At 35.9% G+C, this 133,126-nt stretch overlaps 1 protein-coding gene, 1 long non-coding RNA gene and 3 pseudogenes across 2 annotated transcripts; 3 read left to right on the top strand and 2 right to left on the bottom strand.

Moving 5' to 3' along the window:
* Positions 1 to 18,716: 18,716 nt before the first annotated feature.
* Positions 18,717 to 20,920, top strand: LOC122141078. The gene is made up of 3 exons (XR_006157530.1): positions 18,717 to 18,824; positions 19,082 to 19,210; positions 20,883 to 20,920. It is a non-coding gene; the product is annotated as an uncharacterized LOC122141078 (long non-coding RNA).
* Positions 20,921 to 21,344: 424 nt separating this feature from the next.
* On the top strand, positions 21,345 to 34,532 carry LOC122140988 (annotated as a pseudogene).
* A 1,727-nt stretch (positions 34,533 to 36,259) lies between these two features.
* Positions 36,260 to 49,153, bottom strand: LOC109113401 (annotated as a pseudogene).
* Positions 49,154 to 52,711: 3,558 nt separating this feature from the next.
* Positions 52,712 to 60,294, bottom strand: LOC122140987. Its single transcript, XM_042746554.1, has 4 exons — positions 60,213 to 60,294; positions 58,304 to 58,365; positions 57,532 to 57,603; positions 52,712 to 53,635 (listed from the first exon to the last, which is right to left on the bottom strand). The coding sequence occupies exons 1-4, from the start codon at positions 60,292 to 60,294 to the stop codon at positions 52,982 to 52,984; spliced, it is 870 nt and encodes a 289-aa protein (XP_042602488.1). The 3' UTR covers positions 52,712 to 52,981.
* A 56,883-nt stretch (positions 60,295 to 117,177) lies between these two features.
* Positions 117,178 to 119,319, top strand: LOC122141134 (annotated as a pseudogene).
* The last annotated feature ends 13,807 nt before the right edge of the window (positions 119,320 to 133,126 follow it).

The raw sequence follows: 133,126 nt of genomic DNA, 5'->3' as shown, positions 1-133,126 counted from the left end.
TTGCATACACCCAGTGTAATTGAAGAGGATTCGATTAGAAATCCAAACACAAAAAAAGGTGTTAAAAAGCACAAACAAGGCAATTATGTCATGTTGCAATGGTGACAGATGCAGATAACCTTGGCGGCCGGCAGAGAGGTCCATTAAAGACGTAGTTATGACAAAGTAGTATGTCCTCAAGCTTATTATCTGTATAAAGGATAAGCAGGTGAATCGGGCTGCAGCAATTTCTAACACAGGCCAAGAACTTCAGCTTCACCAGTTCGAACAGTGATGCTATTTGCAAATGTTTGTAATGCTTGTAAACTATGTGGTAACATAAGGATTGTGACCATTAATGTTGCAAATACAATGCTTTTTGTTGAGATCAAGTCTGCTAAATGGGGTACTACTTTAAATTATCAGTACCGCAGGATGCCCAGTGATGCCACATCGGGGACGTGTTACAATAGCCAGAAGCTAAATGAGCACAACATGTACATAGGGGGACTCTATACACTCTTTATGCATATGCAAAGCTACGCACTTCCTGTCCACAGTGCCACAGCGAGACAGAGCTACAGCAGGGAAAGCTGGTTTCGTGGGTTCACTTTAATGAGACAGTCTGCTGCGTTTACTGACCGACAGCTCCTCATTCAGTGCCGGTGGCGAGAGGAGATATGCAGGATTTACATTCGTCCAGCACTGCGGACCATGCCAAATCATGGGTCCGATTAACCATGTGGAGTGGTGAGGAAATGTGAATAGGCTTGAAACCAAGGAGTTACAATATTTACCGAAAATACTACATGTTGAGACAAGTAGCATACAGTATATTATGACGTAGTTTAAAAATACTAAGTATGGCTGAATGTGTTTTCAACAACGGTAAGTTAGCATCTTGTTGATTGGCCCAAACTTAAGTAAGTCACAAATTCGCTTTGTAAAGTGAAACTTTTATACTGTGTTTACCATTATGAATAATTGCCACCGTTTTAGTTATGAAGACTATCTTCCATCTGAGATAGTGGAAGTCTAAGCCAGCGATTTAGTGTTCATACTCAGAAACTATATTCCCTGGTGATTACACCACAGACCTGAAACACAGCAATCATTCTTGATAGGGCCACTGTATCTCCATGGCAACGATAGCCAAGTCCTGTGCCACCAGCATAAAACCTTATAAGGCCTAAATTTTATTGAGTTTACAGTGTGTGTTGCACTGTAAACAGGATCTGAACTGCTTAAACTAAACTGGAAAAAACTAACAGCTTTGCTTTAAACCCTATGCACTTTTCTAACCCTAATCTATTGTGTGTATGTATTTGTTTGTTTATGTACCGGTGTATAGTTTGGGTGGTGGAACATTTAAGGAAAATTAAAATAAAAAAATAAAATAAAAAAATAAAACGTAGTATGCTCACCAATTTGATAAAAAAATACAGTGATACTGTGAAAAGGTTATTGCAACTTAAACTAATCTATTATAAAAGGTTGAGCAGCATCATCTCTAGTGGTCTGTGTCAAATGCCTTCAGAAATTATATTTTTGCTGCTCACGAAATATCTTCTTTTAGTAGTGCTGAAAACAGTCATGGCTGCTTATATTTTTGTTGAAACTGTGTGATCATTTCAGGATTCTTTGATGAATAGGCAAGTTCAAGCATAATCGAGCATTTAGGAAAAAACAAATCTTGAAAGCTAACGGGAGTGTTTCGTGGTGCCTGTAAGTAAGTAAAGTATTTTAAGATACAGGACTGCGCTTGTGCGGGACGCAATTGTAGTTATAAGACAAATAGGGAGATGAGACAACGGAGCAAACACAGCGCATTTGCTTTGGGTAACGCGAACACAACACAGAGGGAGCTGCATAATTATGATCATCGAGTTCGGGTGGTCCACACGCCCGTGGAAGAAACTATGTACATGATTGAAAGGTTGTTGTTTTCGAAGAATAAGCTCTCACGAGGGGTGAGCAGATGGACAACTGGCAGGGACATATTCTCGGTTCATTTCAGCGGCGGATACGTTGAGGATTAAAATTTAAAGCCCTATTTTTAGCATCAGCCTGTGTTAGCATGGTCACCGTGTCATTGTGGATAGAGGGAACACCTGACATGTGAATACCATGTGTTGAAAACCGAGACACTCATGATTGTTCGGATTATTCAGCAATCAGCTGGTCTTATGAAAGTCAGTTCTTAGTTCTAGTCATTCTTGGGAACCAATGAGCGTGGTGGCTGCTGGTGGTTCTTCAGGTGGAGAGCACAGTGTCAGAATGTTAAGGCCTGTCGTTGGCGTGTCACGGTACAGTCTTAGTAAGAGAATGAAAGCTGAAGCGTAAAGCACCATCCGATTGGATATACCACGCACAAAGAACAAAGAGTACCCTCCAGTATTAAAGAATCTGCCAAGGTTAGGTACATTTACAAAGCGTTTCCCCCAAATGCAGGAGATAGATAATTGTTTGGGTAATGAATGTTGCATCATGAGAGATTATGAAGATATCTGAAAGAACTCTGTATCGGTGCAAGTGGGGACAAACTTTATAACATCATGCATGGGGACATATCAAAAAACGAGGGAGGTTTCACCGGTTGCTGGGGATTTTAATTCGGTCTTCCAACCATGTGAAACATCACCGTAAACAATCTTGTGTCTTGGTACAACTGCATTATAAAGCCTGTTTCCCTCGTCTCTCGTGTGTGTAAATGTCATTGTCTTCAGAAGAACACAGGAAAGACATGAATCAATGATGTGAGGCATCTCCGTATCCCTAAGTGCTCTTTTTGACTCTCTGTAGTGCCCTATAGTCTGTCTGTTTTTACGTTTAAAGAGAGCTTCCCTTTGTCAGCAAAGCTATAAAAACAGCATTAAGTCACAGACAGTTTCCATGTAAAATTATGTTTCTAAACAATGTTCGGGTGAATATTAAAGGAGTCTTCTTTTTTTTTTCTTTTTTCCATAAAACAATAGATAGTATAAACTGAGTAAAACGGCAATGGCTGCCAATGTTATAAAATAATCAATCAGTGATTGTGTTAATGATTATCAAATAGTTGGATAGTTCCAGGAATTGGTAAAATCAATGTGATTACTAATTGCTTAAACTCCGCAAGCAACCCCTGGACCCCGTTGGAGGTCAAATATTATGGCTCAGAATCTCAACATGATGTTTTTAAAAAGCAAAGTTACGGTTCACTATCCATAGCAAGGATGATTAATTTACTTACGTCAAGTTTTAAAATCTTCGGTAGGTGTGTGCATACTGGTGGGTGTTTAGTACAGTTAAAACTTTTTTATAGCACTGACTGGCTTAAAAAAAAAAATACCTTTCCTCACACAGTATAGGCCACTTGAAAGCATTTACATGCAAGATCTGAATTAATTCTGCCCGAGGGAACTGTGGCAGCTCTTGCGGACGGCCTTCTGCAGCTTGACTCGGACAAGCTAGAGAAAGAATTAATCCCTCAACTTCTAAAGCCACTTGAGCATGTCTTGTCTTTTTTTTTTCAGTACCGTGGTTGAAAAAAAGATCCGTGGGAAATCTGGGGTTTGATCTGGAGGGGAATATGCAAAATGTGGAATACAGAAGAAAGTATACTCGACAGACAGATGAGGAATGGTGGGTCTGGTGGTTTCATTTTCATGCCTGTGGGCTGGTTAACTTCTCGGCCTTATTTACACTCTGGCAAAAACAAATCCCCATACTAAAGCCCTTCCGCCACGCGCAACAAGAAGCTTCTTTAATCTAGCAGAAGCGCTGAAATTCATCCATGCAGGTTATCAGTTTTTTATAACAGTACGATTGTGTATTGATCACGGTTCTCGCCTGTTATAGTCAAGAAACAACATTTTCCTAAATTGCTTTTCTAGGTCGGGTGAGCAGGAACGTGAAATGAATCGGAGGAACACAGGACAGAATACATTTCCTCTACCTCCAACATGGACTGAAAGATAAAAAAAAAAAACAGGTCAGAGGGGACAAGTGGGTGGCACACTTATTTTAAAAAGTTAAAAAACAAAAAAAAAACATAAAAAAAAATTAGCAATATCATATCGGATGCTGCGGTTCAAAGGGTCAAGATGTGATAAACAAGGCAAATTAGTTGCAAGAGAGCAATTCCAAAAAAGTTGCCAAGGGGAAGTGGGAACGTTCTGCAGGTGATCGGATGACCACATGCGCAACAAGTGAAGAACCAGACGCAAAGTCTTATTTCCATAATGATCAGTGCACAATCTACACAAGAGCAGAACACATTAGCCTAAGGACTATGTTCGGATAAATGTTTGTCTTCTCTGGCCTTCCACAATAATACGAGTTGGCAAAAGATTAAACAACCATTGTCAAGTGCAAAGGACATGCTATTCGGAGGTCCCACAACCGTTAGGAAATCATGTTCCGTGGATTCATTTAACATACTCTCCTCCCATAAAAATTTATGTGGTCTGAAAGGAAAACTTAGCAAATTCATCCTACAATAAGGTCCGCCGCAAAAAATAAATCACTGTCCACACCGTTCAGGGCTAATTTTTCACTGTGCTATGTTAGTAAAATACTGAAAGTAGCTTTTAACGCCCAAAAGAGGGTTTGCGCTAGTGCAATTGGCTGTTAGTTAATCTGAGCGATACACCAGTTCAAAAAAAGTATAAATTATTATGGAATAACTATATAAGTAACTTAAAGATGCAGGAGTCTAATAAGTTAAGAGGATCTATTAACCGGAAAAGAATATAGGCCTACATAAACATGCTTTGGACTGGCTACTTCTGCTGTGTGTCAGATTACGACATCTTTTCTAGTTGCAATTCACAACATCATCCTATAGCTCCAGCGATCTAAAATCTGGCACCACGAGACCACTTTCCTGCCCTAGTTTAGCTGTAACCCTAATATAGCCAACGACACCTGAGCATGCTAACATCAAGGTATTACAGGATCATTGAGAAAATCACATGAGGTGAGGAGTTGATCAGGGTTGGAGCAAAACTCCTGCAGTGCACATTGGTGCCCCTCCAGGGTAATGTATTGAGGAAGCCCTGCGATAGCTACTGCTAAAATTTACAACTTTAAAAGTATTTTTCTCTGTCAAAGAACCTGGTTGTTTTGCCCGTTTGGTTGTTAGTTTCCTGAATTAATCCCATTAAACAATCAGTAGATTTTCTTAATTGAGTGACTCACATGAATGAGTCAGCATTTGTGGATGAATCAGTTTACTTATGATTCAATGATATCATTGAAACTTAAGTTTGTCGCCCACCTACTGGCAAAACTATCTAACCTGTGGAAAACTGAAGGGAAATAAATACCACCACCACTAACTGCACAGACTGGACACTTTGTCTGGAAAAACATGTAAACACAAAACCCAAAACATGAAATGAAAATGAAAAGTCCAAACTGACCAACAAAAAAAGAGGATAGGGATGATTAATTGCTGTAATTTAATTCCTCATTTAGCTCTATACATCAGTGGTTTCTCTGAATATTTGACGCAAAGGCCCCAAAGTCCCCAATAATATTAGAAGGTCTCAGTCAAAAAGCTGTCCATTTTGTGATTTACTGGATAAGGATTTAGCCCAGCATACATCAGTTTTGGATGTTTGTTTAGTTTCTCAAAAGATACGTCAAAAAGCTGTCCAATAAGATTGTGAATGTAATCCCAGGTCTTTTGTTTTGTGTCTTTAAGTTTGGTGATGTTTAAATGAGAGTGTGAATGTGAACCAGTACTAAATGTACTGTACCATTTATCTTTTTTTGTTCCGGAAAAACCCCTAGAACCAAGAGAAACTGAACGACAAGTGTAAACAAATCCTTCCTCACGTACAGTATATCCAGGTTTTACAAGAAAATGGGAGCCCAGGTCTTTGAAGAAAAAATGCTGTGGGGGGACGTGAATTACATAAGAAGAAAATCTTTTAGTTTGTTTTAGTTTATTTAGATGCTGTTTTTTTTTTTTTTTTCAATAATTTTAAGTCATCCTAAAGGCAAGTTGTGCTGAGGCCCCCTAGTGGGCCCCTGCATAAATTATTATGCGTCAGTTTAAGACTACTCCCCATAAAAAGCACAATGATTGTTCTGTATTCATTTTTTCCCAAAGCCATTTCTACTTACACATACTCTCATGAGCTCTTGTTCCAAATTAAGCAATTACAAAAACTCTTTAGTAATTAGGTGCCTTTGGACCTCGAAAACAGGAAATGCTTGGATGGTTTTAAAAGCCATTACATGGCTCATAGACAGCTGAGAAGCCAGCTCTTTGAGAGTTTAACCATCTGCTCATGTGAATCAAAATAACCTTCTCTGTACTTGTCTGAGCCATGTACTGGCCTTTTATGTACTGTGTTGTGTTAAATTGTTCAACGATGTGGAACTTAAAAAAATCTAATTGTAAATATATTTTTCTGAGCTTACTTTAGTGCTGTGATACCTCTATTCAGTTGAATGGCAGCTCTAAAAAATGCCTGGGGCTCTAGGAAAAGAAATTTAGCCCTAAGTGTTTAAAATTTCATGAAAGTTTTATTGGTATGTGGCACTTTTTGTTTCTGCTGAAATGGCCACTTGGTGAATGGGATTGGAAAAAGAGATTGAGATGTGAGTACCCCAGATTCCCATCACAGAAAGTGGAGCTGTCAGGAGTCATCACTTTAGCGAGACTCTGTGTGTGTCCATAAATGTGTGTGTGCACTGGATGCAATGAATATAAGTGTTGTGTAGGAATGTGCCTGCAGTATGGTGAAGAGGGGCTGTTTTTTTGTGCAAGGGTTTTTAAATGTTACAAGACTTGGCTCCCAGAGGGTTTCTGTGATGTCCCCAGTTTTGCGCGTATTAATATTTGGAAAACAGAGTTTTCGTCCTAAACCCATAGGATAACGGAACAGGCCTACATGTGATGTTTATTTATTCTGTTTTCTTTTTCCAGGTTTATGACTTACTTTCAGAACACACTGCAAACACTGGTTCACCCCCATTGTCACAATACTAGAATGGGGGTCAGTGTTTGTCTAGTATAAGCTTGGGGACCCTGTTGGTAGATTGTCATAACTGCAGCATCTCTCCACGGTGTGGACGTTTCAAATAATTTTATCAACTAAAATAAAAGGCAACAAATTTATTCTTCCGTTATTTCCTAGAAGAGTGGATGCGTGTCTGGCTAGTCCTGGTATGTGCATTTGTGGTGTGCGGGATGCTCCTGGTGGTCTGATTGCCTGCAGCCTTGACGTTGTGGATCCTCTCTATTTACCTGCTTCAGTAAACAGAGTTTCCATCTTTATGGAGCCACTCCCCCCGGATACAGAAAGGGCTTGTGTGTTCAGCTTCCATTAAACGGACTCATCCCTTGAGTCAGGTTTATCTGGCCCCCAGCACAGGAGGGGGCACTGTGAGTAAACCTCAGTTGGAATGAATGTGTTTGACTTGCGAACATATTTTTATTTTTTTTCTGGGGGTGGGGGGGGGGGGGGGGGGGGGGGGACACCCTCTGGATTAAGTACAGCAACTACTGTATGTCCCCTTACTTCAGTTATAAGATTGGTTCCATTTGGATTGTCTATTTCGTTTTCATTTTAATGTCTGTATTCATTTGTGTATATTTAGCCCAAGGTCTGTGTTGCTTACATATAAATGACTACACAGGATGATGTACAGTGTATTTCTAATTCAAATGGGTCTTTTATGAGTTATATACCAACCAGTAAAGAGCCATTTGTTTTTGGAATCAGTACAACACTGGTAAGCATTTATTATAATGGGCTTGTCAGGGACTGTTGTTGTGTTTTTTAAATCAACTTTTATGCAAATTGTATTTGCGATCAGTAATACATGGTTGTGAGGTTGAGTTCACTAAAAATAACCAGCTGTTAAGAATCATTTCATTGGTAAATCTGAAATATTGTGATTCTATTCCACAAGGGCAACATCAGATTCAAGCTCTTTTTATTTAAATTTGTGTAAAGGGATAGTAGACCCAAAAATTAAAATTATGTCATTAATTCCTTTACCCTCATGTTGTTCCAAATCCATAAAACAAATTACTCTTCTTTTTTTATGAAATCCTAGAGCTTTCTGACTCACATGAGGGTGAGGAATTAATGAATTGACAGCATTTTAATTTAATTTTTCATTGTGATTAATCGCCTAGAAAAAAAAAATTTTGTTTTCATAATGTGTGTGTGCGTGTGTACTGTGGTATATGTATTATGTATATATAAATACACACACATATATATATATATATATATAATATAAATTATATATAAATATAAAACAAAAATACATATAATATAAACTAAACATTAATAAAAAAAATCAAGTTAAATAATGGCTCAGTCTGAATTTTTATATACTGTATGTGTGTATTTAGTATATACATAAATAAATATACACAGTACACACGCACACACACATTATGAAAACAACACATTTATTTTCTAGGCGATTAATCACGATTAATCGTTTGACAGCACTAGAACTATCCCTTCGAAGCTATCCGTGATATCACCTGCCAATATATGCTGCCATATTGATTTGTATGGCTTGTATAGAGATATTGAGACAATGGTACAAGATTTAAAGTGGCTTCAACATTTTATATGAGTATGTTTGTGTTGTTTTTGTTGAATCAACTTGTATGCAACTATATGAACCAGGATACTCTTTGGTTTTTGATTCACTAAAAACAAAGTGTATTTTCTTTCTTAACTCTGATTTTGGAGTGCAAGCCTTGCTAGGGGGGCAACATGAAATAAAGTCCTCCCTTCCTGAAGTACTAATCGCAAAATTAATTGACTGCATTCACGCCATATCGTAAGTTACTGTGTTATTTTGACATGACAACACATGTATATTCTACTTGGAGGACATGCGTTTCAGCGACCCTTGGACGTGGACTTGGAACTATCGGCACTATATTTCAAGTTTAGCTGGCCCTAGTATGAATCTGCGGGTGGTCAGATATTCCACAATTCGAGCTCTCAGAACCAAGCTCCAGTTCACAAGTTGTGTAATGACGATATCTTTGAGGAGGTTGAACCTCTTTTTTAGAAGATTGAATATCTCGTAATAAACGTAATTGCGATATGGCCGTGAAATGTGTGTTAAAAATCTGATGATATCACCCTGTCAAACGTGCTTTTGGTGAGACAGGTGTGTTTAAAATGTGACAGCTTAACTATGTGCAATAAGGGAGCGCCATGCGTAAGAATGCAGATTTAATTGCCAAGCCTGAACAATGAACTCTCGTCTCCTCACAACCATGATCGGAAAGTTTGATAAGCTTCAGCTAACGGTTAGCTATGAGGAACCGCAATCCACAGTACCGTATTTAATAGATTCAAGATGCATGCCGTTCATGTACACTTCAACCTCAATTTTTGATGACACCTGTGGTGAGTCATCTTAGAGGGCATTTGCATGAATTAAGGAACATCAGCCAGGCCCCCACATTTCTTTCTGTGATAGTGCTGAATAGCATGATTAATCCTCTAGAAACAATCGGTGGACATCTTAAAGGTAACTACAGAATGCAGAGATCAGATGGCTCATTACCTGGCTGTTCCTTCAGGATTGTTGTTCCTTCAGCTACAGTCAGGTATGTTTGTTTGAAGTTTGTTCGTGTAATAATGTTGCGTTAGTTTGTTTGACGTTGGCATGATATGTGTTAAATTTTGGTTGTGCTTCTTAATTCAACTTCGCAAATTTGATACTCTGCTGACAGTTGCGTGACCATGTGTATTTGCTATTTGGAGGGATCTGCTTTGGATGCTTAATTCAAGCCAATTGAAACAATAGCTTGTACATAGATTCTAAATGTAATGGGCGGCACCACATTATTAAGAAATATGTTTTAGGACGTGTCTGTTACAGTGTTAAAACTATTTTTCTAATGATTCTGCTCATACATGAAAAATATAACGCTTTGTCTATAATACTAACGCGTTCAAGAAGTGCTTATTAATTTCCTTTCAGAAGTCTTAGCAATTTATGGTTTTAGAAGATCTGAGTGTAAACTCTCTATCAAATATGTTTAACCTTCACAAACAATGCCAGAACTTACCTACAGGATCCAGAGGGCGCATTGCCTTGTGGAAGAGCAAAATAAAGCTTCTAGAGCTCTCTAAACCTCTGTCAGTTATAGTTCAAGTACTCGCCATAGATTTTGAGATTTTTTTTTTTTTTTTACTTGTACTTTTAAATCGCACACGTTAGTTGGAGTCAGCTTTTATGGGAGGTTGTTCCTAGACAAAAAGACTGCTACAACAGATTAAGAAGTTTTCTCAATCTGTCAGTAACTTAATTCATTGTTGTCCCTCGGTTTATTAATCACGCTATGCTGAATGCGTTTACCTGGCAATCAGGGCATAGCTCGTGTCGCCCAAGCCAATAGTGCTGCATTGCTATAACCTCGGTTTGCGCCACGGGGAATAAGTGGGGACTGAGAGAGGGACCTCAGGACAATTAGTGGTGTGCTAGCGAGTTCAAGACTATTTTTGGGGGAAGAGCCTTCATCCATGAAAAAAGAAAGTAAAAGAAAAGAAAAAAGGTCCGTAAGTCAGTTGTGGCTTTTTATCACTTTTAAATCAAGAAAATCATGCATTCAGTAAGCCCATTTATCTTGTTGCAATTGAGATGCCCCTTAGGTGTCAAGACTTCATAGGGAGACATGCAAAGACAGCATGAAAAAGTGGGCAAATTCACATTAAACACACAGACTGACAGTATTGCATGAGTAAGTGCTGAGGAAAGTACATTAAGAATGAAATATTAAATGGCCTTTGCCAATGTTGGTGCAGGGAGAAAATGTTTGGTGTGGTCATAATGTGATTTTACATGACAACTTGTGAAAATCTGCAAAAGCTTTGCAGCAAAAAGCAATGAGACCGTCGGTAAAAGGTAGGTGCATGTTTGCATATGTGTGTTGGACCAAGAAGAAATCGGAGGTGTTGGTGCAAATAAACAATATTCACTGGCAAGCACTGGAAGGAGAATATTTCTCCAGTGTCTGTTGTTATAAGTAAACTAAAACTAATGCCATGTTATTTCGCCAAGACAACAAGCAATAACAATCTTCCCTTTTTAACGAAAAACAAATTAAACTGTGTGAGTAGTCTCCAGTTTTACCAAACAAACCTATCCAGCAGAAATGGACATTGTTTTGGTTCTCAAAATAACTTGTCCAATGGATTCATGCTTTTTAGCCACTTGATATTATTTCTCATTTCAGTGGAACATAATAATGCTGTAATGCTTACTTTTTTGCAAAAAAAAAAAAAAAAAAATATAGACATAATTTATTAGCAAAGCATGAAATGTCTGTGGTTTTTTTGTTTTGTGTTTGTGTGTGTGTACATTTGACCTGTAGTCATTTTATTTATTTATTTTTTACAGAGTCTAAATATTAGTACTGATCACTCACAAGTTACATTTGCTCATTACTCACCAAAGTCCACAATGATAAAAGCTTTTTTTCTCTCCCAGATACAGTCATACTGGACCAGTTTGCACACATCAATATTTGTTTCCTCCTTAATTTTTAAAGATGTCAATTCACCTTAAACTTTAATGTTGTGTAATTGCAATGGGGGAGTCTGGAAACAGTCGTCCCTGCGAAAGTAATCATTCGTTTTGAGTGCTTTCCATTCGTTTACCCCTGAGAGTGCCCAAAAAGAAGGCTGTGGGGAAGGTCAGGGACCATTGCTGAGATCTCCACTAGACCCCGACTGTGTTTTGAATGAATGGAACACAGTGGATAAAACGAAAGACGTAGAGAGACCAGAATGACAGAAAGTATTGTACATTTTAAGTGATTGACCGAGAGAATTGAGCAGGGCTCAGTTTGGCTAGCTTTTGGGTTTGATCCAAAAATACCGTCCCGCCATGACTTAAGGGCTACCCTCTCTTGGCTCTCCCTCACTCCTGTATCTGCATGTGAAAGAAGAGCTGAAGAAGAGAAAACAGAGGATGATGTTAAAAGAGGACTCCAGAGAGATAAATAACAGACAGAAGAAGACAAGAGGGGAATCCGCTTTGTTAGCATATAATTATGCAATAATTTAGAGTTTGAAGCTTTGAGGGGGGTTCAACATTTAAAACGGACACATTTTCGGACGGAAAGAAAGAATCCTTTTTTTCTGCAGTTAATCAAACGCCAACTAAAGATGTTCTTAACAAAATACTAAAGGCAAAAATTAGCTGAATCTTGTGATTTTTAATTTTTTTTTTTTTGCCAGTATTGCGACGTACAAAAACAAAGCTTAAAGGAGTTACTTTCAAACTAAGATGCTTTCTTTTGGTCAATGTAGTAAATTAACTTAAACCAATTCAAATGCACATGCACTTAGAATAAACAGGACGATATCACCCAACTGATATCGGTTCTTTAGTTATTTTTGTAGTTATCTTTATAGTTATCGTTTTTGGTGTGAATGGGCCTTTATGTGTCCTGCTGGTTGCTAAGGTTCCTATTCAGGAGAACACTATAGTATATATCTATTTAGTGCCAAGAAAAAATACACAACCGGAGTTGGGATCCTTTTCCTATTACTAAAATGTCTGTGAAGCCTCAATTAAAAAATGCTTTACATAAAGACATTACTTTTAAGCCCCTCTCAAACATTTTGTCTTCCTTTAAGACCTCTTAATTAAAAAATCCTTCTTAATAATACAGAAAAGAAAGAATAGTGGCACAATGGAACTAGAAAACTAAAAAAAGTCGATGTCTGAAACTTGTCCAAGCTTGATGTTAATTACCCTGCGTAATTGCCATGGTGTTGGTTATGGTGAACATCGAGGCAACAGGAATGAAAGAGCGTGAAACAGACATGCTGTCCCATCATTATCAAGTAGCGAGATTCAATATCCATCATTATCGTCTTTAGAAATATAAGTAGAACAGATGTCATAGTCCTATCAGGTTTGACATCCTTAAAAGCAAAGACATGATACACAGAATATTTGAAGAGACAAAAGTTTTGACAAAATCAAAAGTGGTAAAATCTGTGAACCTGTGATAGTAGGCTACTTCAGTAGGGATGTACACGTGGTAGCGTATGGGTAGGGTCTAGACAAATCGTACAAGTGATGGTCATACAAATTTATACAAACCTCTTAAGAAGACCTCGTAAAAATATGTACGAATAGGCTACATCACGGAGGAAACTGATAACACATCGACAGACAAGACAGAGAAGGTTACTTCTGGTATGAAACAAGGTGTCAGCTTTCAAATTATGTCTTTTTTTAAGAAATTCAAAAAACAATAAATAAATACCAATTTTGTGGCTTTTGGATGTGATGTGACACATCGCCGCAGTCCCTCAATTCAAGTGCGCACGCAACGTGAATCAGTCGTCTTTTTGTATTTTTTTTGTACTTAAAGCACGAAATAAACATCAGAACATATTTTACTTTAACCGCGGAAAGATGTCAACACGCACAATTTTCAAGTTTAAGTCCACCAAAATTAATCTACTCCACGGTCTGTTTTGTTTGTTGTCAGACAAAATGGCAGATTATGATGGCATTATGATTGGTCAGATTGTCTTTCAGTCAAGCTCTTTGCAAAGGGTCAATTTTAACAAGCAGCCCTGTGTATTGATTTAAATAACAATGTTCTTAAAGACTAAAAAATACATGAGTAAGACAACATTCTATTGCTTAAACAGTGAATTAATTGCTTTGTGAAGTATTTAAAGAACTGTGGTAATAATCATGGTATAGTAAGTATAATATTACACAGTATACCATTTTTTTAAAATTGTGTTATAGCATTTCTTGTTGGAATAATCTCAGTTAAACAAACAAAATCTGTCAATGAGTTTATGAACAAAGTTCAACACAGAAACAGATTGTTAGTTAGCTTGTGTTAGACAAGAAACATCTTCTATTTGAAAAAAGTCACATTTCTTTTTATCTCACAGTATAAGGTAAAATTGTTTCGTGAGAAGTGCACCTCCCGACATACACACACTTGGGCCCTTGTGTTTTGGAGGGGGGAGGGGCATTCTAAGCTGATACACATCAGTGTGTTTCAGGTCCCCTGGTGTATGTGTGTGTGTCTCTCAAGGCATGACTGTGACGGGAGTCACGAGTCTCTCAGCCATATTCCATCATCAGTCTCTGAGTCCCCCTGTCCCAGGGTAAGTCCGTCCAGACAGCCACCAGGACATGAGAGAAATAAACCGTTTTATATCTAGAAAGATCGGCTTGGTAACTTTATCCAAATGTTTGTCTAGCCTTTGTCTTTGTGGAACTGGCTCAGGGCAGTACAGGTCTCTTGCAAGCCTTGCTCCAAATTGCAAGTAAGGGCGTGTCTTTTTCTTTTCAGTTATGCCTGGTTTGAATACTTTCTGCATATATAAAATACTTTCAGCTAAAAGTTTTGACCTTCGCCCTCTGTCTATCTCTGCCTGTCAATGTCTCTCTGTCCTTTTTTTTGTCCCACTAGCTGTTGTGCCAATTGCAGTTGTGTCTCTGTGCAGTGAAGCTACATCTCTAGAATTACTTTAAATGTGCCAAAACAGCAAAATACATAATCTGCTATGATCAACAGGGAAAAGGGAAGCTTCATCCTGTACCTCATTTCTGCTAACATTAATGTTGGATTGATGTTGCTAAATCAACTATGCTATTTTAGTGTGAACTGTCTGTCCATAGGCATCATTAATGATGGCGACCTGTCAACACCTCTTTTTACCATGACTGGTTTTGCTCCCCACACTTATGGCAAATAGCAGAAACTGTTGAACGGAGTTTTTCTGTTGGTGTTGTGGGTTGTGTAATGAATGGTGAACATGTACTGGAATTCCAGAAACACAGAGCCACTATTACTGAAAGAAAAAAGAGTTGCTACATACTTGTTAATATAAATGCATTTATCCACTGACCTACAAAATTCCGGGACTAATATTTAAATGTTTTTAATAGAAGTCTCCACAAGACCAAGTATTTATTTGATCAAAAAATACAGTAAAATTAGTAATATTATGAAAACTATTATTACAAATAACTGTTTCCTGTTTGAATAATATATTTCAAAAAATGTCATTTATTCGTGTGATGGCAAAGCTAAATTTTCATTAGTCATTTTTCCAGTCTTAAGTGTCAAATAAATTCCTCAGAAATCATTTCCAATATATGCTGATTAGGTGCTCGATAAACATTCATTATTAACACCAATTATTATCAATTGTTGTGCTGCATAATATCTTTGTGGAAACTGTGATGCACAACTATTACACAAGATTTGGGGTAAGTATATATTTTAATATATATTTGCATACTTGTTGAAAAGCAGTTTTTTTTGTTGTTGTTGTTTTTTTTTTTTGTATGTATTTTTTTTGCGTATAAAGATAAAATATTAGGGTTTTACCTACACTTCAGATTTTCTTCTGGAAATTTCTATAGACCTGACCTCCGGTTCAGTATACATCACACAGATACAAAACAGTAAAAAAAAAAAAAAATAATAACTTGTTAAAAAAAAAAGTTAATTAATATGATCTATTTAATATTATTAATTATTATGAATATTAACCGTCCACCTCTATTATAGGGAGGTTTATACATAACAACACTGATGGCAGGTGTGATTGTGCAGCTCTCATTATTCCATTGATGCTTGACATTTAAGTGCACGTGTATATATGTGTGTGTTTGCTCACAAGCTCAATGGCACTGTAATAAAGTCTAATTTAATTATGACATAGAAGACCCAGCATAGCCCACTTTGCCCTCATGGTACAGTGGGAAGCAGCAGTAATATCCGGCCTGATTTTGATAAGCAGCAAAAGCAGTGATTGTGGTGTCATGAGTCACAGGTGTGATGTCCTCCCACATGTTTCTCTGAGAAGAGCTACCTGACTCTAATTAAAATGAACCATTTAGAAAGAGCTCACTAGTTAGCTTGTGAATCAGTATATTTACTACTTTTACACATACAGTATCTAATGTACAGTCATGTGTCAATATATCTTTGTTCAACATTTTATGTTCTTGATTCCCAAAAGGTTTATTATAATGAACTAACACTAAAACCATTAAAAAAGCTTTCATTATTCTAAATAAAATAAACAGGAAAAAAGTGTTAATTTCATATATAGTTTCTAATGCAACATTTTTTCATTTTCTAGTTTAGTTCAGTTCATATAGTTTAACTTGATATAAAAATAACACTGAAACTGAAAATAAAATGAAATGAAATAAAAATAATAAAAACTTTATAAACATTTAAAAAATAATAATAAATAATATAATTATGACTAAATGAAATTGCTATTCTATTTTACTAAAAAAATACTACTACACTAGCAATAAAAACTGTCTCTAAATACTATAATAAAAACTATAACATTATCTAAATGATACTAAAATAACACCAATCCTAATCACAGACATTAAGCTGTCAAAACAAATTTTACAATATTCGACAGTAATATGTTATGAAAAAAATTAATTAATATAATAGGGTTAGGGTTATTATATTAACCCAATATAATATAATATAATATAATATAATATAATATAATATAATATAATATAATATACTCTTTATTTTACAGTACATGCACTCATGTTGTACTGAAAGTGAAAGTACTGAGTAATATACGCTAACTACATGGATATAAAACACACAAACACAAACACAAACACAAAATTTAATGAAGAACTGAATAGCATTGGCCATTTTCTGCTGGACATTTGTCATTCATTTTACGGGCATTTCCTTTAACCTTCCGTAAAACAACACAATACATGATGCAATGTGTAATTCAAAACACCTGTGAAAATTAATGCAGAAAATTGTTTTATATTAACACAATACATTTGGGCCCTACTTGTTATTTATACTAATTATTTTTCTCCAAGTGTGTTCACTATGAAGTTACTACTAGTAAACTGTAGAACTACTACTATAAAAACATTCTAAAGGTATATACTGTAAATCCATGTCATAATTTTTTACAGTGTGCCACCTTGAGAAAGAGATGGTTTGCATAGTTAAATGACTTCTCGACCCATTTCTGCCAGTGTGGTGACAGAATGACAGCAAAAAGAGCAATGGGTGTGACCTCAATATAAAGAGCATTTAAACGTGTCTCATTAAAGTCTAACAGTTGGAATTCTTCTTGGTTGAGTTACCTCAGAACAGAACAGGCACAACCTATGATGCTGGAACAGCTCTAATTTCATATTCATTATATAGTTGGACACAAATCAAAGATCCAAGAATGAAACTGACAGATGATAGCCTATACTTTTAAATTTGTAGGACAAAAATATTGTTCTTGTAGAATATAGAACCCTTACTGTAGCAGTAACCTCTGTAATATGAGTCTGCTCTTGATGTGAGTGTCTACTTTTTGCACATTAAACAGTCCGATTATTTAAGACTGATCAGTGTGACTTCCATCTGCCCACAACACTGGAGTCCCTCACGCATGCTTCATTCATCCTGAAGGGGTCAAGCTGTCAGAAATAAGTTTAAGGGCCATGCAATGTCTGTGACCAGGAAATCAACCATATTGTCATTTCTAGACACTGCACAAAGAATTACATCCAGCTGTTTTTCCATCACAGAGGATGAAGTGATGTTTTCCAGTGTTTTTGTGAATATACTGCCATCTACAGAGGCAGAAAGTTTATGATTCAATAACTATTTCAAATTTGTTGCAGAACTTTTGTGGTGTTCTTCACAGACATTAGACAGTAATAAACTAACATGTAACCAACAACAGTTCTTAACCCGTTCTTTAATCCAAGAATGCTAATATAGAGCAGCGCCATGGCAGTGCTGTTTTAGTATTATAAACTATTTATTTATATTTTTAATTAGCTTTCATTTTTTAGCTTTCATTTTTGTTTCATTTTTACTAATTTTGTTATGTGCTTTTGTAATTTGTATGTTTATAATCGCTAAAGCTTTATTTTATTATAATTTTAATTTTAGTACTTAAACTTATTTATATCACTAACCTGACAAGGCAACATTTTTAATTTTTAGAATTTCTGTTTTTTTTTTTTTGTTTGTTTTTTAAATATAAGTTTTTCAACCATTTTTTATCATTTATTTCAAACAGCAAAAGTAATTTTTAAATAGTTTTAGTTTTAGTTAACAGTAACAGCACTGAACAACAGCAGCGTTTAAGGGTAATATAGATTCATCTGAATGTAACTGTTGTGTGAGGGAAAAAAAACTGTTAATTTAACGTCAATCAAAGCTAATAATGTTACAGGCTAAAGTTCATTGTACCTCATTATCCCTCACTTATTCAAATGTGTTACGTAAAATTGCAATGCACATCACTAATGCTTATTTGATTAGGTAACAATGTAAACATCATAAAGTAACATTAAGTAGCCTAATTATTGTTCATGAAAGATATAAATAGCTTACTGAATTTTTGCGTCACCTTACAATTAATGGCAAAGTCTAAAATAGTTATTCCTAGGTGACCACTAGATGTCAGTCGTGTCTAAAAAAACAACAACGAATAAATGAAGGTGAGTGTAGAAAAAGTATATATATTTCTTGGAAACGTTCAAAATTAAGGAAAATTAGGTAGACTTTATTATTATTATTACTACCACTTGAGCTGTTACAACATATCAAGACTTTTGCAAACTTGATGGAGTTTCTAATCAAATGTGTGTATAGCTATTACTATATGACAGCGTGTTTTTAGTGGTGACTGTTTTCTCTCACCTATAACGGCGGTGCCAAAAATAGGAAGTGCATTTAAGCGAAGGGCGTGGCTTTAGCAGCAGTCTCTCTGTACCTGAGTCTGAGAGCTGGACTTTGACTGGGAACTTTGAGGAAATGGGAAAAAACTAGAACACAACTTCGCAAGGTTAGTGAGCAATTTAAATGAATACAGGGTTGATGGCGGAGGGCGAAACATCGCACTAGCTTTTATTTTACAAGAATAGTCACACCAAATTGTTAATAGCTCACTCATTAAAATCACAAAACTTGCAGTGTATTCAAGAGGGATCCAAAATTGTCGTAATATATGGATATAATATTACTTAAAATACATAATAAAACAAAAAAACTCTTTTACATGTGTTTATATACAAATAAGGCTATATGTGTGTGTTTTGGAAGGGCAAGTCTGCGCAGGTACAGTTCTGTGCACGCGCATTCCAGTGTCTTCAAAGAGCGCGTGTGTCCACTATCCACGAAAACCTGCTATCGAGGATAACTGCAAGGCACACTTTATTTGGCCTGTTTTGGGTGAGGAGGAATATGTTCCACGAAACAACATGCAATTATATAATTAAAAGCTAAGCATTATATAGGTGCATGTGTACTTTATTCCCTTATAGATGATAGTAGGGAAAATCAACAAGAACATCAATTTATATAAAACAATATATGAACAACAGAACACAAGAGTAGACATGTGTCTATCCATGTTTATTTATTTATTTGCTTCCTGCTCTCAGTCAGGACATAGCTATATGTTTTAAACAAAAAAGCATAGAACTATTTATAATTTTCAATACTTATAAATATCTAATAAATGTTAGACACATAAAACTACTACAAATCTGTAGCATCTTTATTGTTTTAGAATCTAGCATTGTATTACTTTTTTTTTATCAATATAAATCTGTTTTCATGTGTAAGGGGCTCCTCCCCTTGAGCAGGTCCTGTATTCTCTTTGTGCTCCGTAGCTCGGAGCTGGTGTTATCTTGCAAAAACTATAGCCTCTAGAGGTCAAATCCCACGTACACGTTTTCTGTGCTAGATTAACTATTTCAGAACAAGTCAATAGTCATTCTGGTTGCTACACTGGTGATTTTTTTTTTAATTTTTTTTTAACTAACCAAACTTAAAAACAATGTCAGCTTTACTCAAGTGTGACACTGTAACTTTAGCCCTGTGTAATCAAATGATTAGTCACTTAAAAGAAGACTTAAAAACCAAAACGAAACATAAAACAGACATTTATTCTTAGCATTCATGACACATTTAAAATAGTAACAATAGGGTTTATAATTAATTTCACATTATTTAACACAAAGGTTTTGTCATATGTAGGCTTTACAAAAGACTGTTTCAGTTGTCTGTGCAAAAATATAGGTAGATGCTTGAGTAAGTTAAAAAAGGCATGTTGCCTTACTTCTAGGAATTCATTGCCTCAGGCAAACATCACAGCAAGACAGGCCCTAAAAGGGAATGCATTCACAGAAACACACACTCACATACATACATGCATGCATTCATAGCAACTTGCTGTGCATTTAGATTTTATGTCAGACACCATCTAAACAGTATGACACCACACTGCAAATCAGTCAATACTGTATCAGCTCTGCATTCCAGTAAATACAATCACAAGGGTGTGAAAGATATTTGAGCACAGAAACACAACACTGTGAGCAAACACAGTGTAAAACTTTGGTCTGAATGGATACATTGAAGTAGGTGAATGGTATGTGAAGGCTTTTGAATCTGGTAAAGTTTTAGGTTGTCTAATATGCTATGCACATTATATAGGTACCATACCATATATTAGTTTTTTAAATGTTATTGTATCTACTGATATTGTATATATGGCCTATATAGATACTGTATATTTAATGCTGAGTTTCCCTTATTTTTATGTGTAGATCTGCCATCATCTAACGCTCACTTAAAAGTTAATCTTTAAAAAACTCTAATAAATCGTTAAATGTATAATCTTTAACAAATCTCAAAATTAATATCTAGTTTCATGCTGTAAATTATAATTTTGTGATGCATAAATTAATTTTTCGCTTTTAAAATGACTGCTTTATGTTTTAGTGTATACAAGTATTATATATGTTGCTATTAATGGAAAATGCCTTAGCACATGCCACACATGGTTCAGTTAACTATAAACCCTGTTCTTGTGTTTCCAAACTGGCCTTACTACCAGATGAGATGATTGTGTAATGGTGTGTGGATATCTTTGAGGACATGCGAGTGATGCAAGCACCCTTTTCCTGGAAGGTACCAACCCAGGACTGGGATGGGGGCATCAAAAGCCCTGACCTGGGTCCTGTTGGAGATGGCGTTCCTGTAAAGATCATCAAAGTGTGCTTCAGCAGCAGCAACAACCTCAGCAAAAACTTCAAACTGGTCAAAAATGTGACAGCTCATGGCAGATCAAGGTATACATACACTACTAGGCTCAAAAAAGTTTTTTTTTTAATGTTTTTTGAAAGAAGTGTCTTACGTTCACCTAGGCTGCATATATTTATCAAAAATAATATCATAATGTGAAATATTATTAAAATCTAAAGGAACTCTTTTAAATTTTAATATATTTTAAAATGTAATTCTAATATGCATTTGGTGCTCAAACTTTTTTTTTATTATTATCAATGTTTAACAAGATATGACGCTTAATATTTTTGTGTGAGTTCAAAAAGAACAACATTTATGTGAATCTTTTGTAACATTATTAATGTCTTTGCTGTCATTTTAAAATGTGTCCTTGCTGAATAAAAGTGAAAAATCTTACTGCCCCCAAATGTTTGAATGGTAATCTGTATGACTAGAAAAACTGATAGTCGTGGTATTTCTAGTAATATTATGCCAAATGTTGGAATACCATGTCTGAACACTTGTGTTTTGGTTATTTCATCAGACAATCATCCAGTCTATTCTGATCAGTGGCCGTTTGGGCCCAAATGTGCAAAACCCAGGATGCTTTGGGCTTAGGCTCAAACACCTCAAATCTGAGGAGCTCCACTGGCTTTCATCCAGACCTGACTGTAGGAGAGGTTGAGCAACGCTACGAGAGCCCTCACGCTGAGGCGGAATGGAAGTGAGGGAGAATGAAAGTGGTCACTCTTTACTCATACAGTATCACCAGTATGCTGGCCATTATTTGAACTTTTCATAAATGTGCATGTGTGTTTTAATTTCAGATATGATCTTAGGATTCGCTACATTCCCACTGATTTCATGAAGAGGTTAAAAGAGGACAGGACCTTCCTTTTGTATTTCTATCAACAGGTAAGCAAACAGATTTGCTTCCTGATAGTAAGTGGTTATTTTTTGTTAGTCAGTTCATGTAAATACTGTTCCTCTTCTGGCAGGTGCGTTGTGACTACATGCAGCATCATGCTAGCAAAGTTGGCCGACGGCATGGCACTTCAGCTGGGCTGTTTGGAGATCAGGTAACAGAAAGCATAGTCTGTTTACTTTTATTTATATTGTCTGATTATCCAGTCTAACTGCAGGACTTCATGACCGGCAACTAAGTACATATTTCCAATGCTATAAACAGAGTTTTCCCAGAACTAAAATAAGCAATGTTCGATTATTAAATAATTTACATTACTGTATTTTTACTGCATACAAAACATTATTGAATTGTGAGGTAATTTCAGGGCATTGCATCGCATATATGGTTTGTTCTGTCTTTCAGGAGGTTTTATAAAGACATGAATGCCAAAGGTCTAGAGAAAAGGTCCAACTTTGACTTGCTAGAGTAAGTTCATATTGGTCATTTTTTACTTAAGTAATTTTAAAAAGGTGAATTTAAAAAAAAAATGTTTGCTAACATGGTGGCTTTTTTATTTAGAAAAGATGTTGGTCTGGACCCTGTTCTTCCTAAGAGACTTATTGACAGTATGAAGGTTAGATTTGTTTTCCACTTTTCTGTGGTGCCATTATTGTATTAAAGGAGAGGTTCACTTCCAGAATTAGAAATTTCCTGATGATTTACTCACCGCCATGTAATCCAAAATGTTCATGTCCTTTCTTTCTTTCTTCAGTCGAAAAACAAATGAAGGTTTCTGAGGAAACATTCCGGTATTTTACCCCATATAGTGGTCTTCAGTGGTGGCCAATGGGTTGAAAGGTCTGAATTGCAGCGTCAAAGGGCTCTACACCATCCCAGCCAAGAAATAAGGGTCTTATCTAGCAAAACGTTTGGTCATTTTCTAAGAAAATTTAAACATATATATTTTTAACCACAAATGCTACTAGCTTGACCTCACGCGTCATGTTATCATGTGTGACCTAGGCAGAAGTACCATCCCAGTGTTTACAAAGCGAACGTGCAAAGAAATCAAACGCCCTTTACAAAAAAAGTTAAGACGATGATGTTGGACAATTTTGAAGTTAACGAGATGAAGTTTTTGCCATATCCAACCTTTTTGAACCGAAGTACACAGATGACGAACTAACCGCACCTGACGTTTCCAACATGATTACGTAATGTTTGAAGAAGTGGATGCGCATCGCTTAGCTAGTGCAAGACGAGCATTTGTGGTTAAAAAGTCTACACATTTTTATTTTTTAAGAAAATGACAGATAATTTTGCTAGATAAGACCCTTATGGTGTTGTAGCAAATTAGCTCAAAAAGGGAATATTAAATTATTATTATTATTTTAGAATTAACTGTAGCAGAATTGATATTACAATTATTTGATCTGTCCGTCCACCAAGCAGACACTATAATCATTTATTATTTCTAGGAATGGTTATTTTCCTGGCCAAGGAAGAATAACGTTACTACTTTATGCAGTAATAGGAGTAGTTTATCTTGTAGCAAGAAATCAAACATTCAGTGATTCGAATTGTGAGCAGCACAAAGAGACAAATCAATTGTGAATATAAGGGATTTAATAAATGAACCTATAGCTAACATTGCTGAAACAAGAGTCCTGATGCGGTAGACAACGGAGGTTCTTGATGAGTTCTTTTAGAAGTAAGCTGGAGATTTTTGTCCTCTGGTTCTTCTGAAAATAGGAAGGACCACAGCGGTTCGACAAAGTTATTTTGAAGATAAAAACTGCCGGAAAATCAAACTCGAGAAGAGTTTTGTGGAGTCTTGGATAGTGTTCGTCTCGAAAAGCAAGCGTTTCTGATTAGCCAGAGATAATGACTTTTGATAGTTTCTATCCACGCCCACCTTTTGGGTGGGACGGCCAATCAGAAGCATGAATTTTGAAAGGGGGAAAACTTTCTTTGTCTCCGCTTATGGCCCATTTGCATGTTTATTGCTGGTCTGGAGGATTGGTGCAGTTTTACCCAAAATATGGTACAAATAGTATGATGCATTTCACGATCACATAGTGTACACAATTGTTTGGGGAATAAAGAGCAGATCATTTTGATACAAAGAACGAAACACCTAGACGGTCTTAAAGCAGAGATACACTCATATGCTGTACCTGAATATAAGGATTGAGAGTCTAATTAATACAAATAAAGAATTGTAACTAGGCTAATATAATAGGGAAACATACAAACAGCACATGCATATACCAGATACAATTGTAACTGATTAATTATAGTCTAAATAAAGAAAATGTTTTTATATGTGTGTGTTATGTGTATTGCGCGCTTTGGGGTAGTTTGCTGGTCAGCCAGGCCATTGGTGCCTGGCACCCGGGGTCATTTACACCTCTCTGGGAATGTGTTTGAAGTTCGATGGAGAGACGATAGTGGTGGAGCTGTTTAGCATCTCCTTGATAGTATGGGGAAAACATTTGCAATTTAGCACCCATATAAATGTAGAATGTAGGACCATGTCTGGTATTTATATGCAAATGTCAAAAGGCTAAAAGGAATCTCTAAGCCATAAAACCCAAACGACGATTGTACAGGATCCTAAGCAGATGCTACAGAGTGTTCACACCAAAAGCGAATATGCCCATCGCTCTAGATTACTCTTGGGATGTTTTTTTCGTGTCACTCGCACTATGTTTTTATTTGAGCGAGTGAGGCGAAAAACATCCCGCGAGTATAACCATGGTGAGGATAAATACGATCGCTGCTTTTTATCTGTTGTGGAAGTCCCAAAAAAAAAAACTCTTGCACCATACAGAGGCGCACAAAACTCAGTGAAGTTGTATCATATAATTTCGGGGTGCTGGCAAACAGCTACAATATGCTCCTCCATTTTCTGATTCAACCAGATGTGCCAATAAGCTCTTTGCGTCAGGCAAATTTTCCGCTCCAGTTGAAATTTTTGAACTTGAGCGAAGATGCGATTGAGGTGAATATCTCGCTGTTATTCCTCAGCTGGAATCGTGTAGTGCAATTTGAAGCTGCATTGAAACTGCAATTTGGACCTTCAACCTGTTGGCCTCTATTCAAGTCCATTATATAGTCCATTATAGTGTTGTCAAAAGACCCGCTACTTTGGTACCAAGTCGGTACTAAAAATAAGAAAATGTTACAGTACCAGTTTTTTTTTTAAGTACCGGTGGTACCGAGTACCCGGTCAACCCGGTTCTTGGTGAGCTATCTGAAAGGTGTGCAGATGCACTCTCTTCATAAAAGCACTGAGATAAGGCGACCTCAAAAGGAGGAAACACACCAAACTAACAAAACACTTTAAAGACCGATACCCACTTTAAAGACAGATTAAATTGCAAACCTTTTACCAAGATATTTAAATTCAGCATAATTCAGATTTGTTCATATGTAATCTTTTTTTTTTTTTTTTTTAGCATGAATGGAAAAAATGCAGGGATAATATGCAGCTAGCCAATCAAAAATAAACCCTAAAATAAATTAGGACCCTGATAAAATAAACTAAAAAAACGAAACACAGTGGCAGCTTATGAGAGCTTAGCACACTGAAATTTTACCTCTATCCTATAAAATTTTGGTTTTAACCAGCCAAAGCAACTCAGGAAGCTCATCCAGCAAACATTTCAGCAGTATGCATTACTAAAGGAGGACGAGTGTATGATCAAGTTCTTCGAGATCTATGGGGAATTCTTCAACTTTGACGAGGAAATATTTCCTTGTGAGCTAGTGGTTAAGTTCTCCAACTTAGGTGTTAAAAAATGTTGGGGGTTTATTCAAAGTGGAAGATTTAATGTCCCTCTTAATCTACACAGCAAGGTTGGAGATTAGCAGTGGATTTAGTCATCGGTCCCAAAGGCATTCGGCACACGTACCAAAGCAGACTCCACCGTGAGCAATTTCATACTTAATTTCAATCAAGTATTTATTTCTTATTTTCATGCCAGTTGTCATTGTCCAAATGTTGTTTCAAGTTCATGCTCGTTTACCTCTCCTCAGGCTGTTTGCCTTGCTGAATTTAAACAGATCCGAAGTATCAAGTATAACACACAGAATGATGGGAGAACATTGTAACTTATCGAAATTGAGGGTGCCAAACAGGGTGAGAATGTTCTCACTTCAGTATTAGGTTGTGTTAAACTTCATATGCACAATGCCACTCTTCTGGTAAACTAGCCGTGACCTTTTTTTTCATTCCTAACCTCTCTTCTATCAGCATGTGGCATCTTTGGCCATTGCGGAGAACATGGCTGATCTGATCGATGGCTACTGTCGGTTGCTTAACCACACAGACTCATCTCTTGATAGTTTGGTCCAAATAAAAGTAAATCTCCTAAAGGTAAGCCCCCAATTAATATATGTCTGCGAATGTCAGTAGTCATTTTACAAAGAGTCTTTTAAAAAGAGTTAGAAGTTGTGTGGACAGCTTCCAGGGAATTGATCATTATTTCTTTTCTAAATTCTTGCCATCTGGAAAAAGTCTGAAGATAAATGACTAGACTTTTTCGAAATGCTGAGAGTTTATGGCAGCTCTTCTCTGAATGTTGTGCATTTTCAATCATGTCTTTTGTGATTAATGTGGGTTTGGGGATTGCCATATTTCTCTGTATTGCAAACTGAGATTTATCTTCGCTGTCTTAGGTGTGCAGTTGCGCAACTCTCTTCCTGGAAATTCCCTGTGGGTGAGTACATCAGCATTCCTCTTTCTCTGTTTTCTTCTCCTCAAGACTACAACACAGAATGAATATGAATAGCTTTAACTCTAAAGTGATCTCTTATGGAATAATTCACAAAGTAAAATGGATTGGTGCTTTATTTCGCTGTCCTTATTTCTGATCGCTCTTTCCTTACTGTTAGGAAGAAGACAGAAAGCTTCAGATACAGCAGTGGGTATCAGACCACTCCTTTAGTTACAATCCATTCAGACACTCAATTTGATATTTGCTGTATTATGATAACAAGTTCACGACAATGTGATAACATCAAATCTATCTTTCAGACTCTGATATATACTGTGAAATCCCAGATGAAAAGCCGCCACCACCTGGTATGTATGGGAATCGTTCAGTGTCAGTATTACTGTAAAATAGTGCACTTACTCATTATTTTTTGTACTGATGTGCCCTTCATGTGTTTCGAAAATAGTAAAGGTTGGACTGTCCAGGAAAGATATTATCCTGAAACGTATGCTGGGTGAAGGCTTCTTTTGGGGGAGGTTCATGAAGGAGTTTACCAGAAAAAGGCAAGCAGTACTAGACACTTTAGTCATGTGATGATGCAATGACAACTAAAATGTTTTTTGCAGGTCGAAATCTAGATTTTCCTTTTACAGTACATTCATTTAGCATAATGGTGTTGGATGTCTTACAATAACATTAGCAAATCTCATCACTGGTGACTTAGCTAATACAGTATGATTAGTTTCATTTTTAATTGTCTTGGTTAGAATGGGGAGAAGATTAGTGTTGCGGTGAAGACTTGTAAGGAATGTGCACCTGATGTCAGTCAGAGAAAGTTCGTGGGTGAAGCTGGTAATGTAAATGAAAACTCAGGGTACTTATTATAGCCTATTAAAGTCAATAGATGTTTCTTCAACTATGGCCACTTTTGGAACTGTGCACTTTTAGATTATAAATGATCACATCATATTAAATTTGTGTATACAACAAGTGTGTATACTCATCAATCAACAGAGAATTCTGTCTTTTTTTCTGAACTGTCAGTTTTTTTTTTTTGTTTTTTTTTTTCTAGCATATCTCAAATGATGTATTGGGTTTAATAACATTCTGTGGTGGAAATAACATTTTAAATATTTCTGGACTTCTTTGACTTGCTATGGCTAAAATTATAGCTATAATTTTGCATATTTTACATAAACACAATAAATACAGTTGCATAATGTGACACAATTACAGTTTGATTAGAAATTATGCGCAAAGAAAATCAAGATTCCCACAGCATTATATTATGTGATATATGAGGAAGCCTAAATTTAAAAGTTTGATTGCTACTTGAAAAAGTGAATGAATAAAATCTGAAAAACACCATGGTCATTTTTTATAAAGAATATACATATTTCTAGATATTCCAGGTGCAGCTAAAATATTTGATTGAGTAGATTTTTTTTTATTTTTTTTATCCTTATCAAATAAATCACACTCACAAATAATCAACCGTTAAAGCCATGGGAATAAATATAGTTGTGGACAGTTGGTCAAAAAGATTGCGAGAACCCACTGCTGTTGTCTCTGTGAATTAACTTTTGAAAAACTTAGTGGCAAAATTGTTAAAATTGTTGGCTGTGGTGGAAATGACACAGTAGCAGAAATACTAAAAAAATGATGCAATAATATACTAATAAATAAGCGAAGTTTTTATGTAATACATCAGTTAATGTTTTTTTTTAATGAGATTTTGAAAACAATCTATATTAGACATTTTAAAATGTAGCAAAAATAAACAATAAATATACAAATATAAAAATATAATAATGAGTAAAACTGTATTCTTTTATCTGAATTCAGTCATCATGAAGAACCTGGACCATCCGCACATAGTGCGACTGATTGGGGTGATTGAGGAAGACCCTGTGTGGATTGTCCATGGAGCTGTGTCAGCACGGGGAGGTAAACAACAGCCCAGATGCTGGATGTTATCATTCTTATTTGTATTATATGTCAAAACACATCTTTTGGAAAATTTGCAGGACCAATAATGTTGTCACTATGAAGTGATTATTTTGGCGAGGGTGGTAATATATTATATGAGATAGAGGGGTTTACATAACTTTTAAATGAAATCAATAAAATTCCCCGTTTCAATCCATAGTGTAATTCCAATTGCCAGAACCGCTGTGATTGATTTAGCAAACTCAATTATGTGAATGCCATAGATATGGCTCTATTAACATTTATAGGCTCTGTAAAACTGTCATAAACTGTTTACAAACTCACAGGAAGTTCAGTATTGAATGAATCAACAACACTGCGTCTTGTCAAGTACAGAATGACTGGCCTGAGCAGTCAACTAATGGTGAACCCAAACATGTGCATGATTTAATAAAACCAACTAAAAAACCACCATAGGGTCTGAAAAAAAAAGGGCATCTCAGAGCAGCGCAAAGCCTAGCTTTATTGCCTGTTATGTGTAATGCTTGACTTTAATAAAGTGTTTTTTGTTTTGTTTTTTTTTGCTATGCTAATACTAAAAATTACTTGTTTTTGTTTTTTACAGCTGGGGAAGTACTTGACCAAAAATTTACCCAGTGTAACTCTGGTACTCTTCAGCCTACAGATCTGCAAAGCTCTTGTTTACCTACAGGGAATGAACATGGTCCACAGGTCCAACATGCACTTCAATATTTTTCCATTCTTTATTATTCTGTATATACTACAATTCAAAAGTTTGGGGTCGGGTACAATTTTTAAATTTTTTTGAAGTTTTTTTCACAAGGCTGTGTTTATTTGATTGTGAAATATTATTACAATTTAAATAACCGTTTTTTTCTATTGTAATGTATTTTAAAAAGTAATTATGGCAAAGCTGAATTTTCAGCATCATTACTCCAGTCTTCAGTATCACATGATCCTTCAGAAATCAGTTCTAATATGCTAATTTGCTGCTCATGAAAACATTTCTTATTATTATCACCGTTGAAAGCAGTTGCGGCTGCTTAATATATTTGTGGAAACATTGATACATTTTTGCAGGATTCTTTGAACAGAAAGTTCAAAAGAATAGTATTAAATTGAAATTTCGTAATATTAAAAATTTATTTTACTGTAACTTTTGATCAATTGAATAAAAGTATTCATTTATTTAAAAAAAATATCTTACTGTCCTCAAATGTTTTAATGGTTAGTGTACGTATAGTAATGCTTTTACATTTTAAAACAAAGTATTTTGGGAAATCACTCAAATTGTTTACAGTACATGCATACAGTGGGCGGAATTGTTTACAGTACATGCATACAGTACATGCATACAGTGGGTCTTTTTTTTTTTCAATTATGATGTAAAATGAACCATCTTTTCACTCACTTTCTTATGCTGTTAATATAATTTAATATGGATAAGGCTACAAAACAGAATCATTGTTCACTAGTGGTCTAATGAATTGTGTGTGTTGGTGTGATCTGCTTGACAGAGACATAGCTGTACGAAATGTGCTTGTTGCCACACCTGAGTCGGTGAAGCTGGGTGACTTTGGCCTTTCCAGATACATAGAGGATGAGGAATATTACAAAGGTTACCTCAGCTGTTTTACACACTCATAAAAGTTATGATTTGTTTAATCATTTTATGATTCATCATTCCATTCTCTGTTGCAACTATAATAATCTTAACTCCTCTGTCACATTATAAAATCTTCTAAAATATTCTTTGTTGGGTTTTTTATATTCCGTTTAACAAGCATAGCAATTTCTCATTACCTTGCATTATGTCTACAGCATCTGTTACTCGTTTACCGATCAAATGGATGGCTCCTGAATCTATTAACTTCAGACGCTTCACCATAGCCAGTGATGTGTGGATGTTCGGTGAGTGAATAGAAGAAAGTTGACAGATTTCGACATGTCCATTGTACCAAACAATGACACTGTTACATTAATTTACCCAGACACTCGCTTGTTTGATTTATTAATACTGACAAAATTTTGAGCATATATATTTCATATATATTTTAAGACAGAAAAGGTGTTCAGAAACCAGTATTTCTAAAATTTGCCTTCATGGCTCTCTATTAGTCATCGTAAAAATTCTCACAGGGCACATAATTCATTTTTATGAATCCATTATCCAGTTTTGGCATGCTTAACCGTCCTGTGCTTACAAACATTATTCAGCACTCCAGGGCCACTATTAAAGTTAATTTATACAAATTGTCGTACAGTAACTGACTTTAATTTCCATCACAACTTTTTACAATTTGCCAGTTAATTTTAATCTAATTTCTTGGTGCGAGAATTCTGTTGATATATAACTGTAAAAGTTTCTGTACTGCAGTTTATATTTGTTTTCAATTAATATTATTCTTAATACTGGGCTTGAGACATCAATAGATTTTATTACTGAAGCCCCTCACTAAAACACTGGTTAAATAACACGACTAGGCAGACAGTGAGCCTCTTGTTTTGCTGGAGCTCAGCTGTCATGTTCTATGAATCTTGAGCTTTCACTCAGTTTCTCTGATTGATGGCTTCACATAAGAGTGCTGCTCCTCCAGATGCACCATCCGTACTGAAGCAAGGAGAAAGTCATGGACAGATGATCCCAACACTTGAGCCTGTTTTTCAGAAAAGGGCAACTGAAGTACTGTATAATGTACCCTCATGTCTTTCCAAACCTGTAGCCATTTCTTTCCTCTGTGGAAAATAAAAGAAGATATTTTTGAAGAATGGTATAGACAAAAAAAATAAATGGAAGTCAGTGGGAAACTCTTTGATCTGTTGTGGTTCCTCAGAAAAAAAGAAATGCAAACTGGTTTGAAATGACCTGAGGTGAGTACATGATGACAATTTTCATTTTTGAGTGAACTATCCTTTTAACATTTACTTATTTTTATGGGTTCATATGATATTCCTAAACACCAGAGGTGTAAAATGCAAAAAAAGTCTATCAAACCTTCCTTGTGATTTCCCCCTCACTTATCCATTTTATCCTCTCGTGTTGCTCCCGTCCAGCTGTGTGTGTGTGTGGGAGATTATGAGCCGAGGTAAACAGCCGTTCCACTGGCTGGACAATCGTGATGTGATTAATCAGCTGGAACAGGGGAACAGGCTGCCCAAACCTGAGCACTGCCCTCCTGCCCTGTACTCTCTCATGACCCGCTGCTGGAGCTACGACCCCCGCGAGAGACCCAACCTTCACCCGAGCTAGCCTGCAACATCAGGTTTCTCCCTTCATGCCCTATAAATAATGTAGCCCTGTATCTTGTGCATTCGTAAAAAAGCCTAACATTCTCTACTGTCATTTGGTGATCCTGAGTTAAAAATCACACAGTGGTGTAAGCAATGTTTTTAATATGGAATCTTTTTTTACTCATAAGAGGACTGCAGTGACTGAAATGTTATTTATTTGGTCAAAAAGATTAATTTGAACCAACACGCTCTTTTTAACAGTGATGTCCACCAAATGGAGAAGGAGTTAGAGGTGGAGAGCGAGAGAGACAAAGCCCGTAACACCCGGATCCTGGAGCCCAAAGCTTACATTAGCGAACCTCCACCAAGTAGCTGTCAGCTTTAATATGCTGTTTGTTTGCTCTTACACTCAGATACAGCAGCACATTCGGCATAACAGTCAGTGTGTTTTGTTTACACCTCCAGCCTTCCAGAGTCAATACTAGCCGCTTTGGAAATACCCTTGGTGTCGGTCTACATCTTCAGGTTAGTTTGTTTATTTTGTTGAAATATCAAGACACTAAGCACTAAATTATTTTGTAAATATAGATCCTTGAATACTGATATTTAATTGTATATTCATTTATAAATATGGTTTTCGAAATAGAATTTAATAAATATTAATATGCATAATATTTAATGAAAGTCATTTGTTTAAGTATATGTTTGTATTAATTGGATAATGTTGCTGCTTTTTTTTTTCACCAGCTTAATGAGGCTTTATGTGCCAGTTCACCAGACCTGGCCAGCCCGTTTGATTACCAGTCACCTGTGGACTCAACTAACATGCTCGCCATAACCACATCCTCACCTCGTCGCCGCAGTCTTGGGGTACAATTAGGCCTATTATCAAATGTTCTGCCTTTCAGTATTAATGTATTATTTTTTATGCATTTTTATTTTTTCATATTTTTTATTATTTATTTGATTTTTTATTTGATTTTAAAATGATAAAATAATTGGCTTTCATAGGGTTTATTTATTTTTATTGTTTTAATAATTAATAATATGTTCATTAGAAGCTATCTTTAGTTTCTGTGTGTGCCATGGGGTAGGGAGGGGTGAGTTTAGTTTTTTGGGCCGACCAGTAAGGAAGATGCTCAGCGGCTGTGGCAGAAAGAGAAAGAGCACATGCAGGATACTTTGGATTGATGCAGAAAGAACAGATGGAGGAGGACACAAAATGGTTAAAGGAGGAGGAGAAGCTTCTGGTAAGAAAGGAAAGATTATTTACCAATCTCTTATGTATGATAATATATGTTTTGCCTTTAATATTAGTTATAATACACATTAAAAGCTTGCTGGTCTCTTTTTTAGGACCCAATGGTTCATGAAGACACAAGTATTCCTGAGGTTTGTATTTTTATTATGTACATTTCATCAATAACATTTTCATTTCATATATCTAATGTATTCTTTTTAAAATTGTAAAATGTAATGGTCAGATACAACCCCAATATGATTTTTTAAATTTATTATCAGACACCTGAACCGCCACTTAGTTATGGTAAGTCTTCTGCATTCTGCAGGTGATCATTTGGAACACATTTTAAAGAATTAATCGCATTTTATTAAAAAAAAGTATCTAATTCTTGTGCCATATTAACGTTTCCTGCTATACTTACTGTATCTTGTATTCACTTAAAGCTGAAACTCCGTCAACCTCCTTCAAAACCACCCAGAAACTGCAGTGCAGGTAAGGACTTGTTTTACATGTACTATATGTACAGTATGCTGGTGTACATGTTAAATATTTGACCACTCACCAGCCTCCCTTCTTTTTTTTTTAACCCTCAGTACAATGTATTGGAAACATACATTCAGTTTCATGGTGCCTTCAGCCTACACCTACAGCTCCGAGCTGGGACCGCTCAGTGGACCAGTGTGTACCAGTGTGGTCATGGACCCGTAGTGAAAGTGGATAGTTCAGCTGAAAAAGAGAGCCACATCAACACCAGCTGCCGTCTACTGATTACATTTCTCGCAGTCAAGGTGGCAAAACAAAAGCATTGATTTAAATCTAATGCATTTTTTTGGTCAATATTTCCCATTAATAGTCATTTTAATGTTTTTGTCTACAGACTGTTGGACCTCTCGTTAAGAAATCTGATCAAACGTGTGGGATGATAATACGGACCAATCGCTGCATAGTTTCCTGTAAAAACAGAGGTAGGATTTGTCCTGTTGTTGAGAAAACTTTGTTCTGCCAAATCTGATTTCATATCATGTCTGGCCAGTTTTTTTAAATTTTTAAGTACGTGCTGTCACAATCACTGCAGTGAAATGTGGCGCTTCAACAATGTGAGGTATGTAATATTCTCCATTCCAGCTTAGATTTTTACTATACGAGTATAAATGTTTCTCCTAAGATCGAAGGCAATCAGAAGTTGGTTGACTAAGGAAGCTTTGCTGCAGCTCATCGGTAAGATGCTTCTGGCCAGCAGAACGACAGAACGCCATACTCTTGAATGAAGTGGTTGACGAGTGCAAGAAGCAAGATGTTGGCAGCGGGCCCACACTTTTGACATGGAATGCCAAGAACCATGTTAGTGAAGGGTGTAGACCGGCGCCGAGTGCGCTCAAACGTTGGCCACACCCAGACCTGAGACCCAAATGCAATGGACAGATCTAGAAGAGCCGGCTTGGGACCTGCTGCCTCCCAGTCTGAGCTACTAGAGCACAGACTGGTTTATCTGATAGTAAGAACTGCAGCGCAGTCAACTAGGGCCAAAACCAACACCAGGTCTCTCGGGGACATTGAACTGCTGTCAATATCATGGTAAGTGCGTCATGTAAAACGTTTATGATTTAGAAAACCAGGCAATCCCAGAGGGGTATTACAGAAAGCCAGGGTTTGTAACGTACAGTCACGTAATACCCCGTATGCTCGACTCTATGTCTGATAGACCACTTACCAAAGAGAATATTGTTCCAAAGATGCATCTTGCTGATCTTTTTGAGTAATGCTGTCAGATAGTTTGTCTCGCAGACTTGTTGTAATACTGTGAACAACCAAAAAATTACTAATACGAAAATTTGTATATGTATAGATGGATTAAACAAAACACTAAATTTGCTTGCCAGTGTTTTTTTTTTAGCCATACTTCCTTCAAACGTTTTACGTGTAGTGTTTGGTGTTATTATACATGACAAAAATACATTGTAAAAAGTACGTGTAGAACAAAAACAAACCATTTTATATCTGCGATATGTCACATTCGTGTGTCGATTGGATATAAAATTTGCGAGCAATTCATAAAATAAACGTTGATTATGATTTTCATAGTTCTTAAAAAATTGTCCATGGGAGCCTTAATCAATAGTGCAAACTCTAAGTGCTGAATACCTCTTACATTAAAACACCTTACCTTACAATATAACTACAACTCACAGAAGATTATTTTTATCGATAGCTGGTTTGGCCTATAGCTAGTATACCTAAAGTTACCTCGTTTTGGAACATAAGGTTGAGGTTTATTCATTATTACTAACTATACTTAACCTAGCTTTTTTTTTCTGGAATGGCCCCCCAAGCATTGTTGTTTGTTTGCTTTTCTAGCATTTCTTTTGAGAAAAGTCTTATACCTCAAGTGTTAGGTAACATAGCTGGCTGAATCCTCCTTCACCGGACTCTCCTTCACTATTCATCTTGGACATCTGTCTTATTAAATGTGTTTATATGTAGACCAAAACCATGAATAAGAGATGAAACTAATGCACAATATGCGTTTTATCCTTGCACACAACATTAAAAGGGGTGTTGCTTGTAAATTCCAAATACACACACGCACAAGAGAGATCATAGAGAAGGCTAAAGTTTTATATATGGTATGTAATTAAAGGGAAATTTTCTTCAATAGATATTCTGGTAATAACTTGAGCTCTCTCAGCCATTCCATTCCAACTGTTGTGAGTAAAGAATTTTCTTCTGTGGGACATTAAAAGCGGTTTGTGAAGGAGAAAATGGTTTGGGAACTTCCCATGTATTAATATATATATATTTATATCGTATATATATATGAATATTATACTGATATCTGAGTGCTTATCAGATATGATATGATCTATAATCTAATATATATATATATATATATATATTTTACAAATCTGAAAATATCTTGTTCATGTTTTATATAAGACAGAATTCTGTAAAGACATTATGACAGAATTTCAATTTTTTGGTAAAACACACACAAATATACCCACAAACAACTTTGTCTCATCTCTTTAGTGTGCACTCTTTAATATAAAAAGTAACAAGACATGAGAAATTGCAATCTCAGTGCTTTTATTTGTGTTTTATTTCCAGTTGGCACGTTTATTTTTTACAATAATATTTAAGGTTATACAATCAAATACAAGTGTTTTCATAGACAAGTTTCATTAATTTGTGGCTTTCCTCTCAATATCTGACCTAAGTAAATGTCAGGTATTTGATGCCACATTCCTGATGTCAAACATGCATCTGACCCCATGCAGGGGAAATCTCAGCACGCAATCTCATGCGTGATGTTCCCTGCTAGAAGTGGCGTTGTGTCCTCATGCTGGTTCTTTCTGTGGAAGCCTTAACATTAGAAGTCCTTATTGTTCATATAATATAATCACTAGTGTGTTTTCTAGATCATGCCTGCGAGCCAGGGCGGGAGAAAGAGTCCGATTGTGCCCAGCAAACAAACTATGATGAACATCCATAGGAAGATTCTGTCTATTACCATAGCGACATACTTCCAGTCCTCTTTTACCTGTGTGGAGAGATAAGAGAATCGAGTGGATTATAAAACAACATGTAACTAGAAAAGTAAAGTTTATAACGAAACTATCCCTTTAAGCCTATCAGAAGGGTGGACCACGACAGACTCAAATATATACCCACAAACCACTTTGTCTCTATCTCTTTAGTCTGCAGTTTTTACTATGAAGAGGAACAAGAAATTAGAAATATCAACCTCAGTGGTTTTGTGTAGTCAGTTACTTTTTTCCAGTTGGCACTTTTCATTTTCACAATAATATTTATGGTTATACATTCAAATACATGCGTTTTTATTGACAAACTTCTTTAATTTGTGACTCTCTTAGTTTTTAATAAAAGTTTGTCATAAACTTAGACATTGGCTTGACAAATCATTGCTCAAAGGTTTAAAATTGTTCTGAGCAGGCAGTTCTGTGCCAAATTTGATAGATCTAATGTAGCTTAAAAGCCATATAAGTTACAATTATTTTATAAATAAGTAATGAATCAAAAAATATTAAATATAAAATTATTAAAAATTTAAATTGTATATAATATTGTTTACAAGTTTGGAATCAGTATGTTTTTCTTTTTTGAAGTAATTAACACTTTTATTTAGCAAAGTCACATTAAATGGATTAAAAATGTCATTTAGAACATTTAGAATGTTACAAAAGATTTCTATTTCAAATAACTTATATTCATCAAATATTCCTGAAATATCAGCTTCCACAAAAATATTAAGCTGCACAACTGTTTTCAACTTTGATAATAAATGTGTTTCTGGAGCATTAGATGAGCATATAAGAATGATTTCTGAAGAATCATGTAACAGTGAAGACTGGATAAATGGCTGCTTTTAATTTTATTTTGCCATCACAGGAATAAATGATATTTTAAAATATATTAAAATAGAAAATATATTTTAAATTGTAATTTATTTTAGAAAATTACAGTTTTTACTGTATTTTGATCAAATAAATGCAGTGTGCTTATTCCAAAAACATTTGGGAAAAATGACACTAAACTTTTGAACAGTAGTGTAAAATTAATAATAATAAAAAAATTCAATTTATTTTTCATGTCAGAGAACCTGTAAGAAACTTACACTAAAGTCAGCATCTTCTGCTCTCAGGTGGTCTGCTATGTAGTGAACCCCCTCCAGAGCTTGCAGAACACTGGGGGACAGTGGGAACCCTGGGTTGTCTGGCATCATGTTCTCAGGCCGCTTTGTGACATTAACTCTTCCACCAAGCTGCCTGGAAGCCAGGCCCAACTCCAGTCTAGAGGAGGGGCCAAATTTCTGTAGAGGAGGTGGAGTCGAGATGAGAGGGCAGGGTGAAGGGGTCTGGAGTGAAGGTGAGATCGCTGAGGACAGCGTTCCCAGTTCTAGGTCCTTATAACAGAAGCGTCTGCGGGACTCGTCCTCCCCTCTGAACCAGCTAGTAGATGTACTGAGGGTTGAGTTTGCCGGTCCAAGAACCCGTGACGTCATTCCTTGGCCCTGCTGCTGCAGGAGGAGGAGTTTCTGTCTGCGACGGCTGTCCGGTGAAGGTCTACGCATAAACAACCACCGTGGGATCAAATCCAAGAAGACTGAGTGAACCCAATGGGGCATCTTATGAGTGCTGGGCGAGCGGTGGTGCACATTAAGCACAAAGACGGTGATGACGATGGACAAGGTGACGAAGATCATAATGAAGAGGAGGTATTCGCCAATGAGCGGGATCAACAGCCAGTGGAGGGGATGATTTCGCAGATGAGCAGCAGGAAGATCGCAGAGTTTAGGTGAGGACCGAGATACACAGCTGATCTTCTCACCACAATCTGGATCGGGAGGTAGAAGACCGCACGGTCAGCAGGAGGAGATGAGCAGGCAGGGATGATGAGGTTTATGGTGTAGAAGGTTTTGCATCTAAGTGACGGCGAAAAAATAGGTGGATTCTTCCAGGTAGACTTCATGGCAGCGTCGTCGTAATTCTTGGTGTTGTTAGTTGCCGACAGTCCTTGATGATATCTACCCCGGCCGTTTCTCTCTCCAAGTAATCTTATACAGGTCAACCGGTTCTCGATGCGCTCTAGGTCGATCTTTGGCTTTGTCGTAAGTCCACGAGCCGAATTTCATCTTGGGGGGGGCAGTTCTGCGGTCAAAGGGAAGAAGTGACATCGATGCCTGCCATGAGCGCTTGTAGATGGCAGCTTGAACCCCAGCGTGGCACTTTGAACCTGTGTGGAAGATGTTGGCTTTGGTCCTGTGGGTCAGACCGCAAACTCCCCGTCTGCACGGTGAGGGGACAACCAAAATTCATTGGATCAGATGTAATTTACTTACAGGAAATAGCAGTGAAATTGTTTCATGCATCATACAAATGTAAGCAAAATAAATTTTCCCACACATTTTAATATGTGCTACAAAGCCATTAAAACTTGCATATTTGCTGTTACAATTACCTGTACCAATGGAATATGATGTTTTATTACTATTTTCTATGTATATATATTTTATATTTTAATGTGAGAAACCTAAAATGATCAAGGTTTGGATTATCAAGTTTGGATATAACACAAAGATATAAACGAAGCCTAAACGAATATTAGGAAGCCTGAGGATTGGGCAATATGACCAAATCTCATATCACAATATGAGTAATGTTATTTCACGCTAACAATGTATATCACAAAACCATAATTTATTATTTTTGATTTAAATAAAGTCATGATATCAAAATTTTTTGATACCATAGAAATTTCAAATTCTTTTCACCAGTGTGTCAATATCACAAAAAAAACTAATACTAGTCTAAAAAGAGAAGATAAAAAAAAAAATTTCACTGAAGACAAGTAAAAGTGTCACAGAGATTAAATAAGAATAATAAACTAATCAAAAGCAGCAGGAAAAAAAATACTATGGTAGATAAATAATAACTCTGCTTACCTATCAGCATTAATCAATCATTAATAAAAACACTGCATATTCTTTACTGTGTAACATATTTCTTCTTATTATGATTACAAAAGTGATTTAGTCAAAAGCAGTGAGATTTTTTGTTTCTGTTTGATTACATGAATGACAGACAGCAGGACTATTAGACTGCTGTCCCTTTAAGAGCCGCCCAGATCCAATATACTGTTACACATGGTTTTTTCTTTCTCAGCTGTTTGCTTTCTCACTTAAGACCTGAATTACTGTGTTTTAGAGGATACTTGCAAAGATGGCATTTGACAAATACAAGTGTTTTTTAAACCACAATATTTAAAAAACACAGCAATGTCACGTGAAGGTGTAACCAATGATAGAGGTGATAGTCCAAAAATCTATACCGATCATTTCTACTGGTTAATCATGCTCTTCGGTATATCGGCTCCACCACCCTACTTATAAAAAACAAAACCAACCAAATAAACAAACTATTATTATTATTACATTTTGCTACATGCACATCAGTTTGGGTTATTGTAGGATCCTTGGTTATTGGGTTATTTTAGTCATACCTAGCTATACGGTACATTTAAGATAAATAATTTGATTAATGAAATATTAAAAAATTAAAAATAAATTCTCAACAATAAATGCGATATATAAGCTCGATAAGGGGTTAATTATTTATAAGCTGTTATCATCATTCCATGATGCCTTTTACAAGGAGTTTCTTTGCTAGTTTAAGTATTTTCAACAGCGTTGTTTTAATATGATTCAGCAGTTGAAGTGTATGATGAACGCCTATGAGAGTTCTTGAATCTAGGCTGGTTAGCACCATAAGGCAACATTGGTGCAGTCTAGGACGAAGGGTGGGAGTTTCATTTCAGTTCATTTCATGTCAATGCCCATGGCAGTATTGCTACAGTACACCTTAATGATCATGTCACTGCTTGGTGCGCTTCTGTGGAGCACCAAGCTCGGCATTTAAAACTGGGCAGTCTACAAAGCCTACACACTTAACATCTTACTTCTCTGGCTTGATTTTCTCTTTGCATTTAACTTGATTAACTGGATTTATGAGTGTTTGGGTTAGCTCAGAATAAATTGTTTACTAACGCACTTGTTGTTACAAAACTATATCCGGGACCCAGATTAGTTCTGATGGAACCCTGGATAGAAGTCACATTGTCGTAGTCCTGAAGGCTTCGCAGCGTATGTTTATAGTCCCATTCCACTCCTGAGCGAGAGGCCCACCAAGGTTTCCGGAAATTAAAAACAAAATCAGTTACAAAAAGTCTGGCCACCATTATAGCTTATCTGCTCCATTTTATTTTGTATATTTATTATAGAATTATTTTTACTATTTCAACCAACTTTGCTCTAATTATTACAGTGCCAGATCACCCCCCCTCTCCTCCCCTCCAGTCCATTTCACATATTTGCTTTCCTGCTGTACATCACCTGCTTAGTTAGCCAGACCATTTGTCTGTCATCATCTTTGATTCTTCTCGTCGCTGGTGTATTGGGCAGAAAAGGAAGGAAGGACAGCAGTGGGGGTATTTAGATGAGTCAGGATGCTGGGCTTTGCGGCTCCATCAGAAAGCTTTTGGTTCAGAAAGATCACAGACACCTTGATAACTTTTAAATCTTTCTGATGGACTTGGAGCCTTCAAGGACCATGTTCCCCAATAATAATAAAATAATTACTGGCATTTTGTATTTATTGCTGTTGTAAGTATGCTAAGCTTTAGATAACCTTGCACCAAGACAGACGTCTGGATAGGTGTGAAATTTAGGCTCCATCTGGACCCAATCAAATTCAAAGTTTGTGTCAGCAAGATTTAAAAATAAATTATTTAAGGATGTTTCCACTAATAATATTTAAGCAGCACAACTGTTTCAACATTGATAATAATTAATAATAATAATAATAACAATAAATGTTTCTTGAGCACGAAATCAGCATATATAGAATGATTTCTGAAGGATCATGTCACATTAGAAATTGGAGTAATGATTTCTGCCAATTTTGCTTTGACCAATCACATGAATATATTACATTTTAAAATAATCGAAAATAGTTAATTTATACTTACCACAATCAATCAGCTGGCGCAATAGATAAACCAAATTTGACAATGACAACATCAGAGGTGTTTGGTACACAGGCCTTGACCACTTGTTTGTAGCCATCAAAGAGCTTTTGAAGAGTTCATCTATCAGCGTCCGTGAATGAAGTTCTTCTCGCAACAAGGACCTGCAAAGTGGAAAAGAATACACTACATTAGCAGCTAATACTTGTACTAAGATTTAATTAATGCATCAAAGAAAATATATATAATAATATGAATAATATATATATACTGTATATATATGATATCCTTATTACGAGCCTAGTAAGATTTTGGATCATCCTAATGCTGCATACAGAAAGACTTTTTACATCCTGCATATACAAAGTTTATTTCGACTGCTATAAAGCTCCTTTCACAATTAAACATATGATCTATGAGGAAAGTGGAGGCATTTTACATTATTGTTTCTACTGTCCTTGTCGTCACAACTTGGCATATAAATGGCAGTCATAAAAGTAAATTACATCATCTTATAGTAAATTTGTTCATTACTGAAGTGCCAACATTCAGATTGCTAGAGAGCTGGTAAGCAGTTTCGCACGCTCAGAGCTTATTTGTAAAGTTTTCTTTGTAGATTTGAGTGTACCATGACAAATTATTGAACAAGTGTGTGAATTTACAGGAGCTAGAGATTAAATATTTAAATTAACTAATGGGAAGAGAGCCTATTAATTTATCTATGGGACTCACTGACCCACCCTATGTTGCATGGTAAATAACTAAAACTATATATTAAAGCGCTCATCAGGGTGATTAACTCCCATTCCGATTTCTTTAATCATCATATCATAATTACACGCATCATCACTTCATCACTTCTTATCCATCGACTGTAATTGATTTGCTCAAAAATGTTTCCAAGCAAATTATTCCACATGGTTAAACTTCAGCAATATCACGTGAGGCAGCGTACTGTTTCCAAAATCTCAATGTAGGCCTACAGTATGCCGACTGCCTCAGTAATTACAGCTAAAAAACAGCATCATTTTTGTGAGTGTGATACTGCTTATACACAGCGTTTTAAGAAACTAATTTTTAAATTTACTCACATTGTAAGAAACGATTTTGTCTGTTAATTTGTCTGTTGTTAAAAAAAAACAAAAAAAAGCCTTGCGCCTGCATGTCTCAGAGCAATCAAACAAGCGTTTTCCGATCATGACTGAATCAGTGGCCCTGTCCCAAATGGAACACATTTCATGTGCACTTTTGGCCTTGCAGACTTACAATGGCCGCCATGTGCGCATTCGCCTGTCCTTTGCAGACAGTCGAGCTGAAGTTGCTGTCAATGCAAAACTATGCTCCTGCTTGTATTGGCCCTCCATCAAGTGGGTAGGGGACTGCACACATTTTGGTCTACAATCTGTGCCTAGAGTTTCGGCTGGCTGACTCCCAGGTAATCCTGAAGCCCCGGCCTGGCTATGCCCAAGGTTTCCCACTACTCCCTTCAGGGTTCCTCCATAGCCCTCAAATGCTCTGCCCCCGGAGGAGGCCCAGACCCAAGCCCTAGCTTAGCTCTGTCTTGCTTCAGACCAGCTCTTTGTCTGTCAAAGTGGCCGGCTGAAGGGGAATGCCATCTCTAAGCAGAATATGGCCCACTGGATTGTGGATGCCATCACCCCTGGCTTCATCAGGCACATGTGTGTGCCCTGCCCATCAGTTGCGAGCTCAATCAAAACTAGAAGTGTTGCATCCCTCCTGGGCACTGGCTCGTGGTGCCATCGCTGGCAGATATCTGCCAGAGCTGTGGGCTGGGCAACCCCTAACACGTTCGTTAGATTCTCATGAGCCTTCGTATGGATCTGGTATCCTCCTGTGTTTCTCACCTCAAAACGGGTAGAAGCACTGAGAGTTTTTAGCAAGCCGAGCTTCGGGTCGGCTTGCTTAAAACCGCTCCAGAGAGTCCTAATTGAAGACCCTGTCGAGCTCCTCCGTACCCTCTCGCAGCCAGATGTGGGAGGAGCGTCCGGCGCCAGCCCCTCACTCGATGGGGATCTTGAATCTGTGAGAAACCGGTTAGAGGACTGGGTTCCAAATGTAGAGACCTAAGTGGATCCCATATGTGTAGTCCACAGTATAGCCCTCAGAGCCCGTGTTTCCCCGGCAGACTTTCTGCTATTTTTACAAGAGGGTTTCAATCACCTCTAATCGTTCCATATGTGCTTAAACGGTTGTTCATATGTGTAAGTGCTTCCGAAACCTCCTTCAGGAAGAATGGGACTTCCGCAGCACTCCTGTCCCGCGTGTATATGAGTACATTTTCCAGTGTTATCCAGTCTTACTGAGTTGGTAGGTGCCATAGTGGCAGTAGCTGGTCTTCTTGTTGTGGTAAATCTGGCCTGTGCCAAAAAGTAGGGGCACAGAAGGCTTCCGCAGGAATCACTGGAAGGGGCAGTAGCTATGGTCCTTTGTTAGGGATCCCAATTCATCGGGGCTATCATCCGACGTGACGTCGAGAGTGACCGACTGAAAGGAAACGTCTCGTTTATGTATGGTAACCCTCGTTCCCTGATGGAGGGAACGCGAGTGGAGATGTCACGTCCCGTCGCCATAGCTTCTGTACCACCGCTCCTCAGCAAAAAACTGAATATGTGCTGCACCTGCTGCCTACTGGATGCAATAATCTCATGCCAATTTGCATTGGCCTCGTTTAGTTTTACACTTGAAGATTGGTCTCGGGAGGACTAAACGAGATCCCAATTCGTCGTCGGTCATCAGACGTGACAACTCCATTCCCTCCTTCAGGGAACGAGGGTTACCATACGTAACCGAGACGTTTCCTCTTGTGTAATTTAGATGGAAAATGTGTGCCTTTTTATCATTTGAGTCACTTATCAAAAGTTGATAAAAGTTGCCAAATAAATTATAAAAATAGCTAAATTTGTTGCTAGGTGATTTTGGAATAAAAATATGCTAGTGTAGTGTGAAAAGTTGCTAAATTTAGCAACAAAATTGCTAAATTGGTAACACTGGGCACACGTCATTACGTCACCACGTGACAGCATCCTACATCCCAACCCAGAATTTCAAGTATAAACATGTAGTTTTGTCTTCGTTATGAAGCCATATACAGTTTTAGGTGTTTAATTTTTAATTTACTGAAAGCTTCAAGTGCAGTTAATTATTTGTCATGCTATACGTGCAAACAGACGACGTAGTTGTTGAAGCCATGCTCTTTTGTTTGCCATCAAACAGTTGACCACTGCCGTGTGTGTATCCTGTCGCAAAATGCGGCGAAAAGTCCTACACGATGGTAAAAGTGTGATTAATGTCTATACTGCACTTCAATAATGCGACTAAAATATAAATACTCCACGTCTTAATTCGATTTGGGTTAATTCAAGTATGACTTTAGCGGGATTAAGGTTATCAAAAATCTGTTTACATTGTAGATTCTTAATCAGAGTATTGTCTTAATCGTGTTTAAATCGGACACATTGTTATCCATGTAAACATTCTCAGTGTGTTTGAACGAATCAGTTGTAAATGAGTCTTTTCGCTGAATTTGAAATATCACACTTCCTAAACACATAGGCCTATAACTCTTACTCTTATATCCCATAAAATATATATATTCATATTTATATCTATTTAAAAAGAGAAGTAGCTGTGGGTAATGTGAAGCTGAAAGTTCGTCACAAACAGTGAACAACTACAAAATATTATGAATCATTCAAAACACCAGTCTATTTTACTTTGATTAAAGATGAGGGCACAAAAAAAAGATGTGGATAAAAGAAATGTAATAAAATTACTTAGTATTCCATAAATAAAATACAAATTGTCAATTTAGATTTTTGTATTTAAAAGTAGTTTATTTTCAAAAATAATAAAACTGAATAAAATCTAGACGTTTTTTCACTGACTGACTGACGAGCCCAGTCTCATGAAAATGCATATCAATATCATGTTTTTTGTTGTTGTTGTTGTTGTTTGTATTTTACATGCTATTTATATGCAGAAACTGACTGTGCATATGATACGCACGTTTTACATGCATTTAATGCACAGTTTTTTTGCGTGCAGAGGATACACACTTTTGTTGGCCATGGGTGGTTGCTTGGCCAGTTTTAGGAGGGGCTATAGCCTCTGTTGTTGGCGTCCATATTTTGGCGTACATATAATACGTGCCTACCCCACACCCCTAAACCTAACAATTGCATATCATATGCACACCAGTTTAAAGAAATGCACATTCATGAGATCGGATTAGAGCAGGCCCTATGCAATCTTTTTCCTTTGGGTTTTTCGTATACTATATTGAATTGAAGTAGGTGCATATTTAGATTCAGTGAGTAGTATGTCTGAAATCATGTGATAGTGACCACATGATGAATATAGTATGTTTTGGATTTTTATTAATACTGCTTATAGAATATGTTCTCTATTTAAGTTTTCATTTTGGACCTACCTGTATATACTGAGGAAAAAATGCTCTCAAGAACATTGCTTCAAACACCTGATATGTGTAAAGCCGACAATTTTTAATCATACTTGGACCAGTGTGGCTAACTGAATGATGACTGATTATCTTCTTTTTCCAAGAGGAGATGTCCTGTAATCTCTGCACCTTGGTTTGAACACCTTTGCAGGACAGAGGCTAGACACCATTAAGCTGGCCCACTTCGGTCTCATCTCTGAGCTGAGGGAGGCATTATTACAGAACCCTGAGGACAGTGTTTGCACATAGTATGTGTCAGGCCTGCTATTTGAGTGCTGTAGCATGGCTGGAGTTGCTCTCTGAGAGCAGTTCATTTGCTGTGTGTGAGAACTGAGCTCCCCGTGGGTCATGCTGGCACAATGAGTCACACTCTGGGGCGAGTGACAACATGTCATTAACAAGTCAGATTTAGGGTCTGCACCACAGGGCATTAGTACAGTGGGACATGATATGAAACCCAAGCACCCAAGCATATTTTCTCCCCTCTGGCACATTTCTTGCTTTTTTTAAAGCATATTATGGACAGCAATACAGTTCAAAGTTATTATTACTCTGAGGCTAGGAATTTGGTATTTTTTATAATATATATATATGTATGTATATATATATATATATTATATCTATATATATATATATATAATTATATATATATATATATAAATATATATATATATATATATATATATATATATATATATATAATATATATATATATATATATATATATATATATATAGTGATGATGTAATATATAGTCATTTATAGCTTAGAATAAAAGAAAAAGTGTTCATAAACCAACAGGCAATATGGTTTAATTAGAGAAAATGTGTTTTCTATTTCTTCACAATAGATTTGTATTATTATTATTATTAATAAATAAATTAATAAAATATTAATTATAATTAATTAATAATAATAATAAATTGATAAAACAAAATTAGATTAAAACAAATTAAACTTTTTTTTAACGTTTTCTTAAAGAGTTAGTATATTATTAATATTATCATTATTAATTTATTTAAAAAAATAACAACTGAATGTATTTAATTTTGTTTATAGTTTTAATATAAAACAAGGAAAACTGTGTTGACTTGGTATTTTCATATTTTCATTAAACAAAATTATGAAAGGTTGATAAGCTTTTACACTGCAAAAATGTTGTTTAAGGGTGACTGTCTAATTGTCTTCATCAGTAATTAAATTCAAAGCGCAGCGAACTTATAAATATAACTATTGCACCACATTTTACTTTAAAATATTATTTTGTATAATAAAAGTTTTATTCTCTACAAATGTTTCATTTAGTAGGCCTACCATGTACCCTATAACTAAAAGGTGTAGACCTATAATTTTAATTCATTACAGTGATTTTTTTTTTCTTAAGTAGCAATTACTTTGTAGGCTACTACAGAACAACTGGTTAACGTGATAATTTTTGTATGTCACTAAAAAAGAACATCGAAATTCTAGGCTCGTTCTCAATTCCAGTTTGGAACGGTGACGTGTGCGTCAGTTCTGCAGCCGCTCAAACAGCGATAACAGCGCACCCGCTCTCCAGTCTGTGAGGAGCAGAGCAGGTGGACGGATTTCACTATACAGACTGTAGGCTGTTAGATCAAAGCCTCGGACCTGAAATTGGATGGCGACCTTCTTTTTTTCTTGTATCTCTGTTAAACTCTGGAAACTTTCCAGAGCTCGGGATGTTCTTGAGCAAATCCGATGCAAATAGCGATGGTAAAGTGCATCCAGCTGCAAGCTCATCAGATGCCCGCAGTGATATTCATTCATCAGAGTCCAGCTGCTGCTGACAGCGAGCAGCGCTCGTGGAGAGTGCGAGCGTAAACGCAGAGTGATGAGCAAGCCCAATAAATCTGCCTTGATTTAAGCGCCAGCTTGGCCGTGGAGAGGACATTTAATTTTACTGGCAATCGTGCGTGCCATTCTAATGCCTACACATCTCTGACTGTGGATATGTGAAAGTATTTGCATCTTAAACCAGCTCATGGTGGTTTTGCTGGTTTAAGATAAACTGGTCTCCCATTGTGACCTGCTGAAAACCAGATTAAACTGGATGTTTTGAGATTTTTAAGCAGAGGCAGTTTGTTCTTAACTGACAATGAATCAAATTGATCAAATTAATCAATGCACGTTGGAAATGCCTAAAATACACAAGTAAAACAATCAAATATAAACTTTGTGTCTTATTTTTAAAGACTCTTTTCTAGAAAAGATTCTGGCTTAGGGTGACCAAAACTGGTTTAAGTTGACAGACCATTTTAGACCAGCATCAAAACCGCTATTATAACCAGATTAAGGAAGGCTAGGAAGGGTTTTTTTTTTTTTTTTATTTTTTGTTTGGAAATGAGCAGTCAAAATCAGTTTATACAATTAATAGTCAGTTTGGACTAGAGACCAGCTACAGTACCATGTTCCACGAGTCTCTTTGGTTTCTTTCTTAAGCAATATTTGTGGAAAAATGTGAAACAAATCAGAAGTGAAACTTACCTGACTCACATAGGATAGTGCAGAGAAGAGAAATCCTCAGGAAGAACCGCTGATACTGAAAGCGCTCCATCATACAGCCAATTACTTTCAATACATTTCTATATTTTCATCTGCATTCCACGCGACAGTTTCCGTATAATTCAGTGGCTTCTGTGTTTTTCGGTTGTGGTGTCATACTCTGCATCCTCTGCTGGTTGTATTTAGGGTTAGATGTGCTCGACAAGTTTTTTTAATCTCGTGTATTAAAAGGGTTGGCAAAAATTAGTTTTTCGTAGCATAAATCCAGTGTTCTTCCATATTTATCCAACCCTGAAGTTTTATTTCTCTCTACGTGAAAAAGCACGATGATGGGCTTAAGTTTTGCGCACCTGTTCAGCGGAAGATCAGATTCCGTGCTGCAAAAGTATTATTTATCTCCATACGCATCCGAAAAAGAAGTATTTTTAGAAGCAGATATATCCCAGAGTAACTCCATTCGTCTCACACAGTGTCTAGATGCACTCATGACCTGGCTCCTGCTGTTTCCAGGGTTTACTACAGACTGAGCATCTCTATCTCAGTCCGCCTACCCACTTTCATGTCAGACAGAAAGGGAGGGAGGCGAACACATCACAAGTTCACGAGCTTGACCACTTTTCAAATTGTCCGATGTCTGTTCAACAAATCTGAACGAATTTTCTTTTTCAATTAAAAACAACAACATAATTAACTCAAGATTAATGGATACTTTCGCGAACTCGTATGGAGAAGATCCTTGTCAAATCAGGGCCAAACCTATTGCAAGTGATTGAATTGTTATTGCAGTTAAACTCCGCTAGAGGTCAGGGTGGATGAATAAATGCTGAAGGGGAGCGAGAACTCAGAAGGTGAAACTGAAATGCAGTTTAGAGACAGAGAGAGACGTCTATTATTAATAATTCTAACGCAGCTTAAACACACAAGACGGTAATTATGAATGCACAAGTAAGAAGGTAGTAATTATGTCTCATTGCTATTTTTACATACATTTTACTAACATAAGCACCATAAATATCTATGGCTTTTCAATGACACTACTGTACAGTTGTTTGTGGGGCTTTTATTTTTAAACAATTTAAAGAGTTCACACTCTCAACGAGCAATTTCTAGCAGAGGGATGGCTTGAAAAAATACCTTCTCTAATTGTACTTTTTTTTAAAATTGGAAACCCTCGTATTCACTTTTAGTGAATATCATATTCAGCAATTCCACATAAAGAATGACTATAACCCCCATTAACAGTATATAAATATACAACACTCAGTATTGTATTTAGTTGATGTCACTGAAATTCATTCTTTCACACAATCTGTGTATCTATGAACATAATAGCTGCCAGTATACTGTACACACAGAAAATCCCTTCAAAAATACACATACAGCAAAAGTGACCACAACTGACCCAGAGTAATACACTTTTAATAGTATACTTACAGTATATTTAATCATACTCGAGTAATCACAATATATTTTAAAATAACATTCTTCAGTCGCACCAATTTCAGATTCTTTCTTTCTGATTTCTTTTAGATTCTGGCTTCAAGCTGCCAAGTCATGTTTTTATTTATTTCTCTCAGTGACATCACTGCCATGTTTTTTTTTTCTTTTCTTTTTCTTTTTCATTTCCATCTTGCTCTCCTCTCTCCAACGTATAAGAGTTCATGCTTGCTGAATTCCCAGACCCTCAGTCTTTTTTTCACCATCTGCTCCCTAGCGCCCAAGACATCTAGACCATAGCTGCAGGGTTGTCTGTACTTGGAAAGAGAGTATTCTTTTAAGATGTCACCTCACTGCCAAGATCATTTTTTAAATTTCCTTGTACACAAAGCCATTATGTTTTCATTATGGCTCACAAAAATGAACATCGAACAAGAGAGAAAAAATATAGTTTGCATTTCAGTCTATTCACTGACAATAGTGCTTTTAAAAACATAGTAAGCAAGTGAGATTAAATATTAAAAAATGCAGTCAAATGGTCCACATATGGACTGTTTAAGGCATTGTTTTACTGTTATTAAAACATTATGGATAAATATAGATGTGACATGCCATATAACACTTTTATCTGTTTTTTTTTTCCAGGTTGGAGGGTTTCCCCACTGAATCATTTAGTTTTGCGCGGCTGTCTCATGTTCTTCCTCAGCTGTTTGATCATCTCTACATGCAGGGTTCGTGAGGAGCTCTCCAGTCGAGTGGCGATGTCCGTCGCGGTACGCAGCATTTCTTCAAAGGAAAGGGACTCCTCTTTTATTTAGATAAAGACATAAAGTAGACACAACATCAGCAATACTCAGAGAGACAGAGAGAGAGAGAGAGAGAGAGGAGAAGGAAATGAACAGGGGCCTCCTTAGGGCCTCAGAATAGTTTTTTCTTTGAACTAGGGGCCTCAAAGGGGCTGGAATTCACATTCCTTCCAACTGTCCCATGCTGGTGATGGAAAACCCAGAGACCAGAATCAAAGTCTCGTCATTGTGGTTAGTCTGAGGCTCTATGAGCTACAAGCTATTTTAACACTCATCACTGTGTTTTTTCATAAGCATATATTTCTTGTTTAGGATTTACTTTTATCTTTTTACTTTTATTATTTTATCTTTTACCTTGAAAGTATTACTTTATGTATGCAGCCTTGAAACACTCTTGAGCTGGCAGTTTCAAATATTGAAGGGTAAGTTCACCCAAAAATGAAAAATAGGCCATAAATTACTCACCCACCGAGGCATCCAAGGTGTATATGACTTTCTTCTTTCAGACAAATCCAGTTGGAGTTATATTAAAAATTGTCTTTGATCTTTTAAGCTAATGTACAATGCCACTTAGTGGGTGTTGTAGTGCTTCAGTCCAAAAGAAGTGAAATAAAAAGCACCCATCCATTAAAAAAAAAAAGTGTCTCACACGGCTCCGTGGGGTGAAAAAAGGCCTCCTGTAGCGAATCAATGTGTTTTTGTAAGAAAAATAACCACATTTAAAACATAATAATCAATTTAATCTAGCTTGCGCTCACTGTTGCACACGGAAGCAACTCTGGGCAGATGACGTATGAATTTGGCTTTATGCATGCGCCGCTCAGATGTGACGAATGCAGAAATGCATTGGAGAGATCAAAACAAAACAACGGTCACTAATTAGAAGTACAAAATGAGGATTTGTAAAGGAGAATGTCGAAGGAGGATTGCGATATAAGCCAAGAGGAGACTATTGCTACATTTATTACTCATAAATAAACCACTTATTACTCGACCTCATACGTCATCAGCCCGGAGCTGCTTCCATGTACCACAGTGAGCACAACGACCTCATACGTCATCAGCCCGGAGCTGCTTCCATGTACAACTGTTAGCACAAGCTACATTAAAGTGATTATTACGTTTTGAATAAGGATATTTTTCTTTTTTTTTCTTTTTTTTTAATGGATGGGCACTTTTTATTTCACTTCTTTTGGACTGATGCACTGCAACACAGCTGTTTAGTGACATTAAACAGCTTGAAAGATCAAAGACAATTTTTTTATATAACTCAGACTGGATTTGTTCTGAAAGAAGAACGCCCATATACACCTAGGATGCCTTGAGGGTGAGTAATTTATGGGCTAATTTTCATTTTTTGGGTGAACTAACCTTTTAAGGTCTATAAATGAACTCTCTATATATTGGGAAATAAAAATAAAATACAAAAAATAAAATAAAAAAAAATGTAATAAATAAATTAAATAATATATACATTAAACTAATTATATATAGGAATTTCAGCAAAGCAATTTAATTTATAAAAGTGACAGTAATAGATTTCTTTTTTACAAAAATTATTTTCTTTTAGATTTTCTATTCATCAAGGAATCCTAAAAAAATGCTTTCACAAAAATTTTAAGCAGCACAACATTTTCAACATTGATAATAATAAGAAATTATTCTTGAGCAGCAAATCAGCATATGAGAATGGTTTCCTGAACGATCATGTGACACTGAAGACTGGAGACAGTATTCACATCACAGGAATAAATTACATTTTAAAATATATTCAAATAGAAAACAGTTATTTTAAACTGTAATAATGTTTCATAACATTACAGTTTGAACTGTAATTTTGGTCAAATTAATGCAATTCTGTAGTTTTATTTATTTATTTATTTGTGATGCACAGTATGTATTTAGACATTTTCACCTCTGATCTTCCATCACCATTTCTCATGTGTAAACAGCAAATTGTACAATTTTGATACTAAATATTTTGCACGTGTTAGACTTTCCTCCCTCCTTTTTATCATTCAGGTTTGTTGCCTTAGCATCTTAAATTGTCGAAGACAAGAGCATATGACTGTCTTATTATGATTCAACTCATCTCACTTCTGAATTCCAGCCAAAGTGGATTGAGCATCTCCCTCCAGCTGACTCTCCAGCTCCTCTGCTGCTTTTGTCACCACGCTCTCACAGCTCATGTGATCCTCTCTGATACCAACAATGTTCTCTTGGATCACCTCCTCGTAGCGTTGATCTCCCATCTCTGCTCCAACAAACTGGACCAGATTCTCCATCACTGCCTGGTTCCCATGTTGAAGGGCCTTTAGATAAACAACTTCCTCTCTGAAAGCTCGTAAGCGCCTTGACATGACTTGGCTGGTGTGAAAGTTGACATAACAGTCACCGCCTTCTGTCTCTGACAGGCTCTGAAAAACTGGCCTGGTCCTGTCTGGCTCATCCCCCACTGCATGGAAGATTGAAGTGGAGGAGTTGCCAGTGACCACAGTCCCAGAGACGTCACCTGATCCCCACTCTCCATTATCACCACTCTGGCAGTAGACTGGCATCACTAGGAGTGTGAAGAGCCAAGTGCCCAGCGTAGAGTGAAGCCTCATCATGACCCAGAAGAGGGAGGAACCTCTGTGAGCTGGGATGGAGAACCCAAGCAATGACAAATGGGAGGTCCCTCTTGAGCCCCTCAAAGCTGGACACAGCTTTTCCACACAATCACCACTGTTGCAAAGCTCTGACCTCATCTGTGAAGAAATAAACAGATGCTTAAGTAATGGTTTGATCTGAGAACAGTCCAAAACTTTTCTTCAATGGAAACTATTATTCAGTATTGTTAAAAAATTTGGAGTCGGTAAGTTCTTTTTTTTTTCCTTATGTTTTTGAGAGGCTCTCATGCTCATCAAGGCCACATGTATTTGATAAAAAATGCAAAAAAAAAAAAAAAAAATATATATATATATATATATATATATATATATATATATATATATATATATATATATATATATATATATATATATATATATATATATATTATATATATATATATATATATATATTACAATTTTTTTTTTATTTTAATATATTTTAAAAATGTGAACTATTCATGTGATGACAAATTAGCAGCCAGTCTTCAATATCACATGAACTTTCAGAAATCATTCTAATATACTGATTTGCTGCTCATGAAGCATTTCATATTATCAATGTTTAAGGGTACATTAGCCTTTTTCCACCACAGACTAAAAAAATGTTAAGATATAAACTTTTGTTTCCACCATGCAATAAAATATATATAACTGGTAATTGCAACTTTTTATTTCTCAGTTTTGAATTATTTGTTATTGCAGTTGTTAGTTTATATCTCACAACTTTTCTTTTCAGTGTGAATATCCCACAATTGGGACTTTTCTTCACAGAATTGTGAGTTTATAACATATATTGTGTTATATGTTATTCTCTAGATACTGTACCAAACTGAATAAAACTAATCAAGAAAATACACATATCTTCCAGTAATTTCCTGAAACTTCCTGTAAAACATGAAAGATAATGAGAGGTCAGAGGATGAAAGAAGTTGCTGTATTTGTGAAACTATACTGTCTGCCAACTGTACTGTGAATGCTAAATGAAGCAGTAGACTTTTACAGGGTTTTTCCGGGAGCATGTGGAGGGGGGGCTTCCTGCTGGTGTGTGTAGTGAGCACATTCATTTATGTGAGGGCCCCTGAGGTGTAGCACATGACCTCTCTAGAAGGGGAGGCTGTTTGTTTAGTCTTCCATGTACAAGGATGAGTGCCCTCCACTCCTCTCTCTCTCTTTTTTCACTCTTTCAAAGAAAAAGTGTGAGCCCCATCTTAGATAATACAATCACACAGGCTTTAAGACTCTTTCCTTTTTTACAGTTTCTGCATAGTGCCCTTGGGGTGAAAAGCGTCATCTTGGATTATTCTTGGACGTTCCTAAGTGTTTTAATTGGTTCTATAAATATTCAATCTATAAATTTTTTATGTCGAATAATAAAAATAAATATGACAAAAAGATAAACTGAAAAATTTAGTTTTTGAGAAATTAGAGTTTTTCCTGTTTTGATGCATAACAATTTGTAGAGAAGTTTGTGTGTTCTTGAAAAAAAGAGGCAAGGAAGTTTTATTTTTTAATGGGCAAAGAAAAAAATTAATTTTTGCATGTTAGGTTGCTTTAAAGAGATAGTTCACCCAAAAAAGAAAATTATGTCATTAATTACCCACCCTCAAGTTGTTCCAAACCCGTAAGACCTTCGTTTATCTTCGGAACACAAATTAGGATGTTTTTGATACATTCCGAGAGATCTTTGACCCTCCCATAGACAGCAAGTGTACTACCACAATCAAGGTCCAGAAAAACTTAGTAAGGAACATCAGTAAAATAGTCCATGTGACATCAGAAGTTCAAACCGTAATTTTACAAAGCTACAAGAATGTACTCCCCAAAATGGAGGCAAACCCACTGCAGACCTGGATGAGGAGGAGAGGAATTGTTGAACAAAGTTGTTATTTTTGTGCACAAAAAGTATTCTTGTAGCTTTGTAAAATTGCGTTTGAACTACGTTTCTGGACCTTGATCGTTTTTTTTTTTTTTGGTAGTACCTTTTGCTGTCTATGGGGAGTGTCAAAGAGCTCTCAGAATGCATCAAAAATATCTTGATTTGTGTTCCGAAGATGCGGTCTTACGGGTTTGGAACGACCATGAGGGTGAAAAATAATTAATGACAGAATTTTCCTTTTTGGGGAAAAAAAAATTTTGAACTATCCCTTTTAAGGATGTTTTTTTAATAAAAGTTTTTTCTCTTTTTTTTTTTTTTTTTTTTTTTTTTTTTTTTTTTTTTTTTTTTTTTTTTTTTTTTTTTTTTTTTTTTTTTTTTTTCAGTTTTTTTTTCTATCTCCTGCTCTCTGACTCAACTCACACAGTCTCTTTCAATGTCCCTGTCTTACTCCAGGGTGTCCCAACACTCCCTCAACATCTGGAAATGTGAAATGCGATATCTGTCTTCGAGGGAGGGATGGCTGCTCTTTTGCCACAGTGTGAGCACTTTTGGATTCTGTGGTAGTTTCAGCACGCTTTGCCTAAAAAAAATCTTCCCGTGCATTGTTTTGGGCAGCATGAAAATTGAATTTTTTCTGCTTATGTATTTATATTTTTGATGTAGTGTAGTAGAATATCAAATCTGTTGGTTTATTGAAGTCATCTTTTTTAAAGGTTTGACCTGTGGGGTTGCATTCAGTTTTTTTTTTACCTGTCATATCTGTAGGTATTTTTAAAATAATAAAAAAACAAAAACAAAAACAAAGACACTATCAATCACAATCAAAGCTCTTTTAGTAAAGAACTATTTAATGTATACCATCAAGAGCATCTTTGCCTCTCTACAGCAGTAATTTGTAGTTCATGCTTGCTGATTGACATTTGTGCTTCATGGAGGAAGGATAATATCTGTAACTCAACAGACCGGCCACAACCTGTAATGAACTTCTGCTCTGCTGTGCATGCAATGATGAAAGCAGTGATTTATTTCTCACTTAGTCCTGAAGCACTTTGAGGGAAAATGAATGAATCTCTTTTATTATTATCTTTTTTTTCACAGTTAAAATTAAATACTGAAATGTTCTTGCAAGGTGTTTTATTTTTTTTAATTAAGTCTGAAAGTGTCAAATGTACTGAGATGAGAAAAACAAATAATGAAATTTCATGTGTAGGAATGATGCATATTGTTCCTTAACCAAGCAGAGCAAAAGGCCGTCATATGCAAATATTATTTTTAGATTTACTGGTCAACATTGTAAATGAACAATGGCACAAAAGTCTTGATTTAATTAGTCGCTCCATTTTGATCCCTCACAACACTGCCAATCCAGAGCTCGTAATGTTTTACAACGGAGAAAACAATTAAACCTTTTAGACACATAAATGATATTATTGGAACCATAAAAGCCCATTCAAACAGCACTTTTGACCTTTATGTTTCCTTCAGGCACCTTTTTAGTAGCACTGTGTCATTTCTAAAAATACATGCCAAACCAATTCAAAGCTGAGGAAATGCAGTATCATTTTTATGATAACAAAGTCTGCCTATCCCCAAATAAAAAGTCACGATTAACCTTCAGTAATAATGCCAAGTGTCTGGAACATAAGAGGTTCACTCTTATTCTGAAACACAATCTTCAGAACACATTTTGCAATATTGGGAAGACTACACAAATAGGCCAACAAGTCTTTTTGAATGGAAAGTACCGTCGCTGTTCCAGTTTTGGGTTTAATTTAGTCTTACTTTACAGTAAAGAGAATTTCACGTGCAGCAAAAAAGAAAGTGTAGTTGTGGTTAAAGGTTGAGTGTTGTGTGTCCTTAAACATTATCGCTGGCATATTATGAAATGTAAGGTGATATTCCTATAATTAAAAGAATTGTCAGAAGATATATTTACACCAATCACTACAGTAATGAGTCATGCACTCAAATCAGTGGCGAGTTTAGACCATGAATGCAGACAAAATGCATTTAAATAGATCTGCTATATTAATCAAGACGGGTCTTGTTTTTTCAAACAAAAGTAGAAACATGAATAAAATAAGATGCCCAAGCCAAAAAAACTGACAGAACTCACCAGAATCTTCTGCCATGTCACAAATGTAGAGCCATGTGTCTGGTCAAAATGTTCAAAGCACTGTTCTTTGCTCTGCCATTCCGAAGCAGAGAAGTGGAGCAACACATAAGCAAGCCTGCCTTAGACTTCTCTTCACTTCTTTCCAACAAAGTTTGGGGAACCTGAAAATCTGTGTCCCCTATTTGGAGACTACTGGAAGGAGAGGGAGTGTTTATAAAAAAGGCAGAAACTCAATGATTTCTTTCTTTTGTGGTCAGGAGAGTGAGGGAGAGAGAGAGAGCAGGAGAAGATATTAGGGGGAGCGTGGGGTAAATCTAGTTCACATCTTGTGCCCTGATGTTCTGATAATATGTACAAGATTTTCGCGAAAAGGGTCTTTTCATGACCATACCAGATTTTCACTCAGCCATTCATTTTAATAGATGCTACAAGATATGAATGAATGAAGGGAAAGAAAGCTGTTAAAGCAAACCAAAGCTCTGAAATGTACAAAACATTTTTTATAGCTGGTTTTGACATCACATGAGCTTTTCCTACCTAAATTTGATCCATTGTTAACTGTCAAAAGATATGAACAACAAAACCACGATGAAGGGAGTTTAACACTTATTCAGGTGTTAGTCAGATGTTATACTACCCTGAAAATTAAAGTGTGTTTAAACTTAAAATACCAATCACTTTTGTTTTATTTGTATATTTACTTTTACCGTTATTTATAACGTAAAAATGGCATAATGCAAATTCCGAGTAAGGTAGCTCCCGAAAAACTCACCATGCATTTTCCTTCCCCCTGCTTGTTTCTTATTCTTCCACTCTCACAGCTTGGACTGGAGACTGGACCCAAAGAGCTTATTTATGAAAAACCACGGGGAAAACAGACTGGATGAAATACTTTAGAGAGCAAAGTGTCTTGGGGATGTACTATAAGATTATTCCTGCCAATAGATTTCACTCAGTAAAATCAGTAGAGCTTTTCAGTCATGAACAACCGGTTTTCTAAACGTTTCTTCTTATCTTTTTGCCTTGTTGATTCATGAGTAAAATACTAAATAAATACGTTAAAATCTTTTTATTCCAAAAGATGCATTAAACTGATCGAAAAAATTGACAGTAAGAGACCTTTAAAATGTGTGCACAAGATTTCTATTTCAAATAAATGTTCTTTTGAACATCTCTCGTTTTTTAAAACTTTTTTATTCATTAAAGAATCCTGAAATAATAATCATGGTTTCTACAAACATATTACACAGCAGCACAACCGTTTTCAATATTGATATAATAAGAGGTGTTTCTTATTAGGTGTTTTGAAGTAGGAATTGTTTGAGCAGCCAAATCAAGCATATCAGAATGATTTCTGAAGGATTATGTGACACTGAAGACTGGAGTAATGAATGCTGAAAGTTCAGCTTTGTCATCACAGGAATACATGACATTTTATTTAAAATTAAAAGCCGCTATTTTTAAATTGTAAAAAAGTATTTCACAATTTATTGTTTTTTACTGTATTTTTGAACAAATAAATTCTTGGTGAGCATGAGACGTCTTTCATAGAGAGGAAAAAAAAAATAAAAAAAAAAACAATCCTTACAAACCGCAAACCTTTGACTGATATTGTGTAAGTTTCTGTATAAGGATCTAACACTATTACTTCACTTCTAAATCAAAAACTGCTATTTTTTAAAAAGACCATTTGAAATACCCAAGTGACTGTCTACTGGTGTTTCTGTGTGCCAAACACAAGGACAGACACGCCACATCTATCTGCACACAAATATATTATACAGAGAAAAAAAAAGAACAAACAAATAAGAAAGTCCATTAAAATACTTGACTATACCTTTGATGAACTACCTCGCTGGGCCTATGATGAGAATGGGAACAGGACATAATCATATTCTTCTTCTCCTCATGGTTTATATTTTGGTCGTCAGTCTGGTTGCAAAGTTTGTTCTGGGCAGTTTCAGAAGTGCACTGTTCATTCATTGTATAAACTTGCCAGTGTGCTTTAGATTTGGATGAGAAATACATATGAATGTCATTAAATACAGTAATGTTCTCAGCGCGGAGAATTAAACAAATGAAACTATATTATATAAACGACATTCTTTCAACAGTTTATGCAGGTCAAAAACAGGACGCATGTTAGATGAAGGAGAACATCGGGAATATTTTTCCCCCAACACACACTTAAAAGCTTGACTGTAAACTGTAACTGTTTGAAACTGTAACAAATCATCGGTAGTTCTGATGAAAGGTGGTGATTTTTTTTTTAAACAGACTGACAAAGACTGCAGAGATGAAGCAATAACAATGGCTAAAAGTTTAAATTATAGTATAGTCAACCTTCAATGAACAGCAATAAACATTGCTCAAAACAACTAAATATATCATGTTTGGCAGATATTATTATCCATGTGTTAACATATAGTGACTCAAGTTGCTTCAGGTTGTAGTTTGTATGTTTAACTGGTTTGTTCAACTGTATCTGTTTATTAGTGTAACCTGGAAGGAGACAAAAATACACACATTTTTGATGTGACATTCTGTCACGATCACCAGCTGGAGTGCCCATGAGCTCCACCAGTGGGCACTCCATCCCTGACTTTTACCATTTACCCAGGACTCCATTTCCCATAATCCTTTTTCCGGACTAATCTACACTCATCATCAATTGCTGTCACCTGTCTCTGCATTGGCAGCTAGTTTGGGAACAGTCTCCGGGCTGGCAGACATTTGCGAACAGTCTCTGGGTTTGGCAGCCATCTTGTGGAGAGACTCTGGGCTGGCTTGGGAGGCATGACGTGAGCAAACCTTGGCATAGCAGACTTGACATTAGTAGGCCCTTGAGTAGCATAAATTATGTGAGCAGGCTTTAGCTTGGCAGGCTTGACATGAACAGACTCTGGAATGGCGCGGCCCATGACAAGATGAGACTTGTAACCATGACAGTGGAAGGCTGTGGTGTGGCGGTCCTCATTCACCACACCCAGGGTAAATGCAGAGCCACTCAATCACAGTGCCAGATCAATATAAATGTCCAAAGTCCAATTTAGGTTGTGCAGTGGCGTGACAGATTGCAGTGGCTCAGCTAGGCCTTTCCGGAAAAAAATAAGTCAAATATTGTCCAGAGTCAAGTCACATCATAGCTGATCTTCCTAAGTCAGGTCAAAATCACAGCTGATTTTCCTGAGCATAGTCACATCCCAGTTGTTCTTCTTGAGCCTCGTCACATCACAGCTGATCCTTCAGAGTCTCATCACGTCAGAACTGATCCTTTAGAGTCTTGTCTTGTCTTGATTGTCCAGAGTCTCGTAACGTCAGAGTTTACCAGTCACAGTGCCATCTGTCTCAGAGATAGACTCAATGCTTTCTATCCTGCCTGTAATGGCTATGGCCATTCTATGTGTTTGGGCTACACACACCACCACAGTTCCCGAGTTTTAGCCAAAGAGGGGGTTTCTGATCCCGGGTTTAGCTCAGAGAGGGCTTCAGTTCCCAAATTTAGCCCAGAGAGGGCTTCTGATCCCGAGTTTTGCCCAGAGATGGCTTCTAATCCTGAGTTTAGGTCCAGAGAAGGTTTCTGTTCCTGAGTTTACCCCAGAGATTATTCCAGTGCCTGACCGCAGCACAATGTCTGTTTCCACCCTTGATCTTAGTCCCGTGATGGCTCTGACCTCTGACAGTAGTCTAGTGATGACTTTAGCTCCTGAGCACAGTACAAAGATGGCTCTAGTCCTAGAATCTGTTTCAGAATCCACCCTATGCCCCGAATCTGCTCTTGAGTCCGCTCTGTGTTCCCTGTCGCCCCTGTTTCTAACATGGATACTAGTTTTGAACTCTCCCTGTTTCCTGATGCCTCTGTTATGACCCTAAGTGCTGTCTCTGAACTCCCTGTGTTTGTTGTATCTCCTGTTGCTAATGCTGCAGAAACTCCAGGGGTGACGGCATCCACTGCAGAACCTCCAGAGGCGGTGGGGGTGTTGGCTTCAGCTCCCTTCAAGACAGGGGTGTCCATTTATGAACTCTTTGTCTGTCCTGACGGTCATGGATACCGTCAGTGAATCCCCTGTCAAACCTGTCTCGGCCATAAGCCAGGTTCACACTACAGGAGTTTTATAAAATCAGAACTGATTTTGAAAAATCTGGTTGCAGCACACACATAAGAGAATCTTTGCAGATTATCTTCCCTCAAATCTTAAACATGCACACACTACAAGATTTGAACATCATGGCGCCTCACACACTAAAAGTTATCATTCAGATTATCATGCCAGCGGGAGCACCTCACGTGATCTCACGCAGCAGATCATCACTGATATTTATGTTAACATATGTTAACTAGCATGCTAGCAGCTTTCTGCACTCACCTGGTGCATTCAAAACTGAGACAATTTCACTCCAGCACTTCTCTTTCTCCTTGCGGTTGTGATGCATTTTCAACACATTATACAGACAGTTGTGTTACTACAAAATGTCAAGAAACAGTTTCCTCTGTCTCTACTATCCAACGGAGCCATACATCAGCTGTTTTGCAGTTTTGCGCATTGGCTCTGAAAGTACTGATGTAATCATATAGCCATCATTCATCCCGATTTGAATTCTAAATATCAGACATGTTTAATATTAATCAGGGCTGCCCCGATTTGTGTGCAAGCAGATCGTGAGGTGCAAGATTTGATCTGTGAATGCTTCACATTGCCAGATAATCCGCGCCGAGCATCTGGACCGATCGAGGTGCTGGACAAGATCTTTGCTCCGATTCTCGGCAGAGGGAAATCAGGGCTAAATCGAGCTAAAAATCCTGTAGTGTGAGCCAGGCTTTAGTTTGACCTGACGCGGTCATGGAGACCACTTGTGTCTGTCTGTTGCAGTCTGTGAGAATGTTCATAAACTCCCAGTCCTTCCTGTTGAAGTCACAGAGACCACCTCTGAATTCACTCATGTGCATGTCCTGTCCTGTTTCAAGGAGGCATTTTCTGAACTCTCTGTCTGCATTGTATTGACCAAAGAACTCTCTGTTTGCCCTGTCATGACCAAGAAAATAGTTTCTGAACCCTTTGACTGTTATGTCATGGCTAAGGAGGCCGTACATAAATTTACTACGTGTCTTGCTTCAAAGACTGGTTCTGAAAATCTCTGCCTGTCCTGTCATGGCTATGGAGGCTGTCTGTGGGACTCTCTGCCTGTCCTGGCCATGAAGGCCACTTCTGAGCTCTTCACCTGTCCTGTTACGGCTAGGGAGACCATTTCTGAACTCTTAGTTTGTCCTGTTCTGGTCGAGGAGACCATCATTGAACTTCTAGCTAGCCCTGCCATGGCCACAAGGGCTATCTATGAACTCTCTGACCGTCCTGTCTTGGCCAAAAAGGCCGGTCCCGAACCCTCTGTTTGTCCTGTAATGACCAAAGAGGTTGCATCTGCACTCTCTGACTGTCCAGCCATGGTCAAAAGGACTACCCCTGAACTCTCTGCTCACCCTGTTAAGGTCAAAGATGCTGTTTCTGAACTGTCTGCTGGTCCTGTTACAGATGCAGAGGCCGCAGTTAACCTCTCTGTGTTCTTTGTTCCAGTCCCGCCTGTTCCCATCACTGTGGTCTTCTGCCATGCTCTGGTGGCCTTCAGCTCCCTCTCCGGTTCTCATCAGCTCCACCTGCTCTGCCCTGGTGGTCTGTCACGATCACCAGCTGGAGTGCCCATAATCTCCACCAGTGGGCACTTCATCCCTGACTTTTACCATTCACCCAGGACTCCATTTCCCACAATCCTTTGCACGGACTCACTTGCACTCATCATAAATTGCTGTCACCTGTCTCTCATTACCTCATTAGTCTCACTATAAGAATGGTACACACACACTCTCACATCGCTGTTGATTGTAAGCCTGTTATATTTTCCCAGTTTCTGTGTTCCCTTGTTTCCTTACCTTGGCTACGTGTGTTTAATCTTGGACTGTTTTCCGTGTTTTGATTGTTTGCTGCCTGCCCTGACCTTATGGCCTATTCGTTTGATTTCTCTCTTGGATTATCCTTGGATGTTATTGTTTGCTGGTGATCTACCCTGTCTGTCTGACCACACTTTAAAAAAAAAAAAAAAAGCTAGCATTTGCATCCAGAACTCCAGGGTGTTCCATGACTGCCACGTTACACATTCAAAGTTTTCCACAAGTGTGGCCCCCTCTAGTCATCTCTGGAGAGCAAACAAAAAAAAAAAAGTGACCCTGGTCTCATGAGATCAGGTTTGCATAAACCATATCCTTAAACATGAATATATTTACTGTGAAGCTTTAAAAAACTAAATTTTTAATTGTGGAGGGGTGTCTTTGACCTAAATTTTGTTGCTTAGAGGTAATTTTACAGAAAAACTAAGGCAAAAAAAAAAAGATTTAAAAAAGTATATTTTGCAAATATTTTTTATGACAACACAAAAATCTCACAATAAACATGTACCCAGAAGTGCCCAGCAGTTACTATTGTCTCTAATATGAACCTATGATGTTACTATATATTGTTATGGTGTTACTAGTATGATATGATATATATATATGAATTGAATATATATTTGCTTATTATTCTTATACAGACATACTCCATTGTATGTTTCTTGGTTTCTTTCATTTAGGAGCCAGTCCTTCTGCCCCTTGTTATCTAAACTCAATTTTCAAACTCAGTGTAAATCAGTTTTATATTAAATTTACTTACTTGCCTCAGAGGGGTGCAGACCCAGAGTACACAAACCAGATGTTTTCTGATTTGCAGATCCATTGCAGGATGCAATTGTTATTAACCCTAAATTTAGCCAAATAGATGTACATCAGAGCAGCTTTGTGATTCTAATTCTATCATGAGTGTATCAGTTCCTGATCTTTCTGAAATAAAAGAGATTTTGACAGTCATTTGGAACAGAATGGTTTTTGGAATTGGCCAATATATATATATATATATATATATATATATATATATATATATATATATATATATATATATATATATATATACTATATATATATATAATATACTGTAGATATATAAACAGGAGATAAAAGGATTTATTTAGTCAGTGTCCAAATTCAATTTGAAAGCCACATATATTTCAGTTGGGAGCACTCTTCTCTGTCTGGGAAATAATAGTTTGGCCCACTAAGCAGCCAAGCGCCCAGTGAAGAATTATAATTGGCTGGTGGTCCTTTCTGCTCAGAGCATGTATGACTCATCATATCTCTCCATCTAGAAACCGTATCATCAAATCTATCTATAACCATTACTTCTGTTTATTTCCTACTGATTTAGTCTGTGCCCATGATGAAATAAATTACATATAATAAAAATAATATATAGTAAAACAATACATTAATAGAAAAATACTGATCTGATTTCAAACAAATTTAAAAATAGACTTAGAGAAGGTGTAGATATTTCTTCATCAGAACAGACTGGGAGAAATTTAGCTTTACACTCGTTCACCAGTAGATCGCAGAGTCCATAATCCATAATAACACTTCCTCCAGTGTAAGTTCTTCTTTTTACATCCAAGTCCATAGATATATTTTGTTTTGGACTGTTTTGGCTTCTAAACGATGCATGATCAATGTATATTTCTCTCCTGATTGAGACAAGATTACTTTTGCACTGGAGAAATCAATATTTATGGAGAACTTGTATCTTATAAACATCTTGATGGATTTGTTTTTATAAACATGCAGCGTTTTGCCTCACAAGATGTTCACTGATTGACTGGAGTTGTGTAGATTACTTGTGGATTATTGTGATGTTTTTATCAGCTGTTTGGCTCATTCTGACGGCACCCATTCACTGCAGAGGATACACCAGTGACTCAGATGGCCTAAGGGTGAGTACACTTTAAGAAAACATATAAATAAACAAAAACAACTACATATTGAATGGCCTGAGGTAGAGTACATTTTCAGCAAATTTTCATTGTTGGGTGAACTGTTTGTTGATGTTTTGTCCTATAGTGAATCTCTTATGCAGCTGATGACAACATGTCTCTTAAGACTCAATTATAAATAGACAACTTACCCCAAAATAGTACATATGCCTGCTCTGGGTGTGTAAAAAATCCAGTAGGTCAGCATTATTCCATGCACACATATGGGTGTCACATCCTCGGCTGTCAAAGTCAAAGGGCGTCCCAGTCAGCATCCTCTCATCTAATGCTGAGGTCAGGGGGTTGGAACATGAGCCAGACAGGATCTTATAAAGTCCCTGCATCAGATATGATTCACATTTGTCTCATTAAACTGAGACAGGTTGTTTTTTAAAAGTCATGTTCACTATTCAATTGTCCTTGTCTGCACTCTTAAATAAATAAGCATCTGTGAACTGTGATTCAGATTCACCAATGGTATGAAAACATTTCAATTAAATTTAAATTAGGGAAATTAAATAAAATGTAAGAATAATGAATGAATAAATATATACATATTTAAATGTTTTAATTATGAGCTTAAAAACGTAAAAAAAAAAAAAAATTTTATTACATAAAATACTTTGATTAATTAATCATTTGAGTTTTTATTAATTAGCCTAAATGAATCACATATGTATGCTCCCAAATTAAGATAATTCTACAACATTATGTTATGACAGCAGGGTGAAAAAGCACTGAACATACATTAAAAATGTGCTTTTGTTTTATTTCCATATCATTAAATATAAACCTGCAGTCCACAGCAATCCATCCATTTAATTAAATTAACACATTCAATTGACGGTCCTAAATCAAACACTCAGGTTCTCAGAGACAGCTAACAAGCAGCAGAAAATTATGACCAAACCAAGCATGTACGTTGACTTGATACACAATTGAAAGAAATTATGCTGCAAACCAGCACCCCAAATCCCTTAAAGCAAAGAGTTGGCTGCTTAAATGCAGTGTAAGAACTTCATATCCAATTGCTTGGCATGCTAATTGTCTCCCACTTCATTGCGCAGAGTGCTAAAAACCTGCACGGCTCATAAAGCACAAGAGATTGAATGGGCTGATTGGCTTCTGTTCATGATTTCATGGCTGCTTCTCTCTATCCATTAAGAATAATTTTATTTATTTATTTTCCTTTCAATCGGTTTTTACTTGACTCTCCTCTTAAGATTCCCAGACTGAAGAGGACCACAGTACCACTTCAACCTGAAATTCAGTACCATTGAAAACAAGCGTGTTGCGGGCAAAATTGAATGGGAGCTTGATTGTGCAAACAGTTAGGTAATCCCATCTCATTTTGTAAACACAAATTAATTGCGTTTACCCTTGGCCCCTTGCTGTTCAGGATCAAAGATGTTTAAAAGACAAGAAAATCATTTAAAATCCCCAAGTGCTGTTGGAAGGAGTCCTCCAAGCTAAACCTTTTACTTGGAACAAAATCTTTGGATCACTAAATGGCAGAATATCCCAAAGAGCGCTGCTGACAGGATACCGCAGTATGTTATTCACATGATGAAACAGCTGCATATGGTCTGCCAACAGAAATAAAACTTATAAGGCAGTGATTTATGTCCTCCCTAAATCATTGCAGGAGGTGAAAGATGCTGTGAAACATTTAAAACATGAAAATAACAGTGAAAAACAGGCTACCTTATGAATCTTATAAACCACTAAACTGCTTTGCTTCTTCTGTCAGTCTTCTCCTCAAGGACAACTAGTTGCCTTTGCCTAGCAGTAAAACCGCTGAGATTGGAAACATTTTATGGTACATTCTACATCCAGTATTGGTCAAAACGATTATAGCTGAACATCTAATATATCTTCTTCATGCCAAACACCAGAGCCTAGTAGTAAAGAATGTCAAATGTGTGAGCAATCTCATGGGTCTCTTCAAGCATTTTGGAGATCTTGACAACATCAGATCTACAACATTTTGTCTATTTCACTAGTCAGTCACATATTGGGACACACTAGTGTAACAAGGTAACATGCAAGTTTGTGCAAAGTCTCAGTGCTGTTGAATAAATATGAACACATAATTCTCCCAGTTTCTACTTGAAGAACCACTGGAACTGGTGGAACAGCTCAGTCAGGTCACTGTTAGCTCAGCCAAGCTGGTCCACCAGCGCTGCCAGACTTGGGCTGACCTTGAAGACTAATTTTACAAGCCAGAGAGGAAGAGGGAGACAGTATATCCATGTGTTGTGCCGATTGGTTACTTTAAAGTATGTTTGCTCTAATGTTTACTGTAAGTTTGTTTCTTTATCACAACAGATTTGAAGAAATTTAGCATTACATCCCTTGCTTACCAATAGATACTCTGCAGTGAATGGGTGCCGTCAGAATGAGAGCCCAAACAGCTGATAAAAACATCACAATAATCCACAAGTAATCCACAAGACTCCAGTCCATCAGTTAATGTCTTGTGAAGTGAAAAGCTGCATGTTTGTAAAAAAAAAACAAATCCTTCATTAAGATGCTTTTAACTTAAAACATCTTTAGTCCTCCATCTATTATATTGCTTTCTCCAGTGAAAAAAGTCATCTCATCTGAATCAAGAGAGAAATATCCACAGATCCAGCATTGTTTACAAGTGAAAACAGTCCAAAGCGGTTCTAAACATTTATGTTGTTGGGTTTGATGTGAGAGGGCAGCAGGTGGTGGACTCTTTCTGGGTCATTGACTAGTATTTTGGCCAGAAGCAATGGTTAAAATTCCTTAAGGATGGATTTGTTTTCCACAATAACACGCCGTTTCACAAGATGTCAATTGATGGACTGGAGCCATGAGGATTACTTGTGGATTATTGTGAAGCTTTTATCAGCAGTTTGAACTCTTGGCAGTTATTTTATTTTACACACATTTGTCTTGTTTTGTCCTTGAGCTCTTTCTCAAAATGTTTACATGAGTATCAACACTTGTGGAACACTTTTGTTCAGTATGCAAAGAAGGGTTCAAATTATATTATATTATATTATATTATATTATATTATATTATATTATATTATATTATATTATATTATATTATATTATATTATATATTATATTATATTATATTATATTATATATTATATTATATTATATCCATTTAGCAGCCAGTAAAAACACACTCTTTAAATTACTTATATTTGTAGTGTTAAATTAAGTTTAGTTTTAAAAATACTTAAAAATCCCTTAACTTGGGATCCAACTCAGTGGATTTGTGATATTAATTGAGTTAAAGTGCCATGGCAACTGTTCAGAATATTGATTTCATAAGCACAGAGGAGCAGCTGCTCAGCTTGAACAGAACATCTTCATAGTTTCCTCTCAGAGGATCAACTCTATCATAAAACCACGAGGATTCCCAGAATCAGAGATGGGCAACATTTTGAATGGTTCTGTTTTGTGTCTGCCATAATAAATTCTGATACAGAGTTTATGCAAGTCCACTTCACCTCCAGTGTATATGCTACAGTGCTGTCACAGCAAATAGACCTTGTCCTCTAATTTCTGTGTTTAGCATTTTGTCTGCACAGTGTCGATGGAGTAAATGTCCAGACAGTGTCCTTGTTCACCTTGGGATGTGTGGTCTGCTCAGCTATTATCAGAGCGGCACTTGCTCTTAAACTAAAGGTATTGTGGGTTCACTAGAGAACAGTGCTGTCTATAGAAGCATCTCACATTACTGTGCTTGGACGCTAAATTAGCTGATGGTAGCGATCTTCTCACAGTAAAACAGCTATAGCAATATCACATTTAATTCAACTGGAAGGATCAGTCTGGGACATTTTTAACCTCCTTCAGCATTTCTTTGAAATAGAGAGCTGGGCTTGATATTTCTTAATTCATTTGATTTCCTCAAAAGCCATTTTGCATAAACAAAATTAGAATGGATATTAAGATGGCTTTACTTGGCACTTGACACCAAAACATTTGACACAAACACAAGATACACATGGAGAGAAACTAGCTTTTAGATATTTTACCTTATGAATAAAACTGGATTCTCTTTACAAAATAAAAATGACATGGAAATATATTAGAAAATATAATGTGATATTAAATAATACATTTCCATAAATAGAAAACCAGTGCTTATTTTTTTATTATACTGTAATGTACGCATGGACCATGAATGTATATTGATGCATAAAACATATTAATGAAGACAAAATCTGCATAACATTTTTACGTTTTTACAAATTGAAACAATTTAAAATATGGGTTTACATATGAACACATATTCATGAACACATTTCATATATAAAAATAGGTGTGACAGTATATAAGCAAACAGTGTTTACTGAAAAAATATTAAAACTGTAGAACTGTATTTTTATTTGTGTTTATTTATTTGTTTATTACAATTGGATGTCTTTTTAAAGACATGGCAACCTGGTAGATGTTAAATGAGATTTTGTTAGATTAATAACTGACATTGATTACTATATATAAAATACATAGTGCGTACATACAAATATGAGTAATATTAAGTTTATATTATGGAATATACAGTTACATATATTATGATGTATGTACTGTAAATATATTGTCACATATTTTTCAATATATGAAAAGTGGCAATTTATTATGAATTATTCAATACATTTGAATTATTCTGTTTATACATTACTCTGTATATTTACAATATATATTACAATTAAATTTATACTAATGCATTTTATATATTAATAGTTAATACATCAAGAAAACTTACTTTCAAGGTGTAAGGGTGCAAATATACCTGCTTTTAGGACAGTAGACAGATCAATCATATAGTTAGACTGAAGGAGAACTCAACCTAACCTGTTTTTCTAGAAATGTCTGCAAAGAACAATCTCTTGATGATGATAGATTCTGGTCGTTCATGTTAATGAGGGGTGTTTCACTTTGGGAGATTGCTGAGCTAATGCTTCAGTGAGAAGGTTTTGTGCGCTGGACACACTCAAGTACATTAAGCTGATTGCTGCTCCTCCGTTTATACGAAACGCTGGCAAAGGCAACACAATGCCGTCCCAAACATGTAAGCTGAAAACTACTACTATGAATTTTATATTTTGTGCAGGAAGCCGTTATGTGTATTTTTATGACATTGTTCTGTCTAAAATATGTTTTATTCAGTTGTTGGTTGGTGATGGATGACCATGATTCGATTGACACAGCTGGGTTCAATCACTCATTGCTTTGGTTTATTACAACATCAATACAATCAATCCTCACCAAAGTCAGCCAATGCTATAAAAAGTGCATAACCGCTATAAAAAAAGTGTAATATAATGCAGTAGATCTCATTTTAGTTTTATATTGATTTTTCTTTGTATATCCTCCAGTATATAGGATCTACAGATTGTTTGTTCCATTTTCGTCTAAACCTCTTTTAACATCAGACAAATGTGTCACAGAGGATAAGTTTGAAATTTGTCACCATCTTACTGTGTGCTGTGGTAACCTTACAGAGCCCATAGGTTTAAAAAGCTTTAGAGTGGTTATCTGGGCTTGCCAATTGAAAAGACAGTCTACAAACAAAGGGCTATATCACGGGCTGTACATTGTTTAAAATCTGTGGCCGTTTATTGAGTGGCACTAAGACTGATAGATAGAAGGGATCTTTTATGTTCAGACACACCTTTTTATTGCCAGACCAATGCAGCCCAAGATTAATGGGGTAGGCAGGCTGATGCTCATGAGCGTTAGACCACTGTCTGTTTGGCATCCAGCCCTGACAGAGAGCTATTGCTTATGCAAACAGGCAAACATGCCGTCTTGTTTTTTGACAACTGTAAAATACGTGCTAACATGTAAATGAAAGTGAATTTTGTCATTAATTACTCACACTCATGTCGTTCCAAACCCATAAGGCCTTCGTTCATCTTCAGAACACAAATTAAAGGGATACCCCAAATCCCAAAAAATGAAAATTTTGTCATTAATCACTTACCCCCATGTAATTTCAAACCCGTAAAAGCTTTGTTTGTCTTCGGAAAACAATTTAAGATATTTTGGATGGAAACAGGGAGGCTTATGACTGTCCCATAGACTGCCAAATAAATAACAGTGTCAAGGTCCAGAAAAGTATGAAAAGCATCGTCAGAATAGTCCATCTGCCATCAGTGATTCAACCGTAACGTTATGAAGTGACAAGAATACTTTTTGTACACAAAGAAAACAAAAATAACGACTTTATTCAACAATTCCTCTCCTCTGTGTCTCTCCAAATCAGCGTAGCGCCATTTTGGCAAATCTGAGCAGTACCCAGGCGGCGTACGCTCTTCTGTGTCAGCCACGCCACAAGGATACGTTTTTTACATGTATTTACGCTTTGGTTTGAAAGAAAACTACTGTCACCTACTGGCGATTTTAATTTCACATTTCGACTATTTCTTTCATGTTTTAAAATTATTTCAAATATCAGTATTCAATGTTTTTTATTTCAGTTTAAATGCATCTGTGTTCTCTCTGAGATACATTAACTGTGTAAAATAAATCCTAATGCTATTTCAGATACAGATTCCAGAAATTTTTTCTTATGTTGGAATGAAAGACACTAAGTACCGGATAAAGTGCTTCTTATTCTTACCCAAAAAATACAAAATCTTGCTACTCAAGCTGTGTGTGAACATTTTATATATATATATTTATTTGCTTCTTTTCCATTTTGCATTTACTTGTACTTTTACTTTCATTACTTAAGTATGTTTAATATTTAAAAAATACTTTTCGTACTTAAGTACAATAAATATCATATACTTTAAGACTTTTACTCAAGTAATATTCTAAACGGTTCTAAACTTTATTCTAATATTCTAAATTCTAATATTCTAAACTTCCCAAATGACCAAAGTAATTTTCTGGTAAGATATCTATACTTTTACTTAAGTATGGCTTTTAGATACTTTATACACCACTGCCTTTAAGATATTTTTGATGAAGCTTCATAACATTACAGTTGAACCACTGATGCCACATGGACTGTTTTAACAATGTCCTTACTACCTTTCTGGGGCTTGAACATTTCAGTTGCATTGCTGTCTATGGAGGGTCAGAAAGCTCTTGGATTTCATGGAAAATATCTCAATTTGTGTTGCGACGATGAAAGAAAGTATTATGGAAGTAATTAATGACAATTTTAATATTTGGGAAAACCATCCCTTTATTTGTTTTTGTCCCTAAATTAAAAAACATTAGGGGATGCACCAATATTAAAATACTGGCCAAATAAATTTCATTGGTTGAACAACTAAATAAATAGACAATACTAAAATATATACTATACTCGCTACATATTTTTTGTATGTCCATACATAACATTATGTATGTTGTGTATGAAAAATTGAGATTTATTTAAAGATATATACTGTATATAGCTATAAATATAGCAGAATAAATGGTGTAACCCAGAAAAGGTACATTTTATGGTTTAATTCAGGTAAAAATTGTTCCTTAAATGTAAAAATCTTTACAGTGTACATAATGACCACTGGTTAACAGGCTTCATTGATTGACAGGTGGATGAATTCTGGGTCAAGGACCTCGTGAATTTCACCATTTGAATATATTAATCCTGACCCTGAAATTGAGCTTAATTTTGAAATTGATTTATTGACACTAGCACACACAATGTGAAGACACAGACAGGCTGCTTTACAGATGTACTGCAGATGTTGTGTCATTTGTGTTGCAGACTGGCTGATTGCTTCATGTAACATGCTTTTAGGGTGCCATTGATTTCACACATCCAAGCATGCCTTTAATCCATCCTCATCACAGTAAGTGATAGAATGAAGACGTTTTACTGTCCCTGCGTGGGAAAATTAATGAGGAATCCAGGATGATTTATATTGACCCATCAGCACCCTCATTGCATGTGACATGACTTTTACAACTGCGATTAAAATTATTCTCTCCTCTTCCAATAGTGAGAGCCACAATACTCAATGCTCTCTGGTACCTCCATTTTCACTTATCCCATTTCAAGGGCAGTTTGAGAGTTTGCAGTAATTTTTACTGTTCAGCGTCAGTGCAGATACAAGGTTTTATAGAGTACTCTATCTCAGTTTGTGTCAGAATCAGGGTCGAAATCATCAACGAAATCTAATGAGTGTGTCAAGAAAAGCATAAATCTGTTGTAAATGAGATGCATCCTTTACTGTAAAAGAGAATAAAAGGAACTCAACTTAAAACCATGCAGCTTAAGTCCAAAAGTCATTGTTTTAGGCATTATTTTTTATTGCATGTTCTGTGTGTTTGCTTACACTGGGGATTCAATTGTTTCCCAAGTCACTCACATGTATACATATAACACACTACTGTTGTAATTAAAATTTTTTCCAAATGGGTTGAAGAAATTTGTTAAAATTGACTACACTACATTAAAGCAGTTAGCTTTTAAAGGCTTTCCTCTAAAAACAATGACTTTTCTGTCTGCTTAATCAGGCTCTACCTAGGGAAAGCTCTCCGTGTAATGTGAGAAATGGCTCTATTAGGATCTAATTAAGTCCAGATTTAGGTGACTCGGCTGGGTGACAGAGTGAAGAATTGTCCCTGTGTTAAAAGGACGCGGGGGTGCGAGGAATCATGTGTTTTCAGGATTGGAGGTGGTTTGATTGCTGACAGGTTCGTGGTGCAATGGAATTCACTCAAGAGCTCAGTGGGAGATGACAAATATGGACAGCAGGAGTCAACAGGAGACGAATGTCTTTTCATCAGAATCGGATTGATGGGAGACTGGACATTTGTGCACAAGATTGCTGGTTTTTGTAGTTCTTTCTCTGTGAGCCAAGGTTAATTACTAGGAAATGCTTACTGTAAGTCCCTTTTACACCAAGAACAATAACTATAAAAATAATTGTGTCCACACCAACATACAATATAATTTTGTTTATTAAAAACACGAACAAAAACAAAAACATTTTGTCATCTGCCACTTTAATGCTTGTGCCTTTTGTCAGGAGGATTCTGTCACATTATTCATTTAGCTAAAAAAAAAATGATCTGAACGTTATTCCAACAACATTGTTGCTCTGTGTCATTATCGTTATAACTACAATGTGTATTTTTCTTTTATCATAGAATTAGAATGATAAATAAAACTTCATAGTTATTGTTACAGTTTTCATTCCTGGTGTGTTTCCTTCGGCACCTATTTTGCAATCTTAAATATTAAGCTTGTAAAAGTGGTTTTCCATAGCGATGCAACAGAAGAATTCTCCAGTGAAAACTATTTTTTTATTTTTTTTAATCCTCTTGTGAAAGGGTTGAAAAGGTTCCAGGTATGTTAAAAGTTCTTCATGGAACCATCAATGCCTTCATAACTTAATATTTTATAACATTTTATTTTATGTTTTTGAATATTTATTAATGCAAATCTTCATTTCAGGCATACACTGTCTTTTTAAGCCATTAGACTTTGCTCAGTACTCTGAAATTCTTCTAAAATTAAATCTTAACCTCTGGACATGAATTAATTTGAATAATGAAATTAAAATGCCACCCTGCTTATACTAGGCATTTTAGGTCTGCTATGCTTTTGAAGTTGAATCTCTCATAATAAAAAACGTTGCATGTACAATGAAACTCCATATGGCATACAAAACACAGGTCTCTTGAGATCTTGACAATTTAGTTTCTTTTTAATGCATGTTTGCATGTACTGAGAGAATAATAATGTCAGAAATGACATTCCCCTTTTGCTTCCACAAGGTAAAACTTGTGTTACTGATTGTGTAGATTTACAGAGATCAAAGCATCCTGTCCTAGTTGTCTGTATGGTGTAATGTTAGAATATTACACTGGTCATGTTTGGTCATTTTTTTGGCTTTTGCGGGGTTTTACAAAGTGCCATGATCAAGGAAAAAGATCAAAGGGGACATAAGCCTGTGCTCAGGGCAGTATTCCAGTGCTTTGGCTAGCTACACTGTGTACCTCTGCCTTCATCACCTCGGCACGTCATTACCTTGTCTGAGCAATGGATTTTCCATCAAGTGTGCCTCTTCCAATGCCACACTTTTTCACACTCTCTTGCCTAATCACACTTTAAAGCAACTATACGATTAGTGCTCATGTTATTGGGCAATTACAACTGGATTGGCTAGTGACAATGGACAACTTAAAATATGCATTACCTGAGTGGAAATGCTTGAAACTGCAGAAAATTATTGTTATTGTTAGTGTGCTTTACCATGCAAAGTAACATAGACACATGCATGGGACATGGATACAGGATTTTTCTATAACACATTTAATTGCCATTTCGGCCCCACAAAGATTTTTATTTTCAGAGCTGTCAAATAAATATTCAGATTTCATTAAATTATCATCATTCATCAAATTAGTAAATATTTCAGAGCTGAGTAAATAAAGATCAAGTAAAAAAAAGATTTCACACTGAGTAAATTACAGTTAATATTTCCATTTTACTTGTTTCTATATATTTGCTCGCCAACAAAAAACAGTTTGCAATAAAGCCAAAGTAAAATCAAATGTCACATTTCACCACCAATCACACATACTGTACAGTAGTGTTTTGCTCCTGAATAACAAATAACAAATCAGTTGAGTAAATGATTCAGTGGTTCACTCATTTATACAACTGTATGTTTTGTTTCTGAATGAATCAAAGTTTTTGAACAAATTGGCGAATAGTTAAGTCCCAGTGCTTTGGAACTGTAAATTAGTGCTCTTGGAACGTCACCTGACTGTCTTCTTCATCTAACTTTTCTCTTTTTATAAAGTAGACAGAAGGCTATCTAATAAGATCATTCACATCACAGCACCAGATTCAAGCTGTGACTGAATCTCAATGGGCACATGTTTCACAAAACCATTTCTTTGAGGGAGTATGTTACGGTCATCTGGGTCAAAATTCCATCTGTTTTTTTTTTTTTTTTTTTTTTGCTGACAAGATAAAAAGCAGCCTTTTGTCCTACAGCTATTTTAGTATTTAAGACAATGATCAAACAGCATCTGTCCATGTGCCTTGTTTTGTATCGATAGGGCTGTATTGATAGGTAAGTGAGATATGCTGAAAAACATTCCTGTGAATATTGAACAAAGGATTAGAGACACGCTGCTATAAAAAAAACAAACAACCACTACAAAAAAAACAACATCAACAACACAACAAATCATCAATAATATCTATTTTACACAAACTTCAATACGGAGTCATCACCCACACACCTCAGGTTAGAAACTCTCTGGTTGGGGTTTTTTTTATCGCTGCTTCATATGAAATGTGCATATGCAATTCAGACCCCTAGGCCAGTATAATTCACAAATGGAGAAATGAAAAAACTGACATATGACCAGAAAGCAACTTCTAGAAAATGACTAGTGCTGATATTGATAACCATGTTTAATAATGGAGTTCATGCTAGATGGCTGAAAAGTGATGCAGGCTAATGCCATGCATGCCATGTGGTTTATTTATTCAACGCTAAACCAGCAGAGTTGAAAAAAAGTAATTATGTAACAGAAATGGAGAGTGAATATAAATAATAGAATATAAAAAGGGTCTGTGCTGGTGACGACATTATAACGTGACACCAAATCTGTGCCTCTAGCAAAGAAGAAAATGGAGAAATGCACACTTCTTAGTTAGCGGCTTGTGCGATGTTGACGGAATGAAAATAATAATAAAAGGAAACAGATTAAAATTTAATTATGAATAAGATAACCTTGCGCCTGCCATTGTCCTTCATATTTGTCTCATATCTCATATTTGCAGCCATGGCTTACTCTGCTTTCTCACTTGTGAACTTGCAATCAATCATAACTTTGCAATTATTTTATTCACAACACTGTTCAGAATGTGTTTATCTCAGTGAAATTACTGACATACAATCATATGTGTTTATATGAATGATGCAGAAGTTGCTTTAATCCTAAGTAAAGCAATTTCGTGCATCATTCGTTATAAACACATAAGATTGTATGTAGTCAGTAATTTCACTGAGATATAAACACATTCTGAACAGTGTTGTGAATAAAATAATTGCAAATTTACAAACCCGATTCCAAAAAAGTTGGGACACTGTACAAATTGTGAATAAAAACAGAATGCAATGATGTGGAAGTTTCAAATTTCAATATTTTATTCAGAATACAACATAGATGACATATCAAATGTTTTTTAAACCGAGAAAATGTATCATTTTAAGGGAAAAATAAGTTGTTTTTAAATTTCAAGGGCATGCAACACATCTCAAAAAAAGTTGTGATAAAGCCATGTTTACCACTGTGTGGCATCCCCTCTTCTTTTTATAACCAGTCTGCAAAACGTACTGGGGACTGAGGAGAGAAGTTGCTCAAGTTTAAGGAATAGGAATGTTGTCCCATTCTTGTCTAATACAGGCTTCTAGTTGCTGTCTTAGGTCTTCTTTGTCGCATCTTCCTCTTTATGATGCACCAACATGTGTTTTATATGTGTGAAAGATCTGGACTGCAGGCTGGCCATTTCAGTACCCAAAGCCTTCTTCTACACAGCCATGATGTTGTAATCGATGCAGTATGTGGTCTGGCATTGTCTTGTTGGAAAACGCAAGGTCTTCCCTGAAATAGACGATGTCTGGATGGGTGGCATATGTTGTTCTAGAACTTGGATATACCTTTTAGAATTGAATGGTGCCTTTCCAGATGTGTATGCCACATGCACACTCATGCAACCCCATACCATCAGAGATGCAGGCTTCTGAACTGAAGCGCTGATAACAACTTGGGTTGTCCTTTGTACTCTTTAGTTCCGGATGACATGGCGTCCCAGTTTTCCAAAAAGAACTTCAAATTTTGATTACGTCTGACCACAGAACAGTTTTCCACTTTGCCACAGTCCATTTTTAAATGAGCCTTGGCCCAGAGGGGGAACAACAACGCCTGCGCTTCTGGATCATGTTTAGATAGATGGCTTCTTTTTTGACCTATAGAGTTTTTAGCCGGCAACGGCGAATGGGTCACGGTGGATTGTGTTCACGACCAATGTTTTTCTGGAAAGTATTCCAGAGCCCCCCATGTTTTCCATTTCCATAACAGTAGCATTCCTGTAATGTGATGCCTAGTGCCATCTAAGGGCCGAAGATCCACGTGCATCCAGTATGGTTTGGCCTATTCCGGCCTTGACCCTTATGCACAGAGATTGTTCCAGATTCAGATTCTCTGAATCTTTGGATGATATAATATGCACTGTAGATGATGGTAACTTCAAACTCTTTGCAATTTTCTCTGAGAAACTCCTTTTCTGATATTGCTCCACTATTTTTCGCTGCAGCATTGGGGAAAATTGGTGATCCTCTGCCCCATCTTGACTTCTGAGAGGCACTGCCACTCTGAGAGGCTCTTTTGATACCCACTCCATGTTGCCATTGGACCTAATAAGTTGCAAACTTGTCCTCCAGCTGCCATATATGTACCTATATCGGACATTAACTTTTCCGGCATTTTATGACTCCGTGTCCCAACTTTTTTGGAATGAGTTGGTTAGCATGACGTTTACATTCCCTATTTTTCAACATTTTGATCTGTTATGCTAGATTATATGTGAATAAAATTAAGTTTATGAGATTTGTAAATTATTCCATTACTTTTTTGTGTATCACCATTTGTACCAGTTATTCCCAACTTTTTTAGGAATCGGGTTGTAGATCTGATTGCCACGTTCACATCGTGAGAAGTTGTTCCTGGCTTTATTAAAACTATATATATATGATTCCAACCATGAACCCAAACTTCCAGAATACTGAGTGCCTGTTGGTTAGTGCTTGTACTTCCTTTTTTATCACCTATATTTTTATTTAATTTTTATTTTTAAAATAACTCTGTAATAATCTAAGTATATGTTATATCGTTCCAACTTCTTTAACATTTCTTAAATATTATTTAAAATAAATACAATTATATATCGGCTATCTGCCACCCCAGCTTTCCAAGATACTCGGCCATTGGCTGTCAAACAAACAATATTGGTCGACCACTATAAAATATCACATGTACACATTTCGTTCTGCTCGGGTCTCTTTTACATCTGAATGTGTGTATTAAGATTTAACTTCGGTTTGACTGTTTGGTTTCCATCCAAAGTTTTATTTACTTAAGTTATATGAAACAGGTGTTCCTCAGGAGATACCGAGGTATAAAGTGTGACTAAAGACACGCCATGCTGCAGAATCCCAACTGACACTTTAGTCCTATATATATCTACATTAATAAAAAGCATGTATCTTGGATTTATATTTAGAAAATGACCATATCCGCATCTCTACTCAGCTCAAGCTGGTATTTATTACATATGACTGCAGTACGAGACTTTTTGAGTGAAATTGGCTGGCAGAGGGAGAAAGGAAAAAAATCATTTCGCTAAAAAGAAGGGTAAAGGTGAGATTGAGTGGTCGTACAATACTCTCATAAATCCTTTTGGCTTAAGGTAAAGAAGAAAAATAAGATGAGCTCCAAGGAGGGCTGTTTGTCAGGTCCCGAGGCCGCATGGCACAGCTCAGTTGCTGTTTCCCAGGTTTGCATAGTTTATCAGTGTCAATTTCCCTGCGATATCTTGTGTATAAAAGTAAACAGAGTGGTCTGCAATATGTGTGTTTGTTGTTGTTGTTGTTTTTTACAATGTAACACCCATGTCTGTGGGTTTTCCCTTGCGTTTTCTTTTTCTGGCATGGCACATGATTAGAAGCACCCCAGTGGAAACTGTTTCTGTCAGCTGCCTGGACTTGAAGCTGACTTGTCGTCCTCTGTTTTGACAGGGTCCTGACATCGAAACTGCTGTGATTACAATTAGAGGTAATTGAGATTTTTAAGTAGATGCGGGATGCAGCAGTAATTGATTAGCATGCGTTTCATCTCAGGGCACATCGCAGCAGTCAACGAGACAGATGGTGGCGTGGATTGAATCCACACTATGCAGTGAAGGAAGCTAGAAACATTTCCCTGCTGAGGACACTTTGGCAAAGGTGAAATGTGAGCTGTCAGATACGCAGATGACAGCAGGAAATGGAGTTCATGTAGGTTCATTCAGAGACAGTAATCCTTACACTGTTTGACATGTTCTTTTCCCCTCTGCTACTTAAAATACTTTTGTTATAGATACTTATTTTCATTTTTGTACACATAGAATTTTATTTTGTAAACTATTTCATTGTGACTTTCTTAGTTGCTGTTGTCACACTATAGAAGGAAAAGTATTCTGTAAAGCTTTTTTCTTTTTGTTCACAGTTTTTGATTGAGAATCGTCACAGCAATCACACAGTTATAAATAAATTTCTCGCTCTATAAAAACCTTTGGATATGGTGGAGTTTAGCTTAAAGCTCTTCAACTTTGTCAGGGGGGAGGAAAGAAATGTAAGCATGAAGTTCCATTCCTAAATATAATTGCCACTGGGGCATAAGCAGTTAGTATGAAAATACAAATTCAAAAAATTTGCCACAGTTAGCCAAAGCGTTAAATATTTATAATTGCCATGAGACTGTGTTGCAATATGACATTTATTCTTTTCACAGGTCATGTAATTATACTTGTGTAACTGTGAGTTATTGAATTACCAGTTAATTATACAGTTTTAAGAATTAAAAGTTATTATTTCTCAGATTTAAAAAAAAAAAATCTGGAAATCTGGAAATCAACTCAAGTATACCATTTTGAAATACATACACAAAAGTCTCTAATGTGATTTAGGGCTGATAAAATACAAAAATAGTTTTTATGGGAGCTTAAAATATGACAAAAATAAACATTTGAATTTCCAATAGTGTGAATTTGGAATGGGATTGACAAACTGTCATTTTAACAAAATTGAATGTTATGTGGCATTATATTTTAGCTTCCATATACAGCCTGGAACTGAAAAACAATATAAAAAAATTGTTTTTTGTAATCCCTTGCAAAAAATAAAAAATTCATGGTAACACTAATTCTACAAGAAATGCCATAACTTTTTTAGATACTGCAGTTGTCCTAAAAGAGGGGTTTTAATTGTAGTCTGAGTAAATAATGATAGCAGCAACTATGGTGTGTATAAGCTTAGTGTAAAATGGGGTCTAAAGAAATAAAACACCTATATATGCTATCTAAATTGAATCTGTATTATTAAATTAAGACTTCTATTCAGCTGAACCTTTTCCACTCACATTATATGTTAATATAATAATCCAAGCTTGATTAAGACGATGTGGAAAAATCGATTATCCATTAGGAAATGTGTGGCTAGCTCTAGCAAAACCACTGGTGACCTTTTTATCAAGTGAAAGTCATTTGTGACAGTGTGTAATTAGCACAACGATGAACTTGATTAGTGTTTCTGCTAGGCAATAATCAATGATAAGAATAAAGATGACATCTGTTCTGGGACAGATTTTATACTACATACACATACACACCCACTCTTTGGCATCCAGAGTGATGTATGACCCAGATCATTGTCCAGAACAGTATTGTCAAGTTGAAAGCATTTAACTTTTTGTCCTCTGAACATCTGCTGGTATTTGAGTTTTCTTTATTTCTGTTTCCTTTTTTTTTTTCTATGAAGCTGGCTGTCTTTTCAGTCATTGTGGCATTACTTACAGTCAAAGACCTGGATGACTCCTGTAAACAGGGATCAGAGGATGTTGGGCAAACATCAGTGGATTGCTTTATAGTTCCATCCATATTCTCATTAAGCAACTGGCTTTTCACTGGATTCCACACCAGATCTTAACTTGAATAAGAGTATTTTATGACAGCTGTAACGCTTGCCAAAGAGCAAAGAACTTATTAACCTAAGGAGCAGTTTCTTTAGATCTATCAAATACAATCAGAGGAAGGATGTGGCTTTTTTATTTTCATCATGCTTTGCAAATACAAGTTAAATAGAAGGAGGGGATTTCAAGCATTTGTTTCCTTCTTCCACCACAGCTCTCTGTAGTGTATCTTCTTTTTACATCTAGTTTCTGGAAATAAATAATATGCTTTTGGACATTCTGTTAATTAAAGACTCCTTAAAAGTTTCCACAAACATTTTACACAGCACAACTGTTTTTAGCATTGATAATAATAAGTGTTTCTTGAGCAGTAAATCAGCATATCAGAATGATTTCAGAAGGATCATGTGACACTGAAGACTGGAGTAATAACTGCTGAAAATTCAGCTTTGCATTACAATAATTGAGTATTTATTTTTTAATCTAACAGTCAATAGTTATTTTAAATTGTCATAATATTTACAATAATATTTCACAATATTAGTGCTTTATTGTATTTTGAGCAAACCTTTAAATAGTAGCTTACATATGTATGTATGAAAATAGCATAATATAACCAAATACAAAAGATTATTTCTAAGAACTTGCATTTTAAACCTGAAATGGCATATTCTGGTAATACAGTAATACCTCAATAACAACAAAGAAGTTTTCCACCATTCTTCTATATTGCTTCCTCATCTAAACTCATTACACTGAAGGGGGATAAGAGACACTTGAAATGTGCAGCGTTTTGATGTATTCAGCTAGCATGAATAATGAATTATGAAACAGGCTGGATTTCATCCCTTGACATTATATCTGTTTACACTTGAGAACAAATATATAGTTCATGATGAAATGAAATGAGTTATTCTGTTGATTTATTTGTGATGTGAAGAATATTATTGTGACAACGAGCATAATATCCAATCCATAGAGATTTGCTCTCTTCTCTGTCAAGAATGGAGTATGACACACAAGAAATACCTGCATCCTCTCCTATTTCCTACATAATGACAAAGATTTGGCTAGCAAAGCACATCTATCATGAAAGTGTGCATTCTTCACAAACAATCTTATCAGCAGCTGCAGATCCACAAGCAGTGATTACGTGTGAAATATGATTAGCTGGAACCGCAAGTGACTACCTGCCACTGATAATAATAGAGAACCTTTGAATATGATTTGCATGTTATTGAATATATCAGCTCATCGGTTTCTCTGTTCTTTTTCAGGAAATATATCACCAGAACATAGTTTATTCAAATATAATTTACTCAAATGATTGCCTGTTTGTACTGAGCTTCTGACATCTTCAAATTAATGATTGCTTAACATATTTTAACACTTTATATCCATTCCCTATTGCGGTTCATGTCATGGTAAAGATAATGAGGAAATAATGTTGTCCTCCCTTTCTCCCTTTGTCAAGTTGGTTCCAAATAGTTACATCTGCTCTCTCCAAAGGCCCCACTTGGCTTCCATGATTGGCTTCCTGATTGTTCTCCCTTCTGTCCCCTTTGTAGCATTTTTATGCCATTTTGAAAAGGCACTGTAACTTCAAAACGCTGACTCAGCTCTGCTCGTTCTGCGCTACCGTTAATGTTTTCAGACAGGTATCACGCTTCCGTAAATGTAGTGAAAGATACAGAATGCAAACATCACGCTAAAGCACCTATTATTCCAAAAATTATTCATTTATTTTCATAGGTCAAAGAAGAAGAACCTTGTTTCATTTCTACGTCACCCTCTTGTTAGCCTTGTTAGTCTAATTGTGCTCACCTGTTCCTCATGTGTTTTCCCCCTATTTATAGTGATCCTTACCCCTTTGTGTTTGCTGGTTCGTGGTCATTTCCACCCCCCCACCGTCTTCGTAGCTGTCTGTGGATGTGGCTTTATATGTGCCTGTGTCTCCCTGTCTGGTTGGTCTTGTTTTGTCTAGTCCTTGTTGTTTCATGTTCTTGTCTTCTGCTCCTTGTGCTGGTAATCTGTTTGTTCTGCTTTTTATTTTACTCTTGTAATTTAGTTTTTCTAGTCTTGATTATTGGTTTTTGTTTGATATTGTTCTTTTACTCTTTATTAGTTCATTGGTTTATATTTTCCCTTTTACTCTTTATTAGTTCATTGGTTTATATTTTCCCTATCTTGGTTTAAATTTGTGTTTCTGTGGAGCTTTGTCATGTCTAATTTGTGTTAAAAGTTCCTGACCTGTTCCCCGCGGTCACCCGTGGGCCCTACCTGCCTGGCTCTTGGTCTGCTTCTGAGTCGGGCGGTCACCTAATGTTTGAGCTCTGCTCTACATGCCTTGTGCGGTCTTCCATCTGCCTGGTTCTGTCACTTCCCCTCTGTTGCCAATGTATTCTGCAAGTTTTCTGAAGCTGACCCAGTGGTCTTCCCTAGCTGTTCCTGTTTTTTTGTGTTCCTGTTGTGGTACTTGTATCAGTCTGTTTTGTCAATAAACCATTGTTACTCACTCTGCAACTGGGTACTCCTTCTCAGAACCCTGACATCCGTAAAGTCAGGTGAAATACAGAATACAAACTATCACAGCTAAAGCACCTCTTATTCCAAAATTGAGTCATATTTTCATAGGTCAAAGAAATTGCACCTTACAATTATCCCATTACAGAACTCTGCCATTATGATGAGATTGCCTCTGGCACATTCGCTAGAATCAGCCATCATACACAGAAAGCCAAAGACAGCAGGAAATCCGTTTTTCACCTGTACTCATCAGAACTTGCACTGATTCTCCAACACCCTAATTTTCAAAGTTCATTGTGCTTTGCACTTGTGTTAATTAGTCAGCAAACCCTGCAAAGTATGAGCGCTAAATTATTTTACATTAGTCAGAAGTCTTATCTGGGTCCATTTCTAATCATTTTATTGAACGGATATCTTGTATGTCATTGATTCATCTTAATTGACACATTTACTGGTTAGTGGTTCACTGGCATGAACTGTGCTTATGAAAGCAGTTCTTCTGAAACGACGTTTTTTGAAAATACCTGGTGAAAGATAGTAAATCAATCATAAACCAGCCCATATGTCTGCAGGCTGTCTGTGAAATTTATGTTAAATATGAAATACTTGACATTGATGGAAGACCTTGTTGTGTTCAAAGGCTCATTTCTGATGTATTGCATTCAAGTGGAACACCTCCTGCATCAGAAGCTAGAACTGCAGTTAAGGTCATGTCTGAGATTTCCATTTATAGTAAATTAGATATAGTATGTAATGTGTGCATTCAATGGCTACAGAAATTGAACTCTTTCACTTGGAGAGTGCAAAGAACATATACCTGCAATTTTGTACCTACAGAGCTATTTTAATTGCTGTCAGTATGTAATGTTGTGGTGCAAAAACTGCATTTAGGTGTATCTATTGATGTTAAATGTGCTTTTAACGTGAATAAATTCAAGTTTTAGATTCCACATTAAAGCACTTTTAGGTTATTGTTTGGTCTACAAATAAATTCAATTAATGTACTGGTTGTTAATTTTTGCATTTTGAAGAATCTGAATTCACTATGAAGCCACAATAAATGGACTGAGAGCAGTTTCATTTGACCTCTTAATCAATTTGAAACAGGAAACAAACAAACAAAAAAGTTGTTCTACTACACAAACAACATTTCAGTTAAATTTTGATTCTATGCCCTGGTTGGAATGCTGAGGTTTAATTTGAGAATCATTGCCTGAGCTGAGGGGAAAACAGGAATAAATAAACATATTTCAAAGGTGACAGACCAGGTGTGACAGGTCCCAATGAGCAGTGAGGCGTGCATGGAATGAATTGTTGAGATAGGAAATCAAAATGAGAATTGGTGATGGGAAAACAGGCAGAGGCCTGTGATTGGCATTACATCTGAGGATGGTTATACGTTGGCTTCCACTGAGTCGGGCTTTTGTGACGGTTGTGATGGATGGCAACAACCAGGGGGGTCCGCTTGGAGTTGCCTTTTCCTTGTAACCAGGATCCCTCACCTCCCATTCTGCAAATTTGCTCTGTGCATACGCTCAGATCGGGGTTAATCTCACGCAAAACAACCTCTCCACCACGCCGCAGTGCACACACCCCCTAGCACCCACCCACACCCACACACCACACACACACAAAACACGAAGGTCACACGACAACAGCTATCCGGTCTCTATTTGTTGTCGCCCACCATTTATGTTCCAACGTTGTTGGTTTGTACTGGCAATATAAGGGAAAAGCTAAAAATTGTAAAATTAAGAGAAAAGATATGAATTCTGGTCAAACAGTTCTCTGCTCAATATATATGAATGTGTTTCATTCAAAGCATGAATCCTATCCCTCGCTGTGCTCGCCAAAACAAGGGGGCATGAGAAATACGATGCTTGTGGCTTGCAATGTTACAGACAAAAATAATATGCAGTAATAAAATAGATTTTTAATAGTTCATAGCTCTATGAAAATTTTTTTTTTACCGTGTATTCTGGATTTTTTTTTTTTTTTTATTGATAAAAAAATATTTTATTATTTATTTGGACATTAAAACACTCTCTCTCGTTTCGTTTGAATCCTTTAGAAGGGGTCCATAGAGCCATAGATGCTACCATATCCAGCATTTGAACGCATCAGACCTAGTGAAGCCCGTTTGCTTATGGGGTTTAGGAATAATAGTATCTAATTTTTTTCTAATTTATTATCATCTAATTTTATATCAATAGACTGGGGGGAGGGGGGATTATTTTAAGCTAGGGATCAAATTTATTTATGCATGGTATGGCTTGTATTTATTTATTTACATATGTTTACATTTTAAATAGTAAATAAAAAAGTGTTGCGTTCAAAAAGGTAACAAGAAAAACAAAATGTGGCACTTAGTATATAAGAGCGAGCCTTATAAATTAAAAGGTGCTTGCAGAAGTGCGTCAGCTTCTGCCAGAACAAGCTTCCTCTTTTAAGATTTAATTTGGAAGATTGCGGACCTGATTTAAAGGCCAAGACAAATTAGTTAACTGAAACTTACAATTAAAACCATTGAAAATATTTTTTGTTGATGTAATACAGGAAATTATATTTCTGTATATATTTAATTTCAGCTAGTTGCCTAGCACCGTTTTCTCAATTTCATTGAATTTAACTGGATGTACTAAAATAACTAAAAGTAAAATTCCTAAAAAAAAAAAAAAAAAAAAATGATGAGATAAAAAAAACTTTCTTAAGTGACAGAAAACTTACAAAAAAATATAAATGAAAAAAAAAAATGCGTTTTAAAATATGCAGTTAAATTGGTTTGGTTAACAACACCCCTGCAGCACAGAGAGAAAGTGAATTATTTAGATGCTAAATGCAACATTCCACTGAAAACTGAAAAACAGTCGTTGGCACAAATCTGTCATTTCCATGACAGTAGCATTAAATCCAACAAGCGCTGCCATCACAATTCCATTTCAAATGGATAAATATTTCAGCATCACTTTTTTGGGTTCCATGACTGATATGAGAAAAGGGGCCATGTTTTTGCCTTGTTTCCAGGTCTGTGGTTTCATGGATTACTGATTGTTTTTCCTTAAAGCTTCTGGATTGCTGGGACAGCGATATGCCTCTTTATAATGCTGCAATATTATATGAGTGGGCTTTCTTTTCTTGGAAATTCCTGGTGGGGACTAATGCTAATCTACTCGCTGTGTGATGAAAAATGAATATTGTTCACATTGATAATGACATCAATGCTTTTTTTTTCTGAGTTATTGTAATCATAAATGTGTATAATAGCTGGTTAGACTAATTATTGTTTTACAATTTATCAAGCATACCCAAGAATGAAAATAAATCCCTATCTCAATTTTTTACAGGCCTTTTTCATTTACCTTTATATATCAAAGACCATCATTAGAACGATAATCTCAAAGCATTCTGAAAGAAACACAGGCCTTTGACATTGTCTAATGATAAGATGAATGCATTATTTCACAAGAATTAATGTGTGTGTGAATATGTATACAATCACGAATGGGATTTTTCTTTCATAATCTTTCCTTTTTATCTTGCGATAAACTTGTTCTTCTGGCATGGCCTTTAAACTCTCAGAAATGATGGCGTTAGAAGAGAGATTGTGTTTGGTGTCTCTCTCAGATCATTTGTCTGGTGTGTCAGCTTCAGTAGGAGTGTGTGGAGAGACTGATATCCATGAGGGACGGGGATTCTTGTCACACTCTGTTAGGGCCCGCTGATGTGTTAAATGCCAGGTGATGTGCGCAGAGTGGCAGCTTCTCACACACCCCCTCTACAATGATGACACTCTGACATCTGTTACGGGCTCAAAGTCATCTCATTTCTTTCCTCTCACATCATCGCTCTCCCATCTCCTCATCTCCTCCTCTTCCTCTTTCCTTTTCTACTGCACTTTTGGCATTAAAATCAAGAAAAATATACTCAAGTGCACAATAGCAAATTGCACCAAAAGGCTTACAACTTTACTTGTTTTAATTTTAAAATAGTCAGTGATAGAACAATGAAATTGCTTGAACGTGAAAAAACAAAATTGGGAGTCCCAAAGTTGTGAAAATTATGAAATAAGGATAAATAAGGATAAAATCGATACAAATGAAATACAATAAATAAATAAAAAGCAACAGCAACTTTGTTTTCTCATATTGTGACTTTATACATATATCAATATTGTGATGATATTAACTAAGAACTGTGACTTTATCACAACTGTAATACTGTTTCTTATAATTGTGACTTTATACATCACTATTTTGCAATTTTATTTATCATAATTATGAGTTTTTTTATACAACACTATTGCAACTTTAATTTCTTGTAATTGTGACTTTATATATCACGGCTGCAATTTCATTTCCCATAATTGTGAATTTATATATCACTATTGCAGTTTTTTTAATCATAATTGTGACTATACAATGGTAATATTGTATCTTGTTATTGACTTTATATATCACAATTGCAATTTTGTTTTCTCATAATTGTGACTTTTATATATCATTGGCGATTTTATTTAATTTGCAATTGTGACTTTCTATAATCACAATTACACCTTTTGTTTCTCATTATTCTTACTTTATTAATCTTTATTTTATTTCTCATAATTGTGACTTTATATATCACAATTGTGAATTTATTTCTCACAGTGTAACTTTATTTCTTAAAACTTAATTTTTCATAACTGTGACTTCAATATCTCACAATTCTAACTTTGTCACAATGTGACTGCTTTTATACAAAGTCTCCTTATCTGTAGAAGCAAAAACTGCATGAAGATGGAAAGGTGAATGCGAATGTAAAAGCACCAAAAGTGGGTCAATGAAACTGTAAAATACCAATGCAACCAAAATGTTTTTTCTGCAGGGCTAAAAATTCTGATAATGTTTGAAATGTTTTATTACATTCTAATATTTCAATACAGTAATATGTCGTTGTTTTATAAAAATAATAATTAATAATACACTAATACTGATTTATTTTAATTAATTCTTTAATTGTGCTATCTGTTAGTTTGCAAGGCTCATAAGTTTATTAGTTTCATTAGACTTGAGTCAATTCAAACAGTGGTGTCAGGTCTCAGTTTCTTGGATTACTTGGATGAATTCCTTGTTGCAGTATTGTTTTGAATGGTAGTTTCTCAGTGACTGGTGTCTGTACACAACCTGTGATGGGCCAGATGCTACCTTTAACAAGCATCATTTGCTTCAGAAGCAGAAAGCTGGAGATGGGGCGGTAATTGCCATCTGGTGCGAATCATTCAGCGGAATCAATTTTAAGACAGCAACATACGCTTTTTTTACCACTGCAGACACTGTTTGTTATGCGAGTGTTCAGTTGCGTGTTTGCTGTTTTTACATGGAAGGAAAGCTTAGTCCAACACTGCTTTCATTCAGTCAGATTTCAGTCACTGGTCATTATACACTCCCTGTTTATTTGGCTTGAATGTGTTTTGGCTGTCTATGGCTCTAATAATTCAGGGAAAACTACAGGAATAAGTTAGGGTGGGTACTTGACAGTTTTGGTGCTGATTGTTTCCAGATTGTTTGGGCTTTTGGAGCTTGTCCAGAAAACTGCATTTTGTCTTGCTTTGTAATCCATTTAGAGTCAGCATTCAGGCGTTCTGTTGCTTTGTTCTGTCTATAACTTTGAATATGATTCAAACTTTTTAATTAAAGACTCAAAACACTGAGAGTTTGCATGACTGAAGACATTGCCTTGACTTTACCACAAAGGAAAGGATTCACAGCATATTGCCCCAAATAGCCGTGCCTTTGGGGTTTTTATTTTATAAAACACATTTGGTTATTAGATTTCAAAACAAGAACATCTCATATTAAGCATATACTTCATGACATCATTCTGCATTTAGTTTTGCTTTTAGGGATAATATCTTTTGATTTTAAAATTAATTCGATATTATTACATCTTACACCAAGTAATCTAGCAAGAACTCTGCTATTTGATATTTCAAATGTGTCATTAACGCAATCATTGTAACAGAATCCTAAAGGGAAAAGGGTAATTTGTCATCATTCACTCACCCTCATGATGCGCCAAAGCTGTATAACTGACTTTCTTCTGTAAAACCCAAAAGGGCACATGTTGAAAAATTTACTGGTTGCTCTTCCATGTCGGTTCAAGCTTCAAAACATATGCAAAACACGATAAATGTATTCTTAAAATCTATGTAACAAAATAAAGCTAGATATTGATTTTTATCTCCATTTAAAAAAAAAAAAAAAAAAAACATTAACAATAAAACAATCTAATTGTAAATCTAAAAATAGGGGAGCCTTAATATTTGACAAACAAAAAAAAAAAAAACTGCATTGCCAGTTTCTGTTAAATGCCTTACTTGTTGTTCATGTATTTATTTGATTTCTTTGTAACTATATTCTTTAACACTGAATTTTAAAAATCTTAACAACTTTTCAGGATCCAAAACTACTAGGCCAACGCTGGATCGATGATCAGAGGAGAGGAGGTGTTTCGCAAATTTGTCTTGGCTGACAGGAAGTCAATGGTTTGTGCCTAACTAGTGGATTTACACAGAGGAGACTGAAAAGACACACAGTGGTCTGCAGCTGACCCCTGCTGCCAGTGGCTGGGGTCAGTGTGCTGCAGGCCCCGCACTCTCAACGCTACATGAGTAATGGGCTGCAAGGGGCTTTGGTGGGACTGTTTAATTACCCGTGAATTATTGCTGTGGCAACTCCAGCACCCAGCTCGGGAGGTCTCGGCCCGGTCCAGCTAAATGAGGTGGCAGGAGCTGTCATGATGGAGGGCTTGCAAATCTGACATTTGGGTGACCATTCTGTGTCCATGCTGCCTGGTCATCTTGGGGCCCCATGAGCCTAAATCAGGACAATTTTGTTCGCTGGAGCTATCGATCAACACGTTTTTTGCCTTGTCTGGAGTTGGTTGGTTTGAGATATGGAGTAAGATAAGGGAAGATGCCCCCTTAATAAAAGTTTGCATTTAGCCTGTAGGTTTTCATGAATAGTGAAAAATATGCCTGAAATGTACATCTATCTCATGGAATTATTGAATAATAAGTGTTAGCACAAGGGTCTTATAAAATATTTTCAAATAAATAAATAAAAAAAATAATTTTTACTACACAAAAAAAAAAAAAACATTAATGCGCCCACAAATTTCTCATTAACAAATGTTCAACATAATACAACTCAATACAACATCATAGATCACTATTTTCCTAACTTTCCAGCGGTACAAAATTAGATTAGTTAACTTCAGAACTGTTTTGACTGACTAAACCAGATCTTAATATTCAGATGAAACAACAAAATTAAGAAGAGTGCAGTCTAGGGTTTTGTTTTTCCAATTACAAGATATTTTCCCCCCAACAAGTAGCATGAAGGATACACTGATAAACTTTCATATGTAGAAAGTCTGATTCATAGTTAATTGGTTATTTTGAATGGTTTATTTAAATGAATTTCATGAAATGAAGTTCATGCACATCATTTTAGACATTTTTACAGCAAAATATTAGGTAGTTACAAGCAAATGTGGTTTAGATTTATATAAATTAGTTTTAATATATATGTTATAGTTTTATTCATTTAAAGCGATAAACAAATTACATTGGGTCGTTTTATATTCTGAAAGATAATGACTTAATAAATAATTTCAGTATATTTAGTTGATTTTGGTTTTTCAGTTTTCACTAATTTTTTGTTTGTTTGTTTGTTTGTTTTTGTTTTGTTTGTTTAAAGTGCTAAGATTAGTTTTCACTGTTTTCACATACTTTTAATTATGAGTAGATTGTAGCTTGGCAAGCTACAGTTTCAAAGTTAATTCCCAGAAAGTCATTTTCTGGCATATATATATAGTAGCTATTACAATAATTACGTAGGCATGGCTTTTAGCTAGCAGGAAATTGCTGGAAATTTATCCTCGGCTTATGTACATTGTGGCATAATGACATCAGTTTACCTGCCAAACTATTCTTAGCAACATTTCTACTATGGCATGTAATGGATGGCACCAAATAAACATATGGATCCTGATTTGACATAATTCCCTACAATTCACTGATAGGTACAGTTTTCAGTCCTTTAATGGAATATAACCTGGCATCTGGACTGCTGGACTCGCTCATGTGATTGTTTTTTAAATGCCTAAAAAGTCCCTAAATTTATTTTATCCACTATCTCTTTCGACCCTTCTGTGGGACTGTCATTTTTTTCATTTCAGTAGAGCACACTTGTCCATGGCTGAAGTCTTTCAAAAGGCTCCTAGAGAATAATGGTCAAGGTTAATTTTGAGTCATAGTCAGTCAGTGCTGGAGGATGAATTAAATAAAACGGTGTGAATAGTGGGGACATGCACTTTGTAAGTGCACATTAACAAGGTTCTCCACTGAGACCGATGCTTCGTATCAGAGCTGGAACGCTCCTCTTCAGTACTACTGTAGCCTATGAGGCCTATCCTACACCTCATTAGACATCTGCTTGAGCAATTTATTATGCCAGGCAAGGCAAAAAAAAGTGTGTCAAAAGAAGAAAAATGAACACAGTACAGCACAGGCAAGTTTTTTTGCAACTCATTTATCTATTGTTAAAGAGGGCCTGAATAGAGCTGATATATAATATGTCTGCATCACACATATACCATATATCATACAAATACATGACAAGAAGCTCCCTTCCAGACATTAGTTTAGCAGGAACATAGCCGCTGCATGGAATATGAACAATTTAACTTTGGTTATTAAATATAAAGGGTCATTTATTTGTGTATTCAGTGCTAGGAGGGGCCATACGAGTTTGTATTACCCTGTTCCCCAAATTACTGCAACAACACACCTTAATTAACACCTATACACACACATATATGTATGTTAAGGTGGCCCAAGTAGTACACACAACACAACGAAAGTCACCACACACACCAACGCATTAGGACTAATTTTGTTGTGTTGAGACGTTTCTATTGCAGACTTGTTTTCTGCTAATTTATTTGTGTTGTGGCTTGTTTCCATTGTTTTGCTTCTTGTTTCCATTGTGTTGTATGAATTGTATGAATTGGCCATGACTTTAAATATTGTAATTGCTAATTCATGCTGCACAATTGACAAAAAAACAATCTCAGAGTGTCACACAATTTCAAACTTTTTAAACATTTTAAACTTTATCAAACTGGAAATGGGCTTCAATAAACACCATCATAAACACCTCCTTAAAGAGCTCAAAGACTTGTATAAGGAAGCTAAAGTGGCATAGTTGTTCCAGCAAATGCAGTTTTATCTCATGTTCTCTTTTTAAAACACACACACATGTCACCTTAAAAGTGTTGCAAAATATGCACAAATCAACATAATTTCTGCAACTGCAACGTTTTCTTGCAGAAATGTTGCCACATATTTTCCAATAAGCTTAGGCATGGGGTTGGATTTACCTGATGACAATTATGGAAGCCTGTTTCCCCTCGTAATAACTAATAACAATAATAAAAAAAAAAAACATTCTAAAGAAATCAAAGCAAACTACAGGTTTGATACAATAATTTAAATACCGTCTCTTCATTGGGAAAAAACTAATGATATTATTTGATGCTGCTGGTCATGTTGATTTCAGATATTCATCTCACCTCAAAATATCCATGTCCATGCGAATGAATGTGGTCGATTTGTCAAAGGTCAGGGGAAGCCACCGCTAGCAAATTGAAAACTGCCAATCCCGTCCTCATAAATATACAGTTTTTTCCCAGATGGCTGTGGGAAGAAAACTGCACATACATTGATATGCACTGTAAATTCAATGTAGCAAAATGTGTTAGCATCCAACGTGAAGTGCGATATGGATGGATGGAAGGCTGAAATCTATTTAAATATGTCCATGCATAAAATACTTGAAGGTGAATATGAAACTTAGCTAGGGTGAGATACATTTTCACACAGCTTCCAGTAGTTCCTCAAGTAGATGATGAAATAAACATTTCTTTATATTGTTATTTATGCATTTTGAAAGATTTTTGCATGCATTTTGAGGGGCCACATTTTTTTCCATTATGCGCGGATGTGTCTGAATAAGCCTGGAATCCTATTACTGGCACAGTACATATTTCTGAGGCTTCAGTGTTTGGAATCTGCTCCTGTCACACTTCCCATATATCTCAAGGGCAGAATCTGAAAACAGCTCGTGCCCAGCAGATAAAGTGTGGAATAATGGTCCAGCAGCTTTTCATATCAAGAGCACTAGTGGAATCTGAGGAGTTTGGATTAGCTTTAAAAATAGTCTGCTGTGGACAGTTGAGGAATTTAGCTGTTATTTCAACTGTTTTAAAGCCCTTTTTGAGGGTCAGAGCTCTGATATCGAAGCATTTAGCAGCTCTGGATCTGAATTGGAGGTCTCTTCTCCTCAACGGGGATACCTATGTCACTATAAAGCATTAACTAAACACAGAATGCTCTTTATGTGTTTCTAAGCTCTTACAGTGATACCGTTTCTTACTTTTCTCCAAGCAAAAGATAAACTAAAACACAGAGCAAGCTGGAAATGTTGTTGTCCCTTTATGACTATTAGCATCTCTTATAAATCTGTCTTTAAATAATATTATCCCTAAATGACTTTCATAATATCATAGTGTTCATATACATTGGATTCTGTATTGAAAAAAAAAAACAATAAAATAAATTCATATGAGAAGTAGGTCCTAATGTAGGTGTTTAACTCACAGAAATCCTTCCCTTCATCTTTGTCTGTTCAAACCATGATACAAATTTGAATGCCTTTTAATTTACGTTATTTATAAAACAGATGTTTTTTATCCACGGAATGGGCTTTCAGTAATACACATCCATCGCTTTTGCCAGATTGGCTCTTCTGAATAGGGCTTTGCTCTGCTATCTCTTTACATGCTTTCAGTCTCCGTATTTACACGTCTCAGGGGTGTGAACAGACTAAGTTGTGTCACTTTTGAGCATTGGTCTTACTCAATAACCATACTTTTGCACACAGCACTTCAACATTAATCTTTTTCACTAACCGGCTGTAATCCAGTTTAATCAGGCACTGGCTCCACTGGTAGAGTCTACTGAATGGAAAATGAATGGAAGGATGGAGTACCATAAAGAGCAATGCTACCATTTTTATAGTTTCAGTCCCAATCCAACTCACCTCAGCAGCCCAGTGTTGTCAGGGTATAAATAAATGTCTATAGAATCAGAACAGATCTGTGTGGCATGACTTTGTCAGTATCCCAGCCAGCTTCTAGATCCAGGGTTATGCATGGCTGTTTCCGTGATGAAGGTGGTCATGGCCCTATTCACCAGCTGTTTGCCAAGCGCTGAGCCTGTAGCAAACTGTCTGGAGAGAGAGGAGAGGAAGGACATGGAAGGACTAACCTCGCTTTGGGCTGTTTGTATGCTCATTTTAAACTGTTTATAGGACAGTCTAGCTGTATGATATTATGTCTTTTTTTAATTGTCTCGTTGTATATGTACCGCCTTTGGTTGTTCATTTTGTCTCTTTTTTTGCTCAGTTCTTCCCCAAAAGACCACACAAAAATGTATTCATATTGGAGTTCATCTTTGGCAGCGGGTTTACTGAGAACAGGAAAATGCCAACAGACATAAAATGCTACTCATCAAGTCCAAAAACTGCCATTCACCCCCGAAAGCTATTTTACTGTCAAATGGCCATAAGAATGTCTAACTTCACCTCATTTCACACTAATAATTTCTTCATATCCCCTCCTCTCAGATTATGGAAGCCAGTTTTGTAATTGTGATTTTTTTATATTACAATTCTGACTTTATTTCTCAGAATTATTGGATATAACCTTGCAATTTTCGCCTTTTTTTCTCAGAATTGTGATATAAACTTGCAGAATGCGAGTTATAAAGTCAAAATTGTAAGAATAAATTTGCAATACTGACCTTTTTTTGCAGAATTGCATGATATAAACTTGCAATTCCTGACTTTTATCTCAAAACTGTGGACATATAATCGCCACTTATGAGTTCTAAAGTCAAAATTGCAAGATATGAACTAAGAGCAATTCTGGCATTTTTTCCCCTCAGAAAAATCATGAGTTTATAGGTCTACTAATATACTAATCTACTAATATAAACTTGCAATTGCAAGAAAAAAAGTCAGAATTGTGAGATAAAAAAGTCGTAATTAACTTTTTTTCAGTGGTGGAAACAGGCTTCCATACTGATGCACCTAATACTCCTTAATGATGAGCGTAATAAAATTTATCTTAAAACAGATGATCAACATTTTGACCCGAGTTTCATCTCTTCATCTCTGGTACATAGAAATACACAGCTTTGATTCAGAGATCATTTTTCTGGTTTGGATTAGAAATCCATTAGATGTTTGAATCACTGACCTGTCCTGCATGTCACACAGCTCAGTGTGACTTATTTGGTTTTCCTTCTGAATAGCAAGTTCAAGAATGCATGTTATCACAGGGGACATGCTCAAAGGCACCCGTCCAAACTATCCTTCCACATTACTCTCAACATCGATTGCATTGATCCCCAGGACCGTTAAAATAGGTAGAGTGTTTGCATCATTTATCAGGCAACGGTCTAACTCAACCTGATGTAAACCTACTGAAAGTATATGGGTAAGATGATAATTATACTCCCACGCACCGACAGTTCACAGAGCGATCCGACAGCCACCATCAATGATCAGTCCTGGCAAGATGCAGAATTCAGCAGAGGCGTCATGCACACTATCTCTCCAGATTTCTCATAAATGTCAGGGGTGTATTACACGAAGCCAGAACAGACTCTGGTCAGCTTGTATTGCCTCAAGAAGTATAGGACCTAAAGGGTGTAAAAAGCTTAATAGTATCGGGCTTGTTCATTTTGGCGCGTATAATTTTTGCAGTCACCATTAATTGGGTCTCCTAGTACGGGATTGAGTGCTGGGTGAGCCTATACAGTAGTTTATTAATTAATTGCATAGGTGTGGGTCCAGCATAAAGGAATTGATTGGTCTGGAAGTTATAAAAGCATTTAATTTCAGACCGTAAGCTTTTTCCTTGTGGGATGACCTGGGCTTCACACTGACCTTTTCTGGAAGCAGCAGAAACTGACGCTTGCTGTAAGGTGATTAAATGGTTAGGGGAAAGCCTTTGTTTAATCTCTGGGTCAGCGGAGTTAGTGAAAATTCTTGTCTTGCTTTAAATTCACTCATGATACACAATATTTTGTGATGTATAGTGTACTTCACCCTCTTTCTGGTTTCAACGATTTCACTGTTTACATTAGTAAACTCTGGTGTTAATTAATCGTTTTGTTTTTTTTAATTATGATCGATTTGTGTAGTCAAATAACATGTGAGTATAGTTGGACATAATTACACCTGATGTAGTGGACATGCAGTCGTATGTTTTGAAAGAACTGCTTGGCCCTGTAAACATGTTTTGTTAAGTCAACTATGGACTCGTTTTATGTCACACAAAATATGAGGTTACAAATAAATCAAAATGCTCATTTTTGACATTAGTCTTAAATAGTATTATTTTTACAGTCACCTGTGTCATGCTAAATTCGCCATATGACTTTTTATGAGTATTGGGAGTATTTGAGAAGTATGAGTAGTTTATAGAACACTATTGGATTGTGTATTTATTTAATTGTAGTGTACTTTCAATCCTAAAAAATATATATATAAAAAAAAACTGTTACCTCCTTCAGAAAATGGTAATATTAATGAAATAAAAAAAATGTCAGCGCCTGAATGGTATATTGAGATGTGATATTATTTGACATCACATCTAAATACATTGTATTATAGTATAATTAATAAGTCTCTTTTGAAAAGAGTGCTAAAATGTCTCATTTGTGCAATCATTACAAAATGTTGTAATTACAGATTTTTATTTCATTTGTAATACACGCCTTACAAGTCTCAGTAGGAAATGACATTGAATATTTCATTAAAAGTAATTTTAGTTTACCATAAACACATTGTCAGTACATACAGTACACACGTCATATGTCCAAAGACCTAAACAAATTCATGTGCAATATGAATATACATGTATATACAACTGGATAATGCACTATTTTTTGCATCATGCTGTCACTGTTCTGATTTTTCCTCTTTTTTACAGACAGTAAACGCATACACTCACAGAAAACTTTCACCTGCTGTTTTTTTAAGGCGCAGGAATATTTATATGAGAGGGGAGAAGCAAAGAATATGCTTTTAAATGATTTGTTGTCTGTTGTTAAACAGCTGCTGCTGTAAGATACCAGTTCCATCATGTTTGGCAGCATTGACCCGGGTATAAAGCAGTGCTAACCGCTCTTTTTTAGGAGTGCTCTATTTTATTGACCTTTGCTTGGGGTTTAAAATGAACAATAACCCAGGGTGAAAATCCCTGTAAACCTGGTTGCCTTTATTTTGCAATTTTTATTTATACCTTTACAATCCCTGGACATCATTGCAGCCATTTTACAACCATCTGTGGCATGAACTGTTTCACTTCACAGTAGATTTTATTAAGCTCACCATTTAAAAAGTGAATGTTGACTCAGGAGAGAACCTGAGCCTTCAGTTAATGGTACATCCTATTAGATCATTTCTGACTAGTGCCATATATGATTTTTTGTGTATAAACAAATTAAGTCTGGATTTAGGGTTACTACTAGACTTCGGCATCAGCCATGACTTCATGCAGCAAGTATACCTCATTCTGAAGCTATAATAACTCCATGGCTGAGGCTAGTGAGCTTTGATTTGATTAACTACATCACTTCAGCATCAGGACCAGCATTACGCAGATCCATGACGCACGGCTGTGCTTTTATTATATTATTGTTTCCAGAGGCTCCTTTATCAATGAAATCATTATTTTTAGCCACATACTGGTCAGTGCAGTTAGGAACAAATCTGCTACGTTTTAGATACATTCTAAGTTTGAAATATCAAAATGATTTCATTTAATATTTGTTGATTTATGAAAGTCTATGAATGTGATTAGTAGGATAAAATCTGGCTTTTGCTCTTTATGGACAAATTATTTAGAGAGCAAGATGATTGAAAGAGCTAGTTACGGACATACTGTAAATTAATAATCAGCCTTTTTGTCACTTGGAATATGTAGATTGCATAGCCTTTGCTATTAGTGTGTCTGAAACGCTCATTCAATTAACTTGGGGCATTAATTTATAACTTTCAAAAGTAATTTCAAGCAAGAATCTAAGAGCGAGACTGCTCAAATGCTTTAAATGTCTTGTGCAGGAGAGCCAATGGTGGACGAGACTACTAATATCAGCAAGTGTATTCGGCAATAACACAGACTCATTTCATACACTGGGTTATTGTCTTTGCAAGTATTCAAATGCTCCTCTCTGTATAAGAAATCAATAAAAAAAAGATTTTTCATCTCGAAGTAATTTTTTCTCTGCCAAAGCAAACAATGGAATGATCTGAAACTGTAAACCACAGAACAGTGATGCGGATGTCGCAGTCGTTTTTCCACACCATGTTTGTTTAGAAATGGAAGTTGTGCTCACTTTTTTTGTCATTCTTACAGTCTTACATGATTTATGTTCATACTCTGGATCACTGCTGTTTAGACGCTAGATCTCGAAAGTGCAGCTCCCTGTCCATCTGGCAGGACCCGCCGGAGCGTCATTAATCTAAAGCCATTAGGATGGAAGCCATTCCACTGCCCCTGATAACGGGGGGGGGATAGTGGTTTGGACGCGATTTCCTCACGGACTATAAACATTAAGGTGCAATGTGAATCAACTGAAAAAAGGTTTGTGTGATGCTGTGACCAGCAAGATTTTATCAGTTTTGAATAGCACCAAGATGCGTTTCGGAGGGCCAGTCTTATGTTCTTTGTCTTCAGTCTTTACAATCAGGACAGTTGTGTAAATAACTCTTTTTTGTTTGTTTTGTTTGTTAAGTTATATTTAAATGGAACATGATCCTTCAGAAATCATTTTAAGATGCTGATTTGGTGCTCCAAGAAACATGTTCTTGTTTATTCAATTATTTAAAAGTTGAGGCTGCTTTGTGAAAAACAGGACTTTTTTTAGATTCTTGATAAATTAGAAGGTTAAAAAAAAAAACAGCATTTCATTGTGAATTGAAATTCTTAATAGAACCATGAATGACCTTCTGCCATCTTTGATCAATTTAATTAATCTGTGCTGAATAAAAGTAGGCTATTAATTTCTTGCAAAAAAAACAACAAAAAAACAAAAACTGACCCCAAACAGTTGGGGGTCAAATATTGATTGGAGTGCATAAGCCTATACATAAATGGCCAGCACCAGCATTTTCATCTTTAGGATTAGAAAATTGGCTAATTAGCATCTGTATTAAGCATTAGTGGTCAGCCATTCTTTTTTTTATTATTATTACTGAAATTTAAAATGTGTTACAGTGATAATGAGCTGTGCTTTGTGTAGTTTTAAGGATTTCAACTAATTAACTGAGGAATTAACCCCAACTCACACCCTTTTATATAATAGAGTTCCAAATGGAAAGCTCACAATGAACTTGTTCATTTTAATTAATACTTTACCTCACAACAGAAAGACACACACAAAGTGAAACGCTATCTCTGCACACAAAAATATTGGTTACACACTGGGTAGCAACCTCATTAATTATAAAAAAACAAACAAAAAAAACACTATTGTTTAACACATAATGTCTTATAAGGGTAGCTGGATAACTTTCTAAAACTGGATGATTTTATTTTTGGGCCCACTTACATTCCACTCCGTGGAAGCAGAATAAGAAGTATTGAGTTCAATGGTAGCGCTCAGCACTTTTTATTTAGAGTCCCTACAGATGGTAATAGGTTTCATTTAGAATCTTTGCCATCAGTCTGAACAATTTTGCCACAAGACACATTTACTCAGGTAACATTGATGCTTCAGTTTTCTCTTTTACAGTCCTCATGACTAAATGGAGCTGAAACTCATTGGAAAAACAATGTCTCTGTCTACATTTTGCAAAACTGGCATACAATTTGCTTAAGTTTCTAGCTGAAATGAACAACAGAGGCACTAAAAGTCATCGCGTTACCGCTCACTGGTAGGGATGTAACGCAAATGCAGATGCCCCTGAACGTCGGGCTGAAAATAGATACAAATATGTGACCATATCACGGGCTGTAAAAAATGAATCATGGGTCTTGTAATTTTCATTAAAAGAAATTAAGGTGATAATTAAAAAATAATTAAATAATTTATAATGTGTGGGATTTCATTAAAATTGTGATTCGAGTGTTGCATAGAAAATAATAAAGGGACTTTTTATTTTTATCTAATAAAACCAAGAGATAAGTTTTCCTAATTTTTTTAAGGAGACTTTTTCAGTTTGGTGCTTGAATTGGGGAACTGATTAAACTAAAATAATTAAGGAAAAGAAAGGCTGCCTGTTATTTTAAGAGAATGTAGCTCAATTTGGCAGTTTTATTTTAGAGGTTTATTGTTCCAAGTTCCCAGCCCATGCTTTGCATGTGGCTGGAAATGGAGAGTAAATTTTGAAATTAAATGCTACTTTATCTTTTTTGAGTGAAGGGAAAAGCATCTCATTAATGTTTTAATGTTCAGTTTACGTTTTGACATTTGTAAGAGTTTCTGTTACATTAAAGTTTCCATTGGCACAGTTGCAATCGTTACCACTGTGCAGAAGAGTAGAGCTTGTGGTTATGGATACCACTCCTGCTAAGGTATTATGCCTTGTTTAAAAAAAAAAAAAAAGCCTAAAATCGCAGTAGCTTTGCTAGTGCTAGTGCCATACTTTCCAAGCATTTTTCTCAAGTAGTTTTCGCCTACTTGAGCTGATTGGCTGTATTACAGTCTTGTAAATGTATAAAGAATAAGCCAGAATACAAAGGCAGACCTCATTTAAAATCACAGACTTTGGAGAATAAACTTGAAATAAATGAGCTACATTTCCCCTAATTATATTAAATTTGTTGTGTCATAGATTAATATTAATTTGGGAGAATTTCACATGATTTTATTTCATGTAGATTCCAATATAAGGCCTGAAAAACTACTCAGGAAAAAAAATATATTATGGTGTAAATAAGTTGTTACCGTTAATTTTTTTTTAAGTAAATTAGGGCTCATTAGTTAGAAAAGATTTTTAGGAGATTTCACAACCTGATTTATTCAGGTAGATTCGCAATTATAAAATCAAGCCTGAAAAGACTACTCAATAATTTATGTGTAATATGTGTATACCTTAATTCTTTTAAGTAATATAGCTTCATTAGATTTTTTACAGGTGTTCAAATAGGTTGAGATGTTAAATGGAATTTGCAGGAGTTTATATAAGTATGTGTCTCTGAGGGTGGGACTTACTGCCTTTAGAAAAGTGTAGATGCAATATTTTTTGTTGTTGTTGTTGTTGTTGTTGTTTTATTTTTATTTTGCGTCTGTTATGTATTGCGGCCACCTGTGCAGTCAGAGAGTGAATTTGCATTCTCATTCAGCCCGTCTGCTTGTTTTTGTTTGGCATTCAGATGTTTGTATGTGGTAATATTTCACCAACAAAGCTAAGGTCAGACCATTATGTTTTTGATTCTCAACATTTTCAAAATCGAATTACAATCTAAATAACATGTGTACAGCAATCTTTGTTTGGATCGTGATTAAATTACAGTGGTCAAGTACCTGCGGATTTGAATGAAAACGAGCACAGGCATATAGCCTGTTATAATATATACTACCCTATATATATATAGTATCTATTGCTTTAAATATAGTATATTACTAATATATATATATATACTATATCTATACATCACACACACACACACACAGAGAGATTTATTTTAATTGTATACAAATTATCAATTTAGTATTGTTATCTGACATAAGCCTATTCGTTTTCGGTTTCACAGAGAAAATGTCCAGCATTTTGTGCCAGGCAATATAAAAGAACACCTTCTCAGTAATAGTTGTCTTAAAATCTAATTTTCCGAAAGAAAAATAAATAATAAAAAATAAAAAAAGATCAGATGGTGATAATCAGTATTCATGAATCGTATCACATGGGTGAGTCGAGTGAAATAGCTGGCCATTTAATTTCTGAGCTGTCACACTATACATACATCACAACCAACGTATAAAAGGTTGCCAGATTCACATTCATCTTTCTCCGGAAAAAAAAGAAAATAAAATAAAAAAAAAATGAATACTGTATAGCTTTTCAACTCCCTTCACTGGGCATTTCACATTGGAAGTGTTTGTGAAATGTACAAGAAGCGCTGTAAAATCAATGTCACCCACAGGCCACCGTTTTTTTTCCAGTGTGTCTGATTTTTGGTCTGTTACTTAAACAAAGCTATTGCAAAGTTACAGATGCCCTAGAATAGTGTTTTTGTTGTTGGTCATTGTTGGCGCTCATCTAAGTCGGTATTCTGTTGAAAAAAATATACTTTTTTGTGTCACTAGAAATTGGATAAAAACAAGTAAATGATGACAGAATTTTTGGTGAACTACAATACCTTTAAGGGAAATAAACTGCTCTTTTTTCCTCCTGCACGAGTCTGTTTGGTGAGCTGTAGGATGAAGGTGGGTTTGCATTGCCTGCTGGGCGGCGAAAAAAAATCCTGTGCCAGAACGGCTTACTGTCTTTCATGTATGGCTGCTGTAGATGGTCCGCTGGAGTTCAGAAGAGCTGATTTGTCTTTTAAAGATTGATCCACCAGATGAGTCCAGAGGTGGACCTTGTCTTTGTTTTTTTTTGAGTCTTGGCTCTCAAGGTTTCTGAATTCTTAAACACTTTCACCTTACTCACATGGGGCTTTAAGACCCTGTCACTTTATAGAACCACTTCATTCTGCTACAGGGCCAATAGGATGTGAGTGAGACAGCAGATTTTTATTATGCCATCTTAACCTCTCGTGCTTATTATTATTTTCATTCAAAATAAGATTACTTTTTGTGTTTTACTTTTGTGCCACATTCATTACCATCTCTATTTACTGTCTGAAATCTAAGAAAAAAATATTGGCAGCCCATTTAGATGACAAATTAGATTTATATTTCCTTTCCTTCATTAGTTGCCACAGTACCTTTGCTGCAGGAGCATTTTGCAAAGTATAAAAATTTTTTTTGGTCGCATGAACTTGTCCCCTGAAAATCCGCACATTTCAGTCACGGCAATCACATTTGCAAATATGCTAGACACTATACTTCAATGAGTGTAAATAGCCTACATATGTGCATATTTTACGGTGTCTGTGGCTTGAAGGAAATTGGACTTAAATATATGACACACGTTATAGCTTCTTGTTCACATGCCCATAAGCCTTATGTGGTTACTTTTATTTGCCATTCCCTCGTGCTTTCATGCCTTTTCTTTTTCCTCTATCCCTTGAACACATTTTTAATGCCATCAATCATTAGGGGACCATTCCACATTATTTTCAAAGGAGCAGTGAACAGGAACACAAATCCGTTCTCAAGAGCACTCTTAAATTCTTCAGCATACAGTATTGAATAGTAATGGGAGACTTTTTTCACTTTTGTTTTTATATAACTAAACTAACATTTAGAAAACTGATTACTTTAATCACAGTGGGCCTATAAGTGTGCAGAGATGCTCTTTCACTCTACCTTGCATAAATGAAGGTCATTTGGTACAGATGGTCTTGCTGTAATCAAGGTCACAGTCCTGCAGGATGGTTTCGTCTAAAGCCATGACTGCATAATATCCATGACATTAATACATCTTTATTGAACTTTAATCACTTGTGGTTGGTGTTTATATAAGCAGCACACCATAAACCTGGAAGCCTTACCAAACAACCCCAGATGCTGAGCTTAATAAATAAGCCACATTCATCCTATTAGTTGTATTAGAGGAGATTATTTGATGTTTCCTGCAAATAATGACACATTTTTTTATGCTAATGAGAGTGAGTGGGAGAGAAATGTCAAAAGTCAGATTCTTATAACGGTGTATTAAACTGAGCTTACTTGTGCTTGTAAATCTGAGGTTGATTAATTTATGAAAATCTATGACCAGAGATTACCTTTAGCAATTTCTGCATAAAAATTGAAAGACCACGTTTTTTGCATTGTACTTAACATTCAGCTCCAAAAGTCTAAAACCAGAAGTGAAACTGGCATTTTTAATACATTTTAATTATAAACTGTACTATCGGTGTAATAATTTGAATACCTCTTAATTAATGTTGAAAAAATTAACATGATTTGAGAATGTCCTTCGCATTTGGTTTGTCCCTCTTTTTGTTCTTTTTGTAATGCAAGCCGTATGAAACTCCATATGTTCATCATAATTTTGTTTATTCCCTAGCTTAAATAAGATTTGAATCCCATATGTTTTATATATTTTCTCAAGCAGGCAATGCAAAAAAGCTATGAAAAATATATCTTCTTTCTTAATCGATATGCATAGGGGTTTTGGTGGTTCAGATCAGATGAAAATATTGCATTGTATATATAGTGAGATATATGTAGACTGAAGTTCAGTCAACTGAACCACAAGTACCTGATCTGGACAACAAGACCCTTTAAATTGCATATCACTGAAGCAAGAAGATACATTTTATATATAGTTTTGTTGCCTGCTTGAGAAAATAATGAAATTGCATGACGGTATATTAATACTAAATGTATTGATCAGCAGCTGAATAAATTGATGGGTCAAATGCAGTTTTGCTTGCTGTCTATGATATGTGTTACTATTGCCACCAAGTGGCGCATACATTTGAAAAAGCGGTAACTTCATTTGATACAATTCTGTTTGGTGCTAATTTAAAGATATCCAAATATGGGAGTCAAATATGTATAATGCCCAATAGTGCCTGTTATCCCAGGAATCAGATTTCTAGTGCCTCTCTCTCTCTGTTTTAAGTTCAATTATTGGCATTTAGTTGGTAAACAGGTTTATGCTTTAAAATTATGGGCAGAATAATGTGCACTAAATAAACACTCTTCATCTTTACAACATATCTTTCCAAAACACCTTTTTGCATCTGGACATAGATGTGGAAAAAAAGCCTTTTTTGGGCTTCCTTCAAAAAAAAATGTGTCCTACACAAATTATTCTCTCTGTTCTTTTCTCTCAAGTAAACTCTAATCAGATCTGACACCTTTTTACATGAAAATCTCCCTAATCCCAATCCCAAAATGTTCCTTTTTACTCTAGTTAATTTCCCTCTCCGAGGAATCGGAAACCATCTTGTCCAAACTGCTGTTGTAAGTCTCAACAAATCTCCTCAAGAAGCAGAAATTCCCACAAGACCTGCAAAACTTTCAGCTATGTTACAGTGTGGGGAAAAAAAAAAATAAAGTTTTTTGGAAGTTCTTTCTTCAAAAAGACATGCACAATGTAATCTGAACCAAATAAGACCAAATATTATTAACCAATAATAATTATAACTCAAGTAGTGGGTACACAAAGACAAGAATGTAAGGGCTGCAAAAAAAAAAAAAAAAAAAAAAAAAAAAAAAATTTATTTTGTCCTGGTTTTATAATGGCTCAGGAGTTAATATAAAAGGTAACAACCCACATTTTACCACCTAAAAGATTCATTGTTTTAAATAAATGCTTTACCATGGCAGTGACGCAGCTGAAATGGGAGGAGCGTCCAATCATCAATGGCTCACGGACTTACTCACAGGCTGTGTATTATATGGCAGCACTGCACTGCAGGCTGTCTACTTACTTAGGCAATAGAAATGGACTGGCTGCTCTCTGTTTTAAACCTCGTCCTCATTAGCCTGATTCTAGAGACTGCCGTTTCCTGGAAATCAACCTTGTTTATGGTTTGTTGAGCTCTCGCACATTCAGTTCTTTATGCAGGATGCTGGAGTAAGTGCAGTGCTGACAAACTCTGAGCTAAACTGACATAAGACACCATCAGTTTTCCTGAAAATAGACAAAGGCATATATTGTATTTGTAAAGAGATATATTTTTATTGTATTGATTTTTTGTGGTGGCCTGCCATGTCTAGTATTCTTTATGACTAGAATAATTTTCAAATTCAAATGAGTGATGTGGTAATCCAGCAAAGTGCATGACCTAGCAATGATACACAAATACACTTTTTTCAAAAAAATAATAAATGTTTAACAAAGTGCTGTTTTTTTGCAGCACCTATGTCTGCATTTATCTTCTGCATGTGGGCTTGAGACCCTGAAGTGTCCCAAAAGTGTAATGTACTTTTGAGAAAGTGCAGTCATACATGCAACAGCAAACGCACTGCCAATTTGTTTTCTTGTACATAATGTGTTTTGCTTCCCTGTTTCATTTGTCTCCAAGTCTGTTCACTTGTGGAGGTTAAAAAGATATGGGTGTCTACACCTTTTGGCATTTTGTGTCTCGGGTATCAACTTTTGATTATTACTTTTATTATAACTAACGATTTACAGATTTTGAATTTGTTTTATTTTGCTACTTTTCTGATATACAAAATGACAGGTCCTCTATCATAATTATTCACTATTGGACAGTATATTAGATAATTGAACTGAGCTAGTGGTGAGCATGGAAAGTGTGTTTTTAGAGTTTTTTGTAGGCATTTCTGTCACCCAAATTTAGGCTCCAGATTTCAATTCTCCCCTATCTATAGGAGCAGAGAACTGCAGGTTCCAACTTCTCCAGTCCACATAAATCAAAGCTGCGACTTCTACTAAAAAATATACTAAACTCTCAGGCCAAGATGATAAAGGGCAAATAGAAGAGGAGTTCTATACACTGTCCCTCACGAGGCATTAATCATCTCTGTCTGTCAGATCTCACTGATGACTCTGCATATCAAGTTTAGCAGGTCATCGCATGGCCAACTCATCAAGAACAGACATACCCTTGCCTTACACTGGATCATTGCACTCTCTCCTTCTTTCATTCTCAATTCACTTGCTCTATCACTATCTGTCCCTATTCACAGTTTTGTCTTTTATGCTAAAAGTCAGCCATGTAATGCAAATACAATAACTTACTGTTTTCTAAGGTTTGCAAGCCAAAGCAAGATGAAAATAAGCTTTGTGCTGAAGCTGTTGTGGAAGAGGAGGTTAGTTAAATGGACGTGCCGCTGTCGTCAGCTTGCCTGTCTGTTTCAGTTTTGTCAAGCATTCATCAGCTATATAGCCACAGAACATAGTCACCATGTTGGCAAAACACCTGAAGAGCTCAGTGAAAACAGACAATACCTTCTCAATTTATTGGAAATTACTTAATTTTGTCCTTTGAAGAGTGTGAAATTTAAAGGGATAGCTAATTCGAAAAAGTCAAAAGTCTGAGAATCAAAGGTGGTCCAAAAAGTTGTAAGCTAACAAAAATGACATAAAAGTAATATAATCAATAAAGTAACTAAACATCATGGTGCTTATGGTCGGGACATTGCGTCATGTGACATGCAAGAACCAATGAGAAGTGATGTTATAACCCATGTCAATACAAGTGAATTTGAACCCTGTACTGTATGTCTGTATAAGTAAAATTGATCAATCTGATTTAATTTCCTCGAAAGTGGGGTGGGGGGGGACACTTCAATTTCAGCGATCTTATCTCTTGATTTTGGAGTTTAATGGAGGTTATTACTCTCAGCGATTCTTAATGTCCCCTTTTCAAGCTTGAGATTTTGGACCCCATTGACTTTCATTGTATAAAGAAAAAACAGTTTTTTATTTTTTCAAAATATCTTCTTTAAATTCTTTATTCTCAAAATATATTTTGAATTCTTCTTTATTCCACCAGAATAGATAACTATTGATGATTACTACATTGACAGAATAAAGTTTTAAAATTCATATCCCCGTCCCTGTAAGAAATTGCAATTAAACATCAGATCATTTATTAGATTTGTGCAAGCTTAATGAAATCATGCCTAAGTGTGCCGTTTTAACGGCCAAGACAATGCAATGCATTTCCCCGCAGTTTTTGCATAGTTTCATTAATATTTAACACCAAGAGGATACACATAATTATTTAAAAAAAACCTGTGGGTAAACGGGAGAGCTCCACATACCACTAAAAACATGATGAATTGAAATAATAAACATGTATTAATCTCAATTTGGCTCTCGGAATACAACTTTTTTCCATGACCTTGTAAGTAAAAGTACAATAATCACCTGCAGTTTTGCAAGAGTAAGTTTGGCCGATTATTCCCAAACCTGCATGCCTGAATCAAGAACAACATCTGAATGAACAAGATCCCCTATAGAGGAAAAAAAATGCAGAAGATTTTTGAAATAGACTAAAGAAAATGATAAAGGGTTGTCAGTCAGGATGCTGTGCTGTCCATTAAAGACTCAAGATGTGTTAAGCTGCTTCTCTTCTCCATTTATCCAGCATGATGTGAATGCCCCGCAGGCAGGCTGCTTTTTAGACATGCATTTTACTCTTTTTAATTCATACACACTACTCACTCAATACAGGTAATACAATACACTCAGTGCAGGCTGACAGCTTTAGAAAGATTATCTTGATGCTGTAATCTCTTATTCTGTCAATTATTTTAGGATAATTTATCAGGCATATTTTCCGTCTAAACATTTTGTCACTGCTGATTTCAGGTCACATCTGCCAGTATACAGTCATACACCATACCTCTATTAAACAAAACAGGACCAAAACATACTATGGCTATGTTTGGCTTTTATTTTTACTAATACTCCATAATTCTCACCCATATGAAAAAAAAAGTGCAGTTCAGCATGATTACTTCTATTGTGTTTGAAATATGGTTAAAATATACTGCTGAGACAAGCATTTATGATACACTAAAATACACTGTCCATTTCTATTGACACTTGCCAGGTATTTGTAATTACACATTTGTAATGATGAAAGTTGCAACTTAGTACATTTAAAATATATTTTACTTTTATGCAGTATTGAAAAATTATAATAAGGTACTTTACATGTGCTTTGGTATTTTAGTCAACACATTAAAACAAGTGCACTTCTTTAAAGCATGACAAAAGATTATTAAAACATGATTTTAATAGTCATAAGAGTGTGCCCTCTTAAAAGTATATTTTATGTATTTCATTAATGTCATATGATCTGCAAGTACTGCTTTTTTTAAAAAAAAAAAAAAACTACTTTTGAAATTTAAAGTACAAGTGCATTCTCAATAAAATCAAGTACACTTCATTTTCACAATGGTCAGCAGCTGTAAGTGTAAAATGGAAGAATTATTTTTTTCTTTCAAATTACTATTCTGACCTACTGTATATCTTGGCAAAAGCATATTGCTTTTCATATTTCTCATATTTGATATATTTATTTTCTTTCAGAAAAGAGGGAAAATAAAGTTCTTGTCATCACTGAAGCACACTAACAGCATCACTTTATAATATTCTAAAAGTATTTCATTTAGTCTTAATTGAAAGGCTTAAGGAAAGACTGATAATACTATTTTTTTTTGTCATAACTGAACAGGCTCCTGACAGGACAATAACATGCTATTCCAAACTCTTTTAAGACTGAAGCTGAGCATTATGTGGGCTTCTTGTAGGGGAAACTGTCGCTAAAGCACAAAGAGAGCCAAACCAATATTGTCATGCCAAAAACCAACTCCAAATCTGCAGCACATTTATTCAGTAAAGCTGCTGTGCATCTCTCTAAATGTCTGTGCAATGAAAAGCTTTTTGTCTGGCTTTTTGTTTATTAAAGTTTTGTTTTCTGAAAAAATGCTCAAATGGAGCTAAATTGATGCAGACTTTTCTTTTCATCATTACCTAACAAGCTATTGATAAAGCTCAGTCTGGAACATTCCGGGAGTCTGAAACATTCACTGTCTGTTGTCTGTTGGAAAATGAAGCAGCACAGAGCAGTGAATGCAAAAAGGGCAAAAAAAACAAATTTGCCTATCGAACAAAAAAAAACATTCCCAAAATATCAGAAAGGGCCAGCTGCTAGTTGACATCCACGGCTGCTTCCATCTGTCAACATGTAAGCTCTTATTATGCTAATATGATGGAGGTCTTTAAGTTAAAAACATTACTGTTTATCTATATGCCAAGTCCTTTTATCCTGCTCAATTCCTTAGTCAACGCAGGGGTCACGCATTTTTAAATAAGCTTTTCACATTTCATTTACTGTAGTAAAAGGAAACAGACGAAAGGTCCATCAACAAGAGGCCATCAAGGTTTAATGAATTCCATTGATTCTTCTTCCCCAGTTAAAGACTCTTTTCTGACTGGAAATATAATCACAGCAGACTGACGCTTTCAGAGCACTGCAGATTTACATGTGCTGAATTTCAATGCACAGCTATTCATTTGTAAAGAAGTGGCCAAATAAATACTGAAAAATAAGTTTGTTTTTTTTATGTTGTTGTTGTTTTTAATGAAATGGCAAGTGTCTGCATTGTGTTGTATTTTGAAAGTAGTAATTCTAGGAGGCACTGATCCTAAAATTCCAGTATTGATAAGCCAATAATTAAAGAAATTAAACACTAAAAACAGTTATTAGTGATTTTTAAAAGATTACTTGCAAGAAATAGTTCATCCAAAAATGAAGATTTGCTGAAAATGTACTCACTCTCAGGGCATACAAGGTCTCTTTGGAACTGATTTACGGAAAAATTACACTCACTGGGCTGATCAGTGTATCCTCTGCAGTGAATGGGTGCCATCAGAATGAGGTGTTCAAACAGCTGATAAAAACATCACTATAATCCACAAGGTAATATAAGTAATCCACAAGCTGTGTGTTTGTTTGAAAGACACAAATCCATGATTAAGGCATTTTAACTTCAAACTTGTTGCTAAAATATGAGTCTGTAATATTGTTTTCTTCCAGTTACTGTAAAAAGTCCTGCCATCTGAATCAGGAGGGAATGACTTGATGGCATTTGTTTGTTTTTTTTTCCGAACATTCAGCTTTTCACTTCATTAGATGTTGATTGATGGACTGGAGTTGTGTGTACTACTTGTGTATTATTGTGATGTTTTTATCAGCTGTTTGGACAATTCATTCTGCCGGCACCCAATCACTGCAGAGGATCCACTGGTGAGCAAGTGATGTAACGGTACATTTAAAATCCAAATCTCTTCCAATATAGAAACAATTGCATCTACATGCATCTTGATAGCCTGAGGTGTGAGTTGCAAATTTTTATTTATGGGTTAAACAGTTCCTTTAAGTGAGCGGTGAAGGTAATTTAAATGTAAAAAGATGAGTAAAAAGAATATTCAGTATCTAACAAAACTAGCTGATTACGATGGTACTGATATATCATACATCCCAAAAAGATTCTTCATACCTGATCCTGTTTTAGGGCTGTGATATTCTTCAGTTTGGTCCCCTCCTCATATACAATATATGTGTGTGCGCGAACATGCATCAGGTCTGGCTGTGATGGATGAGGTGGGATTTAGCTCCCAGCATCGTGTGGACTGGACTTGGCTCGACTGAGCGAAAAATTGTGGGATCAGAAGAGTGGAGTATATTGTGCCAAGAGACGCTAGTCTTGATGGGAATCTTAGCTGACACAGAAAAAACAGGATCCTGTCACCTTGACGAAAAGCAAAATCCAGTGTGGTGCAACTATACTCTCACTGCATATAAAGTGGAGAACTGTGACTGTGATAAAAAGTACAGTTCTGGCCAGTCCCACCGTGAAAAAAATAAAAGAGAGGAGAGAGAGCTTCAAAATGCAATTGGCATGGTTTTCGCTTTGATTTAGCTAAAAGTTTCCTTTTATTCATTTCAAAGTCAACTGCACCACTGCACTGAGCACAATGAATGCGCTTTGAAAAGAAGGGGCTAGATTTTGGAGGGAATAACAAATCAAGCATAAAACAAGACAGAAATAAAATACAATAGAGGATGTCTGTGGGTAGCAGATACGAGCTTGAGTAATTTTTTTTTGCTATTAAAGACACAAACACCACCGAAATGAGAGTTTTTGTGGCTTGTAGTCCAAGTGTGTATTGCTTGTGCTAGTCCAAGTGTGTATTTTGCTCACATGCTAGTGTTACTTCTAAACTTTGACAGATATAATCTAAAATCCTGGACTACACAGATTTTTTTGTCCAATCAAATGCTTTCTAGATTGACAGTGTCTCACCCCCTAATACCAATAGCAACTAGTAAATCATATGTTTTGGCTGTCATATAAACTAAAGGTAAAAGGTTTGGAGCAATCAAACAACCAATCAATAAAAGTTTTATTTAGCAAGGGCACATTAAATTAGCAGTAAAGTGTCAATAAAGACATTTATGATGTTACAGAAGATTTGTAACATCTTTTGACCTGTCTATTCATCAAAGAATCCTGAAATAAAATGTAGGTATCACCATTTCCACAAAAATATTAATATTAATATTAATATTAACGTTTTAAAATCTGGAATATAAATAGTAAAAAAAAAAAAAATGTTTATCAAGCAGCAAATCAGCATATTAGAATGATTTAACGAAGGATCATGTGACACTGAAGACTAGAGGGGCTGAAAATGGTGAGGAAAATTAAGCTTTACGATCATAGAAACAAAACACATTTTATAATATATATAAAAAATACAAACCCATGTCAATAATATTAAAATAATATTTAAATATTACTGTTTTTACTCTATTTTTAAATAGATAAATGAAACAGCAGTAAATGTTGTTGTGTTGGTCTCAGTTTTAACCCAGTGTTACTGTTGGTGAAAACTAGGACAATATACTGATCCTCTCAAAACAGTGCCTGCACTGCCCCCATCTGGCAAAAATAGATAAATTCCAAGTATCGCCACACTTGGTGGTTTAACTGCTATTCTTACTGAGTGTTTTAATGGAGGGGTGGTGATTTTAAAACCCAATTAAATAGCTTCCCATAAGCATTTTAAGACATATTTTTGAGTGTTTCGAGTTACAGTGATTAATAAAAGGTTTACCACATTTTCCTATTGGCCTTTAATATTAACAGTTATGATGTCTAGTTCAAGCACATTTAATCATTTGTTTCCTCCAGCACTTAGGAACATTCTCATAAACAAGCTGAGATATGCATTGTAATTCCTGTCAGATAGATGTTTGATGACTATAACGCTGCAGATAACTTTTCTCCTTTAGTTTTATGCTTTTCACAATCATTTTGAAAGCACATCAGGGTCATAAATGGGATATACAGTCTACGTTTATATGAATTGTTTTTTATATACACAGCGCATTCACACATACACGAGTTTTTAAACACTTACATCTTCTGAAATCTTGTCTATCTTTTCATTAGCTGCTCTGGTTTCATTAACACAGACAAATGTGGAACATGATGGCAATTTCAAGCATTAGGGCTTGTTTATGGTGAATGGGTTTGAAACAAAAAAAAAAACATACAGTAATCTGAATCACACATAAAAATTGTGTAACTACTGCTATTGGGATTTGGGTAAAGGGATACATCTGAATGAAGTGATGAGGCTGTGGATTGTGTGCTTTGAAGAAGAAATAAAGATACTGGATGTCGTTCATATTAAAAGTGAGCACATATAAACTTTTTGCCTTATTGTCAATGGTAGCTTGTTTGCACCATGGGATAAAAAAAAAAACAAATAAAAAAGGTAAATCTCAGAAATGCAAAGATGTAAATGAGGAATTGTGAGATATAAACTCTCAATTTTGAAAAGTATGAAGTGTGAGGTAAATAAAAAAAAAACATTTTTAAATGAAATGTGATAAAAAGGCCAAACTTAAAATATATATATATATATTCTATTGCAGATAAACGGGCTTCCCATAACTTCTTATTGTGACTACTGGAGGGAAAAAAAACTATGAGCATAAGAGTAGATACACACACACACACACAGCCAAAAAAAAAAAAAAAATACCAAAAAACTCTCCCTTCAAGAAATCAACTTAATAACCTGGATTACTTATTCCTATCATTATTAGTTAATTATATAATATTTATTATTAAATATTTAAAATATTTAATGGACAAAAATGTTTATATTTTCATGGTTGGTATTATCATATCACATTATTTAAATAGTTGAAAAGCATGAGATTGGTCATGCATTAGTGCAAGTATATACTTATCTTTATATGATGCAACCCAAAGGGGAAAAACGAAGTCAAGAGCAGATTGTAATGAATAGCTGAAACCTCCACTATTGCACATTACAGTCATACCAGTTATTCGTCTGAATCACATTAGGAGGGCAGTTGCCATTATCTAAAAAGAATATCCTTTCAGAAATGGAATCAAATGCTGATTCATTTGCGAGATGTCATTTAAATGTCATCAATTCTTATGGAATGGACTTCGCTGTACAAGTAGCGGAAAATAGCAAAAACTGATGTTTACAAAGCCCTTCTAATTTCACGAGCAAACGCATGGCTCAAAAACATGCAATTTGTTCTTGATGATAGAAGTGCAAACTGAACAGCTCTATCATTTTTGTGTTTAGTAAACAAACACACAACTGAACGACTTCAGTCTGATATCACAATGCTGTAACTCATCTTACATCGGGACAAGAAAATGGGTACCCCTGTCAGCAGCATCATTCACACATCGAGAGAGAGAGAGAGAGAGAGAGAGAGAGAGACGAGAGAGAGAGAGAGAGAGGAGATGAGAGAGAGAGAGAGAGAGAGAGAGAGAGAGAGAGAGAGAGCTCGCACTCAGTGTTTGCTTTTTTCGTCGCGGTAGAGCTCCTCTATGAATCTTGGAAATTATGTTATGAAAAGAGTAATAAATGCAGTGAACGCATACCGAAGAAAACCGTTCTGACACTGATTCCTCTGTCGACTTAAGGTAATGTCAAAAATCTTCGTTCGCGCGAAAGACCACAAGCAAGGCACCCAGCCACATTTGATAGGCTGAATACGTTTTTGCATACTGCATACTAGCGTGTATGTTTCTACACATTGTTATATTTGTGTGTAGCCTATATGAAACAGCGTGCCGCGACACCACAGTAAATACTACACAACGATGCGCTCATATAATAACATTTATCAATCGCTTAAATGATTGCATGAGAACTGAAAAAATTTTAAAATGCACATCGCTGGATTTAAATTAGAAATCTATTTTAAATATAATTCATGGTTTCTTTATTATTTGGACCACGGGAAATGTCAAACTCGTCTTTGTTTACATATTGCGAGTGCTGAACTACTCAAGAGGAAATTGGAAACGGGTCAATCCATCTGTCATTAAGATATCACTTATTAAGGTTGCATGACGTGTAATGCGTACTTTTAAGAGCTTATACCTACATTAATAAAATGTTCAGGCTTAATTCCTTCTAATAGCCTATTTTTTCACATCAAATTATTATTTTAAATCTTGCATTATAGGCTGACTGTTATTTCTCTTCCACAGAATCAGTCCCAGATCTTCCTGTTCGACCGACACCTGGCCAGTGGAAGACTTGATTTTTACATCAAAAATGATGCTGATATGGGTTGTTCATACTAAATGACATAACATAAAATAATAAATGACATCACTCAGTGAACACCATATAACAAACATCTACCGTTCGTTTGCTGTTCGGTCGAGGTGTTGTAATGGACCTAGAATCCAAGGCTGTGTAGGGTGTTTGGATTTGTTTATTTCTTGACATCATGGGTTGTGGAGGCTCCAGGACAGATGTGTTGGAGCCGAGATATATGGAGAGTTGGACCAAAGAGACAGAAGTCCACACCTGGCTGACCAGCACGGACACAGACATACCCCTGTCCTCCATCCAGAGCATCCCCTCGGAAAACTCTCAGAGGTGGGCTTCCCCATCAGAGAAGACTGCCAACCTCGGTGAGAACGGACTGAGATCAACATTTCAAGGATTTATTATCATTTTTAAAAGCTTTTGAATTTAATGTCTTCGTATTTAACTAGCTGAACATATCATTTCACAGCGCGTAGTCACAAGCACAAATTTAACATGTCAAACTCTTCAAATGATATTTCCTTCCCAAGAAGGACAGGGAAAAGTGTTGCGAGGGTATGCTGTTGGTGAGCAATTCATTCAAGTAGGCCTTCTGTTGCCATGGTGATGGTTAAATCCCATATAGTACTTCAGTACAACAATATGAGCAAGGATGACACAATAAGTGCGTGCTTAACACTTTTGGGCAGAATTGTGACACTTAGGGCAGCTACAGTGGGTAAATGATCATATCAAGATAGGCAAGGGCACCAGTTCAAGGCACTGAGCAAGGCACCGAACCCCCAAACTGCTCCCCGGGGCGCCGCAGCATAAAAATGGCCGCAGATAAATAGATAAATAGATAGATAGATAGATAGATAGATAGATAGAGAGATAGATAGATAGATGATAGTAGATAGATAGATAGATTTTTATTTTTATTTTGTCCCTACACTCATACCTGAAATATTTCTGATATGGTCACCAATGCAGTGATTTTGTCAAAGAGAATGAATAACTTCCATATTTTTTTTCTGGCCACAGATCTCTTTGATGATGGTCTGCCTTCTCCAGCTCAGGCATATCTGAAAAGTGTGTTCTGCCATGTCTGAGGTGGGTCTGCATGACATGAAAAACTGGCAGCACCCCCGCAATCCTCTCTTCTCAAGACCAGGAAGTGCTGTCTTCTTCTGGTACCACAGTGCAGAGGAGAAGCGTGTTACGAACTGAGGAAATAGTAAGTATTTTTATTGAATGATGGTTTTTATCTGGCTTAGTCTTATGCACGCAGCATGTGTATGAACAAGACACTGTAAACGACATCAGTGTTTCTGACCTTTATCTTATGTATTGCTTCATTTACACCACTCCAGAAATGTGTTTCTTTTGACTTAGTTTACAAAATATCATTTAGCATTATTGTTCATTTTATAAAGTGGGCTGTAATACATTTATGCACTTTTAAACTATGAAAGTATATTGATGTTGGAAATGAAAAAACAGACTAGTTTTTATTTTTTGTTGTTTTGTTTTGTCATTGTGGTTTGTTTTTTATACATTTTTATTTCAGCATCAGTTTGTTATTTTAAATACAAATTAAAACTAAATGAAAGCATGAAAACGTTTGCCTTGAAAACTAGCTGAAATACAAGGTTTTTTTTTTTATCTTTTTCCCCCCAGAAATGTAAGTTATTGTAAATTTTTATTTCAAGTAAACAAAAGTGTTTTTCTATTGTTTTAGATTTTGTACTATTTATATAGCCTTTTGTTTATTCATCCGAGAAATGTGATCGATTTCCCGAAATCTTACTAATCTCATTACTGTAAACTGTAATAAAATGTTTTAAAATATTTGGTAACATTCATGTCTTAAAATCTTTCAATGTTATCTTCATTAGACCAAATGGCAGGACAGCCGCGGATTGTCCACCAAGCAAGTGACCATCACTGTGACTCAAAGCATCCGGCAGGTGGGCAAGAGCGGAAAGATCAAGGAAACTTCTCAAACCACCTATGAGGTCATGAAACGGTGGATGGTTTTTGATGGACACAGCAGCTGACTCAGTGCCTCAATGAGGTGTTCACCCAAGACCTCATGAAGACTGTATCTTGGATTTCTGGAAAGCTTTGGTGACGATGTCAGGACCAAAGAAGTAAGAAGTAAGGAGATGACCTAAACTGAAGAAGTTCATCAGTGCTGTGATTAACGGGTTTCAAGGGTCAGTTAAATGTTAGATTCATTATTCAGTTACACTTGACTGATTTAATAATATCTATTTTTATGTACATCTTTTCTCTGTAATGTCTTTGTCAAAATGTTTTGTTTTTTCTGATGCCAACAAAAAGAAATCTTAGCTAAAGCATCGACTTGTACACACACACTTGAAAGCACAGGGATAGATCAAGGGAAGGGCAGTAGTGACAGACCGTTAGGGCACCTTAACCATTGGCTGATTGATTTGTGTGAAAAGTGTGTGTAAAATGATACTTAAATAGTTTAAAAAAAACATACCAACAACACACATGCTTGTCCAGAAAAAAAGGGTGACTTGAAGTTGAAGTACCGCTTTAATTTTTTATCTTGGATCTGAAAATCAGTGCCCTTACTCTCACACTATTGTTGCCTTCAGCTTTTTGGGGGTTTAAAACAAAGAAAACCTAATTACAGTTTCTGTAGCAAGCTAGCACTACTGCAAAAGGTAGTGTGCAAGAATATAAAGCAGCTCTGTTTTGTTATTCCAGTATTGTTTGATGTATCACTGCTTTACTCACTGGAAGATGACTGTTTTATTGTTGAGTTATTAAAATATCTATTGGTAAGCACATAACTATTACTGTATCGCTAATCTTATCTTGCTTCACTCTCTGAATTAACATTTTAGGCAATAAGGTTCTGGATATGAACATTCATTTGTTAGATATTATGATGTAACAATGACCAATACATTTACAGTATTATTAATATAGGTCAATGTTACTTTCTACATATACTAATATGTGTTGTTTTTTTTACATATTGATTAATTTGTAAATAACAAGGTGTAGTCTGGCAAATAAAGTTTTTATTAGTATTTGAATCTATTTATTTTAAAGTCCATATTTTCAAATTCCTTAAAATCTGCATTAAAATAGGGTGACGTTTTGAAAACAAATATAATCATTAGAAAGACAAATGACCATGGTTTAAATATGGCTAGTTGTGGAACAAGCAAGATTCGATTAGTTAAAATTGTATGTGCACTTAATAAATTTAATTGAGTGATTGTGGAGTTTATCAACCTGGTTATTGCACAATTAAAACATTTGGTTTGAATAATTATTTTACATAAAATCATTCCTGTTTCATTTATGTATGACTGACATATATGCCATCATATTAGGTTTATAATAATACAACTGTAAACCAAATAGAGGGAAATGTTTTATGCAATTAAAATCTTGAATATATTGGCCTAAATATTTTTTGAGTAATGCAGTATAACAAACTGATAGTAACAATGAATAACAATAAATTGACGCATTCACCTTAAAAATGTATTGTTTCATTGTTAGTTTCTGATACCTAATGCAATAACAAATTTGTTAATTAATTGAAGATTAATCTAAAGATTAATCTAAATAATAACGTGGTTGAAAGTAAAATTTTAAAATTAATTTTTGTTTCTCAATAGGAATTCTAATAAAATTGAAGGTTGAATTGACGTTGACTCTTAAAATGTCAAATGGATATTGATCAGTCATTACAAAAATGTAACACCGATTTGTCCTTACACCTGGAAAGGATGCTGTTCCCAAACTGCTTCTTCAAAACCCTCTTAATATATTTTTTAACTCCCTATCTAGTTACCCTTTGCATTCCAATATTCTGTTAGTATATCATAACAGAGATATAGCGTTAACTTTAAAAGAACTATGCTTTTTGAGTGAGAATTGCTACGTTGAGGTAAACAATTTACTGACCTCTACTACAAATCTAGTGCAAATATTCAATTTATACATACAAATAAAATACATGTAAGAGTAAAATATAATCGTATTGGCAGAGCTGTGGTAGAGATATTTTGTGGTCACAAAAAGAGTAACATGGCAATGCAGAGAAAACATCAAATTGCTTAAACAACATCTGGTGAGAGGGCACATTTATTTACTTTAGCACTTTAAAAGTACCATAAGACCAGTGGATCATCATGTGTCCTGGAGGGAGTATGAATTTGTCTCTCCTCATTATATTCAGCAAGTCCCAATCTAAAATATGGCTCTTCCTTCAACATCCACTCATCTGCATTGAATTCTGGAAAGAAAAATGAAATCTCTCTCTTGGCAGATTCAATTGAATCTGAAAGAAAGAAAATAAGAAAATGCTGAAACTTTAGAATAGAAAGAATGTTATTTTTTATTTTTATTTTTTTCTATTTAAAATAGTGTAAGAAATTTTATAAAATCAGTGTTATAGTCTAGAAATTTATTTAGAGGTTAAAAACAAACACTCATTAGGCATTTTCTAGAAAGGTTTATTAACTGTTTGATATTTAGTTGAGCTAGTCTATTTAGCTAGTTAAAGGAAACAGTTGACAAGGAGACAGAAAATTGTAAAACTGTACTCATCCCAGGCCCATCCAAGATGTAGATGAGTTTGTTTCTTCATCAGAACAAATTTTGGAGAAACGTAGCGTTACATCACTTGCTCACCATAATGGATGCTCTGCAGTGAATGGGTGCCGTCAGAGCGAGAGTCCAAAACAGCTGATAAAAAACATCACAATAATCCACAAGTAATCAACACAAGTACATCAATTAATATCTCAAGAAGTGAAAAGCTGCATGTTTGTAAGAAACAAATCTATGATTAAGATGTTTTGAACTTTAAAAACCGTTGCTTCCATACTTGAGGAAAAGCATTGTGGCCTAATGGTTCGAGTTTGACTCCTAACCCTAAGGTTGTGGGTTCGAGTTCTCAGGCCGGCAATACCACGATTGACGGTGCCCTTGAGCAAGGCATGAAACCCCAACTGCTTTCCCGGGCGCCACAGCATAAATTGCTGCCCACTGCTCCGGGTGTGTGTTCATGCAGTGTGTGTGTTCACTGCTGTTGTGTGTGCACTTTGGATGGGTTAAAATAATGCAGAGCACAAATTCTGAGTATGGGTCACCATACTTGGCTGTATGTCACGTCACTTTCACTTTATTATGGCTAGAGAACTTGCATTTTGTCCTTAAGCAAGAGTTTAAAGTTAAAACGCCTTAATGATGGATTTGTTTTTTTACAAACATGTAGCTTTTTACTTCACAAGATGTTAATTGATGGATTGGAGTCATGTGGAGTACTTGTGGATTACCGTGATGTTTTTATCAGCTGTATTTGACGGCACCCATTCACTGCAGAGGATCCATTGGTTGAGCAAGTGAACTAATGCTCCATTTCTCCAAATCTGTTGTGATGAAGAAACAACTCATCTATATCTTGGATGGCCTGAGGATGAGTACAGTTTTAGCAACTTTTCATGTTTTGGCTTTTAGTGAAACTATTTCTTTGAACTGTTTTGAAGTTTGAAAAGTGTTACTCCACCCCCTGAACAACCATGAGTAGTGTTTCTGGTGTCAGTCAGCCATATATCCTTGCCTCGCAGGGTGTCTGGTGAAGTGAAGCGAGCTCTAAACACTTTTGTTTGGACCCATCATCCCCCTCCAGGATGTAGTGATAGCATCTTCTTCCTGGCTAGGATTGTGTACGCTCTTTCATGGCGCGCCACTGTGTGTGGGAATAGAAGTAAAGACAGCAGTATTACACCAGGGAGCTGTGACAACCTCGTGTACCGCTCAGCTGGTGATAAACAGAATTGAAATCCAAAAGCAAAATGTGATTTTTTTTCATGTAATTTATTTTTTTATTGCCGTTAATTGTACAAACAAGCTAGTCACAAAAGATGAGCAGTACTGCCTTAGTGAGGGGGATGACAACCTAGAGGCATTATGATGTGGAACCCCCACAAATGGAACCTAAAAGGCTTAGAATCATATACAGCTGCTTATTTTTTAAATGACTCTGACATAGAATAAAAGACACGGTCAGTTCGAAATCGCGCCGTCCCGACAAGCGGTCCGCTAATGTTTTATCTTTCACACACAAAGACATGTTCTGAGGACAGGGTGCCATGGTAACATCAGCCTCACTGTCTAAACTGGATCAACCGCTACATTAAACAACCAGTACTGATGTCCCTCTCCACAGATGAGAGATCATATATCTGCATTAATTATTCCTTTCGAGAGGAAGTGCAGTGGTACAAGCATCTGTAGTAGTTTTCATTAATTTAAAATACACACAACCACTTAAAAGTTTTGGTTCAGTAAACATTTTTGATGTTTTGAAAAAAAAAAAAATCCATATAATCTTGCTCACCAAGGCTGCATTTAATTAAAAAAAAAAATACAGTACTATTGGAAAAAAAAACCAATTTTCTCTTTTCATAATTTTAAAAATGTAATTTATTTGCTGCATGGTTTTTAAAGCTGAATTTTTTTTCAGCAGCCCTCAGTGTCACATGATCAGACCTTAATCATTACTGACCCCAAAGTTTTTGAATGCTAAGCGTATTATTAAGGTATTAAGCAGAACAAAAAGGCTAAATAAAATGTACATCCATTCCTTTCTTGAATGCAGTGATTTAACGAGTGCCCTTGATGATAGTGTCTTGTGAACCTGAAGGATAATCAGCTAAGAGGGTAATTTTGCGGATTAAGCGTGTTGTCAAGACTCGGTGAAGCTACAAGGGGTTACAATGGTTAAAACTTTGACTTCAATAACTGCAATGTCCAGTCAAATAACACACTGTTTCAAGAATTTTCACAGCAGATTGTTCCTCCTGGAACCCATGAACAGGTTTTACCAGGAACGTTATCAGGAAATAGCTGAGATGTTAATGATGTACACCAATAAATGAATTCTCAACGTTTATGAAGGCCATGTGCAACTGAACAGATAAAACAGGATCGAATAGAAACAGTCACTATTCACACAAAACTAGGACCCAAAACAACTGAAGATCTGCAACAACCAAATGCATTGAAATGTTTGTAGTAGCAGGTTATTAATAGAACCTAAACCTAAAAGCATAAAAACCTTATGTTACCTGAAATTAATTTTTTTGTTTGAAATAAACACCGGTCATTAACTGAAAATAAATATAAATAAATAAATAAATAGGTATACATTACATACAAGCAACCATTTCTTCATTTCATTAACTTGATGTAAAATAATGAAAACCAAATCTGATAAAATATTGATAAAAATTAATAACTATACTGACATAAAAATATCAATAAAAAAGTATACAAAATTACTAAATCTTACTAAAATAAAATGAAACATATGAGGGGCCGTACAAGCCATAATTCATTCTGGCACTCTCACACACTTACATTCTCCTTTCACATACATACATTTCTACTATCACACACATACATTTATCCGGTTCCTCATGTGTACATAATATTCTTGCTTTCACACACAAACATTCTCCTTTAACATACACTAAGTACTCTCACACACATACAATTCTCCTTTCACTTACATGCATTTCTACTTCTCTCAACACAACATTACCATTGCTCCTTGCACATACATAAAATTTTCTAACTTTTTTTTGGGTCTACATTACTTCACTGTTTACGCATGGGGGAAAAAAGGGAAGTAACGCTCAGACCAGGAAATTACATGATCAAGACGTTGTATATATAAAAAAAAAAAAAAAAAAAAATATATATATATAAAAAAAAAAAAAAAAAAAACAAAAAAATATAGTATACTATCTTATATACAATATATACAATATTATTATAGATATATTATATATAGATATATATATTAGATCAATAGCTTACAGCTTCAAAATTATTTAATTAATTAACATGCAAATGTATGACCACCATTCTGTATATAAAAAATATACCCTGTGGATTATCTCAAACTTTCGCTACTGGCTCCTTCGCATCGCGTTCCCAATATGAATTTGTTACTTTTTTTTTTTGTTGGTTTTAAACAAAAAACATTACTGAGTTCTTTAAAACGTGTTTATGACTTGTGGGGGAATGGACAAAAAAACATTTACCTTGACATTAATATCAAACTCAGTTTCGTTGATAGAAAACACCGTCCTGTAAAATAAAAACAGTCAGGGAAGATAACCAAAATAAACGCTTTGCATAGTCTTTTGATTTAAACATTTTGTAAGTAGTTATTTTCCCTGGAAATAAGCCAACTGACGCGGTGAAGTGTTTAAGCAGCTCCAGATTTTTTGTTGCAATCAATGTTAATATGGTCTTAAAAGGCTTTTGCATATATAAATACCAGACAGATGAATTCGGAGGACAGCTGTGCTTTTCTTTGGATGCAGGATCTAGATAAGCTGCGGAGTGACTGTAACTGTTCTCTCTCCACATGCTGTGTCAACATTATAAACTCCAGGTTGGGTGGAAGGCCTTACTATGTACGCACCCTCGTTAAAAATCATCGCATCACGTGAGTGTTACAACGACACCACCCCCAACATCTGGGTGATCGCTTAACAATTCAATCTGTTACAAAAACACAGACCTCTCTCATTCACCAGTGGATATTATAGAAAGAAAGATTCTTTTTCTACATGTATGTTCAGCATAAACCCTTTTCGACGCTTCTGGGTCGCCACAGCAGAACTTCTTTTTCTGACTATAAGTAAGTTTCTCGAGATCTTCTTTGATGAAGAGCCTGAAATTAAAAGTAAATTTTATATTCAAATGTGTCCTATGCCCATCTGCATCTCTCTCACAAACCGAAACTTAATGTTCAGTAAATATGTGGGTCTTTCTAGCTAATGGAAGCCTTCTTGCAGTTATCTGATGTAGGTCTGTTCATTTAATGAGTGCCATTCAAGACAAAGACGACAAAGAGTTTAAATCTCAAAATAGAACAAGGTTACAGGACTGAGTAGGGAAAGTACATCTAACTCTAATGCAACCACCAACATTTACATTTACAATGGCCTGCAGGTTTTCAAACCCAACGTTGATGGAGGAAATGTTGCCTAATTAAAGGAAATTTATCTCTTGGAAGCGACAGGACCAGTGGAAATGAAAAATCAGGCAAAGACACTGGCTCGGTTTTAGATAATAAGGACAAATTATAGCGTTTTAAGCCTCAACTTATTTTGAATTACAAGACATCTTTCTTCGTTAAAAAGGGTAACATTAAGCGGTAGGGTGTATAGAGGAGACGGGGGCTAGGTTACACGTTCCCTCCCACTGTTACTCCAACTGAATATTGCTGCGGAGTATGAGGGTTATTTTTATCGCCAGGTACGTTAACTATCTGGAGTAATGGCAGAAAGAGGACCCAAAATGTTTTTGTCAACCACACCCCTTTGACCTAAAATCTTTACAGGAAAGTAACACCTAAAACTTGTTGATTTACCATGTATCTTATTATAATATTTCACTTTAATTAATTATTTCCATTCTTCCCATCAATTTATGAATTGTAAAGCTAAATTATGTTTTTTTTCTTACTTGCCCCTCATGTCTCAACCTGAATTCTACCATTGGGAACAGTAAAAAAAGAATAAAAGAGATTGGCCATCTCTTTTTTTTGCCTGGTTTTCTTTCTTTTTCTTTGTTGTCCATACAATGGCAGCCAATGGGTTGACAAAAGGGGACAATTCTTCCAAAAATCGTCTTAGGTATTTCACGGTTGGAAAAAAAGGATCAATAAGGGGTTTTAAACTTCCTTTAATTACATAATAACAGCATTTTTAATTTTTGGGGTGAGCGTAACCTCACTTTAAGAATCTGTGCCTAAACTAATTGTACACGATACCAATCTATAGCCAAAAAGACAAAAAATCACGTATCAGGAAGAAAACACACATTTATGTAGTAATTTGGCTTATCAATAATCTCAGTTACAAAGATATAAGCGCTTTTAACACAGGTCACAACCCCCACTATTGAATGAATGAATATTCATTTGATAATGTCAACGCGGACCTCAAACAAATAGTGTATCCACGTGATTGTAATGCAAGACGCCACGTACTCGTCATTTTTCTTTACAGTATTTATAGACAGTGCAGGGACAGTGTGCTCTCACCTGCAGAATGAGCGGCTGGGCCACAGCATCTGGTTTGGACGAGCGCAAGGGTGAGCTGCAGTGCCTTCATCACACCGCATGCCTGCGAGGGTGCCGCCTTTTAAAGTTCTAAAAAGCAGTTATTTGTCGTATGTTTTCCCCGGTGATTTGGCTCCGTGCTCCATCTGATCAGATTGTAACGTTAACCATCCGGACCCTAAACAAACTTGAATGCTCGTGAAACATTTCCACAGCTGCAGTTAAAATCATCAATGCGCGAGGCAACGAGAATAAATAAATCAATACCATGTAGGCGATCGAGCCGAAAAGAGCTTTTCGGATAGTTCAGCTGTGTGTAAATTGGTTTTTTTCAATTGATTTCTCATGAAGAATACAGCTTGATTTCTAAACTGCATGTGATCCGTGGCTGTCGGTATGCGGGCGCCGCATCTTTCCTCCCCTGAAACTGTTTTTTAATTTGATGTAATTTGTCCTTTCTATCTATTTTTTATATGTCAGTTTTCTTGATAAACAAATTGTGTGTTATTGTTCCTTGAAAAAAAAACTAATTAAAATCAATATGCTACTATTTCAACCAACCTTGGCTGATATTCGCGAGCTTTAAGGTTTTCCGCAATTTCTACAAATAGCCAACACATTAGCTAATAACTGGTATTTTACCAACTAAAACGAAACTGAGCCTCAAAAAAAAAAAACTTGTAATCTATGTTTGTTTAAGCACATTTTAATTGAGGGATCAAAATGCACTTTTCTTGTTTTAGTATTGATACAAAATATAGGCTATTATGTTTTAATAAAATATGTAAATATATAAAACAACCAATTTCCCTAGCAAATACTGTGGAAAAAATAATTTAAAGTAGCAGATGTGTGCATCCAATGTGACAACTTGCCTTAGGCAAAAAAGAATGACCTATAAGAATAACTAAAGACGTTTGATGAGGTTTCTTTTGCATTTAGCTGACAAGAAACAGATGCTTGAGCCATGACCTGTGACCTGTGCGTAACATCTTTGGAAAAGTCAGGTGACAGCAAAAAGTACAAACAACGGCCTTGTAGAAGTGCAGTAAAAGCAATTTAGGTTGTTTAAAAGATTGTTCAAAAAAAAAATTCAAGTCAATGATGCTCAATAAAAAGATAAATGCTCACCGCACGTTCATTCATTGGGAACCCCCACTTTTCCAGAGGATTGCTGACACTCACATTTTGACACCCTGCCTGTTTCATGTGTGGGTCTTTGGGAGTGACAGGTTGGGGTCAGAGGTGCATTTCTGCTATATGACCATTTGGTATGCTGTTTAATAATATCTAGCCTTCATTTTAAGCACAACTGTAGACTACTTGTGACTGAAAAAATACATGGGAAAGTGTTTAACATCTAGTCCAGAGATGTTATAATTACATAACAAATCACAAGAAATGCTTCTCACATGAAATCGATCATGGAGTACCTCTAGAAACATATCATACACACAATTATTTCTCTTTTTATTTAAAAAGAGTCATTCTGAGCATCTTTATGGGGGCAGGGAATAAGCTATTTACCTCTCCAGTTTCTAGCGCACCTGTTTTGACATCTACTGAAATGCAAGCGTCCTTTGACCTTTTCTATTCCCATCCTTCACAGGCGCAGCACCAGACTCCTCACAGACAGCTGTGTCAACCTCAAGCGGGGAGCAAGCTGTCATAATTCCTAAGGAAGGACAACACTTTTTAAAGCTGAAGGAATTAAAATGTAGCCTTAACCAGCTTCCTTACTTTTAAATGTTGTGTTGATGACTTTCACATTACACAAGAAATCACATGTCTATCATACACACACACACACACACACACACATTTGTAATGGTGTAATGGTTTTTATACAGCACGCACTAAATCCTATATTTTCTATCCCTTCTTACCCTAAACCTACCCCTCATAGGGAGACTTTCCAGAGAATTTTAGATTTTCAAAATGCTTCATTCTTGTATTATTTATATAAGCTTGTTTCCTCACAGGGGACCTAAAAAATGTCCCCACAAGGTCAAAAATTTGATGGTGGTTATCTATCATGTGGGGACATTTGAGATCCCCATAACATACTAGTGAATACCAGAACACACACACACATGCATTCACAAAACTGCATTTCCATCATCCCTTTACCCATTCCAAAATGTATGAATTAATTTCTTTTCTTCATTACAAGACATTCGTTGGAAGAAAAAATTTTTGATGAATATTTGAAGTGTATGTCCATACAATAAGAAAGTCATTGTGACCCCAAAATTGACTTTCAATGTGTACTTGGGGGAGAAATTTTTTTTGTCTTTTTTTTATGTTTGACAGAAGAAGAGAAAGTCATGCACATTGAGGGAAAAATGAGGGGTGAGTAAATGTTCATAGAATTTTTCATTGTTGGATTTTTATAAGTATACAAATTTGATCATCTTCCTTTGTTCCGAAACTGCATTTATATTTTCCCAGTTGGTCTAAAATATTCCTGTATCTCTCTTAAACATAATATTTGTCATTCATCTAAACCATTACTTTACTTTCTAGATTAAACAGATAATATTCCCGTGTTTTTTAAGAAACTAAGTCATTTATGAGTTATGACAAGCTGCAAAACAGAAAACAAGGACCCACATTACATTTATTCATTTTGGCAGATGTTTTTTATCCAAAGCAACCTACAATGCATTCAAGGTATACATTTTTTTTTTAATTATTGCTTTCCCCTGGTAATTAAACCAATGTTTATATTGCTTTTATTGTTTGAGCATTGACCTTGGCTTTTCTATCATCTCCATGCTTCTGTTTGCATATTAAGTGTATTTATTACTAGATTTAGATTAATCATTTGATACAATGCATTTCTTCTGTACATATATCGTTTTGACATTGTAATTATATTTAAAAAATATCTGCATCTAATTATTATCTGTTGACCTTTTTTTCAACCCCTTAACCCACTCTTAAACCTAATCATACCACCAGTCCTGTTCATAACCTTATCCCACCTCTATAACAGCAAAAGTGTTTTGCAACTGCAACATAAAAAACAGTATTGTAACAATTAGTTAAGAGCACAGTAGTTAAAAAAAACACTTTAATATATGAATTGGGATCATCCTAGGGGGCCCTAAGAATCTGTGGTTAACCACATTACCAAGCTCCATTCAACACAACAACCACAATATCATTGTTTCTGTGCTATGGAGTAGAAATGTAAAAAAAGATTATAGCTACAGTAGCTACTTCAATCCTGTGCTGTGCATCTGTGTCCTGGGAAACAGCTGTGTTTGGTGCACTGCCACCGAGGAGTATATGCCAGCCTCTCGGAGGAAAGAGAGAGCTATATGGCCTCTTAGAATAAACTGGGATGCTGGCTGGCCAAATGCTAGTGACAGAGAGGAAACAAAGTTGTTTAGTACCGTGGGGCCCAGCTTGGACTACCCGGTGTTAAAAATAAACAGAGTAGGTCAGATTTGGGAGCTTACTGCTCCTCTCAAACACTGAGCATTCTCTCTATCTCTCTCTATCTCTCATTCTCTATTTTGCCATGACCCCAGTGAACACTTGCTCGGTATTGTTTCTGTAGTGCATTAAAGACACCCCTTCCAATTGTTTCCATAGCTTCCTATAGGATTAGCTACTGAAAATGACAACTGATCATGGCGGGTTTTCTTATATTTATATTTTTATAATTCTTCAATGGATTCTGTTTTTGACCCGATGTTCATTTTGTAAACAGTTAACAATTTAGGATTATGGGAAATTAGGGCATATTGTTAGCTTAGCTTTAGGAAGCAAAAATATCTCCACTGACAGGTGTATAATGACCTGTGGTTATTACTGATGGCATATGTTGTAATCCTCTGTAATGATGCAGATGGAAAATGTCTAGTTTGTTACTGTCATGTGCAGCCACAGGAAACAGTAATTGCTGAGCATGCATGGTACTATTCCTGAGAAAGAGCAATGCTGCTGGCTATTTGTAGTGGTTTAATGCTGTTAAAAAGGGTGCGGAGTGTTGGGTTTCAGAGTAAGCCTCATCTCTGGCCCTGGGTCTCCTGTTGCCTGGGCTTCTTTTTAGAACACAGGTGCTGACTTCAGGGTACTCGGCATGCTTGTTGCAGGGAAAATGTACCCAGACCTCTCCCCATTTCCATCCATAGAACTAGGTCGGGTTTCATTCCGTGGGTGGCCTCAGTCTTGAAATCATGTGGTCATCAAGCATGGTGCAAAAACCAGACAGTTCAGAGATTTGTGACAGTAAATGAGTATCATTGATTTTAACATTTTCACATTGAAAAGAAATGAAATGGACAACAGTTTGTATATAATAAAGTTTTTTGTTTTTGTTTTTTTTTATGATGCATTTTCATGTCTGTGACAATCTGTTGTAAAACTGAGTTTTAGTTATATAATTTTATTGAAAAGAAAATTATATATTAAATATATTATATAAAAATTCTCTATATGTTTATGTGTGTGTGTATTATGTCAATAAAATAAATATTTCAATTTTTAAATGAATACTGTTATTTTTGAACTTCTCCATTCATCAAATAATCTTGACAATATGCCGCATGGTTTCAAAAAAATAAATAAATAAATTAAGCAGCTCAGCTGTTTTCAACACTGGCAATAATAAGAACTGTCTCTTGAGCAGCAAATCAGCATATTAGAATAATTTCTGGAGAGTCAAATGGTATTTGCCATCACAGGAATAAATTACTTTTGAAAATATATACTTAAATAGAAAACAGTTATTTTAAATTGTAATGATGTTTCAAAATCAGTTTTCAAAAAGTTTTTTTTTTCATTATTTGATCCAAATAAATGCAATAAATTGTATTCTTAATTCTTATTCATAATTATATATAATGTAATTAAGAATGTACAATTTATTGCATGTATTTAATAATTTATTTAATTTAATGTTATTACGTTTATTTGATCAGTTGATAATTTACTATCTAAATCAGTAAAAAGTTTTCATTATTAATCATTTTATTATGTATATTTATATTTATATTTATATTTATATTTATATTTATGTTTATATTCAAATCATCATCTTGCTATGTAACATGATGACCACAAACACATGAATTCATGCATGTAATCCATGTTTTCAGATTATCTTTTCCAACTGTTAAAAAATAAATAAATAAATAAATACAAATATTAAAAATGATTCAAATTATTTATTATTCCTTCAAATTATAAGCTTCTGGGCCCCAATGTAAAGGCTATATTTTATTAAGTTTTATATATATATTCATAAATTTAGAATACAGTCCTTTTATATAATACTACAAAAATAATGGTTCAAAACCTTTGTTGTCATTTAAAACACTACTGTTGTGCTTGTAATGTTCACCATTTATCAAAGTAAAAGTGAAGCACCTTGATCCCAAATCTTTCCAGCCTTTGGCCCACCCTAAAACCCATTACCTTACCAAATCCCAGACAGTAGTAACACTAGCTTGTTTCAGCTCTGACTACTAACCCACCACTGTACAGAAGTCACTCGCCCGCAGTTGTTTCCCTGGTTTCTCTTCTCTCTCTCCCCTAAAGGAGCCATTGGAAATTCGGTGTAAAAACAAGGGGAGCAGTGGGTGTAGGGATGTCCTGAGGCGAGTGTGAACAGCTGAGAGGTGTGATTTCACAGGCTCGCTCTCCCCTGTCACGGCCCTGATTGGGTTGGACAGCAGGCAGGAGAGGGGCCCCTGGCTTCTAAAGGACACCAACAGGTGGAGGGATCAGCAGGGGCAGAGGGGGAGTATAAGGGAGGCTGAGCACTTGAAAAGGCCGGAGCATGTGGCCATGTCTGGGCAGAATCCACCACAGTCAAGCAAAAGAGGACGATACAAGTATTGAGCTCTTTTTTTTCTTTTTTTATTTTTCAGGCATAAGCCGTGTGGCAGGTTTTTTTTTTTTTTTTTTTTTTTTTTTTTTGCAGGTTTTTTTTTTTTATTTTTTTTTTTTTTTTTTGAACTGGAGTAGACTATTCTCCCACATGATACTA

The sequence above is a fragment of the Cyprinus carpio genome, chromosome B20 (genome assembly GCF_018340385.1).
Source record: "Cyprinus carpio isolate SPL01 chromosome B20, ASM1834038v1, whole genome shotgun sequence".
Taxonomy (NCBI): domain Eukaryota; kingdom Metazoa; phylum Chordata; class Actinopteri; order Cypriniformes; family Cyprinidae; genus Cyprinus; species Cyprinus carpio.
This window is presented reverse-complemented; position numbering and strand designations above follow the sequence as displayed.

What these genes read in the sequence shown, in the direction of transcription:
- LOC122140987 (XM_042746554.1), bottom strand. Translation starts at nt 60,294, where the DNA reads ATGGCTGCCAAACCCAGAGACTGTTCGCAAATGTCTGCCAGCCCGGAG. An exon ending in AGGGGGAAGGAAAATGCATG is followed by an intron (nt 57,604 to 58,303) that starts GTGAGTTTTTCG and finishes TCGGAATGGCAG; the next exon opens with AGCAAAGAACAGTGCTTTGA. An exon ending in TGACATGGCAGAAGATTCTG is followed by an intron (nt 53,636 to 57,531) that starts GTGAGTTCTGTC and finishes ATTTCTTCACAG; the next exon opens with ATGAGGTCAGAGCTTTGCAA.